Below are 144,179 nucleotides of genomic sequence, written 5' to 3' on the forward strand. Positions count from 1 at the left end.
TACTTTTTACCGAAATGGGCTAAGTTTTACGCACGCCACTTTCGACCGTACAGACACTAGGCATATCTGAGATAAAAGAAACCATTTCAAACAATTGAAATATTGCATTAACGTTTAATGATTTAAACAGCAATTACCATATGAGATCGAACAAAACAGTAAATTTTAGTGTTCCGAAAACGCAGTAAATTTTACTTTTTTGAGTAACTAAAATAGCCCACGAGCAGAGCCCAACTGGGCAAGTACCTCCACCTTACAGAAAACCGCAGCCAAATAACACTAGACCCTCACTCATAGTGTTGTGTTCCTGCCGGTGAGTAAGCAGGTTGCCAGAATTTAAGGAAGGTGCGGTGTGTTAGGTTAGGTTTAGCGCATCCGTAACGCGCATGTAACACCTCTGGAGTTGCAGGCGTACATAAGGCTACGGTAACTGCTTACCATCAGGCCGGCCGTATGCTTGTTTGCCACCGACGTAGTATTAAAAAAAAGCTTAGATATAGAGACTGTTCGTTTATTTTTATCGTTTTTTCAATACTTAGGAATGTTCGAACAGTTACTATTTTGTAGTTTAGTATTTTTGAAACATTTGTTGACATTATATAAAGCTCGATAGATCATATTTTTTTCAGATAGACATTACATAACTAATAAGGCAAACGTCCCAGTGCTTGACATGCTAATCTCCAATAGTTGACACCTTATTGTCACCTCTATTGCTAATGATGTTGTTTAAAGATAACAGTGACAAGCACTCGGACGCCTACCTTACTTGGAAATTCTTTCTCAATCTAGTATTATTCTGTTCAATGATCTACCACAGACTGTAATAAATAACGGAAGTATTCGTGTGAATAACCCCACAACTAAACGCTACCGACCCCCCGGAGTGTAACTCGACGCTGATATGACACTGATACTTTAATTATAACTCAGCCCTAGCTGTAATCGTTTTAGACTTAGACAATTGAGCCGATTATTTTGATAGCGGTCATCAGATTAGTTATTTATGTCAAAAGATGTAATTTTACTTACCTAAATTAACGCGACGATACTTTAATTGTGTGATTTTTGAAATAAAATTAAGCTCTTACTTTTCGTAATCCATACGCATTGGGTACGAAGACTGGGACAAACAAGAAGTTTTTCAAACTACATACAACGTACCGTATTGCTAGCTAATTATGAATGCTTTTTTTTCTATTTATTTAGAAACAAACAGTCATACACAATTTTTGACCAAAACTTATAAACAAAAAATAGACCTATAGTTTATAATAGACCTATAATCATATGTAGAAATAAAATATAAACAGGTCTGTGGCTATTACAAAAAACAAAAAGACTTAAATCTGTATTTTATAATAACAAATACAAATACTTGAAATATGTAAATCAGTGATTTGATACGTCTGGGAAAATACGTTACATATATGTCGCAGTATATTAAATTTAAGCAAATAACAAATTCCAGTTATAATCAATATTAAAATGCATTCTTAAGTTGTGTTGGTGAACAGTTAAAAATGTCTAAATCATTAAGTTTTTGATTCTCATTAAAAAGTTTACATGCGCGTTTGATAAATACATTCCCACCGTAACCAGTCCTGCTGAATGAAATGTTACAGACTATTTCCAACATCATCAAGATAATCAAGTCATTTATTTATATATTATGTCCCTTTAAATACGAATTGTTATTAACACAAGGTAATGTGTTATAAATATAGCCAACTATTTAAAGAGCAGTTTGTTAATTACGTCTACATTTTTTCCAGTCGGTCGAGTCTAGTCATTCGAACACAATTACATCTGTTATTTGAAGCTAAACTATCCCCAGCATCCCCATCACGATTTGCTACACAAGATACAAGTTAATACAGTAGGCTGAGGGAGAACTTACAAAGCAGTAAACGATGAATGAGAATTCAACTCGCAGCACTGCAGAGGTTGTAAGTGCGTTGCCGCATTTAAGATGGGAGTAGGTACGCTCTTTTTTTGAAGGTTTGAAGGTCGTATCGGTTCGGAAATACCACAAGCGACAGTTCATTTCACAGTTTAGCCGTGCGCGGCAGGTAGTTTCTACTCTACTATACCGGGCGAGGCCTGTAACTGGAGCAAAAAATTAAACTGTAGGCTTGTTATCTGTACTCCTGACTCTGACTAACATTTGTTCATGACTATTAAAAATAACTTTGATGAATGAACTTGATTTTTAGTACACTTAGTTTATTCTAAGATGCAATGTAGGTATTGCGAATTTTATTGTGTTTAAGTTGTGACAAGCAACGTCAATAACAATGATGATAATATTTGTATGAAAATAGGAAGTTTACATTTTTTTAATATTTATAAAAGTTATTGAACAAAAGTGTCACCGGTTGAGGAGTACAGTCTATATTTAATTATTTGGTCTCGCTGCAGGCCAACAGGCCCCACCCGGTATATTTAAACTGAGATCGCTTTTACTGGACTCGTTATGAAAAATCAGGGATGAAGTAAAGTCTATCAGAACCTGTAGGGTAGATTGTACAAGGTGTAACTAAAATAGTGGGGATCCGTATATTTAGGTAAGGGCATATTTAAGTATCGTGTTCTGAATAGGAAGAAGTAGAAGAAATAAAGTTTTTGACAAGAAAAAAAAATATTTTTTTCTATAGGCTAGGTCGTGAAGTAACCAGACTAATCCCAACAAGGCCTAGTTTACCGTTTGGGTTGGAAGGTCAAATGGCAGTCGCTTTCGTAAAAACTAGTGCCTACGCCAAATCTTGTGACTAGTTGTCGAGCGGACCCCAGGCTCCCATGAGCCGTGGCAAAAATACCGGGACAACACGAAGAAAAAGAGGGTAGGTCGACTAAGCCAGCCAACCCTCCATACAAAGGCCAAAAATGTTTCACGTCAAAAAAAAATTTCTTCTACTTTTTTCCTAATCAGAACACGATACCTAAATATGACCTTAAACGAATCCCCATTATTTTAGTTATACCTTATATGAGTAGTTGATTACCTATAAATATTATAGTCCATAAAGACATTTCAATGTAAAGGAAAGGATATAGTAAACAGCAATGCAAAGCTTAGAAAACTATTTAAGTACCTATTTTATAGATGGGCGAAGCAATACCGATTTTTGATAATGAAGAATAGTTCATCACACTTGCTTGTTTTCTGTAACCGGCTGGATCTGTGTTCACAATGTCAACCCCTGCGACACTCCTGGTTTCATTTAACCCCTCTATCATAAAGCCAAACAATGACTGGTTGGCGGGACGGCGGGTCGCCGCCGCGGAATCGTTGCCGCCGTCAAAACGGCAGGCGCTTGACATTTTTATTAACTTACTTTTTCATATTAATTACTTGTTTCATACGTTTGGTTTCCATGCAACGCGACACTTGTGCGCTTTTATATGTTCGACACCGGGTTTGTGACTCGTCTATAAGCTATAGTGTCTTACCATCAGGCAAGACATTGACTTGTTTGCGACCGTGTTATTATAATATATGTATATGTAACCTAAAAATAGATTATGAACCATTGAGATTGGGAAGAACAAGAATTTTAGGTTTAGTCTTATTTGAGAGGAGAGTGTATTGTAAACTTAAAGAGAGCCCCAATATACATCAATTTAATCTTGAATCCGGCAACTTAGATGATCCCCTAATCGCCCCGGTAGACAGTGAAGAAATTCATAAATCAATCAAAGTTTCCAACAAAGATCATAACTCCAACAAAACGAGTCTCCTGGAAAACTTAAATTACTCTTTTTTCCGCATTACGAGTGCGAATAATCTTCTTGACGGGCTGCGAAATTGATGGCGCCGAAAAAAACGCCTCAAAATCTGAGGAACTTTTTACGTCAGCCAAGTTTCACTTAGAGAAGTTTCCACATCCATTTGGAAGTTGGCTCTGTGCGACAAGCTGACAAATTTTAATGAACCCGCGAGGGCTGCTAATGTCTGCGAGCTCCGTAATGGGAAAACTTTGATGCCTCCCGCTTACGAGGCTGCATTGCCAAACGCGCCAACGATTTTGCTCACTGGTATTTGGTACCTACTGCCTAAACTGGAAGTATATATACCTCCTGAGACCTAGAACCAATAATTTGTTTTTTGAATTTGGAACCCTTAGTTACATAATAAAAGTTCAAAATAGATTTTGGAATATGTACAAAAATTTGTACTCAGGGTCTTAGGAGGTTAAGCCAGGCAAGTATACCCACGGATCTATTTCATTTATCTAATTATAAAAGATCTGGTTTTATGCAGTCCATGAGCTTCAAAATAGTTGAACAACCACGTAGTAACCAACCGGCATAATCTCGAATCTCAGTTATGAATAAAGAGGCAGTAGGCATGCCCGTATCGGCATCGTCTGCTTCATGAACATTAGGTAAGCTTAGGTGGGATAAGAGAAAACTATGGGTTAAGAAAAACGCTTCTAGGGAAAATAAACAGAGATAATTAAAGGAATACAAAACTAAATTAAATGATAACACTAAAAATAAAACTAATATAAAAATCAGAACTTAAAGTACTTACGTATGGTAGATAAGGTTTCTCTTGCCCATTCTTGCCCCGAGTAAAATAAACTACCTATATTTCTCTACCTCTAGGTTATCTTCCCATCAAATTATATCATTGCCTGAAACTTGTTGTATATATTTTTTAATTAAATAATTTTATTAATGTATGGAAAAAAAATAGTCGGCCCAAACATCCCCATGACACGGGCATCGCATAATCACGTCCTTAAAACATTGTCTCTTTATGACGGATTAGAGATCCAATTCCTCCTATCTACCTGGCTTTCAATTCTGATAGGATAATAATATCATCTAAATGCAACCATACAATTAAACTCCCACGACATAAACAATACTTACCAAAATAAAATTCCCAGTAGGCAATCATTTGTAGGAGTAACGCAACACCTCGCTATAAAAAGCGCAATCATTCTGTCGTGTGCCATTTCAATTGTAAACTCTTTCGGGTATCCATTACATTATAAATTTGACCTATTTCAACGTAACTGTTCAGTGACCAGCGAAAAAATATATTAGGGGTGGTGGTGATTGTGATTTAAACGGGCGGAGTAGCGAGGGCGGCGCGTCATCCATCATACGCTTTACATATGTTTGAATAAAGCTCGTGGGAAAAGGATTTCCTCTCAGAAGTCAAGCTACATTCTGCAACAGCGTAGGGTGACCGTGAATGAGCAGTTCGGGATAAGTCCTAATTGAACGCGGAGAAAATTCTGTAACCGATATCGTATTAACCTGTAACTATAGATACTCGACAGTTTTAGCGTCTTGCTGGGTTTCTTACATCTTACATAGGTGCTACTGCGCATATCAATGTACAAGTAGGTAGGCACCTCGCATATTTGCAAACTAAGTATGTGTTACTGCTATGTGTACCTTAACCCTTTACCGCATGACATATAGAATTATTTGTTTAAATTTGAATTTGATTAGGTGTGAAAAGAGTGGAATAATAATGGCGATACATATATGACATCATATGCGGTAATAAAGAGGTCTTCGGTATTTTTTTAAGGATATAAGTAGAGTCCGTCTAAGCTAACTTTGCTATGACATGAATAGAACAAAGTGAGATTGTGTCATTATATGAATTTGAATTTATTTCATAAACATCAAATTACATAGATTTCCTTAAATTAGAAACTCTGCTTCCTAAATTAGGTATAACCTGTACTTTACGGTAAACAGCGCTCCTCCCCAAAAATGTAGATGTAGGAGATGATTTATTTATACAATTTTAGATAAATTAATGTAGACAAAACAAAATTTATGTTATTTAAATCATATCAATCTAGAATTCACCAAGTTGTAGTTAAACATAATTTGCAACAAGCCGAAGAAGTAACTAGCACTGTTTTTCTTGGTATGACACTCGACACACATTGTGGTTGGAAAGAACACGTAGACACGGTCTGTATAAAAATGAACAAATTCATGTTTGCTCTTTGGCGCATTAAGCGAACTGTTTCGTTCAAAAGTGCCTTATTAGTTTATCACGGATACATTATGTCTATTCTACGATATGGTGTAATTATGTGGGGCAACTCGGTTAACGCCGATCGCGCTTTTGTGGCTCAAAAAAAATGCGTCCGTACCCTTTGCGGAGTAGACATACTTGAACCTTGTAAATCGTTATTTAATAAGCATAAACTACTATTCTTCCCTTGCCTCTATATTTACGAGATATGCATTTTTGTAAAACTGAATATTGAACTATTCACCTTCATAGGAGACAAAGAAACAACACGGTCACATAGACGCTGTAGGTTAGCATTGCCAACTACTAGCAAGTTAGTACTTAGGAAAAAAAGCGCGTATTGTATGTGTATTAATATATTCAATAAAATACCAGCTGAAATAAAGATATTGCCTATTAATGAATTCAAAAAGACATTGTATAAAATACTAATTGACAATTGTTTTTACAGTATAAACGAATTTTTATTGTATACGTTTTAAATGTTAATATATCTGAAAATCTTTTATAATTATTTCATCCTATTTATTATTATTATTATTTTTTGTAATTTTAATATTTTCATGCTATTGACTCCTCATTAAATTATTTCTTATTAGTTGATGTTAAATTATATTTAATCATATAAATATAATTCATTTTAATTGACCGAGTGATATAATCAAGTTATCATGACAACTGTTCACATGTCTACATGAACTGAATATATCATGGGACACAATGTTTGTAATTTAAGATCTTATGTTACCATATGTTCATTGTGAATAAACGATTTCATTTCATTTCATTTCATTTCATTTTTAAAAATTGAAAAACATTTAGTATCATTAGTACTGAAAATTTTAACTTATAAATCTAAACATGTGTATGTGTGTATGCAAAAAGAGAAAATGAATATGCAGAAATGTTCAACAGATACACGTCATAGTTTGAAATATTTTTCAAAATAATGAAGACATTTCCACACTTTGCATTGCAAATTTAACGCAGCATTAACTAAGTCTGAGTGTATACTTTTTAGGCGCCATTAAAATACCGGTCTCTTTGTATGGGAATCCGCCGCATTCATTGATATTGAGTGTAGATAGTACTTTTGTAGATGCATTCTCTACTAGGTTAAATTTTTAGCATGCACTTATACATATTATTCTGGTACATGATTAACATGATATGTATTAATATTAACGTGTAGCGGAGCAACTGGTAAAACAAAACCTATTAAACCAACTATGCTTTTCCAAATTACGTTCCGTCCTGTGTCCTGCAACCCGCTCGCTGCATGGTGCTCCCATACTACAAATAGCGGATTAGGGCAGTTTGGCAAACAAGGCGTCACCCGCGCCCTTACGGCTAATGCCGTATTAATGTCTATTAGGAGCCGGCATTGTTCGACGCGATTTATTCAGATTAAACTAATGCGACACGTACGCGCGACTTTCGCACGATTATGCGACGACTAGTCGAGTGCGTTGATTGCCTTTTTGACAGACGGTTAATTATTGTATGCGGAGTGTTTGTTTTTAAGTTGCCTCACTTCAAACTCGGATAAATCCATTCGACCTCTTAGGAAATATCTACCCTATTACATTTTCCTAATTTCAAAACCAGAAAATCTGACTATTGAATTTATCACTTTGAAGTTAAGCGACTCATTTGTTTGTTATACATTGATGCAATATTACTAGACATGACATACAACGTGTCTCCCACCACGGGGCTTTAAATACAGGTTTTCTATTCGCTAAACTGAGCTACTTTTTTTATAAAAGTACAAAGATCGGCTACAAATGGACACGGTGAAACTTCACGAGTTTAAAGTTTATCTCAAATAAAAGTTACGATCATATTAGTATAAAATGTTAACGAAACTCGGTATTTGCGGCAGTTGTATAAATTACCTTGGTATGATTAGATAGATACTCTGAATGCCTAACATACACCTAATCCTTAGCTTATCAAAAAATTAAGGAAGACAGATGGACAGTTAAAACACCAATTCGGCATTTATATAAGGGAAAGTGGTTAAGATATAAAATTCCGATATTACATAAGAAAGGAAATTGCATAACAATAACTACAAAAGAAACCACAAGATAAGGGCACCGTGAAAAAATATTAACAGCCGCACATGAAACATACAATACTGGAGAGGAAATTTAGATTAGCTGAATAAGCGATCCATTTCCCTTTATGCTTTTGAAACAATGGTTGACATGTAGAAACCTACATATGCAGAGCCCGCCTATGTTTCAAAAGGCAAAATTGTAAAATCTCATTTTGTTTAGCTGCGTATCAAATCCATTGAATGTACCTGGCGTATTCACGTAAGCGTGAAAAGATAAAGTGGTGAAACAAAAGCCAAATTAGCTAAATATTGCTACTGCGCTGCTCGTAATTACTTGTTCATATAACATAATTAGGTAAATAATAGTTACCTACAATTTGACCTGTTAACGTAACTTGTTTGCTTTTTTTTATAATGACTCATTATTAATGAGTGTCGTAGGTAGGTAATAAACGGACACTGGGCAATCAATGGGACACTGAGTTATGAACATGAATTGCTATGAATAAAAAAATTCCAATTCTAATCTTTCAAGACGATATTTATCTTTTTTTTTTTAATTGAGACCTATAAATTGACCGAGACATAAGAAGTCCAACCTTGCCCTGAAGGGCTGCACAAGGCCACTGCCATAGATGTTATCTGGAAGAAACTCGACAAAATAGGGTAAGCTTATCATCACACCAGCACGCGCCGCCACCCCGGCTATATATACTTTATTATGGTTAGACGAGCGACCCACGATTGCTAGTCTGAATGGTCTGCCCCACCATATTAACATCGACACAGTAGGTATGCGTGTTTAAAGAAAACTCTTCCCAAAAACCTATTTAATATTTGTATTCTACCAAGTACGCCAATGTTGTTTTCATTGTGCACTGATTCGTTATTGTAGATACTTGTATTGAGTTCTGTTCGTAATGGTGAGGTTCACAGAACTTCCGCAACAGCCCTGTGTTGATGGTGAAGCTTCTGAATTTTGCCGTCTGGTTATAGATTCCGGTGCTGAATTTCTGATAATTTCAGCTCGTGTGTGGTGTGCCTATATTGACTTTTGGAACTCTAAAGCCATGCCATCCGAAGGTTTTTAGAGAGACTGCAGTGCTTTCGGCTTGCAAAGACAACACTTACCTACTTAGATGTTTATCTACCAAAGTAAAGAAGGAATCAGTCAGCAAATAACAAATGTAAATGGTGCTTCCACATGGAGCGAGTACTTTTCCAATATTTGATCAATCCCCAGCTGACGTTAATTATTCTTTTCAATCAATGTCTGTGCGGAAAGAGAAGAGTCGTGGAATATAAGGGAGCAATACATTCTTCGACACTTCTCCTTCCGCACAGACTCTATATAATGTAAATAAATACTGTATTCATATTTATGAATTCGACTGTACATGTCGCACCGACACACCTAGGCTAGGTATTGATTCCGCTAGTTCTCGCGCGTCATCCCACAAAGCGATCTCATTACCGCCGTTTCACTTTACACTTCCTGCTCATTCGTGTGCAATCTGTAGTGCAAATCCGTTAATCTTATTTGGCGGTAGTAGCTGCACGCGGCGCCACGTGCCGCCAAATCGAACTAATCTAAAAGCCCTACGCGTCGCGGGGCAGAGCGCGTGCGCCGACGCGATAACGCCAAGAAACGCCATTCATTCCCGCTCTTTTGTCGCGAACAATCACTTATTTATTTATGATATTTGCTGCTATTCAACCTGCCACCCTCGTGAGTTAATGCCCACTTAGCTCAGGAGCTTTCTAAGTTTGTGCTAGGTATTTTAGTTGCCTGTAACAACTCTTCAGGGTGCTGCTGTCCTAAGGTAGGTTACTTTTACCTTCCCCCTGTATCGTCTTCATCTGATGTCTGAGCTCCTTCATTAGCTTTCTTGGTTCTTTTATCTCTTTTGTTTTTTATTGTTCCGTACCTCGAAAGGAAAAAACGGAACCCTTATAGGATCACTTTGTTGTCCGTCCGTCCGGCCGGCCGTCTGTCAAGATTAACGCGTGGAGGTATCAAGCTGGAATTTATATCAAATACTCAGGTCTACTGTTCCTTGGAGCTGTGAAAAAATCTAACTTCTAAGCCAACGCAATCAAAAGATACAGCCGTTTATGCCGCAAATTTCCGCAAATTTTTGACACTCGCTAGGGAATCAAAACCTACAGGGTACTTCCCGTGAATCAGAATCTTCTTCAGAATCTTGAAATTTGGTACGAAGCAACGTTTTTTAGCACAGATAAAGGAAAAATTGCGAAAACCGTAAACTTCTTGTTACATCAACATCATATAATAATATATACCTACAGGTTTGTACGGAACCCTCGGTGCGCGAGTCCGACTCGCACTTGGCCGGTTTTTTTATCAGTTTCTTTTTGTCTTGTCTTGCAGCCCCGCTGTGTCAAATTTTCTTTCGAAATTTGTGACCATAATCTATTAAATTAACCCTAATAGTAACATTTTAAAAAAGTACCTAACGGTTCTGTTTAATTATATTGAAATCCAAGAAGTGACGAATAAAACTCTCATGCTGTATTAAATTTTTTGAGGTTATAAATTAAAGCAAGCCAGAACAAATTAACGAGTTTTAGAATAGTTACATAAACAAAAGATAAAAACCGGGCAAGTGAGAGTCGGACTCGCGCACGAAGGGTTCCGACAATTATTTATAAAAACGACAAAAAATATATGTTTGTTGTATGGGAGCCCCCCTTAAATATTTATTTTATTCTGTTTTTAGAATTTTTTGTTATAGCGGCAACAGAAATACATCATCTGTGAAAATTTCATCTGTCTAGCTATCACGGTTCATGAGATACAGCCTGGTGACAATGGTGACAGACGGACGGACGGATAGCGAAGTCTCAGTAATAGGGTCCCGTTTGACCCTTTGGGTACGGAACCCTAACAATTAATAATGTCTCATGTCTTGTATACTACATCATGAACTTAAATTAAGTCACGAACTTAATTTACTAAAAAAAAATTGCCACCAAGTCACACTGTGCACGGGCACACCTTCGACCTAACTTTTTGTATTTCGTTTCGACCTAACTAGCGACATTGTATCATCTTTTTTGGTATCTTACCTCGCTACCGTCTTCAATAGCGTCAATAGCTTTGCAAATGGCCCTATATTACGTGACCTTTTCCTAGAAGTTTCGCGGACTTTTTTGTAGACCTATGAATGAGAGACAACTCCACCATACATTGTGTTGTTATAGCTCAAACGGATTAGGCAGCGTTTTCGATTAAAGCTCCTAGCCAGCATGATTATTTCTGACAACATCGTTATATTTCAACCAATTTACACAAAACCTTAACAAGTTATATACCTAAGCCTTCCTCAAGAATCACTCTATTGATAGATGAAAGTCGTATGAAAATCTGTTCAGTAGTTTTTGAGTAGTTTTATAAGATGCAGTGAATAGACGTTTTCCCCTAGACTTGCGGATGCTAGGTTGCGTGACAGTCGTGCACATAGCGAATACCTTGTCACTGCCAAGTCAGTGCAAACGTCGCTGGGTCTCATTGTATTTAAAAAGCGTCTAAATCAGAGTTAGCATATAGAACACAAACTATAATAGTCTGGTAAAAACACAACTGATCCAACCCGACAGAAAACTACTCATCCCTTTCTCCTGTGCTGGGTGCTAGTAGTAGCGTAAGGCAAGGACAGTTAAGTATGATTCTCTTTGTCTATGTTTGAAATGAGATAGTCCTGGATCAGGCATGAGCGGCGGGAGGAGGGGGAGGGGTGGGAATGACCGAACGAGATAGTCTTATGTAACTTTCAGTAGGAGTATCAGAGAAAGCGCTATTATTATTGTTTGTCACAGTTTTTTTCAGTTCTTTTTTCGATTTTTTTTTATGGTATGTAAATTTTAGTATGGTAGAGGTACTAATAAGTATAGAGATGAAATGGTAGAGCCGGAAAATGACCGAACCAGATGCTCATGGAACTTTTAGTTGGAGTAGCAGTTGTCCTTGTCACAGTTTCTTTTTTTTTATTCCCCATCGTCAATTTTAAAATGGCTTAAGTGCCAATTACTTCCACACTTTATCAGGTCTGATATCACACCCGATTTCGGACCCGAGCAAGTGTATTTTTCCGTTTCACCAAATATCAGCACATCGTTTACAATTACAATATTTGAAACGTAAAAAAATGGTTCATAAGCAAAAATATCAGACACGGAAAACGAAAATCTTAGGGCAGAATTGTATTCCAATAAATTCTAAGAACAAAAAAATTATAAGAACATGTTAAACTTCCTTTAGTGGACCTCTAATGAACATATTTTAGTAAATGTTGAATTTAAAATATCTTTTAACACACGTTACGTAACCCAAGTCGAAACGACATTGATGATTCTGATGACAGTTTGACACTGGGTTATAACCGCGAAAATCGAAGTTCATTGCGGGCATTTTTCTCTGTCATTCTAATTACGTCTTAGTAAGAGTAAAAGAGAAAGATCCCCACAATATGCGATTTTCGGTTTTTACGGTAGGCCCCCCGTTTTAAAGTGAAACTTTTATTACATCGTCTCAAACTTTTTCGTCTGTGTGTTGCATGTCGCGTGACTGTCGGCCGCGGAGTTATAAAGTGAAAGACGCTCGTCAGAGCAGCCGAGGCCAATATGGCGGCGCCTATAGTTCGCATCAGCTGTCCGTGTAGTATATATGTAGACTAGTACTGTTCACATATTTTAGTTACCATTAAATATTGGTTACATTTATAAACTGTGAAACTCATGATGAAGATTTGATAATAGAATGATTGAAATAATTTTAAAACGGATCAAAATGACTCAACGATCATAAAATATTGTTTTCAGTTTTTTAATGTGTATAGGTATTTGATTCTCAGTACAAAATTTAATACTCAAGCCGTAGCCATGTTGGTGGTGGGCAATTAATTGAAGCTTCGATATCTGCACTAAAAATTAACATCATAGAAATACTAATGGATACTGAATACTTTATGATATATAAAAACTCAATTATTACAGAAAACATATTTTATTCGTTGGTTAAAAACCCACACGCACGCATACTCAGCTTGCCCACCACCTAAATTGCTACGGCTTGAGTATCAAATTTTGTACTGAGAATAGACAACGGGGGGCCTTGGTGTTAAGTGTGTATGTCCCTATTACTTACTTTACTCTTTAGTATGTACATAATTATGTGTCAAACCGTAAACTGTGACGTCATATAATTTTCAAAAAGCGTTTTGGGCGCGAAAGCATAGGTCAAAATATATTTTGTTAATTTAACATGTTTAAAGCCGTTTTTAGGGTAAAAGTTAAATTTTAGAGCAACGTTTGGTTAATATAGAACGTATTACAAGCGTTTAAAAAAATTGGAAACAACCCTCTAATTACGTAGGTTGTTTTTAGTATGTTGTCAGGAATGTTAAAACGTGTTTTTAATTTGGCGCATTGCTTATTTTTCGTCCCTTACAGGCGCACGCGTATAGCGCATCTGGTTGATCCTACCATCTATGCAATCTATGGGTTTGTGGTAAGCAACAATTAACCCGACCAAATTACGTAAGTTATTTTTGGTATGTGTCAGCAATGTTAAAACGTGTTTTTAATTTTGACGCATTGCGTTTGTTCTGTCCCTCATGGGCGCACGCGCATAGCACTTCTACCATATATGTGATCTATGATGCAGAGATTAGCTGTAGAGTCTGTGCGGAAAGAGAAGTCGTAGAATGTATGGGTTCCCTTCCACAGCCCGTTCCTTTCCGCACAGACTCAGTTTTTTTTTGCGTTTGTATTATTTGATACCTTCGCGGTTAAATGGAATACTTTTTATCAGTAGCTTTCTTCTCAAACACAACCACAGACTAAAGACATATGTCAGTGTCATGACAAGTGACAGCCAGCTGCATAAATAGTAAATACATCAGAGCCATTTCGTAATTCGTTGCAAAACTAGCGAACGTTGTGTTGTGATTGTGATTTGTGTATTTCTACGATTTATTATCGTTACATAGGTATTGTAACCGTACCCTATATATAATAACCATGGGGGAAGAAGACGAGTATGCTTGTGTCAACAAATCCAAACTTAAAATCAAGACTGACTCTGGCATAAAAAAGAAAAAGAAGAAGAAGGCTAATAAAGATACTGACAAAATTATCGAAGAGGAAGTTAAAGAACAGATGAAGCAGCAGCCAAACACAGACAAACGGACCAAAGCCGAAATCGCATTCCAAAAGATGCAAGACAAAATGGTATCCTTACCAGTTTAAACAAATTCCTTTAAATTACATTACACAGAACTTGTACTCATTAGATTTACTGTACTCTGTAATTTACTCATTTCCAGTGTCTGTATATTGTTCACCAGATGTGCTGAAGTTTTGCATGCATGTTACTGTGGATTTTGTTTATTGCGTCCTTGGTTATAGCGATGTTAAATCCAAATCCCATGGATTTAAAGCATACTTTAGTATGAGATTGATCTGGATATAGTGACTTTGGGCGGAATGCCGAATACGAGTGTAGCAACAGTTTTTAACTAAGTATTTGTAACAAATTGCGACCTAAGTCAGTTGTCAAAGGGCAAAGAGCTTTAAATACTTTCTTATTTTTGTTTACAGCCACAGATGTTTAGCAACTGTGGTGACCTTTTGTTTATAGGTAGATTTTTGCTAGGTATAAATATAGTGTGAACACTAGTTCAATAAGAACTATGTTTTGGAGTTAAATGAACACGTCTTTATCTCTTTACCTTCCTATAACGACTTCCAGATATAATGACGAAATTACAGTGGTCCCTTTATCGTCATATATGACTTCCGATATCTTGGCTTTCATACTCTTCTATGGTTTAGTTTCAAAACAACAAAAACTCATGGTGCAAAATACTAGTTCTCTGTGTTAGTTCTATAAGTAGTAATAATAGTTCATTGGTTAAACAGCATGTCAAGCTCTAGTCTAATGATAGAGCTGAAAAGATTTGCCATAAACTCTCAATACTCACTGACTGTATAGTTGTTCGATTTGAAGCTGGCCCGAAGTGGCTAATCTTATGCCTAATGTTAACTAAAATGGTGTGTGCCACTACCTGCAAAAAAGGGTTGTATAATTCTAATTGGCACCTGAATGCGGGCTAGTCCAACGTTCAAAAATCCAGTGTAGGTGTGCTTTCCGATAACACGCCTTTATTTGCCACATTTTAGACTGGATCAGCAGCATTGGACTCACCGGCACTCAGTAACCGTAGAGACACCACACAAGAAAACACAAATTATTTTTCCATTTGTTAATTGTGAATCTGATTTCAATTACCATAGGAGTTGTAATTAAATAACCGGTTAAAGTGACCTGCCCCTTTTTTTGCAGGTAGTGGCACGCGCCGTTTTAGTTAACATTAGACAAAGGATAAGCCGTTGGGGGCCAGCTACAAATCTAAGGACTATACCATAGTTTGTTGTGATTACAATTTTTATAATAGAAAATGATATAAACATCAATTAACAATATTAAATTTTCCATTTCAGAAAAAGCAGAGAATTCTACAAAAGGCAGAGATGACTCACAAGCAAAGAGTAGAAAAGTTTAATCAACATCTTGATAGTCTTACGGAGCACTTTGACATACCTAAAGTTTCTTGGACAAAGTAAAAATATTGTGGATATTTTGGACATGTCTGTCTCTCATGTATTTTGTTGTGTTATGAACCTCACAAGATTAAAATCAAATCACACAAGATTAAACAATTATATATATATTCAGATTAAAAACTTAGATTCTGATTCTATATTAATTGCAATCTTGAGAATTTACCTTTGGACAGAAGTAATGCTGATTTCAATTTATGTAACAACAAACTCATTAAGATAATTAATAAAATATCGATTATACAGAAATCCTCTATTATTATTATTAACCTTCAGTACCCTTTTATTGTATGTAATTAAAGTTGGACTAAGCAAATACAACCAAACCTTAACCCAGGGGTCAGCAGACTTTTGAGAGAAGGAACCAACTGTAAAAGAAATAACCTGTATCAGAAATCTTGAGCCAGAAATGTTACTTTCAGTGATCTAAGAACTATTTGATAAATTAAAAAAAATAGAATGTTGTGTTTTAATGTTCGTTTCCCATAAGAGGGGCAGAGTAATTTGATGAAAATTTTGCGTGGTTTACATAAGTTGTCAAAAAGAATTGACTATTAAGTGATGATTCTAAATGATAAATTGATTGGATGATCTTTTTTTCTCGCCTTGAAATCCTGGCAACGCTCAAGATTCCAAAATGAACGACCGTGACGACGAGTAGTAGTGTTCATGGTTCAATTTTGAAATCTTTCGCTCCGTTTGGGTATCAATATTATTTAAGCTTTGTTCTCGCACTTCAGTTATAAAATTGACTTTTCTTTTGTTATATTTCCATGATGTGTGATCTCTACTGAGGGTAAAAGCCTCCTCCATCTTCTTCCATTTTTCTTTGTCTTCAGCAGTATTCTCCCAATTCTTTCCTGCAATTGCTATGGTGTCATTAACCCATCTCTTTCTTTGTCTTCCTGAATTCCGTTTGCCCAGTGGGCCTTTCCATTTGTTTGAATAGTCCACCTCTTGTCTTTGTATCTAGCCAAATGTCCAGCCCATCTCCATTTTTGTCTTAAACTGTAGTACAGGGCTGCCAGTACATAAATCTTGATTATACAGTCCAACGTCAAAAATTATACGATATTCGATTGCATTATACGAAAACAATTATACCCGATTTTTTTAGTACTTACTTCAAAAAGCGGCCAAGTGCGAGTCGGACTCGCGCATGAAGGGTTCCGTACCATTTAAGACGTATTAAAAAAAATCTACTTACTAGATTTTGTTCAACATTTTACCACTTTGGAAGTGTCTCTCGCGCAAACTATTCAGTTTAGAAAAAAATGATATTAGGAACCTAAATATCATTTTTGAAGACCTATCCATAGATACCCCACACGTATGGGTTTGATGAAAAAAAATTGTTTTTAATTATATGACGTTTTAAAAAAAAACTACTCACTAGATCTCGTTCAAACCAATTTTCGTTGGAAGTTTGCATGGTAATGTATATCATATATTTTTTTTAGATTTTTCATTCTGTTATTTTAGAAGTTACGGGGGGGGGGGACACATTTTTTCACTTTGGAAGTGTCTCTCGCGCAAACTATTCAGTTTAGAAAAAAATGATATTAGAAACCTAAATATCATTTTTGAAGACCTATCCATAGATACCCCACACGTATGGGTTTGATGAAAAAAAATTTTTTTTTTAATTTTATGACGTATTAAAAAAAAAAACTACTTACTAGATCTCGTTCAAACCAATTTTCGGTGGAAGTTTGCATGACAATGTATATCATATATTTTTTTTAGTTTTTTCATTCTGTTATTTTAGAAGTTACGGGGGGGGGACACACATTTTACCACTTTGGAAGTGTCTCTCGCGCAAACTATTCACTTTAGAAAAAAATTATATTAGAAACCTCAATATCATTTTTGAAGACCTATCCATAGATACCCCACACGTATGGGTTTGACGAAAAAAGATTTTTTGAGTTTCAGTTCTAAGTATGGGGAACCCCCAAAATTTATTGTTTTTTTTTCTATTTTTGTGTGAACATCTTAATGCGGTTCATAGAATACATCCACTTACTAAGTTTGAACAGTATAGCTCTTATAGTTTCGGAAAAAAGTGGCTGTGACAGAATCGGTTTTTTGCCATTTGGCTACGGAACCCTAAAAACGACTTGTATTTATAGTCTGTATCTTTAGATATTTAAAAAAAGGTAAACAAACAATTTGTAAATTTTCGGGTAGTTTTAATATTTAAAAAAAGGTAAACAAACAATTTGTAAATTTTCGGGTAGTTTTAATATTTATTGGTTAACCAACCAAATACAAAACCGCCTGGATCTGTCACTGAACGACCTGACTTTAAACCTACATTATTTGATCATGTAATGTTTTCATCTACTCTCAGCTGCCTTAAGGAGCCATTTGAGGGTAGATTTTGTTTACCTTTTTTTTAAATGCCTAAGTAAGTAGTAACTAAAATCTCTTAATAAGTAGCGCCGAAACATAGCACAAAAAAGTTAATAAAACACGTCTCACATAATAATAAACACCCATCATATAGAACACCAAACCGATCAAATGGTGAGTTTAAAGAGAAAAACCCCTCAAACCGTCATCGTATCGTATTATCAAGTTGGCAATCCGTCTGTTAATCCCGTGCTGATATAGAAATGCGAAATAACCATTCGTGTTTTTTCGTATCCAATTATACCGAACGACTACCTATACATAATAGATACGATAATCAGTCCGAGGAATCGGGGGGTAGGGGATGAGTGGTCGGGGGTTGGAAGTTGATAAATTGGGGGTTAGGATTAGGACTTAAGTGGTTTGGGGTTGAGGGGTCGGGGAATGGTGGTTGCGGGTTTGGTGGTTCAGGGTCAAGGGTTTCAGTGATCAGGGGTTGAGGTTGGGTCAGTGGCGGGGCGGAGGCTAGATTTAGAGTAGTGGCACTGTGGCAGGAATGATTTCCCAGACGGACTCGAGGAAAATCCTGATTATTTATTAAAGTTAACGAATTTAGTGTTAAACAGAATTGTGTTTTTAATTCATGCGTCACGCATCACTCATTAGCACTTAACAATGCTTTAAAACTAAAAATGGAAAAATAAAAACTTTTTACAAAAATAGTAAACCGACTTCAATAAGGATAAAATAAACTATTATTATTTTTCTAAGTATATGCGTTACCAACTGATATGTTTGAAGTCGGTTTTGTAAAGTTTTAATTCCTAAGTATATATAGCTGTCCACATACTCGATTGGCTTTCCTTCTATGACGAACAGTCACAAAAAAAAGTATAACCGTATTCAAATCGACACGAGTTGCGAATGACCGCACGTGGATCGTACAACTTTTACAGTACATATGGCTCTTTAAAAGTTTCGACATATGCACGAAAAGTGCTCATTCCCGCACACGTGCAGGAAAGTAGCACCATGTACTGTTAACCACCTACCTACGTTTTAGTGCCTTAGAGTCCACCTTATAGATTAACTTTAGATTCCATAGACCCGTGCATTTCCATGTATATTATAGAAGTTGTAGAATGTAAAACACTGTTTCATTTTATAATCTTTATTGTGTAAGTTTAACGAAAATAAAATCAGGCTTAGTACAAAATATTTTCTTTTTGTAGAAATTTGAAAGAAAACCTGAGCTCTTAAGAGGATATGGGAGTGGTAAATTGGTAATTTCTCCATACAAACATACTCTTTTTCCTCTGAGATTTTTAACCCTAGATATATTGCCTTTCAACACATTAATACTATCAATATCTGTGTCAGACTCTTACTTAATTGTTTTTTTAAAGCGCTAGAGCTCTTCTAACATCGCAAAAACGGCCTAATTGATTTCGCCGCCAAAAAACAAAACAGTCCAACACAGGCAATTTCATTAAGTACTTAGATTTTAAAATTTCGTTACGAATGGTTAAGTTTTGTAGGAGGAAACAGTCGAGTACGAAACCTCGATTTCTGAGATTTTTACGCAGGATTTATCGCGCAAATTTTAGGAGCCGCCCCCGTTAGCGCGGCGGATATATTCGCCTGAAATTCTCAAGGGCTCAGCTCCCATTTCCTCTTAAGAATATTTTCTACAAAAAACGTAAAAATGACAAATTTTGTATACATATACATAAATTGATACATAATCATTTATTTTGGACGGATTTAACATGGAATGTGAATGGATTTCATTATCATTATTTACAAAACTGCCAGAGATAAATTTAAAAACAAGGCACATAATCACATACTAGGACGGATGATTATCTAGTCAACAATAAAACGAACAGTCTTTAATATAATTCGAAACATAAAATGACTAAGTATATAATTATATACTACCATTGTTACTTTCTAATTAAGGCACATACCTAACATAAATGTATATATTTTTTATTTAGTATATTCTAGTGGTAAAAGTGAGAGAAAATTGTAAAAAATGAAAATAAATGAGATTCACTTTAGCTTACATCTACATTAAAAGCACAACACAGCTGCACAGTGTACATTAAATATAAAGTTTTACAGTAAATGTGTAAAATGTAAATTAAGTATCGTCATAATGTGGTTCTAAACTAAATTACAGCGTAATTCGAACTTTATACCGTACTACAGAATAGTTCGTTCAGAAATAAAATTCAATAAGTTGTCTTACTAAGTGCCAATTACAAAACTTACGTTATTTGATGTCATGTGATCTAGCACAACGCTAACCACAATTTTGATATTGGGCTAAATATTATAACAGCTGTATAAGAACAGCCAGTATAAATGTTTTAAAGCTTAAAGCTAGAAATGTTGCGTCGTTACTCCTCCAAAATGAGTAACTAAATTTAAATATTTTGATATAATTCTCTTTGGTGGTCCACGGGTCGCTGCCATCGTCAAAGTGCATCGGGCACTGGTCACGCTCTCTCTCGTACTCCTCCATCTCCACGGCGACTGCGGCGCCCTCTGTGTAATTCCATGACGTCACATCCTGCTTGAGATCGCAAAAAGGACCTATAGCCTGAGACATCAATATTCTGAAAAATTAAAATTATGAAGGCATTGTAACATCAGCTTGTAATAACTTAGGTAAGAATATACATATACAGCGGCCAGGGATCAGAATGGTGTAAATATCGAGGGCTTCAGGCCAAAGGGGCGTATACGCAAAAATGCCATTTTTCGTTTTTAACGGCATCGTATTCGTCTTGTAACAATACGTAAGCACAATTTTTTTCATAATTTTATCATAACAATTAGTTAATTAAATAATTAAAAACTCATTTGGCGTATAACAGACAGTCATAATTTTATGTCGTTCCAAAAAGCCGTACTGAAGGCGTATAAGTGATATTTTCATTTAGTCCCCAATATTCATCGGAGTATAAAGGCGTACGTACATACTTCTCTCACGTGACAGTGCGAACCACGAAATAGTGTCACGCTATATAGGCGTACATACATACGACCATAAACTTTTACCAACTATCCTCAAAGTGCGTCGCGGCAAAGAGGCGTATGAACATACGACCGTACAAAAATTACTTTGGCCTTCAAATAATGCCGGGCCAAAGGGGCGCGGAGACAGCGTCCTTGATTGCCGCATATTGCTATCCCTTTCTGTCAAGCGGGTAAGCGCACTAGGGCCGCCTGTCTCTCAGTCAGTGTCTAGTGCGTTACAGTATGGTGTGCATCTCGTGCGAATAATAATGAAGTGGAGCGCTCTGATGCTGATGGCTCTGCCCTGGGCATTCAAGAATGACGTGGGCGGCTGTCTCCTCTGCCTCCATGTACGCTCTGCAGAGGGGTATATCTGTAACACGTAGGGTTAGTAGGTGTTTGTTTAGCGGGGCGTGGCTGGTTATGGCCCCAGTCAAAAGCCGGAGCTGTGGCCTCTTCAGCTGTCTCAGCCTCCTAAACAAACCGGGGTCGATTGTCGGGAGGGCTTCCTTCGCCTGCCTGCACGTGCCTAGGTTAGACCAGGACTGTTGGTGTTTTACCTTGGTGTTGTGTCGCAGCATGTTCCGGAGCCAGGCATAAGGCAGAGGTATAATTGGCTCCAGTCCTGCCACCCTCAGTTCCGAATCTCCTCTCGCCAATATGTCGGCCGCATCGTTCCCTCGCGAGTTGCTGTGTCCCTTGATCCACTGCAGAGTTACTCTGGTGGTGGTGCTTTCCTCTGACAGAGCTTTGTGGCATTCGTAGATTAGCCCTGAGGTCAAAGTATAACTTTGCAGAGCTTGTAGTACTGAGCGACTATCAGAGTGTATGCGGGTGGGGTAGTCCAATACTTTCCTTGAGGCGATGGCGTGTGCTGCCATTATGATGCCCACACATTCTGCCTGGAAGATTGTGTTGTGGGCACCTAGTGGTGTTGAGATATGTATTTTTAGGTCCTCTGAGAATACTCCAGCGCCAGTGCCTGACCTTGTTTTTGATCCATCCGTGAAGGTTCTCAGCTGTCTTGGGTTGAGTCCTTCACGAGGTTCTTCGTGTAACTGTATCTTGTATTTCTTGTCGAAGACGAATTGTCTGGGTATCCTGTCAGTCACTGCTTCTATTAGCGGTTCCTTACCTATCGCCTCGTAGAGAATCTCGGTGTGTGGTACCCTAGGTGGTCTCCAGAGATTAGATTTTTTGAGACGTACCGCCGTAGCTAGCGCTTCCTGTTGTATAAAGAGGTGCAGCGGCGGCAGGCCCAGTAAGGCTTCCAGGGCCGCGGTTGGTATTATCCTCATGCAGCCCGTGGTCGCCATACAGGCCAACCTCTGGAGTCGTTGTAGTTTAGCTTCAACTATGGATAGTTTGGTGCGTGGCCACCAAACTATCGCACCGTAGCTTATTATTGGTCATATGGCTGCCTGGTAAAGCCATAGAGTTATCTTTGGGGTTAGCTCCCAGGTTCTACCCACCATTCTACGACATTGCCAGAATACGACTGTGGCTTTTTCAATTTTGCCGTTTAGGTGATTGCTCCAATTCAATTTGCTGTCAAGTATTACCCCTAAATACCTTACCTCCGCAGATGGTTGGAGTTCTGTGTCGAACAGTTTGGGAAGGCGGAAGTTTCCCAAGTTGCGTTTGTTAGTGAACATAACCAGCTCAGTTTTGTTGGGATTGACTGAGAGTTCGGGTAACATCGCATACCGTACCTGCATGATTGCCGCTCGTCAGTATCACTATGTCGTCAGCATAGCCGATTGTGTAATAGTGATTATTGTTTAGTGTGGTAATCAGGTCATTCACCACAATCTTCCATAGTAGTGGCGATAAGACTCCTCCTTGGGGGCATCATTTTGCCATTAATGCCTGCTGTGTTTCGCCCGTCCCGAGTTTGATGGTTCGTTGGCTCAACATGTTGTTTATCCATTCTGTCATAACTGCATTCGCGCCATGTCTTACCAGTGCTGCTGAACCTGGTCCTGTCGAAAGCCCCTTCTATATCTATGAAGGTTCCTAAGCACATGGATCTGTTTTTGATCGCTGCCTCAATTTTATTTACTACTGCATGAAATGCCGATTCTGTAGATTTGCCAGGGCTGTAGGCATGTTGGTTGGGATGCAAGGGCACATGAATTAGCACCCACTCTCTAAGGTACCTGTCACACAACCACTCTAATGTGTTCAACATGAAAGAGGTCAGGCTGATGGGCCTGAAGGATTTGGGGTCCGAGTAGTCGCTTTTACCTGGTTTCGGTATGAAGATAACTTTGACCTCCCTCCATTGATTCGGCACGTACCTGTGAGCCAGACAGGCGCGCAGAACAATGGTCAGCTTCAGAGTGAGATGATTCCCGCCCCATTTAAGAAGCGCAGGGAAGATCCCATCCATTCCTAGAGATTTGAAGGAGTCAAAGCTGTTTAAGGCCCACTGCGTGCGCTGCGGGCCACTCGTCCTCCGTCGGGGTGGTTGTAATTCTTAAGTGTAACATTCCTGTGTTATAATTTGATGGAGACATAAGTGGGTTAAGTTGTTAGCTAAACTACTTTTAGGTTTATTAGTACAGAAGATTTAATATTGCTTCTTTTTATGAAATGACGATAAATGATGTCGTATTTCATTGTTTAGAAGTATTGATTAATATTTTATTGTTTAAGATAGTTATAATTTTGTTATCAGTGGTACCATTAAAGAAAGAGTAATGTTTATTGTCTGAATACAAGTTTTGATACGTTTTAACCTTTTGTTTTAGTTAATGCACTCTAAGTTTAATCGTTTGATTGTTTCTTGACTGCTTTTTTAGTAAAGCTGTCATTGTGTTGTCTTAGCAATTTTCATGCATCCTTTACTACCGATTTCAATTCTTTTGGCATGATTGTCTTTTGAAACACTTCTTCTTATCGTGTGGGTTGTAAGATTGATGTACCTTAAAAACCCTGGTGTTAGAGTTATTGAGCCGCCAAAGGCCTCTGACATGGCTCTCATGACGAGCACCACCGGATAGATTGCAGCCGGGACCAATGACTTTACACCGTAGGTACCTTCCGAAGCACAGAATCATTTTACTTTTCGGACAATCAGGTGATTCAGCCTGCAATGTCCTAGCCAAACCGGGAATAGTCTCACAAAGTCACAAAGCGACTTTTGCTTGACAGTGTCCCCACCGGGATTCGAACCCGGAACCTCCGAATCGAGAGACAACCGCTCTAACCACTAGACCACGGAGGCTATTGAAACACTGAAATGCTCAAAGTGGCAATTCAAAACAGTTACTTACCCAATCGGTAACCAGCTCGAGTCGACATTGCTTAATCTCGTGGACAGTTGTGATACTATCAAAACCATCAGGAATCATTTCAATGGTAAAATCTAGATGAACTTATGAGTATTTACTCAAAATATAATTTGGCGCCCTATTATACGACCACAAATAAAGGATACTTACACGATAGATTCGTCAGCCCAGACGGGCGTATAAAAATCAGAAAAAATAGAAGAAATTACACAAGGATGACTAAATTACTGTAAAATTAAAGTATTTCTAATAATTAACAGTATTTCCACCTTTCATGATTAAATTATCGAATAGAAAAAAAAATGAATTATACGACCATAAATCTCAAGTATTTTTCATAAAATTTCAACCTAAATGTCGGAAATTACTGTCGTGGTAAAGAGGCGTAACTACATAATTACTGCTTTTTAGGATACGTAGAACAAAACTAGGCATGACACATGAAAAAGATTGTAATTTAAATACTCTATGCAAAATTGTAGAACAATCGGTACATTGTAACAAAAGTTATTCAGTTTTTTGTGTCTCCTGAAAAGTAGGGTTCTTGCTTATACGCCCCTTTAGCATGAAGCCCTCGATATATTTGCAAAATAAATAAAATAGCTAACTATGCAACAAGCAAGAATGATACAATATTTACCTATTAAGATCGGCTCTTTGATACACCCAACATCTGTACTTGGAGAAAGGATCCAACTCGTCATAAGTAATAAGATAAGACTTTAGATTTTCTTTCCAGTAGCCAATGCATTTCATTTTATAATCAGGATCACTGTAAATATCCACCGGTCGGCCCAGGTAGTCCACTGAGAGGCAGTAATTTTCTTTGATTTGTATAGTCTTTTGGTCGGTATCACAGACAGAGAAGTCACTTATATTCAGTTTGCAGTACAAGTTTGGACGAGGGCTCAATGTAACACCGCCAAGGATCCTAGTCTCGAATCTGACATCGCCTCTTTGAGTAAAGTTGAACTTTCCAGCAACAGGGCAGCGGATGGGCGACGGATCCTTTTTAAGGAAAAGGTCATAGCGCCATTGTTTCTTATTAGGAAACTGCACCCATGAGCACACTGTATGGAAATTACTCTGGATCATAGCAAGACCTTTGCGGTATCTGAAAATGCAGTCAGGTGTTATTAATTTTACAAATAATCATTTGTTTGACTTCTACACCTCTCAAAATATTATGTAACATACCTTATTATATTGTGATGCTGTGGCACAAAATCAAAGCAAACATAATCTTTTTGACAGCCATCCACTGTAAGGCGAGCCATCATCACTCTGCTGTCGCGCTGTTCCCTGTAAAATACAGTAATTAAGATATTTGTTAACAAAAGAAGTCGTTCATGGTGTAAAATCCGTTCAAGTGAGCAAGCAACTGAGGGCCTACCTCGAACGTTCGACGTGTTGCCTCCCTGTCACACTTACGTACGAATTTACAAGTGCGACGTCGAACGTCGTTCGCGGTAGGCCCTCTGAACTGATTATAAGCTACTAAAATCCTGCTTTACAAGACCCACAAGATTTTCAAGCAACTCTAAGAATGTTACAAGTATTACCGGCAGACATAGATAGTTCTTCTATATCTGTCCTCATCAGGGTAATACGTCTCTATTATATGTGTTTCATTTATAAACACATCTGCATCAATGTTGGCTGTGTTGATCCAGTCTCCAGAGAAGTTTTGAGGTAGCCTACAACCAGGTTCAACCACTTCCGACTGTAAAAAAAATATTAGAAGAATTTGTACATTTTGAAGACAGGTTTCTTAATTACCGTTTTGCTGTATGTATATAATGGTTTGGCAGTCCTCACTAAACCAGTTAGCTATTCATTAAAATAAAAAGTAAAATGAACGGTCCATGTGGATCCCAGACAAAAATAGAGAATAGAGTCCAGTTAACTCTTCAAGTGGCATATGTCGTTTTTGAGTTATTGGAATTTTGATTTTATTTCAATTGATCAAATTTAAAATTTCAATCACATTATCATTACCCTTAGTGTAAATAAATTCGATTTCGAAACGTGACGTACGCGTTTGCGTTAAGTCTTATTTTGTATGGGTTTTTGAACAGCGCGCCAAGCGGGACGTTTTGGAAAGTCAAAAATCTCATACAAAATGACACTTAACGCAAACGCGTACGTCACGTTTCGCTGTCGAAAATATTTACACTAGGGGTACATGTCGAAAATTCATTGTTGAAAGTATTATGTTATGTCAATATTATTAATTATTTATTATTCATATTGTTTGGATTTGATTTTAATGTACTTACTAACCCTTTAGCTATAACAATGGTACTAACAATGTTTTATGGAATTATTAAGGTTCTGAAATAAAAATATTCAATATTTTTTATTATCGTCAGGAGTCGACGGCCTACCACTCCAAGGGTTAATCTAACTTTGCACCAATTTGAATAGAACAAAGTGAGGGAGTGACATTATAAACCTCATATTTTCATAGAAATTTGACATTAATGATGACATTGCCATACTTTATCATAGACAGGGCTCGGAACCGGTTTATTTTTAAATCCCGAAATAGCCCAATATTTTTAGTTATTTTAAATCTCTTTACGTAGGACTGGATCATGTATTTAGGTAACAACTTCGCATTATTAGATAGTCCCATTAAAAATGTAATAATAAACCAAAGAACGAAAAAGAACGTAATAATACCGGTATTTTTTGTATGAAGAAAAAACCGGTTCCGAGCCTTGAACATAGAAAATGCCATGCAAAGGTATCTTGGTTGGACTCTTAACGGCTTTGACCTGACTTACCTTAACAGGGGTGACTTTGTATCTCTCTGGGGACTTTTCAACAGTCTTCAGTGCATTACAGTCAGGAGTAATGGATGCGCCAAGGTACAAGTCATCATCTCTGTTCTTAAGGAAGCACCGGTATCTCTCATCTTTCCGAGATTCCTTAGTGTTGGCCACAGCAAAGAATTGGTTTTTACCAACAAACCAATGCCCTGAAGAATAAAAATTCTAATTGGAATATGATAAGACTGCCTCATAGTAAAATTCCGATTTGTTTCCAGTTACCACCAGACCAGAAAATTAAATAAAATCCGAGGAGGGCAGAACTGTTTAAACTCTTAAAAATAGAAGGGTGGTTGTACAGTAACGATTTTTAAAGGTCTCATTAATGAGTTGGATTACAATACACTGAAAAGTCATCATTATATGATGATCCAAACAAGCAGGAAATAAGAGTCTTCCACCCAATTGGACAAGCTGTGTTCAACCAGTTAACCCATGTGATCTTTAAAGACAATTAGGCAGGTATTTTATGATTGTCTGCGAGCAAAGAGCATATATTGAGTCATGTTAGTTAGAACTATTATATGGATAACACACTCAATTTGGGCTTTAAAAGTAACATGAAGACACAATCTTTGACCTGTGAGGCCAATATATTATTACAGTACTTTACCTAAGCAACTGTACTCCACAACTCCATCAAATGTTCCGGACATTCCAGGGCATTTGCGGTAAGTGATGTTGAACTTCTGGTTTGTGATCAAGAACTGTGTGCCTGCGGTCTGACAGGACCTGATCTGTGCATCGGGGTGGGTGCACTCTCCTGTGAACCTGAATCGGTTCTGGTATCCAAATGTCCACACACCTTCTAATGATGAACGGCAATTCACCTGATATAAAAGTAATCAAATTAAAAATATATTCCAAAATGACAGGTAGTCTGGGTAACTGTATATAGTGGGTGCCCTAACAAAAGTATCCACTTTTCTATACAGCTACTACTTAACTTACTGCACCTTGCTTAGGTTTAGTATCTATATTAACATACTCATAAAAATTTATGATTACTAAACAGTCCCAAATTGCTCACAACTAAAAGTAATAACAAGGTTAAATAAATAAATTCTCATAAGAAACTTACTGGGATATAGTTCTCAGAAAACAGTGTTACTAGTTGCTGGTCATTTCTCAAACCCCTGCACACTCTTTCAACTGTTGGTTCTTCATCTAACGCCAGATCGACACAGGGCGTCTCAAGCTTCTCCAGGACATTGACTGTCCTCACAATCAACTTCACGCAGTAATAACAATTTGTGTACTTAAAAACCATCGTGTAGTTTACGTGAAAATCGGCTTTGATGTTTTGGCAGACTCCCCTAAAAAATAAAAAAATCATTAACTAAATAAATAAGATTACAAGTGCCGACTAAGAGAAGACAAAGTAAAATGGAATATACCTTCCAGTCATATCGCTTGCGTTGATGTCGGTAATAGTTTGCTTTCCATTTTCAAAAGAAAACCAAGTATTCCGTAAAACAATCGGAATCGTACACTCTGAACATACCGAAGCAACTGAAACAAATTAAACATATTACGTAGGGCGTCGCCTTTATAAAAAGGAAAACAAATAATTACAACACGCAATTACTTACCTCCGAATATTAATATTGGTATAACCACTTTCAGACACACGTTTGCACCCATTTTAAATAATTTATTTTTAAGAATCCATACATAAAAGATTTAAAATACTAGTTACCGATTCCCTACTCGTGTCGTTCGTTTAGCTACTTGTGCTTTTGGGCTTTTTGGCAGTTCGTTTCGGTTTCATTCACGGTTTGGTTTGGTTTGTTTGATTGACTGACGAAAACAAAACTATAGTGCCAATTACATCCACACTTTATCAGGTCGGAAATCAGGCCCGAGAAATAATATTTTTCCGTTTCACCTGATATTTGGTGAAACGGACGGAACGGCACAACGTTTACAATATTTGAAATGTACAAAGCGTTTACAATATGGTTCATATGCCCAAATATCAAACATTGAACATTTTTGGCAATTAGAGACGAAGTATTTTTTTACATTTCAAATATTGTTAATATGGTATTGTAAAATCGGGAAATGTGTATGTAATTCGCGATAATCTCTACACAACGGAATGGAATAGCGTTTAATTGAAGGACTAAAAATTAACATCATAGAAATGCTAGTGGATAATGAATACTTTATGATATAAAAGAATAACTCAAATATTGCGGAATAGTACATTACGATACAAGTGCGAAAAATAGGAAATTCGAAACGAGTGGCGATAAATTAAAACACGACCGAAGGGAGTGTTTTAAATCGACACGAGTTGCGAATTACCTATTCGCACATGTATCGTACAACGTTTTACAGTACATATGGCCCTTTAAATGTTCGACACAGTAACATAATATGCTACTTCTCGCACTAGTGCTATAAAGTAGCCCCATATGTACTGTAAAACATATTTTAGGTGGTTTTGGCCGGTGTCCCATGGATTTCCGCCGCTGATTATTGTTATCGAACTCACAAAATCATACTGGTTGATAAGAAAATATAAACTTGTGTTATAATGGTTATTTGTTCATTTTAGGTAATTGAAATCCCGAAGAAAGGCCGTCAAGAGCATCCTAAGCCGACGAGCGTATATGAGGAATGTCATGAAAGTGAAGGAAGCGAGTGACAGCTGGCTTAGACTTTATCTTTAGGAGTATTATATCTATGGCCGAGACTTGCCAAGCGTCGGCCTACCGCGAACAACGTTCGACGTGTTGCCTCCCTGTCACACTTTCGTACGAATTTACAAATGCGGCACAGAGGCAACACATTAAACGTGGTTCGCGGTAGGCCCTCAGGTCCGACATCGGGACTTCTGGCCATTTGGGTCCGTTATCAGTGTGAATGTAATTGGCCCTAAACTAAAGATATCAATTCTTTTTGATCCAAACTGTGAATCTGCCACTGCCACACCACTATTCTGTCAAACTCAAACAATAAAATTGACGTATCAATACTTGAGTTTGAACAGCACTTCTTTTCTTTTTCATTCTGTTTCTACGTGAAATATAAGATATTATTCCTTAGAACCAATTGTGGGACCGTGGAGAAATCTTAGAACTTGCAAGAGGAGGAACCTCAAACCCTAGAGCAAAATATGGGACTTGAGTAAAATCATCTAAAATAATCTCGTTCAACAGCTCCCGGTCTATACCAGCAAAAGCTAGCAAAGGCAAAGCTCCGAGTGAGTACAGAACAAAACAATTACATATTTAATGTCTAGTACACTTAAACTAGCAGCAAATAATTAAACTATTTTTGTTTTTTTTTTTTTAGTATGGGTCGCCGCAAGTCAAAAAGGAAGCCGCCGGCGAAGAGGAAAGCCATAGAGCCGCTTGATCAACAATTCAACTGCCCATTTTGTAATCACGAAAAATCCTGTGAAGTTAAAATGTATGTGTAATTTTAAACTACATTATCCAAATTTTAGTGTTCATTGTTTATATTTGCCAGCTGGAATGATTTATTGTAATTTCGTTGTTTTCAGGGATCGAGCAAGAAATACAGCTCGAATACAATGTCGAGTGTGTTTAGAAGACTTTCAAACCACCACCAATGTACTGTCTGAGCCCATAGATGTTTATAATGACTGGGTAGATGCTTGTGAAAGCGCAAATTAGCTTTTAGGTTATAATGCCCTTAATGTGTGTAATGGGAGTCTCTATAAAATCTTATTGATAATATGTATTTTTAACTGACGAAAAAAACAGAGGAGGTTCTCAAGTTGACGCATATATTTAAAAAAAAATGTACTTTAGTGTCAATTCCAGTAACAATCTTAGTTATTTTAAAATATGCATCTCACTGATTCTTAAAAGGTTAATGAACATATAAACTTATTAACACTTTCGGTGCTAGGCGCCCTGTTTCCAGTACAAAATGAACACACTTACATGGTCTTGGCAGTGAATGTGTTAAAAGCTTGTTTCTGTAAGGAATGATCACAGATCTCAGGCTAAGTGTATGCCATATTATTGTCTTGTAACTTAAATTGTACCAGATTATTAATACTGATCCTTGACTATTTTTAAAACATCTGAGCACCTTGCTACTCATGAGCTACATTGGGGTTTGATTTGTATCACACCTTTCCAGTCAATGTCTGTTTGATTTGTCACCATTGTTGTTGCCATTCTCTAATAGGTAATTTCCTGTTATGGATCATTTTCAAACCAACTTACCAAGTTTAAGGTATTTTTGTATACAGTAAGCCAAATTTGCCCCAGTTTACTACCTAATGCACCTTGTATTTTGCCATGTTCCAGCAATTTGCAGGACAATCAGATATCAAAATGAATCTAGTTTTTTTACCTTCGAGGAAAAAACCATAGTTTATAAACTTAAGAGCAACTAATTTTATTACATAATGATGGTTAAATTATAAAGGAACTTATAGGTCAATAAAAACATGAAATCAAATTATACAGTTTATCAATCACTTTTATTTCCCAACAGTCATTTGGTAATTCCATAATCAATTTTACATTTCATTACACTGTAATACACTCAAGCACTACTGAGTTACACTCTAAAAGCATGATTGAAAGTCAACACAGTATATATTAATAATGGAATTCCTTTAATAAGTACATTCGACTACCATATTAAAATGAGATTATTGCATAAATGAATGTGAGCATGGAATGTAATAATTAAATCACATCACATCCACCAATAACATGTCAAGAGAATTTAGTTAATAAAAGCATAATATAAATATAACATACCCAAAAATCTATTTAAGAACTCAATTTCAACACCAAATCATTTTATATATAGTAAAATTGATTTTCAGTATTTTATAAATACTTTGATTTTTTGCCTTGTACTGCCAATGTGCACAGGCAGTTAATCAAGCCCCTAAAGTGCATCATTTAACATATTTGTTTAATTGTACTCATTTCTAGTTGTCGAGTCAACCAACTTTTTATTGTTATTATATGTATGTTTGACTCAGAAAATAACAGTGAGGTAGTTTTTTGTAATAATTGCTTCTTCATCATTTTGGAATTGCCGGACAATGAATGAATTTATTTATTATTCAAAATTAAAATTGTGCATATACCACACACTATCTGGGTTTCACCTAGACAAACATTCTTCATGAGGGGGGCTAGAAAGTTAAAGAAATTTCAGAGGACAGCCAAAATGCATTTTTATTATTTTGCGGGCCATATCCTAATTATTCCGACCGGAGGCGGGCCTTAGAAAATCCTTTCCTGGGCCGGAGCTGGTCTACGGGTCGTACTTTGCCCTTGATGCTACCCAGATGGATTTCTAGCTAGAACACATCCAAGTTCTCCAAGGAAATTAGGATGGATACTACTCTGTAGGCACCATAATGCCCACGAACAACAGAAAAAAAGTTGATTGACCCCAGTAATTATTATTCATGTAAATAGAAGCTTTGTAAAGATGCTACCCTCTACTTCATAACAACAATATGCTTTAATACTATAATATACTTTATCAAATTGACAACATCTTCTCCTTATAGCTATTCGTCAAGTTATACACTGATCAAAACATTTCTAATATAAACAAAGGGACAGCTATAGCTGAATCACATATCAACAGTAAACTGAAATAAATAATATTGCTCTTTCAATCAATATAATACATTTGAAATTGAGCTATTGCCTAGCATAAATATTAAGCTATAACACAACTACCAACCCTGGGATATCTGTAACCATGTCATGAAGCCCTTACATTATATCTACAGATATGGTGTTCAGTAACATCTACTTCACGGAAAGCTTAGTGTTATTTACACAAAACTAGTAACAAGAGTAATAAATAAGTTTGAAAATTACGAAGGAAAATGACATGGTTACTAGAGCTGCATACCACCGTGCCGTCTCCGTGCAGAAGCCGTGTAGGTTCGGGTGCCAGAATAGCTCACAACTAACTTGCCCGGATACAAAAACAGGATGGAGTGCAATGGAATCGAGGCTCGCTTCCACACTATCTACAACATAATCTTCACACTTCGCAAACACAACATCCTCTTTTCATAAACTTTTAAACTCTCAAGATAACGTAACATGTATACAATCATGTTAGATAAATATTAAACAGCGACATGTCTATAATACAAGTAAACATGTGCGGAAGCTTTACAACATCATATGTAATAGTAAGAGTAAAAGGGTAAACGTTAAAATTTAGAACTTGCCCAAATCTACAAAGGAGTCGTACTGCAGGTCGGAGCTGTCGCACGCCGTGGAGTCCTCGTCGGCGGCCGCGGGCTGCAGCGCCGTGCTGGCCGAGCTCGAGCTCGAGCTGCCCACGTACTCCCACAGCCTGCCGCGCGAGTCTGTCATACTCGACATGTCCGATATCTCGAGTGTACTCGGTATGGTGGATGTATCTACGTTGATAACGTCTAATGACTGAGAAAGCAGGGCGTCCTCGCACGAGGACGCCGGGATCGTTTCTTGCGAGGCCGGGTAGTGAGATGAGCTGGGGTCCTCCGTGAAACGACCGGAGTCGCCCATTTCGGACACCAGGAGAGACAAACTGACGTCTTCGATAGGGAACGTTACGCTTTCGCTTAGCGCCTGAGTATCCTGATCTTGGACGTTGGACTGGGGACTGTCGGCTTTGGGAATGTCGGGGCTGACAGGTTTCGATGAGACCGAGTTGTCTTCGGAGAAGTCTCCTTCCGCGTTAAGTGTGATGGAGTTGTTGCCCTCCCTCTCCAGCAACTGTTCCAAATCGTCGACGCATTTAGTAGAGTCGTCGCTGCTATCGGACACGATTAGTTCGATACTTCTATCGAGTAAGCCGGTATCTGTACAAGTGGACATTTCGTCTTCGAAGACGATCTCGACACTCCTTATTCTCATTAGGGGCATTTTAGCGGGGGATAGTTCGTTGCCTTTGGGCGAGCGGCCCTTCTTCCTGGACTCGGCTATCTCGGAACATTCGCTTACTTCGTCGTAGTCTATCTCGTAGCTTCTGAGGTCGGAAGTACATGGCGTGCATTCGGTGGCCTTGGAGTTAGGTCTGGAGTGCGTGAGGTCGGATGAGGTGCGCGTGGTATGCGAGTGTAGTCCCTAAGGTTGCGATGATCCTTATTGTATAGTCGTGCCCAGGTCGAGTCCGCCTTCCTCTTGCATCTTTGTGAGGAACTTGAATACTCTGTTCTCTTCTTCCGTCTGTTTCACCATGTCTATTAGCGCTAGCAGCTTCTTGATTCCGATGAAGATCCTGTGGAAAATATAAAATATTACCGTTGTGGCTATAAAGGAATAGGTTCATTGACAAGCAAGTATTTTACATACTTAGAGTCCTCTTGGTCTTTAGCTTTCGTCAACTTCTTTTTATACGTGGATGACGGCTGTAGCCGTTGATACCACCTTTAACAATGAAATCTTAAGTTCTGTATATTTCAATATGAAAGAACCAATAAGATACAATTTGTTTACCTAAATTACCTTGTTGTTATAGAATACAAGGGGCCGGCGGCTTCAAATCTTTCGCGTTGTTAATTGTTAGCAAACTTTACGTGCAAGCGTATTCTATTACTTATAATATAGCCTACCTGTTGCGACCTTACGAAGCGCATACGACAGAGCCATACTGAAAATGCAATATCCAAGCCTTTCTTTTCAATTTAAGGCCTTGGTTTCCAGAGGATGTTGTATGGTACGTCATAAGAAATAAGTCGATTTACGCAGGGTGTGGTGTTAAGAGTTCCAAGAATTTAGCCGTCGCCATACAATGTAGAAAATGTTTGATAATGTAACATACTTGGCCCCGCGCAGGTCGTGCTGGATCTTCTGCAGGTCGCGCTTGGAGAAGGCGTCGCTCTCCTCGAGCACGGACATGACGTGCTCGGGCTGCGACAGGTTGGGCACGTGCAGCACGCCCGTGAACGCCGACGTCACCTCCATGTCCTCCAGCACTTGTCTGGAAACAGAGTTCACATGAAACTGAACGTATGTACAGTGACCATCAAATCCATAGTGACGGACAAATAACCAAATGTATCGTAACACCCATCTTTGTAAACATAGAAATAAATCTATTTGGTATACTTCAGTTACTATTAGACACTATTTTTTAGACCTTACGTCATTGAAATAAGGTTTACTGCCAGTTAACTGTATCGACAATGGCATGCAAGTTTTATCACAAACTTATTAGTGAGAACTTTAGTCGTTCAATGTGGAGAAGATGCCATATACAATTCTTGATTGGGAAGACCGTCCTAAGGCAAAAATCTCGTATTTGTACACGTATTTCTCTCAGACACAGTCAGTCAGAAAGAAGACCTTCGCTCCTTCTGCTCCACCGACCTTCAGTAAATGAGTATGTGTACAAAAGTTAGAAGCGACGAAAGCTCTGTACAAGGCCTTACCTAATAGACAGTCTTGTCCATATTGACCTTAATCAGAATGAATTGCTTAAAAATAGGAAAACATAGATTAGGAAATAAGTAGAGTACCAATTCTTACTGCTTGCGTGACGAGTGACAAAAGAAGAAAAGAGAGAACAAGGGGTACTATGTATTAAAATCATAAGTATGGGTACCAAGTCATAAATGTCCTATCCCAAAATTGTGGTAAATGGTGGAATGGGATGACATGCGATGCGAAATAACTCATGCAATGTCTTATAGCTCTTCAAAACGACATAATATCCTAGTACCTACGCAATCTGATAATTAAACAATTCTAGGAGGCTTGAAATCAATTACGTTTTATGCTCCTTCCTTTCTTTTAACTTTTTTCCAGGAATTCAGTGTCCGGTCTCACCTGCGGCTGCTGGTGCAGAGGATGAGCAGCTTCCTGCCCTTGGGCGGCTGCTTCTTGAGCAGCACGAGCAGCGCCTGGAGCGTCAGGTTGGAGTAGCGCGGCCCGATGGGGCCGTAGTCCAGCAGGCGCTCGATGTTGTCCACCAGGATGCACGATAGCGTGGAACGGTAGGCGTCGTCGAAGTACTTGGAAAAGGAACAATTTGTTAGTCCCTCGTGTTAAAACCGCCAGTGAAGATATTCCTAGGGTTATCCAAACGTTTTTAGGGTTCCGTAGCCAAATGGCAAAATAAATAATAATAATAATAAATAAATATTATAGGACATTATTACACAAATTGACTAAGTCCCACAGTAAGCTCAATAAGGCTTGTGTTGAGGGTACTTAGACAACGATATATATAATATATAAATATTTATAAATACTTAAATACATATAAAACACCCATGACTCAGGAACAAATATCCATGCTCATCACACAAATAAATGCCCTTACCAGGATTTGAACCCGGGACCATCAGCTTCGTAGGCAGGGTCACTACCCACTAGGCCAAACCGGTCGTCCAGGTCCGGTCGGTCGTAGGCAAAAAACGGAACCCTTATAGATTCGTCATGTCCGTCTGTCTCTCCGTTTATGTCACAGCCATTTTGTTCCGAAACTATAAGATCTATACTGTTCAAACTTGGTAAGTAAATGTATTCTATGAACCGCATTAAGATTTTTAGACAAAAATAGAAAATAAACAGTACATTTTGGGGGTTCCCCATACTTAGAACTGAAACTCAAAAAATCTTTTTTCATCAAACCCACACGTGTGGGGCATCTATGGATAGGTCTTCAAAAATGATATTTAGGTTTCTAATATCATTTTTTTCTAAACTGTACAGTTTGCGCGAGAGACACTTCCAAAGTGGTAAAATGTGTCCCCCTCCCTGTAACTTCTAAAATAATAGAATGAAAAATCTAAAAAAAATAAATGATACACATTACCATTCAAACTTCCACCGAAAATTGGTTTGAACGAGATCTAGTAAGTAGTTTTCTTTAATACGTCATAAATGGTACGGAACCCTTCATGGGCCAGTACGACTCGCACTTGGCCGCTTTTTTATTTGGTACTTATATAGGCGCTTGTATTCGGACCAGTAGACCCCAACTAATGTCCAATTAGATCTTACATATTAACACAAGAAGCATAAAATGTCCCTCTATATTTCATTATTTCGGTAGCTCGACTTTTTCCTATCGTTAGTTGCATATAAACTCACTCAATCGTGTCTAATATATAAATTAAGTACAGGCACATTAAAACGTGCTTTTCATTCAATTAAAATGCGCACTTGCAAGCAAACACCCCATGATTTAGTATGACTTCTCTTGTGTTCTTTCCTTCTGAACTGAACACTGTTGTTATCTCTTACCTTCCTGATCTGCAGACATTTGGCGGTCTCCGTGAAGCCGACCATGTCCTCGGGCGAGCAGACCTTCACGAACGGGAAGTCGGACATCTTGGCCAGCTGTGCCGCCAGCGCAGTCTTCCCGCTGTTGGGCGGGCCTTCTAGCAGTACCGATACTAGACCTGAAATTCCTCCACAGTTTAGACAAGAGACATAATGCCAGTTGGGATCATCGTAATTTAACAGGGCGTTCTCTTTTAACTATGTACCATTACCGGCCGGTTAGGTCACAAAACTGACAGACGTGACGTATAAGTTTAAGTGAAAATTCCCATTATCTACTATTTCCGGTTCATGACATTAATGCTGATAAGCAAGCTAATAACAAAGGCAATGTTACCCACAGTATACAAATACAATGTTTGACAGCGGAAGATAACAAAGCGAGTGCGCCTGACCAATTGCAGTGATACCAGGAAATAGGTAATAGAACTTGATTAGTATTTAGTAACCAACAGGGAGGGACCGTCAGTGAACTCACCGCTGGCTTCCGTGGCGCGCGCCTGCTGTATGTAGAGCTGGCCGTCCTCGAACAGCGACGAGATGGGCGCGCCCCAGTTGATGATGCCGCGCGCCAGGAAGTGCTCCAAGGCTTCCGCCGCAGTGCCAAACGCCTGCCGTGACACAGTTACTGAGTGAGCCACCATCGCTTTGGTATAACCTTTTAAATTTGTTAATCAATTTGTCTAGATTTCATATTTTAAGCAAAAATATAAGCGGTTTCGATGTCTATTTGTGCAAAATTTGCATAATGTATACTTTGATTGTTCAGCGAGCTGGTGTGATATCAAGGTGTGATGTAAAAGAACTTTATAACAAAATACTATTTTGTCAATTTACGGCCGTTACGTCATTAGAACCGTCTTGGTCATTATCCAAACTTTAGGCAATCACCTTTTCTTAGACTCTTAAGAAAAGTACACAAAAGCTTGCACCATTTTTTTTGACAAACGCACAAAAATACCGGTTAAACAAGCATAAAACAAAGTACCGGTTTGATGTCGTTCTCCAAGGCGTGCATAAAGTCGGCCCGCTCCACCCTCAGCTTCTCCATGGCCTCGGGGTCCACCTCCACCTTGCTGGAGGCCTTGATGAGCCGGTTCATGGCCGTGGACTGCGCGGCGCGCACCAGCCCCTCGAGCTCGGCCCCGGAGAAGTTCTTCGTGAGCGCTGCCAACTCCTGTTCAATAAATGGAGATATGAACACATAATTAGATTAACTAGATATTGAAGCCTCTCTTCTCGGGTTATTTTCTTTCGAATTGTTATAGAAATTACGCGAAATTGAACCCTATCACCTTGAAATAAAGTTTGTAATACAATTGTGTTCTTTATTGTTCACCAATACATACAAATTAAGCATATAAATTAACCTATGTAGACAACAGGCGATCTTATCGCCAAAGAGCGATCTCTTCTAGACAACCTTAGATGATATTTTTTATAGATAATCTAAAAACTTCTTATTAATATCAAATATTATCTCGTACGCTTAGTGTAAACGTTAAGGATCTGGATTCGGCCCTTCTCGATCGGTAGACCGATTTCTAACTGACTCTTAAGACGGCGGTCACATCACAGATAGAAAGTGTCTACAAACCTTCGCATCAAAGTCCTCTGCCAACTACTTATATTCTTTCATACGCTTCGTGTGAATATTAAGGATCTGGACTCGGCCCTTCTCGTCTGGCAGACCGATTTCCATCTAAACCTTGAGACGGCGGTCACAACACAAATAGAAATAGTGTCGACAAACCTTCGCATCAAAGTCCTCTGCCAGCTTCTTATATTCTTTCATACGCTTCGTGTGAATATTAAGGATCTGGACTCGGCCCTTCTCGTCTGGCAGACCGATTTCCATCTAAACCTTGAGACGGCGGTCACAACACAAATAGAAATAGTGTCGACAAACCTTCGCATCAAAGTCCTCTGCCAGCTTCTTATATTCTTTCATACGCTTCGTGTGAATATTAAGGATCTGGACTCGGCCCTTCTCGTCCGGCAGACCGATTTCCATCTGGACCTCGAGACGGCCCGGTCGCATCAGCGCCTCGTCGATCATGTCGCGACGATTCGTCATGCCGATTACGAGGATGTTGTTGAGTTGGTCCACGCCTGCGAATTGGGGCTTTATGATATTGGGAGTTGAATTTAGTTTGGATTAGCATAATGCTAGTGTTTTAAGGAGCTTCTAAGCTGAATGTTTGTACTTTAAAAACTTGATTTTAGTAACTAAACAGAGGCAGGAAATCAAATGACAATAAAATCTTAAATTTTTACTTAAACGTACTACAGCGATAAAAGCCTGTACCAAAAAAAAAATTTTTTTTTGCCTAAATCTAATTTGTTTTATGAGACGTTTAATAGTTCTTTGTTGAGTTACGTTGGGCAGTCCGTCGATTGTGATTGGTACCCCTGGTGGCCCAGAGTCAGCATATTTTTTAATAACCCCGTGGATGTTATGACACTAAATCTTAGGGTATTTCCATAAAGTGGCTACACATTAATGGAACTAGAACTTTCTGCACATTAAAGGACGCTAAGCACGAAGAATTTCATACCCGTCTGTTTCTATCTCTATCGCACGCACACATTTTTATTGCTGTCCCGCTCGCATACTGGCATTGACTGCCGTCATCATCGGCGAGACAGTAATATAATTATATTGCTGTCTCGCTCGCACACTGGCATTGACCGCCAGCATCATCGGCGGGACAGCAACATAATTATGCGCGTGCAATAGAGATAGGAACAGGTGGGTCATGTACAAAATTCTTCGTCCTTAGTGTCCTTACTTCAACACATTTCTTATAATAACATTATAAATAAAATTTAAATAATCCTATAGAAAGGGATGAGAAAAAGGTTTATTTTAGTAGCATTTCTATATTTTACTATCTAGCTCCTAAAACTCCTAATCTTTTTGTATAGTAGTCCTCACCATCGATCTTGGAAAGCAACTGGTTGACGACAGTGTCGTGGACTCCCGTGTTGCCCCCAACGGAGCCCCTGGCCTTGCAGATGGCGTCGATCTCGTCGAATATGATGATGTGCAGACCGCTGTTGGGACCAGCCTGAAAATAAACTCATTATTATAAATGTCGCAACCATCTAGTTAGCAAGCTAATTAGTAGCCGAGCCCTTTCATTAAACGCCGGCATCGAATTTGACGCCTAGCCCCATAGTTAATTGAGCTAGAAGCACTCAACGTGTAAGAAGTGATTTAAATGTAACCGCAACCTAAAAAACTTCATGAAATGAAATAATATATAATAAACTAAATAATTCTACAATAAAATAACCAATAAAAATAAATAGTAGCCTAACCGAACATTATAAATTCATCAATGTCCAATTTAACTAAATGACCGCACGACCACTTGGTTGGTTGTTTTCAGGCATTTAAATAGGTGCCTGCGTTTAATGAACGGTCACGGTTCATGAGATACAGCCTAGTGACAGACGGACGGACAGACGGACGGACAGACGGACGGACGGACGGACGCACGGACAGACGGACGGACGGACGGACGCACGGACAGCGGAGTCTCAGTAATAGGGTCCCGTCTGACCCTTTGGGTACGGAACCCTAAAAAGGATTGTACAGGTTTTTAAAGGATCAATAACTGGTATGTGACTAGCTGAAGTTGCAAGCGTCCATAGGCTACGGTAACCGCTTAGCATCGGACGGGTGAATGATATATTTTTTAATTAAAATTAAAGTTGATTATTACCAAAAGCGTTCCTAAAAACTGTATCTGAGGCTTCTTACCTAACAAATATCAAACAAAGGGGAGGAGGTCTGCCTATTCTTATTTTTCTTTCATAGGGGTAGAAGGAGGTCAAAAACTGGCCAAAATCGTCTTACGTAATGAATGGCACCTTAATCCGTTACTAAGTAATCAGTCATATCATTTTAAAAGCTTTCATATTTTTTTCTCATCTACCCTCAAATAAGTGAACAGTGTCGAAATATGCGTCGTATCATATTTAATGTTTAAATATAGTTAAAGTGATTAAATCTCAATTATCAGTGACTTAAACCCTTCCAAAAGCCGTCTTTTGATGTATTAACACTGGGTGTGGTGTAGTGTCGCGAGATTTTCGTGGAAAAAGTGACGTTAAATAATCGCCTTGGGGCAGTTATTTCTTTGTTTTCGTGTAGCTTACAATTTAAAATGAAGTGTTTTCAATGCAGTGGGGACTGTAGCAATGATGATAGTGCGATACAATGCGATGGGTGTAAACGGAATGTTTGCTCAGCATGCAGCAATCTGACGAGTAGTGAGGCTAGAGTGATGGGTCTAAAGGCTAAGCGAACCCTGCTTTTTCTGTGTGTTCCATGTCGGGAGGCTTTGTTCCAAGTACCTCAGCTTATAAAGTCGTATGACGCGGTGCGTGAGGAGTTGTCCGATATCAGGAAGCAGTTATCTTCAGCTCCGAGTGCAGCTGCTGCCACTCAAGGGCAGAACCAAGGAACAAACGACATAATTGCTGAAATGATGGACCGGGAACGCAGATCGTGCAATGTAATTATAGTAGGCGTCGCTGAGTCGGCTTCAGATGATAACAACATAGCGGTATCAAGCGACAACTCTATTGTGCGGGAGATTCTGAGTGAGGCAACCAGTGAGGGTGCTTTTGTTAAGGCAGTTCGTCTAGGACGTCGTGAAAGTAATAAGAATCGTCCGATCAAAGTCATCCTGAAGTCTCGTCAGGATGCGGTCAAGGTACTCAAGAACAAATCGAAGGCCAGACCGCAGGTGAGAATATACGATGACAAAACACCCCTGCAGCGGGCAGAGCTTGCGGACCTGCGGCAAAAGCTTAAGGAACGGACAGAGCGAGGTGAGGCTAACCTTACTATTAAGTATGTTAGCGGAGTGCCCAAAATCATTAATTTAAAAAACTAGCCAACCGCAACCCATACAACGACCTGACCTTTATGTATACCAACTTATGCTCTCTTCCTTCTAAATTTGATTTATTCCTGCTGCAAGTAAACAGGAGCAATCCAGCTATCGTAATCGTATCAGAGACTTGGCTTCATGGTGGAGATAGAAATTGCACCTTTGCCATTCCTAATTATAGTCTGTATAGGCGAGATAGGCTAAGGCGCCCGAGGTTGCTGGGCGGCAAAACGCGAGGTGGTGGGGTCGCTATCTACGTCAGAGACTCTTTGAATGGCATTCCAATTATAGCTCGGAAAAACCTGAACTACATGTGTGATGAGGCTGAAGCTCTCTACTTGGATATTAGGTTTGACTCGTACCACTTCCTTGTAGTTGGTGTGTATCGCTCGGACAATGAACCCGACTGGCTGACGCGGGACTCCAAGTTACTTGAAAATCTGCGTTTGGCGTCAGAAAACAACACTCTCATTATTGCTGGCGATTTTAATTACCCTGATATTGTCTGGCCACTGTGCGCTGTGCAGAAATTGTCAGGAGCTGCTGAAATTTTCCAACAAATGTTTCTAGACAGTAACCTACACCAGCTTGTATCTAAACCGACTCGCTTCCGCGTCAATAATGCGCCTTCCCTGCTTGACCTTGTTATGACTAATGATAGCTCTCTCTGTTCTTCTGTAACTCATCAGCCTCCTATTGGAAAAAGTGACCACTGTGTACTGACATTCAAAATGCAACTGTTGGCTCAGCGAAATGCCCCTAGGATTAAGCAGAAGTTGCTTTATCATCGTATCAACTATGAAAATTTTTGCCATGATCTTTGCAAGGATCTGAACGCCTTGCCTATTACAACTCAGCCTGTTTTAGACACACTATGGACAGAATTTAAAGTTATTCTTACACAAAATATTCAAAAGCATGCTCCTCTTGTTACAGTAAAACAGAATAAATACAACAAACCTTGGATCAATAAAGACATAGTGGCTCTTACTAAAGAAAAACGATTAAGATGGGACTCCTATAAAGTAAGCAAGTCAGATGAGGATTATGACCGATTCAGGGCCATTAATAACAAGTGTGTTGCAGAGACTAGGAAGAGTAGAAGTCGGTATGAAAATAACATATTATCAAATGGTGACAAGAAATTCTATGCTCACATTCGCAGGCTCAGTGCGTCCAGAGTGGAAATTCCGCCTGCAATTAAAAGTGCCAGTGGAGATCTACTTACCAACCCCATAGACATTGCCAACGCTTTTGCTGCTGAATTTCATAAAGCATACTCCCAGGAACCGGATTTCACTGTACATCCTATAGTCGATAAGGTGGCTCGTGTTCAGACCGCACTATGTGACATACTTTTCACACCAAAGCAAGTTTTTGATGTTCTGAACACCTTGGATGTCAACTCGGCTGCTGGCCCTGATAGCTTTCCAAGCATTGTATTGAAGCAAGCTGCTGCTGTGATATCCCCGAAACTGGCAGAAGTTATGAATTGTTCTTTTACCTCTGGTTGTATACCCCGGGATTGGAAACATGCTCTAGTAACCCCAATTTTCAAGAATGGTGACAAGACCGACCCGTCCAAATTTAGACCAATAAGTCTCACAAGCATTATCTGCAAGTGTATGGAAAAAATTATATGTAAGGAGTTGACAGGTTTCCTCAATAGGGAAAACTTAATATCAGTGAAGCAGCATGGTTTTGTACAAAAAAGATCTACAGTTACCAATCTCTTAACCTGTGTACATGGTTGGACCCAAAGTATGGACCGTAACCTTCCAGTAGATATTCTTTATTTAGACTTTGAACGTGCATTTGACAAGGTTCCTCATCAGAGACTACTTTTGAAATTAGATCATTTTGGAATCCGTGGAAAGCTACTAAAATGGATAGAAGGGTACCTGTCAGACAGAACCTTCAGTGTGCGAGTCGGTGACTGCCTGTCTCAACCACTAAATGTGCTGAGTGGAGTACCTCAGGGATCTGTCTTATCTCCGACTCTGTTTGGAATATTTGTGACTGACTTAATAGCACTAATAGAGTCAGAATCGTGCTTCTTTGCAGATGATGGAAAGTTCTTCGCTAACCCTCATGTTTCTTCTGGTCAGCTGCAATCTGATTTGGATCGGTTAACGGAGTGGACTTCGCAGTGGATATTAAAATTAAATGTTAACAAATGCGCAGTTCTGCACCTTGGTAAAAAAAACCCTATGGTCCAATACACGATAGGAAGCTCGCCAATTGCAGCGGTGACGTCTCAAAAGGATCTCGGTGTGACAGTTACAAATAACCTGAAGTGGGGTGAGCACATAAATAATATAGTCAAAAAGGCAAATTCGTTCTTGTATGTTATAAAACGCTCCTTCCAATGCATATCTGTTGAAGTTTTTATCAAAATTTATAAAACATATGTCCGCCCTTTGCTCGAATATGCTTTCCAAGTATGGAATCCCTATTTTGTCAAAGACATTGACCTTTTAGAGAGTGCGCAGCGAAGAGCCACCAAGATTCCATTTAAGCTCAAACGCCTACCTTATGAAGAAAGGCTAAAGGTACTGAAGCTGCCCACACTCAAAGCCAGGAGAGCGAGAGGAGACCTTATCGAGTGTTTTAAGATTGTTACCCACTGTTACAACCTCCCCGACATTCACGATATAATCAACAAAAGAACTATCAGCCGCGAGACCCGAGGTCACAGCCTAAGAATTGTTCGCACTCCCACTACTACTAAAGCTGCATATCATTCTTTGTCCAACCGTGTCGTGGCGGCTTGGAACCGTTTACCGGATAGTGTTGTAACTGCTCCCTCGGTCAATGTTTTTAAAAACAGATTGGACAAGTGGCTTTTAAACAATAAGTTAGACTGATGTTACTTAGTGATGTGATACGACTTTACAAACTTTGAACTGTATAATACAGGACACTGTGTGACATAGGCTCATCAGCTAAATAGCTGCTCGCCTATAATTATATAATAATAATAATAATAATATTTAAAAAAAAATGTTCAAGGTGGTCTTACCCTTTTCTCTTCTTCTTCAGCATCAGCGAACAGCCGTCGAATGTTGGCCTCGCTCTCGCCCACGTACTTGTCCAAGATCTGCGGGCCGTTGACGATCTTCGGCTCGCGCGCGTTCAGCATCTGGCCGATCTGGCGCGCCATCAGCGTCTTGCCGGTGCCGGGCGGCCCGTACAGCAGGATGCCCTTCACGTGCTTGCAGCCTGCGTACAACGACAAACGAGAAACATGTTAAATATTGTAGCATAATGTTTACTTTTATTTTTACTGTTTCTTCGTAAGTCCAGCATGTCAAAGAAAAACTAACAAATGAAATCCACTGTTTTAGCCCTTACTCTTTTAACGTGACTGATCACATGTCTATGTTTGAGAAATGTCTTCTGACTTCAACAATGAGTAGTGTAGATTACTTCATCTGGTGACAGGTATTTTATAATAGGTAGGTTGTTTTGCAGCATGAACATATATTTGATTGATTATATATACAAAGATTTCGAAGTTGTCGACACACGAATCAATTTTTAGTTTTTTTGGCACCCTCAGTTGGTCGCAACACTCAAAACACCAGAGGGGTTGTAAGAGCGTTGCCGGCCTTTAAGGTAGGAGTACGATCTTTTCTTGAAGGTTTGAAGGAAGCTGTACAATTTTCCACCGCCAAAGCTCATCTTGGCTAACTCCAAGCCGTGTAAGCTGTCACGGTTGTTTTCCAGGTGACCTTAAGAGTATAACTTTGAATTGGAGTTCGGTGTCGTCCAGACTAATTGACACCGCCTCACTGATACTTGGTGTAAAATCATGTAGACGTGAGGACTGGTTTGATGACAACGACGAAACACTGACTGAGGCACTTAGGAAACACCGGGCACTGTTGCGTTTGAATCGTAGTGACCAAGCAGACGCAGTTAAGCAGAATGGTACTCTCCTTAGAAAAAGAATTAGGGAAGTAAAGGACAAGTGGTGGCACGACAAAGCCGCGCGCATACAGTGGCTTTCCGACACGAACCAGTTGGGTGCATTTCACAGTGAGATTCGCCAGCTTGTTGGTCCAATAAATCGAAGTTCTGTTCCGTTAAAGTCATTAGATGGCACTAAACTTGTTACCAACAAGTTTGACGTACTCAAAAGGTGGGCAGAACATTTTAACAATTTATTGAATGTTGACCGTGCTGCTGATATGCAGCACATTCACTTGATACCAGCACTGCCTACAGAACATAAACTGGATGAGCCTCTGTTGTTGTGTGAGGTTGTCGCTGCCATACAGCAACAACAAAATAAGAAGGCGGTGGGCATTGACAATGTACCTGGAGAGCTATTAAAGTACGGAGGGGCGGAGCTTCATGAGGCGGTCTGGACGCTGTTTTCTAAAATGTGGGAAGAAGAGCGAGTACCTGCTGACTTTCGAGTCTCTCGCATCTGCTCCCTATATAAGAACAAAGGAGACCGTTCAGATTGTAACTCCTATAGAGGCATATCCCTACTAACTTCTCCAGGGAAAGTCTTTGCCCGTATACTTCTAAACCGCCTGTTGCCATTATCGGAAAGCATCTTACCCGAGACCCAATTTGGCTTCCGGCCAGATAGAGGCACCTGCGAGGCTATTTTCTCTATACGGCAACTTCAAGAGAAATGTCGAGAACAGGGTCAACCGTTGTACCTGTGTTTTGTTGATCTCGAAAAAGCCTTCGACAGCGTGCCTCGCGAAGCTTTGTGGGTGGTTTTGGCGAAACTGGGATGCACAGAAAAGTTTGTCAGGATGGTCCGACTATTGCATGACAACATGCAATGCTGTGTAAGTGTCAAGGGCGAACAATCAGAGTTTTTCTCTGTTAGTTGTGGCGTGAAGCAGGGATGTGTGCTTGCGCCCACTCTTTTCGCCTTGTACTTCGCAGTAGTAGTTCGGGATGCACTGCAAACTTCTTCTGACGGCATCCGTATTCGCTATCGATCCGATGGTGGCATATTCAACTTAGCCCGGCTTAAGGCGCGCACCAAGGTGTCTCGAGCAATCATATCGGAGATGATGTATGCAGATGATTTATGTTTTGTGGCCGATTCCCCAGGAGCTCTACAGCAGCTTATGTCGAGTCTTGATGAGTCATGTCATAGATTTGGCCTTAAAATAAGTGTCAAGAAGACTGAAGTTCTGTTCCTCGACACAATTGCCAATCCGCAGGTTGACATTAAACTCGGACGGGACTCACTTAAACTAGTAGAGCAGTTCAAATACCTGGGTAGCACGATTACAGCTAAGTGCCACCTTGACAACGAAATTAACTGCAGAATAGGAGCCGCTGCAGGTGCGTTCGGAAAACTTCGTTCCAAGGTGTTTCGGTCACACGATATAAAGCTTTCTACTAAAATAGCTGTATACATGGCTATTGTCCTGCCGAATCTTTTGTATGCCTCAGAAACGTGGTGCCTGTATCGTAAGCATATTCGCTCATTAGACAGCTTCCATCTGAGATGCCTTCGCGAAATTATGGGCGTCCATTGGTCTGACCGTGTTAGAAACACGGAGATACTTAGGCGTGCCGATGTCGCTGGAATAGAGGCCTACCTAATGAGACGACAACTACGATGGTGCGGTCACGTCTCCCGCATGTCCCAAGACCGAGTCGCGAAACGCATCTTCTACTGCGAACTGCAAGATGGAAAGCGCAAACAAGGCGGCCAATTCTTGCGGTTCAAAGATGTGTTGAAACGGCATATGAAGAGAGCTTATATAGAGCCAACGAAGTGGGAGAGTCTAGCCAGTGACCGTTCACGTTGGAGGCATATTGTGCAGACTCAGGTGCGTCAGTTTGAAGCCAGGCGGCTCACAGAACTCGACGCTAAGCGCGACGAGCTGAAGGCCAGACCACCTGCGGCCATACTTTACAATTATGTCGGAGGGGTGCTGACTTGCAACGAGTGTGGTCGTACATTTGCTGCAAAAATTGGCTATATCAGTCACCTGAGAGCGCACCAGCGACGCTCTCAGCGGTAGAACGCAGTCGCTGTGGTCGAAAACGGCTAGGAGATGATGATGATAACTTTGAACTCGTTGTCCAGACTGCCGATACCCATCTTGCCGTTGTCCCAGACGGGGTTGATATGAACTACTATGTTTGTCGTGTGTTGTGCAGAGACGTTGAGGCTATCTCACCTAGCTGCTCGACGACCTCGGGAGGGAAGACGCGAGAAGCGAACGCTCGCCGGAAGATGGCGTTGAACTCGTTGTCCAGACCGCCGATGCCCATCTTGCCGAAGTCCCAGTCAGGGTTGATAATGGACTGCCGTGGTTGTTTTCTGCAGATATATACGAACTTAATGCCATTACGGTTTAACAGTGCTCATTTCATACGCAGAACGAATTACATGATTTACGTGTTTGTAGACATTGGTAACTCGCCGTACGTATGAGATATTAACGAAAATAATTACTATGTAGAACGAATTGCAAATTAAAGCAAGAAATATTACTTTGCTAATCCGCGAGAAAATAACGTGTTAGTCAATCAGTGCTAACCCGTTATACTTACTTGCGTATTTTTACGAGCAATTAATATTCCCACCCAACAGAATTTACAGAATCAACTGATTGACTAACATGTTATTTTCTCGCGGATTAGCAAAGTCATATTTCTTGCTTTAATTAGCATGGATTTTCGCAAAGTAACGCCGGATTCAATTAATTAACGAACTGCAAAGGTGGATACCCATTTTATGATTGAATTCCTACAACTTGTATCAAACTCATAATCGCATTTTTCACTAGTTACATTAAAATTGAAAATTGGTAACAAAACGGTTTCGTAATTTTAACCAGTTATAAAAAAATTACCGATTTCATAATGCACTATGCACTCCCGGCCTCACGCGTTATCAGAGCGTTTTAAAAAAAATTACTTCTTTGGTACCACCACAATGTGGCCATATGGCACCCTTTTATTTATTTATTGATCGTTTAAACTTTTATTGTTCAAAAGATAACTCTCTAGCAGCTGCTTTTCTCCAAGGATCATCCGACATCCGATATCGGATCGGACAATATGACCATGGCGCAACCTGAAACGCTTTCCGTTGCCGAATAAAAGCTCACCCCTTGGCCTTCCCGACGAGGTTGAGCGAGGAGTTCTCGGCCTTGTCGAACTGTATGCAGGCGTCGGGCAGCAGCCGGCCCAGGCGCACGCGCCGCGGCACCACCTTCGCGCCCTGCGCCATGGCTTGCGCGTCAACCGCTACAATTTTACTAATTATAAATTTATAAGTTATTTACAAGCTTATATTTAACTTGCAATTTTTTTTTATACTACGTCGGTGGCAAACAAGCATACGGCCCGCCTGATGGTAAGCAGTCTCCGTAGCCTATGTACGCCTGCAACTTCAGAGGAGTTACATGCATGCATGTTTGTTTGTATATATGCATGCATGCACTAAATTAGACCCACTGCCCATTATTCGATTGAGCTGAAACAGCACATACACAATGTAACTCGGGTGACAATGCAATATTATGGTAATATCGAGATGATCTGATGATTGAGACAGGAGGTAGCCATAGGAGCTCTGTGATTAAATACCGTAACCAAATTGTGTTTGGATTTGTTGCAATTGTCTCGATGAGTATTAGTTACCTGTTCATAGAAAAGCAGACGGTGGTAAAAGGTTCTATCAAAAATGAAATTGCTGACAGAAAATATACGCATCGACTTGAGAACCTCCTCCGCTTTTTAGTCGGTTAAAAAACTGATTACCTTTAGGTGGACTGCCAGATTATCTGATAAATGTGAACTGGGTGCATTTGTTACAACATAAGTAGTCAAGTACATAGTTGTATACAGCACAGATCTCGTCATAGAAAACTTTTACATATGTGTAAAAGCATTAGCACATAGGTTAATAAGTATGGTGAGCTTGACGACAACATAGTTATCAAAGCAAAACTGTCCTCGATCTCGGAATACCGGCCAACCCGTATACCAACAACCACTAAACTACCAGAGTTTACCCGATTGAAACTAATAATTCCAGCATGTACTCGTATTATTCATTCACCTGCCACGCGTTACATCAAAATCTAAGCTGTAAATTAAATCGCAAGCTTTTTTAATTATTTTAGTAATAGTATGCTGTGTAAGCACTCGTTTACCTTCCAAGTTCTTGACAGTCAACGACAGCACCTTCTTATCCTGGAAGGAGAAGGCGAGCTGCTGGCCGACCGTGAACATCTGGTTGCCGAACTGAATCAAGAAGTCGCGCGCCATCTGCTCCGAGTCGTACGGCTCAGTCGATACGCTGAAATGTAATTATTAGTAGGAACAGCAATGCATTTCCACTCTAAATAGAGATTGCATGCATGCTTATTTTAGCCTTTAGGGAGCAGCAGCAGATTATGTTTCAACAATTATAATTCAAAAAACAACCAAACGCGCGCGCCACCTCGTTTATCGATATCGATAGCCGAGGCACGTCTACACTGGCCGTATTGTGCGTGAGGAAATTGCCTCGCACATATGCTCGCTCTGTGTGGACCAAGCTAGTTGGTTGTTTTTTGAATTATAATTGTTGAAGCATAATTCCGCTGCTGCTCCCTAAGGGCTAATAAGCATATGCATGCAATCTCTATTTAAAGTGAAAAATGCATTTCTGTTTCTACTACTTCTAATATTGTGTGATGTTATGCATTTACTGAGGCAACTTTGTTCTTGCTTGTTTATACGTCGTGTTTTTATTGAATCCCGTAAACTCGTTTTTCTGCGTTCTCGCGATTTCCTGGCTCGAGTGCGCCGCCTCGGCCGAGGCACGTCTACACTGGCCGTATTGTCCGTGAGGAAGTTGCCTCGCGCGTATGCTCGCTCTGTGTGGACCCGGCAATTTAATAGAAATTTCAATCGGAAGATCGGTACTTTAAAAGAATTCACTTTTACCGTTTACATTATAAGCCATACTTACGTTTTCTTAGACATAAAGTCAGCTTCTAAAGTAACACTGCATAGGCAATCTGCATTTTGGGGCTTGAATGGTTTGACATCAATTGGCTGTAAAAAGATACATAATAGTTAAAATTTATCTCAATTTCCAACAATTTTGTTCCTGGTAAAAGAGTAGGTTAATACTCAAAGTTGAAAATTATAATATATTGAGAGGAAACCTGCATACTGCCAAGAAATTCAAATGTGTGAGTGAAGTCTTCAAAACTTGCAGTTAGGCTAATCTGGGTTCTACAGCCCAAAAACTCTTGTCAGAGAAGACCTGTGCCCAGTGGTGAGATGTTATAAGCTAGTGATGATAGTAGGACATGGACAAGGGTCAGTAAACTTTTGAGAAAAGCCAATCAGAGTACAAATCACTATTTTTAAGAATCTCAAAGAGCAAAAGATATTTTAGTAAACTAAGAACACAAAGATTGAAATTTTCGGATTATTTGAATAGTCACGACGAGCCACAGTTTGCCGACCCCTGGACTAAGATATCAGAAAAGTGCATTATACAAATCCATTTATTTCTAATAAGAAAAACAATTATTCACTTATATGAGAAAAAACACAACAATCAATTACAAAATTAAATTAGTGAGCAAAAATAATAAATATAATTGTGCCGGGCTGGTAAGTAAGTAGTATAAATATAATCTTTAATAAAAGTGCTGTGTGTCAGGTAGAACAAAAACATGCAAAACAAGTCAAGAAGTGTAGTGCTATTGCTAGGAGCGCACCGCGCTGCGCGATCCAAACGCACATACATACTCGCAGTAGATAAGACAAACAGAATTGTGCGACAAACAGATGTAAAGAGTGTGTACACAATCATAAAGAAATGTCCTACTTGGCCAATGGAGAGTGTTGCCCATTTCCTCTGTGGTGCTGAGAATCCTACTGTACCACTTTCAACCCCACTGTAAAAGCGGGTGCTGAAGACGAAACTCTGTGAAGGCCCTGTTGTTACTTCAATGTGCCTGAAAATTTATAACATATTTGCATATGGTTAAAAATTAATTGATTTTAAGATTTTTGATTTCAAGTCCTGTCAGCCAGTTATTTCTCCTAATTTGGTCTGGCAGGTCAAATCTGTCAGTAACCTGGAGTATGAAACTATAGATCCCATCCCATTATTTTGGGTGATAATTTAAGTATTAAAAAAAGTCTGTATTTCCTAAAAGAGTGTGTATCTCCCTGCTTATGCTCCAGTTACTAACAATTCAGGCTTGCCTAAGCTTAATGAAGTGACTTACTGGCTCTTGAATGGCTTTAGTTAGAGATATAAATTGATTGACCAGATTATAAACAGTTATAACTTTATGTAACTGTTGTTTTGGGGTTGGATCTCATTATCTTCACCAAGCCTACTTTAAGCACTGACATAACATTGTCAATTCCTCCCTTCTTGCACAAGTATAAATTTAAATGTGGTTTTTCACCTCTAGTACAAATATGGATAAAATCCAAATTAAAAATGGTAAAATCATTCTGCGTTTTACAAAGTTATGTTTCATATCATTTTATTGCATGCCCAGCCAGGTTATCAGATTCTTTTAAGTTTCCAAAACCAATGATCTCCTACATAATTTAAACATGATATATTGATTTAAAGATATTAAATATATATCTTAACTTATAGGTAGAGTACTTAGGCTACAACAATAACTCACTTGACATCACTGGGAAAATCTTCTTTGTTGATGAGGGCACAATTGGTAATGGCCAACTCGTCCGAAGGACATTTTGCGGCCTTCATACGCTGTGTAAACATATGTGTATAGTGAATAAAAGTGGACACAGTAGTAAATAAATAATATTGACTACAGGAATTCTGTAATTTCACTTATGTATGAAAACTTATTAAACTGATAAGAAATAAAAAATACGAGTAAATTAAATAAAAATGTATTAAAGCTAAAAGCGATTTTTATTTCTAAATAAACGAGAAAACCTATTACCATCCTGAAACATGATACAAGTCATAGTAGTCACATAACTAACATAATTTTTAATGCGTATCTACAAGCGCCATATCTTTAAAATATAGGGTATACATAATAAGGTCGAATTTTTTATACTTACCAATGAGGAATACATTTTGTAAATTTGTTATTTGCCCAATATCTAATAATTTGACAATGATTCACGTCAAGTGATATTTGGAAGATTTGACGGAACCTACTCCGCCCGTCAGCGAATGACTGCAATGGACCTTTATTTTGGTCGAGAATCATTGGTCGGTGCGATCAATACGGGTTCGCTAGTGTTGTCGGTGTACGAAAATAATTTAGCAATCAACGTCGGAAAGATTAAAATATTATAAAATTAATATTATTTTATTAGATCCACTTAAATAAAAGGAAACACAATCGAATATCCCAAAATCCAGTAAGATTAGAAATGTTAAAGTAAAGTAAAGTAAAGTAAAGTAAATTTTATTTGTGGAACACAGGTGTTACATTTAAGGTCTTATATATAAAGTAATAAATAGAACTCTGTGTTTTGCCTATTGGCATACAAATATTTAAAAAAGTCACATACATATGTTAATAATAAAATTATTACAAATCAATTACCTAAATTAGGATTATCAGTAATATTACAGCAATAAAAATATTTATAATAGAAAAAAATAGCAGCATTTCACAAATCTAGAATATAATGATGAAGTACTTACATGTTAAACTAGTATCTATATAAAATGGACAAGTTATAACTATTTCAGGTATCTTCAAAAAAATCATTTACTGAGTAATAGCATTTGTTTATTAAGTATGATTTTAGTCGTATTTTAAACTGGTCAGGTTGCAGGCACTTTATATCATTTGGGATATTATTGAAAATTTTTGGAGCCATACCCAGTATACTCTTACCCAAGAAAGCTGTGTTGTGTTGACTATTACAGATGTTATTAAGATATTGTACACGTACGGGAAGCTTGCTTTGTTGAGATATCAATTTGAATAGTTGTGGATTGAATTTTATAAAGTTTGCTAATTCATATATATATAGTGCTGGAAATGTTAAGATTTTTAATGATCTAAAGAATGGAACACAGCTTTCCCTCATGTTTATTCCACAAATGGCACGGACGCATCTTTTTTGGGCTTTGAAGACAGCATCTCTATGGACTGAGTTTCCCCAAAAAATAACGCCATATCTTAATATAGAGGCTACAAGGCCATGATATGCGGTTATTAGTGAATTATTATCTACTACCTTAGCAAGTTTTTGTAATGCGAATGCGGATTTGTTTATTTTTTTACAGACATATTCTATATGGCTTTTCCATGTAAGTTGATCATCAATCATAAGTCCTAAAAATTTTGTTACAGCTACTCTGTCTATTGTCTTATCATCATATTTAATATTCATATTAAGTACCGTTTTCCGTTGGTGAAAGTGCATGATCTGGGTTTTGTTTAAATTAATAATTAAATTATTGTTATTGAGCCATGTTATCATTTCATTTAAAACTGAGTTTATATCGTGTTCATAGTTAATATTTTCCTTAAAACTAACAATCGAGGTACTATCATCAGCAAACATGATCATTGGATGATGAACTTTACTCGGGAAGTCGTTTATGTACACTAAGAAAAGGAGTGGGCCAAGTACGCTGCCTTGAGGGACACCATATTGTATATTTAATTCTTTAGAGCCATATATTTTTTCAAATTTACTTATTTTGCAGACTTTAGAAATTTCGGTATATTGTAGGCGATTTTTGAGATAAGATTCTATGAGATTTAAAACATTACTTCTTATTCCATATCTATTTAATTTGTAAAGCAATAGGTTGTGATCAACATAATCAAACGCTTTGGTCATATCTGTAAACAGTGCACAAACCGGTATTCGCTTATCCACATTTTCAATTACAATTTTTATTAGGTCGTATATTGCCATGTTTATGGTGATATTCTTTCTAAATCCTTTCTGTTCCTTGCATAAAATATTGAATTTATCAAAGAAGTCGTATAATTTTTGATATATTATTTTTTCAAATATTTTCCCAAATACCGGGATAAGGGCTATTGGTCTGTAATTTTGTGGATTATCTTTATCGCCTTTTTTATATAATGGTTTAATTATAGTTTTTTTTAGGCTATCCGGATAAATGCCAGCACTGATGGATAAGTTAATGATGTAGCTTAAATGTTTGTCCAGAATATCACTAACATATTTTATGATGTTTGTATCAATGTTGTCATAACCAACGCTCTTTGTGTTTTTCAATGACCGTATGATTAATCTAACGTCCTGTGCTGATGTTGGAGTCATAAACATGGATTGGGGATTAAAATCTATTTTTGTTTGAACTTGTCCATTTTGTGAAGATATAATTGGCCTGTGTGTAAAATAATCATTGAGCGTATTAGCTATTTCTGAGGGATCAGTAATAGTTTTACTGTCTTGCTTAATTTTTGTAATACTTTCTTTTGGTACATTCATTTTACAGTTGTTTATGATTTGCCATGTAGTCCTTGCCTTATTAGTAGACGCATTTATTTTGTAATTATTTTGTGCTTTTTGAGTTAATCTAATAATTTTTCGATATTGGCGTGTGTAATTTTTTAAGAGAAGTTTATTATTTTCAGAAGGTGAATATCTGTATTGCCACAGTAAAGCCCTCTGTTTTCTGCTACATACTTTAATGCCGCGAGAAACCCATTTAACTCTTTTATTCGTTTGAATAGTAATTATTTTTTTAGGAAAGCAAAGACTGTATAGTAAACGAAAAGTTTCTAAAAATGAATCGTATGCTATATTTGGATCACACGTATTGTAGATATCAGAAAAAGACAAACACCTTAGGTAATTTCTAAATTTATTTATGTTTTCACTTGAGTAGTCATATTTTTGAACCCGCCAATATGGTATTGAACACGATTTTTTTATAGGTATTTTGAGTACTTGAGCCGTATGATCAGAGAGTCCAAGGTCAAGTATATAGCTTTTATGTTCACGCTTAAGATTATGGGCAAAGTTATCTATACATGTGTTACTTATTAATCTTGTCGGTTGTTTGATTTCTAATTTTAAGTTGTAGCTATATAAAAAGGATTCAAATTCCAGTGTTACACTATTTCTGTTTAATATATCAATATTGAAGTCACCACAAATTATTATATTCTTGTCCAACTTATTATATATTTTTTGCAGTATTATATCTAGTTTTTCATAGAAAGTATTAAAGTTGTTTCTATTTGGGATTCTGTATACACAAACAATTACTGTTTTATGTTCGAGTAATTCTATAGCACAGCATTCGAAGTTTTTTGCGATTGAGAGTTTTCCAATGTCCGGCAGCACTTTGTACTGAATACCTGCTTTTACAAGGATACAGGAGCCACCGCGTTTTTTGTTTGATCTTGAATAACATGCAGCTAGTTGGTAGTTTGGTAAAGTTAAAAGTTCTTCGTATCCAGCCATTAAAAAGTGCTCTGTAACACACAAAATATCTATGTCGATTTGTTTCTCTTTTAGCTCATTGATGTGTACAGTCAGTAGATCTGTTTTATTCACAAGACCAGCAATATTTTGATGCATCACATGTAATGTGTTATACACGAAAAAAATCTTCTTTTTCAGTTCCGTTCGGTGGTGTGTTTGTTGTGGTTTGATAATCAATCATGGCAGGTTTATCATCATTATTTATATTATTTTCGTTGAGATGGTCAATGTATGCCATTGACTGGTATATGTTATGAAAAATGTTTTTTAAGCCATTGTTGTTTATTTCGCCAGTTCGTCTGTAGAACATATCATATTCATATGACAAGTCTTGGTTAGAGTCCAACAAGTATGCGTAGTTATATGTTTCGACGTCGAGATGTAGCAAATTGTTAAACGTTTCTATTCTCCAGTTATATATACTGCTGTTGTCATTACATTTATATGTCGGTGTACATATAACTATGTTAGTGTTTATTATATTTATTAACTGTTTTCTAATGTATATAATTAATTCGTAGTAATTATTTGTTATTTCAAAATCTCTATTTCCAAGTAATATTACACAGTAATCATTTATTGTAAGCTCCTTCGTTTTTAACTGTATATCTTTTAGCAGGTCTTTGATACCAGCATTTGGCGATTTGTAGTGTGTGACTTGCGTGTTGGTTTGGAGTATGCTATTACAGATATCGAGTATTTTATTTTGCTTGTTTGCGCTTAGGATGATCATTCGTTTTTTCGGACCAGTTGCTTTGTGGTTTTGTTGTTCATTTTGCAGTTTGCTCGGTGACAATGTTAAGTTATTAGTTTTTTCGTCATCTTCATTCGTATTAATATGTTTATTGATGGACGTGGATTCATTTTCTGGCAGGGGTGTACTGCTGCTATTCGGTAACGGTAAATTTGTTCTTTGTGGTGTATCGCTTCGTGACGGTGTTTTATCTAGCTTATTCTTCAACATTTGTCGTTTAACTTTTTTAGTTTTTTTTGTTTTATTCGGTGTTTCGTCGGAGTCTTGTTTCTTAGGACAGCTTTTTATAGTTATTTTAAGGTTACAGACTTCTGCATTAAGTCGTGTGATTTCATCACGTGCACTTTTCAGTTGTATTTTTAGTTGTTCGATTTCTCCTTTCAATTGCTGCGATTGAGAGGTGTCAAGGAAAGATATATTTGGGTGACTGATAATAGACGAGCGCGGGCTACAGTATTTCCAGGTGTTGTTATCGTCGGTTGCGTCGAAGATAGATGTATTAAGCATACTATGGACTGATCGAGAATTATCTTGGCATGGAGTGACTAGCTTCGATGTTATCGAATCATTTTTATTTGGCGAGATAATTCTGTGAGTTGGTGTCGTTAATGTTAGCTTATTATCTGTCATTGTTACTTCAGCCGATAGAGTCAACGTATCATTTCGATTATAGCAGCAACTGCGACACTTCCAGTTTTCTTTATTCTCTACTGTCATTAATGTATACCGTTTGCCAGACACTCCCATTCGTTCTAAGCAGTCCAAACAGTATCGAATACTGCAGGTAGTGCAGTCTAGTGAGTGTCTAGTGGAAATTCTTTTATCACATCTACCACACTTCGCTGGCGGACTCATAGTGATATTCATTTATAGAGTGCTCTATGATTCAATAAGTTGTATTAAGTTTAAGTATAACACAGCGCAAGTGCATCTTACCGCCATCTTGTGGAGAGTAGATATAAACAATTAGGGTCTTCACATGGTACATCTAGTCGGTAACAGATGGCGCTATTTTCCAAAGTGCAGGCGAAGAACGCGCAACGTTTTTGGCGCGGAGTCAAAATTATTTTAAATATTTCAACGGTCACTGTATGCAATTTTGATGAAATGTTTCGAAGTAATTAAATTTATACACTGTTTAATGCACTTGAGAAGACACGATACAAAGAAATTGTTCACTTATTCGTTATGTTTTATTAGGCTGAACGTCCAGCGTAACAGTTCAAATAATGAAATGTTCTGTTTAATTGATATTAGTGCACTAAAATGATATTTACACTACACTAGGAATAAGTTTGTAAGTCTTTATGATGTTTATTTACAGTTTAGACAAAATTTTGGCAAAAGGTCAATGACCTCCACATGAAAGCGTCCTTTCGGCGGCAGTTATCTATTTTGAATTATTTAGGTTTATAGACTTATTGTGAGTATTAAATATTGTTTATTTACTTATGGAATCACTGTTTTTAGTCACTGCAAGGGATATAGTATATTAATATACAAATAATTACATTAAAAGTCACTGATGGATAGAACATAATTAGTTTAAACTGATTTTATCTCACAACGTTGTTATTACACTATAGTTTTTTAAGATAACATTCACTATTGTTAATTGCACTTTAGTCTATTATATAAGGTACTTTTGAGTCACTTTTGCTTACTTTTCCAATTTAAAGAATTATATTACGCGGGATCGATTGTTATGGTGACGGCAGCGCCGCCGAGAAGTTATCAGAATATAAGCGCGAAAACCGAAGATCGCAAATCTTTCTCTTTTACTCTAATTACGCCTAAATGGGAGTAAGAGAGAAAGATGCACGCTATTGGCGTATTTCGGTGTTCGGCGTAGGCCTTCAGATGTTTTATATCTTTTTTTAATATAAGGCTGTTTTAATGATTACTTGAATAGCTTAACGCAACGAGTGATTAACCGAATGATTTGAGTGATAAAAATTAGTTTTTGATGAATGAATGAATGAAAAGTATTTTCAAGTAGAACATGGCTGACGTTGCGGTACGTCGAACGTGGAGTTTTTTCTTGAATATTTCATTATTATTAGGGACGTATCTGCGTGAATGAACTTGTGTAAATAACCAGTGTAGTTTTTAATGAAAGGACATATAAAGTGAATTTCACTGTGCTCATTATTGTGTTAAAATGACTGTGGGAATGTTGGGACGCCGCGACCTCCATATCTAAAAAGAAGACTTCTCTAGAGCCCCTAACCTCAATATAACGTAGCTACAATGGAACTTCCGCAGCCACCTCAAGGTTTGTATACAAAATTTCCTTCAATTATTTTTGTACACTTTCTTATGTCAGTAAACGCACGTCGTGATGTTTTTAGATCAAGACCTGCGCAACATAATAGACAAACTGGCGCAGTTTGTCGCAAGAAATGGACCAGAATTCGAGAAGATGACAAAAAACAAACAGAAAAACAACCCTAAGTTCAGTTTCCTGTACGGCGGCGAATACTTCAACTACTACCAATACAAAGTGACGACCGAGCAAGCAAGTAAGCATAACCAAGTGTGGATGGAAGAATTTAAATATGCGCTATCGCGCGGTATTGCTGCTTGGTATAACCAACTCAAGTGCCTCCCCGCTGTTTATAGTTCTAAAGCAATCTGCCGGGAGCCAGACGGCCGCTCCCGCCGGGGCCTTTATGGCTCAGAACAGGCAATATGTACTGCCCCAACAGGGCGGTGCCACAGCCGCGCAGCTGGGTCTAGCGGCGTCTATGGCGGCGGCGCCGGCGCTGCAGCAGTGGTTGGCGGCGAACGCCGCGACCGCACCTGCGCACCCTGCGCCGCGCCCCGACACCGACGCTCTGGTGCAGCAGATCAACATGCTCAAAGAGCAGATTACTCAGTCTGAGAGTAATCTCAATGCCCAGCATAAGGTAAGATGTCATACCATTTTTTTACTCTTATCTTAATTATGTCCAATTTATTTTCTGTACAAGGGTTTTGTTATAAGTCTTATTGCATAGGTAATAAGACGAATATGAGAATTCGTCTTATTTATTAGAGTAGACCTCTGTCTCTACTAAAAAGATCAAATCACTTGCATAAGAAATCATTAGGGATTTGGCTATGTCAGAATGCCTCTGAGAAGTCTTTCCTGATACATCTAGATTAGACATGATGACAAAGAAAATTTTAGTATAAGAATTTCAGACTAAAGAAAGGTTGCTTACCACAAGGAATTTCACACATTATAACCCGCCTGTTCCTATCTCTAATGCACGTGTATAATTACATTGCTGTCCCGCCCATGATGCTGGCTGTCAATGACAATGACAATATAATTATCCATGTGTTATAACACTTCCAAAAATTTATGTTATAATAAAAATCCCGCTACCCTTGTCGTATGCAGGCATGTTTGAATATGATTTTACACTGTACTTAAAATGGAATATTATTTTTACAGGCATCAATTTGAGGCTTTGTCCTCATAAAAGGATGTAGGCACATTGCTACAATAAGTTAATTTAAAATGCAAATTCATGCTTTTCAGTAAATTAAAAACGATTAAATATTTCAGGTGTTGATTCAGCAGCAACAAGCTAAAATAAATGAGCTGGTTAGCAAGGCTCAGGTGGAGACAATTCAGTCTCTAGCCAGTGAACACAACATTAGTCTGACAGAGCTAGACAGCATACTGCAGCCAATTATTGATACTTGTACTAAAGATAGCATATCTGCTGGTAAGTTCACTTTTCTGAGATGTGGTATAAATTGCAATAGGTACAGTCAGCATCATATAGATAGTGATGGCCACATTGGGCAAATATATCAGAACACATCCTTATATCATCTATCTTATATTATCTTATTTAATCATGTTTTCGTTGTGCACAATAAAGAATATTATTATTATTTCCTTTATTTATCTTTTTCTCTCAGATTAGGCTTTTTACAATATGTATATAAAATTAAAATATATAAACACTTACAAAACAATACAAAAGATATAAACACATTATAAAAAACCTAACCTAGGGTGCCGCCAGCAGCGGGGCAGGGCCCAAGCTGCCGGTGGTCAGGGCCGCAGGGAGAGGAACCGCCGGACTATCCGCGCCGTGTCCAAGATCACCGCCTTCTGCATCTGACCCTTGATCCAACCACCTAGCGAGAGTCTCTCAAGGTGTTGGTCGAGACTCTTCGCTATGAGACCGTTCGCTGAAACGACTATCGGGACAATGATCGTCGAATCAACATCCCACATGGCGGTTATCTCGTGAGCCAAGTCTAGGTACTTACTGGACTTGTCCTTCTCGGCTTTCACGAGATTCTCATCATGGGGGATGGTGATGTCGACGAGCACGGTCCGGCGTTGCGATCGATCTATTATCACGATGTCAGGCTTATTGGCTACAATAGTCCTGTCAGTGATAATTATTATTATTATTATTATTATATCTATGGGAACAAAGGTGTGTATCGATATATTCAACCATGTTGACCGTTACTATCTAATTGATACTGACTGTACCTATACTCCATTCCAAATTGAGTTCTTATGAGATATACAGTAATACTGAAAGCCTAAATGTACAGCATTGCATGTAAAAATGTCCTAAACGTAAAACTTTACTGTTTATTTTTGCCACTGTTTACTTAGGCTGTTTACCTTTTTTGTATACATACAAGTTTGTAAAACTGTACTATATTCCCTTGGAGCTTTAACAAGGATCAACAACCTACACAAATTAAACTAGTAGTGGTCTACAATGCATTGCATTGAAACTGTTCAAATTAATGAGTAGGTTTGAACAAAGAATAAGAATCATTTATTGCTACATACAGATTATTACAGATACACATAAAAAGAAGTTACACAATAAAAGAAAGAAACAAGGCAATTATTAATTACAGATTAAAAGAGAGACCAAATTATTATTGACATTATTGTATGTACAGAGGTGCCCGGCACTGGTTATCACACTGGTCCCAGACAAAGCCCTAAGAGTGAACTTTCTGAAATAACATGAAACACATTCAAGTAATATATGTCACTTGCCATAAGGACGAGATTTGCTTGTATCTTTATACAAATAACCTGTTCTTATGGCAAGCAACAAATTGGGACACATATACATCTGTTACTAGTTTTCGTTGCTAGAAATTATAATACAAATAAATTAGAGTGAGTAGAAGTTTTACATAAAAAAAATCTACTTCCTCTATGTTCTTTGTAAAACAATTTTTAGCAACAAAATCTACTAATAGACATAGATATATTATTATGCTACTTCAATTTTCTTGCTAAGTTTCATGGAATTTATGTCATTGTAAAATGAGAGTGTAGACTTCGATTGTATGGAATCGACTTTTTGTCAAAATGTCATCAAATTATATTGTCAATGTAATATTTGTAGTGAACTAAATTTACTGCCATCTTTCGACGCAGGACTAAAACTGTTAGAATGACATATGGCAATTTGACCCATGTTCTTTCACTGATATGTGTTAAATATAATTATCAAACTGTCTTGCCATCTACGGTGTATTCCCGTCTGTCCCCGCCGGGCACAAATGGGAATAGGCGCATAAATATAAAATCTTAAATTAATCGTAACTTCTTAAAATAAGCTATAAAATAATGTCCGCCATTTTGAATTTTAAAATTTGATATTTAAGTTTACACTGAAACAAACAATTAGCACATGTCGTATCCAATATTTTAATTGTGCACAAATTGATTGATAATTACAAGACATGCGTCAGCCCTCAAAATCATATCCCTGAATACTAATAATGGCGTGTATGAAACTCTGGGACCGCCCCTCCCGCCCCCTGCCCCTCACACCCCGCACGGTTGCCCCGTTTAGACGCCTTCGTCGACCGACTGTATTATTTCTTAGACTGTGGTATTGTATTGTAATACGGGCGCGATTTTCCGCAACTCGACGACTGGCGTCTATTTGGCGTGACATAGGCGCTACATACGAATCATTCCCATCTATGCCTGCCTCCTGTGTGGCACAGGTGGGAATACACACCCCATCTACTTGAGTATAGGCCAAAGGTATATGGCCATCTACTTGAGCATAATATATTCTTGCGTTTTCGAGGCACGTGTTTTTCGGCTTTATCTTATACAGTATCTTTACATACCGACAACCATAACAGATATAAAAAGTTTCAACAAATTCAAATCGAAATTAAAAACATACATAAAAGACAATATTCAATAATAACACTTTAGTTATCTGTACCTTATTTAAAAGCACCTCGCATACTCTATAGTACTTCCCTTAACCTAATTATTCATGTGCAAACTAAAGATGTAAACAACTAACTTCTAAATTGATACAGAATACCTTTCATATGTACTTACTAATTATTAAAGATTTAACTAATCTATCAAATAAGTCTGCATGCTTGCTTACTGCTAATATATTATATGTATAGTTAATTGTTGTCTTATAAGTGAAATTTTGTAATTTCTTCAGACAATAAATACTCTTTAAACCGAAATGTTCACATGAGTCAATCATGCTAGCATTTAGATTTACTTAACATCAAAATTATTAAAAGTAGTGTAATTTGAATTTTTATGGTGTATCTTACATACTAAATAATTTTACTCCATAAAGACATGGATTTTTTCACCTTTGCTCCTTTGTTTCTAGGAAAGGGGTGGATTTTGCAACATGCCACAACTCATGATGCGGGGAAAGTCATATCGCAGCACCTGTTGCGCAAAGTGACTCAGCCAGGGGCTGCGTTCACGCAGAAGCTCCACATCATTTACCTTGTCAATGATGTGCTGCACCATTGGTTAGTATACACTCTACTTCACATCTCTTACTTGGTGTTTGTTCCCATTCTCATCTAGTGACTAATATTTCAGTCTCCGTTTAACATCATTACACATTTTTATTTACATACAAAAAATGTATTTTAAATACTTCAGTTTTTATTCTCAGCAACAAGCAACACACCTTTGATGACTAGCTATGACACCAAAAATGTCCAGAGCATGTCTTTCGTTCCCTGAGTTATTAAAAATATAAAGTTATTCTTGATAATTTGAATTTGTTCTTAATTTTTAAATTGTAATAATATTATACTTCAAAAGTTATTATATTACTTATTGGTCACACATCTGAAACAAAATATTTCATTTTTCCTGATATATAAAAAAAATCTCAATGTGACAAAGTTACCTTAATGTATATTAAACTTCTATAACTGGTAGTCATTGTGTGGTATAGTGTCAATTTTGTATTATTTTTTGGGTCAGTTATAGTTTATATTGGAAGCCATGACCGTTTCTGTTATTCCCCCTGTTGTCATTTTAAATTCGGTGTCTATGATACTTTATTCCTAATTACAGTGCACGCAAAAACGCAGAAGATCTCAAGAAAAATTTGGAAAATGTGGTGGTACCAATGTTTTGCAATGCCAGTATAGGTAACATATTTATAATAATGCCCTCGAGATATAGGTCTCTTTTTGTTCGATTGTGCATTCTCATCTTGTATAAACGCATCTTTAGAGCATCACATGTGGTTTGCGTCAGTCAAGGTAACTTGCTTAGAAATGCTGGCCCATACGACATCGGTTTAATCATTTGCTGTTTCAGCGGTGACGGAGGAGCAGGAGGCTAAGTTAAATAAGCTGCTCCGGCTGTGGGAGTCCAAGTCTAACTATTTCGAGACGGCGGTCATTGAGAAGATGAAGAGCCCGACCAGCAGCTACCAGGAATACCAGAACAATCTGGTGGCGCAACACTCTGGCGCCATCGCCCATCTCACGCAGCAAACCAAATCCACATTCGAGAAGTATGTACTCGTATTTTATCATAGTAAGCCTCTTCAAGCAACAGTTATTGACTAATCCCTTATATTTTCAGTTACCAAACCCAGCACCAAGCATTCGTGGCGCATACAATGCAACAGATACAGCAACTTGAAATGCAAAAACACGCATTGGAGTTACAACAGCAAAACAACCACGAACAAAACAATGATAATCAACAGAATAACATACAGAATAATTTCCAAAACAATTTCAATGATCAAAGCTTCAACTCTTCGAATTATGATAAAAATTTCAACACGACAACTCAGCAGTTATACGGTAGCGAGAGTGGTGATAATTATGCTTCTAATAATAGCTTAAGTGGGAACGAGAACAGCTATGACAGTCAGATATTCGAACAGATGAAAAATCTGAATAACTCTGAAGCTGAGGATGTTGATTTGTCAAATCTGCCAAATATAAACTTCTCGCAGCCGCCTCCGGGCTTCCAGCCTGAGCCCCCGCTCGCATTTCAGAACGGTCTTCCAGATCTCACCAAGCCCCCGCCGGGCTTCCCTCCGTTCCCTGAAGTCAACAACGAAGAGTTGATGCCTTCTGTACCCTATTTTGAATTACCAGCTGGGTTAATGGTCCCACTCATTATGGTAAGTTTTGATAGATCAGCGTTCAACAAATTTGTAGCTTATGGGAGTTAATTGTCGTCACAAAACGGACAGCGATTAACTTTTCTACTTTCGCTATTTGGGTACACTATTTTCTGAAAACTCCCTTTTACATATATTGTTCCATTTTAGCCGAAGTTGAGCCATTATTTATTGTTAGAGTAATAATATTGCTTTTGAAAATGCCATATTAATCAGTTTTGTAATTAAGTGGAACAGACAAGAAAATAATTAGAATGTATAACATAGAAAACTACAATGCTGTAGATATTGTTTCTGCCAAATGCTTGATAAAATAAAATATTTTTTGTAATGAAACTTATACCTAGCTATTTAGAATTATTTTCCCTAGTTCTACATTTTTGATCATAATTTAAACTGAAACGGGACGTAATCGCGCGCACTATTGCTGCCGCTTAGTCTCGTGCACGCCAAATAATTAAAAAATGCACTTATTAAGTCCCGTTTCTGAATTATGAGCGATAATCGTGTTAGCTTAAATCAATATACCCTAGTTCACAATCGTATTAATTACGCGGAAATGTTGGTTGTAATTCAGACTTTGTCTGTGTACTACAGTACTAATTACAACAACATTTTCCGCGTAATTAGTACGATTGTGGGCTAGGCTACCGTATCGACTTAGTTTAGTCGTCGTGAACACGCTGGGCACGTTGCAGCTAGAAGAAGACCAGTACCGGCCGCTGGACCCGGCCACCATCCGCCTGCCGCCGCCCGCGCCGCCCAACGACCGCCTGCTGGCCGCCGTCGACGCCTTCTACGCCTCGCCCAACCACGAGCGGCCCCGGGACAAGTGAGTCTTACCGCACCACCACGTGACACGACCGGTTTTTTCTTCCAGAAGTTTACGATGTTATCGGACGTCATAATTAGTCCAAATAGCCGTAGCGAGCTTGAGCCCACCGCGAACATCGAATTTTCCACATTTATGTGCATCCATGCAAGAAAAATTTCGAAATACGATATTCCCTGTGGCCTCTTGTTCCGAACCAAATACCTACATCGATTCTACGTTTCCGCACCGTTCATGTATGTTCTTCGACATATTATGTTTTTTGTTACTCCTTATCAAATATTGTATTATTTTTCATGAATCCTGCAAAATAAATTACTTGATTAGTGATATTATTTTGCTGCCATCAGGCATTCGTGTGTATGTTTTATATAAAGATAGCGTATGGATTGATAACTCGTATAATATTCTTTACAGTACATAATGAGCACTTTCCGTGCATATGTCGAAACTTTAAAGAGCCATATGTACTGTAAATTATTGTACGATACACGTGCGAATAGGTTATTAGCAATTCGTGTCGATTTAAAACACTCCCTTCGGTCTTGTTTTAATTTATCACCACTCGTGATTTTTTTTTTCTGCACATGTATAGTAAATAACTATTACACCAGACTAGCACGTAATGGCTCTCTTTGTACTTCAAAAACTCATAAGAAAGTTGCCTTTTATCCACGTGTGGCAACGTAATCTGATGTAAATTTTGAGTTGTTTGTTCATGTTGGCTGATAGAATTAACTTTTAAGTGATAAGTTTAATTGATAATTGTTTAATAACGTTCATTTGAATTTGATTTGTAATGTTTTACAGTTAGTATTTTCCTCGCATTGGCGTGGTGAAAAGTGTCGCATTGCACTTAAAAGCAAAGTTTGTTTAACCCTTGAATCTTTCACAACGCTCAAGATTCCACTTTTCGCACCACTGGCTACGCTGGTGGCGGAATTTTGGAATCTTTCGCTTGCTCGGATATCAATATTAGCATGAGGGGTTAAACAACTACTTTGTCCCTTGTAAAACAAATACCTAACTATTGTTTCTTATAAATGTTTATTTTTATTTTAGTGAGGGCTGGGAGAAACTAGGTCTTTATGAATATTACAAAGCGAAGAATGCAGCAAGAAAAAAGAAAGAGGAAGACATTGCTGAAGGTAGACGACAGAAGTCAAGAACCCCATCACCCATACCAAAGGACCTGCAGAAACAACCCTCACCGCCCGGTAGAAGATACAGGTACGTCTATGATATAATAAATTTACAGCTATAGCCCGTAACTCCGTAATCGTTAATGTTTTTATTTCACCACATTACCCTGTTAAAAGTAATTTCATTCATTAATTATTTGCATTGACAGGTCAAAGAGTAGAACGCCAGAGAAACCATCCCCAGTGAAGTCAAAATCGCGGTCACCTTCGCCGAGACGGCGCTCCACGGCGTGGAGAAGAGAACGAGACAGTAAATATCTCACAATTTTAAACTTTAGTTCGTTTCCTGGTTAAAAGTTGGGTTTCCACCAAAAGGCATTCTGTAATCCACGAGTCAGCGTCTCTAGTGGACGGTCTCCATGGAACGATGCAGTGCGCTCCTACGGACAAATGTCATCCACAGCGTCCCAACCGAGCTCGATTAAAGTCTACACTGGATATGTCGCCAGCCGACCAAAACTGTAATTCAATTACAAATCATATATGAAATATTAGAACATTACCTCCATATATTCGATGCAAAACAGTCGTCACCTCACATAAATATAGTAATAGGGAACAAAAGCTTACTGTGTCAGATTTCAATCATCTACGACTCGTATGTGATATTCTAATACTAATACCCGTGTTAAATATATTGATTTGAATTTATAATGGCGTGTTTTGTTTAGGTCGCAGAAGATCGCGGTCCCGTTCTCGGTCGCGGTCGCGCAGCCGCTCGCGGTCGCGGTCGCGCTCGCGCTCGCGGGACCGCCGCGACCACCGCGAGTCGCCGCGCGCGCGCCGCGTCGAGCGCAGTCGGTCGCCCACGCCGCCTAGCTTCCTGTGAGTAACACACTTATGCCTCGGCTATGAATAGCATGCTCCGAGGCTATTTGCTGGACACGGTGTATTCCCACCGAGTCGATGTGTATTCTCATCTGTGCCCGACACTAAGTGTTTTTTTTTTTGTGGCTTTTGGCTACCGCCTTCATGAACACATTCACTGCCAGCGACTCGATAGGCGGATTCTCTATTCGTAGGCGCTTTTCGCTACATATGGGTACGCTCGTGGCGCGTAGCTCGCGTTGGCACTGAATGTGTTAATTAGCGTCGAAAACTGAATAATAGACTTGAAGAGCACTGAGTCAAAATATAGGTGGAGGTATAGTACTGTAAAAACCACTAAGACAAAAATGTGATTTCATAAACATACAGACTTCCTCGTGTTTTGTTTACGTGCAATTCGCACTCATTCACTACTCTAGGGCGGGCGGCTAATGGCACAAATCTGATAAGAACTCTTATCACACATTCGTATGTGCGTGCGAAATAGACTTGTCATCAAGTCACAGTTTTGTCTTGTCTGTTCTATCTTATTCTGTGGTGAAAGAAATTCACGGCTTCATAGTAGTTAGCCGGGTCCACACAGAGCGAGCATACGCGCGAGGCAATTTCTTCACGCACAAACCGGCCAGTGGACACGTGCCTCGGCCGAGGCGGCGCGCTCGGGCGAGGAAAACGCTTGCGGCATCGGTATTTGAGTAACACGATATAAATAAATGAGTGTATACACCAATGTAATATAAAGTATGTTTGTTGCAGTGGATCTGGCGCAACGCTCGTGGCGCCGTCGCACGGGCTGGACGCGAGCAACAAGGGCCACCAGCTGCTGCAGAAGATGGGCTGGAGCGCGGGCGGGCTGGGCGCCGCGGGGCAGGGCATCGCCGAGCCCATCAGCGGCGGGCCCGTGCGGGACAAGCAGGACCAGTACAAAGGTGGCCTGCCTGCTGATATCCGAGGCCCTCCCGCGAGCCACGCTCGACGTGTTGCCTCCCTGTCATAATTACGTACGAATTTACAAGTGCGACAGAGAGGCAACACGTTTACGTGGTTCGCTGTAGGCCGTCGGGCCACTATCCTACTTATATTATAAATAAATAAAAAACATTATAGTCTGTTCGGAAAGAGAAGAGTCGTGGAATGTATTGGGCCCCATACATTCCACGACTCTTCTCTTTCCGCACACTCTATCAGGCAACTAAAGCGCATAGATAGATACCTTCCAAACTATATTTGACGTTGACGCGGCCAATGATGATCCCTATAACAGTTCATTTTTGTATGAAGTAAATGTCAATGTTTTTGGACTTTTTTCGTTACTGTGATACAGTTTTATTCAGAAATATAATAATTAAGTGATAAATAACAAATTTCATATATATTTTTTTAAGTTTATCCTAAAGGGAATTGGAGGAACTGTGATACGGATCATAATTGCGCGTCAAGTATTACATACATACAATAAACATCTTAAAAGCGAAAGTAACTCTATGTTATCTGTTCACGCTTGAACTGCTAAACCAATTTAGATGAGGCATATCTCCATAGATATGGGTTTAAGGCCCAGGGAAGGAAAGGAATATGATAGTTTTTATCCATCATCATTATCATTCCACGCAAACTAAGTCGCGGGCAGAAACTATTTAAATATAAACGCGAAAGCAAAAATTCGTTTGTATTATTAAATGGTAAAATAAGAAAATTTTGAGTTTGTGTTTCCATTTATGAATAGTTGAATACTGATTTATAGTATTTTATTTTCAGGTGTTGGTGTTAATTTAAATGATCCATATGAAAACTTCAGAAAGAACAAAGGTGCAGCATTTATTACAAGAATGAAAGAAAGAGCTCTGGAGCGCTCTTCATGATCAGTGTAGGCTCGAGTAGATGTATATTATGTGTACAATGAGATTGTGTGGTTGGGATATGATTTATTTTATCTAAATCATCTTTAAAATAAATTTTACGAATTTTATTTTGTTGTCTGATTATTTTAGAGACCTAATCCTAAGAAAGACAAATTACAAAAATTGTGTATGTATTTTGAAGCAACTCCGTGTCCTTACCAAAGATTCATTAGTCTTAAGACAAACTAACTTTAATTTGACAGCTAAAGTAGATGGCGTTGCTGCACACGAGAGTAAGAGCTTGTGCATGAGACATGTTCCGAGACAGTAGTTAATATAGAAAACAAAATAAAACTGTTATTAGTGAATTAGTTTATTAACAAGGTTTACAACAGAGTTACATTATTTCTATTAAAGTTCAAAATTATCTTCATAGTTATCTTTAAATTCAGCAAGCCTATCTAAGGTCTCCTGATACTCTGAAGCTTCCAAGCCTTCCTCACGAAACTTATGTAGTTTTGCGAATTTTACCCTGCTCACCTCTCTGTGTAGCTTTTCAAGCATATCAGTTAGGAAGTTGCCATTGTGGTACCCTGCTATCACTGGACAACTTTGGATCCTGTCATCATTAACTCCATTTGAGACAAAACCATTTTTGTTTAAGTTCTCTGAAAAAATCCTTGGATAAGGACTTTTCAGGTCTAAAGGTTGATCACAAACTGTAACATTAGTAGCAGATAGGAAGTTGTTTGCTTGGAAGTATAACTCTACCATTTCTTGGACATCCCTACACCTGTAAGCTGGTAAATTCATCTGCTCTTTAGCATGCTGTAGAGGGGCTTTTAGATAAGTCTCTGGTATACCTCTCACTGTAATGAGTTGAAACATCTTATCTTTTGCAATCTTACAACTGGGTGTTATAGGTGTGTAGATAAGTTTTGTAGTCCTATTCAAATAGTCAATAAGATACTCTGACTCATTCATTGTAAATGGTATTCCCATAGATGCTGCGGCCATTTTTCTTCCATAGCCAGTCATATCTGCACACATATCTGACAAGGTGTAAGTATTGCTTTTGTGTCTGTATTTTTGGCTCAGTGTGTCCAAGGCAGAGGCCAACAATGCTGATGAGTGGTAGTAATTCTTTGGATTGTAAGTAACATATTCAAAAAGTCTAGGACTACCTGGCTTTCTCCAGCCTTTCTCTCCTGTACACAGTGGAACAAATAAACTAGAATGCTGAGATAATCCCTCAATGGAAAAAAGTATATTGACAATTCTTATTGAATCTTTTAGGTTTGAAACATCCCTTTCTTCTTGAGTCTGGGCAGAGTTGTCTGGATAATGAGAGGCTATAATAGGGTGGCAGAGTATGGGTTTGATATATTCATCCACAATATCTTCAATGCATGTTAAAGCAAGGCCTGAGAACCCATCAGTGCAGTCAAAGTTTATTTGGAACCCCTGTATACTATCACATTCTTCAACATATTTTCTGATATTATCACTGAAGTCTTCCCCAAAATCTGATTTCCACACTGGTCGTCCAAGATGAAACAAATCAAATGGTGCCTGGAATTATAAAAATATTTATTTAGTCTTAGCCTACAGGAAGTAACTTTTCAGACAGGATGTGTTGAAACTGGGCGCAGATCAGTATGATATTAAATGGCATGCTCAATTAACTAATTTTGTGTTGTGGTTTACTGTGATGTATCACTACTTCACTTTCTTTTTACATATTGTAACTCATATCAACCATGAAGACACTAGACCCTAATCAATGTGTTGTGTTCCTGCTGGTCAGTAAGGTTGCCAGAGCTCAACAAGGGTGCGGAGTGTTAGGATCGGCAATGCGTATGTAACTCCTCCAGAGTTGCAGGTGTACATAGGCTATGGAGACTGTTTACCACCAAGCAAGCCATATGCTTGTTTGCCACTGACATAAAATAAAAAACTGAAGAGGGTACAATGATGGATCTACTCAATTTTTGTCTGATTTTAAGCAATTACTGTTGCCTTTGGACACCCGCACCAACAGAGGGGTTGTAAGTGCATTGCCGGCATTTAAGATGGTAGTATGCTTTTTTCTTGAAGATTTGAAAGACCTTTAATAATTGGCAAAAAAAAACCAGTAAAATGAGAATTTGATAAATACCTAATTTTAAATGTATAATTGGACCAAAGTAATAACACAGAACAAACAAAAATTACCTTATCATCTCCATGGCTGTATTCTTTGACAATGTTAACAGTGCGAGGATGAAATCGTGGATACAGAAAGTCAGTCCAAGTGTTCACACTATCCTCCAGTCTGTACTGTTTTGATCCGGCAACAGAGGGGCCAGCAGAATCAATGTCCTCTAAATATTCATTCTTAGGCGCGACCGGTTCCTCAATTTTTTCAATTCTTTCCCAAGTAATATCCCCAACATTTTCGAATTCATCAGGCAATCCACCACTTGCAGGCAATGTTTTCAAAGAGCCCTTTAAATCGCATAAAAGTAACCTAGGAGTGTATGTTATCTCTCCCGTAGCGGTTTGTCCCTCTCGATACAGAATATCATGATTGCATTCAGTTTTGCTAGCACCGGTGTAGTCGAAGCCAAGTTCTTGTATGTTCCAAAAATGAGATCCAATGTAATTTGAATAGTGCCCAAATTGTATCGTAAGTATTTCACGTTTTGACATGACGATGGCACTGAATACAAGATTTTAATCTAATACATTTGAATTTTATACACAAAGGCAAAGTAAGTGAAACTACGACGAACCGAGGATCAACAAAACTAAACGTGAGTTTGACGTTTGATTTGACATCCATTTTTTTTTTAAGGATATATATTTGGATTCTAGGATTTTCACTTTGATTATTCCTCTAGTTAAAAAGCTTCTTTGTTGGACGTCCCTCTCGTCTGAAGCCGAAATTTTACTATCTGTCTCTCTATCGATCTTGTATATTCTAGTGACAGGGCAGATGAAGAAATTGCTCTTTCCGTTATTCGCGGCAGGCCCTCTGTTGCTAAATTCAGGAAAGTAAAAGTACAAAAGTCGCGAGTCATAAGCAAGGCCTGTCGACTTCCTTAGAAAGACATGACGCTTCATAATTGCGCATGTGTGGTCTGACTTTCTGGAAATAGATACCAGTTATTAATATAAAAATATTTTGTTACAGCAACATTGCTCCTATCTGACTTTGTCTATTCAACTTTGGGAACAAATAAAATCATTTTTATCAAATATTTTGATTTATGTCATACTACCATATGTAAAATATTATTATTTTATATAAATTATTACCTATTTCAGTTTGTCTTTGTCTATGTTCATAAAATCTATGGAGGTTAGAGGCACATATACCCTCCATAAAGCCTTGCACTTGGGTCTGGCCGGTTAGAACATAGACAAAAGTCTGCAATGTCAATGCTGTCAAAGTCATTGACGCAAAACTATTTTCATTTTCAAAACTATCAGTTTTCATATAAAATGATTAAATAACGATTTATGTTGTTGAAATAGATTTATTGATTAATTTTTAAAATTAAAAATCCACCGCACAGTATCTCCGCTCAGACTCGGTTAAAGTTTAATCCATTGTACTAAACTAAGAAACAACAATTATTTCAAGGTAAGAAATATTTTAATTATAAATAAAATAAGTATACTATTGCCAAATTCAAATATATAAATTTAATCTTACCACCCTCTTAAGTCGCACGGCCGCCCTATCGCGTCCAAAATTACAATCTAAATTCATCATAGATGTAAAATCTAACATTGTTTTAGCTGGCAATTTAGAACTCTGGTAGCTATTAGCAAGGTTAGTAATTAGGTTATAGTATTGTTTAAAATGTGACTGTTTTGTTTTAGAGGGTGAACGTGAGCAAAAAATCCTTGGGCGTCATATCATTTCCTTGGAAAGGCTCAAAATCAAAAGGCACGGATCCGCCACATAATTGTGACTAGTTGTAGTTTCCCGGTGACCATCAACAAGACCGCTGCACTGAGCTGTGGAGCAGAAAGTGTCCGACAATCGGATAGATGTAATAACAACTTTGTCTGTCATATATTCATGTAATTTTTAGTTTTTTTGGGCTGATATATGTGATATGATTACAAGTTACACTAATTGCAATTGTGGAGTAAAATCAGATGTGCCAAAGATCATGTTTTAGATATATAAAAAGCTATATTAAATGCAATAAATAGTATATGTATATATATAAAATTGTTTTTATCATGAAGATTTTAATGACTTCTATTTATTGTTATGAAGGTGATCTGGGAATTAAAACATGCGCTAAAAATAGACGACCTAAACATAAATAACGCCTTAAAAAAATCAAAAGATAATCACACGCACAGGATAGGTTAACTATTTGGTACTCACATCAATAATGAACCGAAATTACCGACCTGTGGTCTCATTGAATAAAATTCATATAGGTATGTAGATATTATATGGAAGTGTCACAGTTAGTTAAACAAGCCCCGTCCGATACATAAATTTGTATAGAAAATGACTTTTTTCCTGCCTATTGTATGTTTTTCGAACGAATTAAGCTCTTTTGATCCTAATATATAGGAATAAAAATATTTATAACTTGATAATAAAATGTATTGTTACCTTTTATATTGAAAAAACTTTAAAATATAGATATCATTATCTCTTAGGACAAAAGATGCCTGTGATTTTGATTAATATGTAACATAATATTTTTTTATTATTACTATACTATACTATACTAATTTAAAAACCTCACCCCAACAAAAACAAAAAATGAAAAAATACAAAAAGAAATTCCGTCGCCGGGATTCGAACCCAGAACCACTAGCTAGAACTGGATCACTACCTACCAAAACCCGCCAGGCTAAACCGGTTGTCAATTTTAGTACTGAGATACAAAGAGAGCGCCACTAGTATAAACGAACTTTTGAAAGGGGCATTTTTTTGTATGGAGTTAGCGTTCTTCTCCTAGTGAGTATTATATTCTTTGGTCATAAGCCCCCTCCAGAGGGCCGACCAAAGAGCATATAATCACTGTGTTGCCTCCCTGTCACGCTTCTTCTTCTTCTTCTTCCCAGACCTTATCCCATTCACTTGGGGTCGGCCCTCCCTGTCCTCTTCTTCCATTAAATTAAATTAAATATATTTATTTGCATTAAGTGTGGTAAACATTAATGGTCATCTTTATATATGTAAAATTAGATCACACACTTAGCTAATAATAAGCATGCAACAATTTTTTATACACACTAACAACTATATTTAGTATAAGTACTTACAAACATGAAATAATTTAAAAATTAATCTTATACCTTTAAACGAGCAATTCTTGTATATATATATATATATATATAGTTCTGTGATCTCGGAAACGGCTCTAACGAATTCGCTGAAATTTGGTATATGGGGGTTTTTGGGGGTATACAATCTATCTAGATTAGTCTTATGTTTGGGAAAACGCGTGTTTTCGAGTTTTCATGCGTTTTTCATGCGTCTTTCTTTCCAATACGTCCGGTCCAGCGGGTTAAGACGCGGACTGCTAAATGAGTGTTACGGGTTCGAATCTCGTTTTTATATAATTTATATATAATTTTTTAATTTTTATTGTTTTAGACAAGTTTAATTTAGTAAAAAAATGACCTATGTAATAAGAGAAATTGACAATAGATGGCGTTACTCTGTGACAAGTGCTGTAAGGTTAAAATCGATTGTAAATAATAATAATTGTCAGTTCACATTTTACTTTTTAAGTTTATGTAGATTATCACCTATACACCACCATATTACAATAAATAGTTATAACCGAGCAAAGCTCGGTCGCCCAGGTACTACAACATTATACTACAAATTTCATTCTGCACGGTTTAGTGCCAGGTGTGCGTCATTAATCCCTTGCTCTCTAAGGCTTTTCTCCACAAAAATTCTGCCCTAAGTTTTGCAGATGGAAACAACCCTATTAATCAGCTAGTAGGCGAAAAAAAATTCCCGTCTGTACGGGCCTTTATTTTAAACGTCAAACTTCAAAATGAAGTATAAATAACACTTGCATAGTCTCTGATATCAAAATCGTTGCACTGTTATCTGGGGTCCTTGGTCTAACTCATCTGAAAACTCAGAATCGCGCTATCAAGATTTTTCGTGGGATAATGACCCTAAACCATAGAAAAATAAGAAGTAATAGAGTGCTCACTCGCATCGAGTAGCGGAACTCTCAGTACTGCTACTCGACAATAGATATCGCGGCAAAGAAAAAGTCTAATGCTCGACGGTTTTCCGCTAATATTATAACCGGAACTCTATTTTCTACTTCAACGCTTACTCTGTATGGAGTGAGCACTCTATTACTTCTTATTTCTGTATGCCCTAAACTCAAAGTTTTTCATATTCGAATTGGCCGCTAGATAGTGCTGTTCCGTAAACTAAAAATCCTAAATCGCGCTATCAAGATTATTCAACCTCCGAATATCAAGTCACTTGTGAAATGGTAGCGCTATTTTGTTGCAATGAGAAGCCTCAATCGGACTATGAAATGAACATTTGCCTTGGGATGATGAATTCCAGGCTAATAAGTATTTATTTTGGTTTTTGAACTAATTGCTTGTTGAGTAGCTTGCACTGATTCGTACTAGACGTGCGCGCCGGTCGAAAAAAATATGCCAAAAAATCACAAATAATTCGTAGTATAACCATCTGCGAGGATATTACCGTATTTGTTGCGGTTCTTGAGATATTTTGTTCCGGCTCCATACATTTTTTTTGAAAAAAAATCATAACTTTACCATTTTCAACTCAAATCGTGTGAAACTTATAACTTAGCATAAACACACTGAGCAAACCCCATTTCAATCAAAAAAATCTTAAAATGTTGAATTTGGTTTTTGTGCTTTTTCCATAAAAACAATTAATGATTTAAAAAAAAAACCGCACCCGTGGCGGATATATGTAGTATGCCAAAAAATCACAAATAATTCGTAGCATAACTATCTGCGAGGATATTACCGTATTTGTTGTGGTTCTTGAGATATTTTGATATTTTGTTCCGGCTCCATACATTTTTTTTGAAAAAAAATCATAACTCTACCATTTTCAACTCAAATCGTGTGAAACTTATAACTTAGCATAAACACACTGAGCAAAACCCATTTCAATCAAAAAAATCTTAAAATGTTGAATTTGGTTTTTGTGCTTTTTCCATAGAAACAATTAATGATTTAAAAAAAAAACCGCACCCGTGGCGGATATATGTAGTATGCCAAAAAATCATAAATAATTCGTAGTATAACCACCTGCGAGGATATTACGGTTTGTTTTGCGGTTCTTGAGTAATGATGATTTCTTGTTCCTGCTCCATACATTTATTTTGAAAAAAAATCGTAACTCCACACTTTTAATTCCAAATCGTCTAAAATTCATAGGTTACCATAACAATGCTGGGCAAAACCTATTTTAATCAAAAAAACATAAAAATAACAACTTCGGTTTCTATGTCAATGAAACCCGAATTTCAGCCCACAGTGCGGCTGCGCGCCACGAAAAAATCCACGGCGGCGGCGTAACGCCGGCGGCGTGGGATTTTTCAACTTTGCATATTAAGATGTATAATGAAAAACCACGCTTAAACGAAAGAACTTTATTAAGTGAACTGAAAAGATGACTCAATCACTTCTCTTGACAGAAATATTTTGTTTGCAACTTTTATAGTTGTCATGCACAGAAATTATTTTGATCACCCTAAATGGACTCAGCCGGGACCTTTTGGCTGTTATAAGCAATCCAGCAACCGAAAACACTCTTTCGCTCGGAGTGCTAGTGCATAACAGAGCCTGTGCTAATGACGATAAACGCTGGTAGGCAGATTGTCTGGTTTGTCAGTAGGACAAGATGTCCCCGTCTTCAAGTTCCGCAGGATCAGCAGTAGCTAGGTATTTCCAAGCTTCCTGGTCAACAGCATCATCGAAGCCGGAACCATGAGAACTGTGTTGCATGCTGTATTTGCGCGAGAGTTGGGAAAGTATTGAAACTTTACTTGTACTCGCTTCTTCCTTTTGACCCTGGTGTAATAATGGTTGATTATGTTCGTAGTAAGGGATTAATTCTTTGGCATATTCTGCCAAGAAACCAGCTGGAGTTAATTCGTTAGCAGTGAGATAGAGGTCAACTTTTGTTTTTGAGGTAAAATTTATTGCTACCGAAAGTCTATTTAACTTATTTTTTTCAATATCCGCTTTTGATGTCATGTTCGCTGTAACACAGTAACTAACAGGTACAAACAACTCAATACTACATTTATTATTATTGGGGTTTTTTGGGCCTTTGAGTGCCACGTCGACCAGGTAGTGATCTATTGTGACAGCCCTTTAAAGTTCCTTACTGATGCCCGTTGAATCCAGGAAATTTCAGTTTCTTTGGACTGGTTAGGTCATTTTCCCAAAATCATTATTTCCTTGTAGCGTAATTTCCAGTCGCATTTTTTCCTATTCTTAATTTACACCAGACGTATTTATTCCTAACATGATTTTTCCATTCGCATATTTTCCCATTAGACAATTTAACTATTCTTAATTTACACTAGACGTATTTATTCCTTGCATTATTTTTCCATGCGTAGATTTTCCCATTAGACAATTTATCCACAATCACCCAAATTGCGTACAGTTAGCAATATCGACGGAGCCGTTTGGCCTTCGGCCGTTTGAAGATACCTAACGAACCTAACCTACCGCCGTCCCAATCCCAACACCGACAATTTTACAAGGAATAAATACGTCTAGTGTAAATTAAGAATAGTTAAATTGTCTAATGGGAAAATATGCGAAAGGAAAAATCATGTTAGGAATAATACGTCTGGTGTAAATTAAGAATAGGAAAAAATGCGACTGGAAATTACGCTACAAGGAAATAATGATTTTGGGAATATGACCTAACCAATCATTCTTTGGGCCGTAATGTTCTGTATCTATGATGGGCGGCACGTATTTTTTTTTTTTTTGTTGCTAGGCCTACATGAATTAAGTATAATTCAACTTTATTCGCCACATTAAGAGGAATTCCTAGTTGTGATTTTCCCATACAAACGCTCTCGACTGTTTCCTCCCTGGATTTTTAACCTAGAGCAATGATTTTTTCAAATAAGATCAATATCATCAATATCTGTGCCGCTATGTTTTGCTTTTTTGGATTATTTTATTTTGAAGAAAATTACAGCGCCTCGAAAATCGCAAAAACGGCTTAATTGAATTGGCTGTAAAAAAAGGCACAGTATACAAATATGACAACAAATATCCAAAAAATCAAAACAGCGGCATAGATTATTTCTTCCTCTTGCAATTTCCAAAATTTCATAATGATTGGTTGTGATTTGGAGGAGGAAACAGTCGAGAGCGAAACCTCGATTTTAGAGTTTTTTGCGTGTGAATTTCGGTCCGAGCTGCAGTTGTCCTTATCGCACGAATTGGAGGCGGAGACAGTTTCTAAATATACGTACACAGAAGGAATAGTGATGGGCATAACATCCTTTTTAGGGATTGCAGAACCGGTACTGTTTTAAAGAACCGGGATTTCCCGGTACTTTCGGAACTGGTCTAATTATTTCATTATTTTAAATAAAACGACAGCATTTTGCGATTTGACCACCTTTCGTATTATAATTTAATAATCACATTTTCTTTTACTACGTATAATCACAATAAACAAGTAATTTTTTTTTAGAAATATAGTATTTTACATTGCGCATACTTGTGCGTCACAAGTAAAAGATAACTACATTGATGTTTGCCACTAGATAGCAAATTAAATGAAATTACATTGACAAGGGGATTTATATACATATAAGTATCGCAGTCGTATTGTATAATCCGCCGTATTACATTACGGCTAGCCGATATCAAAATAAGGGCCATTTTGAAATGCGGCGGTTCAACGATTAAGGTATGTTGGGTAAATACCGGATGCGGGTGAAGAACGTAGGACATTCATTTCTCCCTAATTTGGCTTTATTTTTTAATATTGGCAACATTGTGTAAGACGCCATTTCATTGCGCCTCGACTGCCAGTGTTCCCGCGTCGCTCAGGGAGTCGGGCTTGTGCTATGCGCAATCACAGAGAGCAAGGTAAATTTCGCGAATTCTTTCTTCTATCCGATCTTCGACCTGTAATTTATTTTGAGTATTGTGATGAAACTGTGTTTGTTTTTGTAATTGTGTTAACAGACCTAGCACTGCTGTAGACCGCTATCCGATCTTGACCCTTCCAGGTAAAGATCGGAAAGAAACAATCCGATCTTTACCTAATTCAAAAACAGCAGTGATTGTCAAACTTTAAATTTTCTTCAATTTACCTACTGACCTACTTAATTATCACATTTATTGTTTTCTTGATCACACTTTCGTACCACTATCAGCGCGACGGTAAATCAAAAGGAAGAGATTTTGGCAGTCTATTTTGTATGTTTGTATATTGTATGTGTATGTACACCTACTTACTGACAATGTAATTTTTTTAATTTCCGCAACCCAAAGGTTGCCTGGAAGAGATCGCTTTTTAGCGATAAGACCGCATGTTGTTTACCTGTGCTTATGTTTCTGTTTTCTTTTATTGAGGTGTGCAATAAAGAGTATTTATATTATATAGGGATGATGATACATGTTGAATTGTATAACAAAATCGAGTAAAATAGATAGCAAATGAGCAATTTTTCGCAATAAAGTACCTACACATACGGATGCATATGTAGATGTGCACGCATACATACATAGCTAGTTTAGGATACAAAATAGAGATAGGGCTTCGAAATTAGTTTCCTTAAAATGCTTCAAGAGGGCTCTCTTTTCCTAGATATTTACTTTACTCTTTACATACGATCCTTACATTTTATAAAAAAAAGATTGTATATCAACTATATAATATATACATAATTGCAAAATTATACCAACAAAATCGCAATTTTACTTATTTTCTATACTTCAAGATGGGCTCTCAGTGAGCTCAACGAGGGGTGGGAGGGGGTTAGGGTCGGCAACGCGCATGTAACTCCTCTGGAGTTGCAGGCGTACATAGGCTACGGATACTGCTTACCATCAGGCGGGCCGTATGCTTGTTTGCCACCGACGTAGTATAAAAAAAAACCTTTTTAAAGAACTACTTAATCTTTTTGATTTCTAAGTTTGATTCTTATTTTTTGGCGACCTTCATTAAAAATGACTGGGCACGATTATTTTTTATTTTGATTTTTGTCCCTCTTACTTAAGTACTTAATATCTTCCAGTACATTCCTTTCAATAAACAATACATTTACACTTTCACTAAACCTGTACAGTTCACGAGATCTTAAATTGTCAAAACTTCGAAACCTATCTATTATTTTAGTGGTTTTTCTTACTTTATTACTTCGGGTAAACCTTACAATAAGAGGTTTCTTAGCACATTGTTTACTTATCAAATTGCCTTATGACATAGGTATCAAAGTTTGAGAGCCACAATTTTACCAATTTTTGTATCAGGGTTAAGATCGGATACAAAAATACGAAAAAAAAACTTTCGTTGACAACTTTTAAGTTTGTAATTATTGGTGGCTGTAATGTAATTTATATACATTGGAGAAGGGTAGACACCGGACCTACGAATACGAACGAATCTACGGTTATTATTTAACGATTCGCTCCGTACTTCAAGAATCTGTCACGTGCTGAGATCTCGAAAAAACGTTTTCTCACGAGTTCTCTCAATTGGTCCCAAAATTGTCCGGCATTATCCCAACATACTTTACCCTGATTGTCATTGCGATGCGTTCTTCAGGCGGCCCAAGTTTAGCCCCATCGTATTACAAGTTAAATAGATTGTAGTTTAGCCATATATTTATACCTACTTACAAAAACGGATAGGGACAGTCAAGTGTAAAAATATGGGTGTACACATCTTACTCAAAAATATGTCCCAGCATCTTATTCCAGTGTAGTAAGAGCGTAGTACCATATTTATGAGACGATTCTTTCGATACATATTTTTGCACTTGACCTGTATGGTAATTAATAGATACAGTATAATATAAAAATGAAAAACAATATTAATTTATGTGATAACAAGAAAAACAACTTGCATAGGGCAGCGCAGGATAAATTCCGTTCGGCTCGCGGGCGATGTCGACGGATCGGCGCGCAATGAGCGGGCACTGGAGTCTCGCATCTGTGTGCGCGCACTCACACTTAGATAGCTCCCGCTCCCGCCCACCGCAGCGCGACAGAAACATAGCTTTAAAAATTCGAGATTTGAAAAGTTGCTCAGCTAGGAATTGCTCTTAACGGAATACGAACATTGGAAAACTTGCCGAATATCGAACAATTAGCGAATATTCGGACCATCTCTATTCAGTATTACCTGATTTTTCTATTGCACTTTGAAAGTTAGCAAATCGCGAAATATGTAATTGCTCCTCTACACGATGGCTCAGCACTGGACCAGCGAGATGGCTATGCGATGCTGATGGCTTCTCTACACAATGGCCATGCGTTGGTTGAGAGCATGCAATAGGCCGGCGCCCCACTGCTGCGCACGCTACATCCACGGCCCACGTTTTAATACAAACCGTGGGCAAGCCCACGAAATTTTGTATAGGAACGTGGGTCGTGTACATAGCGTGCGCTGCAGTGGGGCGCCGGCCTTATGGAGTAGGCCACGTATAGATGCGTACACACCATCGCTGGTCCACACCAACCACCACAACCTTTGTTGAGTGGACAAAAAACCGCCATCGTGGCCATCCCATCGCCATACAGGCTAGTTCGAACTACGTTAGTAATTAAGTCGAGGCGAGTCTTTGCATGCCTAAAGAGTCTATGCTGCATATGGAGCATGCGACACCACTGCGCTCTCAGCACACTGGCCCAACTTAATGGGTTAGTATGACGACCCATCGTGTTGAGGAGCCGTAAGGATGTGCCTGTTGACCGTCACGTATATTTACAGTGCTCTAAGAGATCAGAATTTTGTTTTATTCGCTTCAACAGCCGCAAAGAGCCGCATGCGGCTCGCGGGCCGCGGTTTGCCGACCCCTGGTATAGGTAGTAACTGTCTTGAGCGTGACAGTGTGCTAATAAGCATCATAGACGCTATAATGGACTGTGGTGGTCAAAAGGAATGTAGTTGTGCAAGGATTTGGGGAATGGTTATGAAATAAAACAGAATATATTGAATTTCATTTTTATTACAAAAATGTTATTAAAAAATCATATTCGACTCGGCATTCTTACATTATTTATTTAGTAATAAACCTACATTTAAATTGCTACTGCTGTCTTACAAACTATTTATTTTATTTAATCATATTTTACATGGATGTTGAAATACTGGCAGTGGAAAAATACAAATTCTATTTTATGTTACAAAATTGGTTAGAGATACGTTACATTGCTTCATTATTCACTTTACGGAAGTCCAATATTAAACGTTCAGATTCTTGGCATTTCTTTTTGAAGCAGTTCCACTAGATACATCCAATACGCCATTTTGCAACAATTTCGTTCTACATTGCATATTTATATATTACGAAAAGTGGGGTTTACCTTCATGTAATACAAAATTATCTTTTTTTTAGCAACTGTTTTGCTTACACATAATTCATAAACACGTAAGTGTACCTAAAATAGTATTTATGTATTAATTTATTATCAATAAAAATTCACAAACATACGCAGTGTTATTAATACAATAAGCAAATTATTTCCCGCTAAATATATTTACACATTGCACGCTATTGAAATTTTATTAATAATGTCAATAATAATAGTAGTATGCACCTAACAAAGTCTTGTTGCGTTCCGACCCCAGAACGCTGGTGATTTCAATATTTAGTCCTACAAGTTACATTTCCCTTTAACATTCAGATTAACCAACATCCATAAACTAGGGCGGCTGTGCACTGCACGACGAACAGACGAGCTGTTTTTTGGTCCTAGATGATTACATATTTACGCCTTAAAACGAATCGTGCGCAACCGCCGCTACCCTTCAAGACAGATTTGTTACTTGGGCCATAATCTAATTACCTACTTACATATTTACCGTTAAAGAGTAATAGGCGTATAGAGTAATGCGTGTTGTAATGTAGTAACACGCATCCTTGACAACAGTGTGTGCAGGTGGATTCTTCTGAGCTTCTGAGAAACATTGACAAAAATATAAACAATTGCAAAGATGCTCAACAGATAAAAACAATCTACTAAAAATTGACTAACAATTTACTAAATAATTGTATGAACTATTTTTGTCCTAAATTTTTTAATATATATATTTTTTATCCTGACTGAAAATTGAATAAAACTTGCTAAAGTGCGTAAATTGGTGTAAATGAAACAATGATACGAAACGAATTCTGTGCTTCTCGGGAATTCATTGTTATACAAAATTATTGTTCTGTGCAATTGACTTTCCTCGCACGAAACGATGTTTGCGGAAAAGAATGCCACAATATATATGCAGTATAAAGGAATATAATTATACCTATAGGTACACACAAAACTACAATAAATGCAAGTTGCAAGTTATATATTTAGCCAGATATAACCGATCATATTTATAAATTTTAGACCTTGTCAGTCCATTACGCCATTACTCTTTTTAACACAATCTCTTTGTGAATACAATTTCACTAATACATTCACATCCAATAAATCACAAGTCCTATTTGCACGTTACTTTTCCTTACATCGTATCACTTGAAATTTCATCAATTTTATGTGTCCGTATCATATAAGTCAAAAGTATTGCATTGCAAGTGTGTCGTCATCGTCACGGTACCTACCTACGGTCGCCATAGCATCGGTGATCAGAAATATCTGAACTCAACTTCTTGACAATAGAGTATTTATTCAGATGTTTCTAATTAAGGTTTCCGGCCAAATATATATTACTTATAACGATTGTATTCCGTAGGTACAACAATAGCGCTTGTAACACACTTGTACTACAAATAGTCTTGAACTTCAATGACAGGTCACTCGTCCCTACCGCGTAACGTGTTTAAATGCATTGGACTAGGGGTGTGCTTTTTCGTAACAGACCAATCTTAAAGACATGAGATCTACCGTTATCAACACAACCTTAATATAATTTTGCACCTCATTTCAATCACTTAAAATACTACTGGAAAAGTCTATACAAACTTCTATTCAGTTCTGTAAAAGCACTTTCTTGAAAGTATTTTTCTATTGCCTGGAAGACTTGATGTTGAAACTAGTCGCTGTTATTTATTACGATTACAGAGATTAGATATATGAATATCCTGATCCTGAAGATGCTTGAAAATACCAACACAATAGAGTTGGGAATAATGCATGGTTATTCTTCAATACGTCATAAATAACAGAATCTAGGCACAACAGCAGGGCTAGCTGACAAACGCATCCGTATCTTTATATTTAGAACGTATGCTGCCGACTAGAAGATTTAACTGAGCACACCCTACCTATTTCATAAGATATCGCCTGGAATGACCTATAGATAGCTTATATATTGACATGATTAGCCGGCGTATTTATTGACAAACTTGTTGTTTTACTCGTACGAGAAACACTTAACAAAGAACAAACACAATAACGTCACATACGTAATAGTCTTAATTAATCAAAGAGAGGTATTGTATAAAAATGAGTCATTTCTGATCCCGGCCAAGCTAGGAGTTGGGACAGGTACAATCCCGGGCTAAAGGCTCAGAGAAGAGTCATTTGTTTTGGTAAAAACCTTCCATCATCGCTCGTCTTTTATTTGCCTTTACAACTAAACAGTAATGCTTTGAGTAAAAAGTCAAAACAAGGCAAATATTGAATGTATTGTTTGCATAGAGCTTATACCAATACCAACTGGTATAGAAGTCCATTGCTCTATATATTTGTCTGAGTACTGACTCACGCAAATACTGAGTCATACAAATACAAGACGTAGTTATTGAACCACGTTGCATTTTCCGTGACACGACCTTAGCATCTAATTGCATGTTGTTGTCAAGACCATAGAGTTGCGTGATGGGAGGTTACAAGTAAAACGGTATAGTGCCACATAGTTGTTCCAGCGATGGTAGCACGGTCGCATTTTGATCGCCTGTCAAAGTGACGGGCATAGTGACAGGCGATAACAATGGAACCATGCTGCCACCGCAGTACTCGTATACAGATAGACATAACACAACTTAATTATTGTTTACCGCGTAGAACAGTATTTGGCACTATAATGCTTAACAGACTAGAGCTGCCAGTGTCAACTGTCTTATGTAAAGTAGAAATAAATGTAATAGCGGTGGGAACTTATTTAATACCCGCTATGGTGCGCGTACGCGCTACTGTACCGAGACTTTATCTATATCAATCAACTGATGTCAATGAGGCTCAACTGATTACGAGCAAATTGGTAAAGAAGTACAGAAGTCGTTGCCGATGGAATGAATTGGTCACTAATACTATTAAATTACTTATTTATTATACTTGGTGTTATTTCATTTAGTAAATTCTGATGCTCTGCTGTTTACTGTATAACTACTAATTCCCTTTTTAGCCAAAGTTGTAAATGCTACGTAACGGAATTATTCAGTAAACATATAAAAGTGTCAATACAGTAGCTGAAACGGTTTTGTACTCACAATGCGGCCGCGACACGGCTCCTTACTAACTATTATGGGAACATTTCATACTCATATCGCCTACGTTTGAACACTATAATATTTTTTTTGAAAGTTTCACGGACCTCACTATCTAACGCCGAGGCGGTCAGCGAGCTTCGAATTCACCTTAAGCTAAACTAATATACAGTGTAAGATATGTAACAAGTGTCCGCTCTCGAAACGGCCTCACACTACGGGCATACTTTTTACGTGCCAAAAACGGGCACCACACGCTCGACTTAATTATTACAATTCGAATTTGACATTATTTAAAATTTAATGGAACAGAACGATCACTGGTTCGCCTACGCTAAACTACCTACCGTGCCGACCGCGTGTGTGTGTGTGTGTGGAGCTCTAGATGAGCGCGACGCGGTTGACGAGCGGCGTTTTCCGCCGGCTCGTGTGCGCCTGCGTGGCCACCGGCTGGTAGATGAAGTTCGTCTTCGCCCTCTTCGCGGAATGAACTGGGAACAATAACACCCCGTGAGATAACTATGTCGTAATTGCTACTATATATTGTGCAGCTGTTTGGAGACACGAATTCGTATATAGCATCAAATCATTGTGTTTTAAAAGTTCTTTTATTTCACCATTCACTGTGAAATCATAAAATTACTAGTGGCTCTGTGAGCTGTCCTCACACTTCTCTGTTTGGTCTGTGAGTTAATCGCGTTAAGCTTAGAAAATGTAAAAGTGAAAATGCTTAGTTCGTAGAGTCGTTATCATAGTGAACTCACATGGTCTTACGCGCCAGACACTATTGGCGCTTAAGTGCGCATTTAAAAAAAATGCCAAAACTGAATCGATTAAAAATCTATTTAGTCATAGAATCTGGTCACAAAGAATTAAGATCTGCCGGGCTAGCATATGATTGGCGCGAGAGTATCTCGCGGCGAGATAGACTACCCGTCCCTCTTTAATTAACATAGTTAGAAAAAGATGGGTAGTCTATCTCGTCGCGAGATACTCTCGCGCCAATCATGTGCTAGCCAGGCTGTAGAGGAAAACATTTGGACATACGAAAGCAAAATGCCAGAGTTAAAACGGACACCTTCGCTATCACTTCTGTCAATTAATTCTACGTTACTGAATACTTACTTGTATAATTTTCTGTGACTGATAGGTCCAACTTCATAGGTTTTGTTACGTCTATATCGATTTCTTCATAGGATTGATCTAACACCTGGAACCAAATGAAAGAAAAACTCTTTAACATTTATTACTATAGTCCGATTCGTTCGTTTTACAACTGTCGACATGTTGCGTATTTTTTAAGTAGAACCAAATTTATAATCACTTCAATATTATAATCCGCGAGCCAGGAACATATTTCCATGACGAATCAACAGCTATATATGATAAGTCTTCGTGGACATCAGCTGCTGGTCCGTTGGTGGGTTGAGGAATGGCAGCCACCGAAACACGTAAAAAAAATTGTCATCACCTCCCGTTCGATACTTTGTCAGATGATAGTTTAAATGCTATTGTGAGTAAAAAAAAAAAACGTGAACCGGTTGTATCGCGGTGGAAAGAATAGTATATGATAGGTTCATGTGACCAGCTGACGGTCTATCCACCGCGATACAACCGGCTGACGGTTTTTTTATATTTAAAATAGCATCTAAGCGATCATCAAACCGAATATCGATCAGGAGGATATGACTGAAAACATTTTTAGGGTTCCGTAGCCAAATGGCAAAAAACGGAACCCTTATAGATTCGTCATGTCCGTCTGTCTGTCCGATTATGTCTCAGCCACTTTTTTCCGAAACTATAAGAGCTATACAGTTCAAACTTGGTAAGTAAATGTATTCTATGAACCGCATTAAGATTTTTACACAAAAATAGAAAAAAAACATTAAATTTTGGGGGTTCCCCATACTTAGAACTGAAACTCAAAAAAACTTTTTTCATCAAACCCAGACGTGTGGGGTATTGGATAGGTCTTCAAAAATGATATTTAGGTTTCTAATATCATTTTTTTCTAAACTGAATAGTTTGCGCGAGAGACACTTCCAAAGTGAAAAAATGTGTGTGTCCCCCTGTAACTTCTAAAATAACAGAATGAAAAATCTAAAAAAAATATATGATATACATTACTATGCAAACTTCCACCGAAAATTGGTTTGAACGAGATCTAGTAAGTAGTTTTTTTTAATACGTCTTAAATGGTACGGAACCCTTCATGCGCGAGTCCGACTCGCACTTGGCCGCTTTTTTTTACATGTTCATGTCATCAACTGACGGTCTTTCCACTGCGATACAACCAGCCAAGTATTTTTTAATTCATGGTAGCATCTAAACTTTCATCTGACAAAGTATCAGTCGGGAGGCGATGACTGATGATATACGCTCCTGGCCCGCGGTCTATTACCAAAAAATAAGTTATGTTTTTATTATGTTACACTATACCATTCCGAGTGAGGTTTCTCCAGGCGGATGTTATGTGCACTGCTTTGTCTAGCGATCGAAGTTCAAGAGTCGGTAGAAAGACTAGAAAATTGGGTATTGTAGTGCAACTAACTGAATCTGCAGCATGGTACAGTCGCCATCAAATATATCGGAGCGTCCGAGGTGGTCAAAAATATCTGCACGCACTCAACGCCTTGACAATAAAATCGCGATGGCGACTGTACGGTGCGGCTGTGCCGCCCACCATGCCCGTGCCCGCCACCTCCTCCACCTCCAGCTCCTGTCTGACACCTGCAACACGGTATACAGGCCAGGGTGGACTCACCTCGATGTCGCTGAGCTCGTCGTCGTCGGGCTCGAGGTACTCGTGCAGCGCGCCGGACGCGGCCAGCAGGCGGTAGGTGCCGCCCACCATGCCCGTGCCCGCCACCTCCTCCACCTCCAGCTCCTGTCTGACACCTGCAACACGGTATACAGGCCAGGGTGGACTCACCTCTATGTCGCTGAGCTCGTTGTCGTCGGGCTCGAGGTACTCGTGCAGTGCGCCGGACGCGGCCAGCAGGCGGTAGGTGCCGCCCACCATGCCCGTGCCCGCCACTTCCTCCACCTCCAGCTCCTGTCTGACACCTGCAACACGGTATACAGGCCAGGGTGGACTCACCTCGATGTCGCTGAGCTCGTCGTCGTCGGGCTCGAGGTACTCGTGCAGCGCGCCGGACGCGGCCAGCAGGCGGTAGGTGCCGCCCACCATGCCCGTGCCCGCCACCTCCTCCACCTCCAGCTCCTGTCTGACACCTGCAACACGGTATACAGGCCAGGGTGGACTCACCTCGATGTCGCTGAGCTCGTCGTCGTCGGGCTCGAGGTACTCGTGCAGCGCGCCGGACGCGGCCAGCAGGCGGTAGGTGCCGCCCACCATGCCCGTGCCCGCCACCTCCTCCACCTCCAGCTCCTGTCTGACACCTGCAACACGGTATACAGGCCAGGGTGGACTCACCTCGATGTCGCTGAGCTCGTCGTCGTCGGGCTCGAGGTACTCGTGCAGCGCGCCGGACGCGGCCAGCAGGCGGTAGGTGCCGCCCACCATGCCCGTGCCCGCCACCTCCTCCACCTCCAGCTCCTGTCTGACACCTGCAACACGGTATACAGGCCAGGGTGGACTCACCTCGATGTCGCTGAGCTCGTCGTCGTCGGGCTCGAGGTACTCGTGCAGCGCGCCGGACGCGGCCAGCAGGCGGTAGGTGCCGCCCACCATGCCCGTGCCCGCCACCTCCTCCACCTCCAGCTCCTGTCTGACACCTGCAACACGGTATACAGGCCAGGGTGGACTCACCTCGATGTCGCTGAGCTCGTCGTCGTCGGGCTCGAGGTACTCGTGCAGCGCGCCGGACGCGGCCAGCAGGCGGTAGGTGCCGCCCACCATGCCCGTGCCCGCCACCTCCTCCACCTCCAGCTCCTGTCTGACACCTGCAACACGGTATACAGGCCAGGGTGGACTCACCTCGATGTCGCTGAGCTCGTCGTCGTCGGGCTCGAGGTACTCGTGCAGCGCGCCGGACGCGGCCAGCAGGCGGTAGGTGCCGCCCACCATGCCCGTGCCCGCCACCTCCTCCACCTCCAGCTCCTGTCTGACACCTGCAACACGGTATACAGGCCAGGGTGGACTCACCTCGATGTCGCTGAGCTCGTCGTCGTCGGGCTCGAGGTACTCGTGCAGCGCGCCGGACGCGGCCAGCAGGCGGTAGGTGCCGCCCACCATGCCCGTGCCCGCCACCTCCTCCACCTCCAGCTCCTGTCTGACACCTGCAACACGGTATACAGGCCAGGGTGGACTCACCTCGATGTCGCTGAGCTCGTCGTCGTCGGGCTCGAGGTACTCGTGCAGCGCGCCGGACGCGGCCAGCAGGCGGTAGGTGCCGCCCACCATGCCCGTGCCCGCCACCTCCTCCACCTCCAGCTCCTGTCTGACACCTGCAACACGGTATACAGGCCAGGGTGGACTCACCTCGATGTCGCTGAGCTCGTCGTCGTCGGGCTCGAGGTACTCGTGCAGCGCGCCGGACGCGGCCAGCAGGCGGTAGGTGCCGCCCACCATGCCCGTGCCCGCCACCTCCTCCACCTCCAGCTCCTGTCTGACACCTGCAACACGGTATACAGGCCAGGGTGGACTCACCTCGATGTCGCTGAGCTCGTCGTCGTCGGGCTCGAGGTACTCGTGCAGCGCGCCGGACGCGGCCAGCAGGCGGTAGGTGCCGCCCACCATGCCCGTGCCCGCCACCTCTTCCACCTCCAGCTCCTGGTCCGACACCTCCTGCAATCATATTGTTTTATCAAGGAAATTGACGGATAAAGGGCCCGCGTTAATGCAGCACCAGTAATGCGGCAGCTCTTGCAATAATAGTTAGTTGTCTCATCCTCGTCCCATTTCTATAAACAGGATGAGACCCTGCTGACAAATTACGCAAATATCAAGCTGCCCCATAATAGTTCCTGTCAGTTAGGTCACCCGTCATCGCACCTGCTCGACTCCTAGTCTGTTTACAATTATGCACACCTGCCACATCCTTATCACTTCAAGGCCACGCGAGGACACATTAAACCAACTCAAATAACGGGTTTCACCTCGGAATTGGAACATAACTTTTCGCAAATTGTATGCTCTACCTACCATTTCTTTTACCTAGATGTAAACATCATTAGAAGTACAGAAATCTTTACATTCGCGAAAACCCGATGTTCGTGACATTTTACTTTCAACAATTTCCAACGCCAATGCAAGGTTTTTTAAAACAACTTTTAGAACGCCATAATTAAATTATACGAGTTTCCAGCTTATTATCTAATTTCGACGTTGACCCGCTCGCCTTGTGATATCAGAATTAAAACTCACCTGCTCGATAATCTCCTCCTCGTCCACCTCGGTCTTGATCTCGGGGTCGATCTCAACGTCCGCGTCGAGCTCGGCGTCGGGGTCTACATCTGCGTCGTCGTCTTCTGCGTCTCCTGCCGCTCCGCTGTACTTCATCTCGCCCCGTTCTAACGCTTCTAAGCTTTCTAGAATGTTAAATTGACATCAGCAATAGATTTGAGGTTTCTAATGAAATATCAAAAATTATTTGGCAAAAACTCAGATTAAAGCTAAATAATTATTGGGTAGGGCCATATTTTCGTCGCAATTCATGATTAGTCGTAGGTAATTCGAGTTTCAAGAACCTTTGATTTTGAACTCGTTATAAATAAGTATTTTGAGCCTTAATGGTGTTAAAATTTAGTCATTTCGAGACGAATGTAAGAACGATTCTGTGAATTTTTTGCTATATGACAGGTGGAAAAACTTGACATTAAAACAAATGTGAACGAACCTGGATAAACCATCGCCTTTTTAATAGCCTGAGGATCTTTCCGTGACCACTTTTGAACTTCCTCATCCATTTTCCCAACTTTCGAAGGATTCATCGCCCATAAGCAACCTTTTCTTTGACTGCCATTTGTCGACGGCTTTTCAATTTTCTCAAAACATTTATTTAAACTAAGATTGTGACGTACTGAATTTTTCCAGCCATTTGGTGCCGTTTTGAAATAAGGGAAATGTTGACTGAAAGAAACAAAAGCGATTAATATAAGCTGCATTTACGCTAGAACTTGTAAAATATTCAACTTCTAGGTCCTGAACTTACCACATGAAGTTATAAATCTCTGACACGGGTAAACTACCGGTCCTCGAGTTTTTCAGCGCCATCGCGATCAGACAAGAGTATGAATACGCGGGCTTGGGGAACTCCCCCACTCCGGCAGTGTGCTTGGTTGTCGTGTTTACAAACTTCGCTTGGCTCGCGTCCACCGTAAACGCTCCGTTAACCGAAGTCTTAATTATTTGCCTATTATTGTTCAACGACGAGTTGTCAATTAGTATTGTCGCTTGACTCTTGTTACTATTTGCTAAAATTGTTCTAGATTGCTGTGCGTCTAATATATGGATATTGCCGGAAATAATGGTTTTAGTTCCTAATTGTTGCGTTACTTTTTGGCTCGTGTTCAGAATTGAACAGTTTTTATTATTGACTTTAATTAGTTCCTGTGCTGCCTTTATCCTGACGGTTTGAGTTGGCGTAGGCGTGGTGGTTGGCTTCAGTTTGCTAGTGTCCAAGTCCTTCAATAAATCCTTCACTACATGCTTGTCCTGTTTTCGCACATAGATGACCATTTGTGTGGCTTCTTCTAGTGGTTTCTTGACAACGGGCTCTTCTGGTTCCACCTTAGGTACCTTAATCGTGTTCGGTGAGAAGGTAAGATGGCTCTTCTCCTCTTTAGGACTGGGTGCCGAACTATTGCTATTTGAATCATTGTTGGCTGCTGACGTTAGTAATAAATTTGACGCCTCTTCCTTAACGATGCTCTTTACAGGAGTTTCTGCGAATGTGGACGGCATTACAGAATTTGGATTCACCATTACGGCGTTTGCTTCGGAACCGTATAGGTCTAAATTGTGAACAAAACTATTAGACGAGTTGTTGAGCCATATCGCAGAATTGTCTGTATCCATATCTAATAGGGGTGGGAGTTCGGAAAAATTTAGTCCCAGTGAATCCTGAAAGACAAAAATAAAAATCAATTTTTAATTTCCAGATAGCTATTTCAGTAAATTTGTATGATGTAGGTGTGAATATTTTTTCTAACCGGAAAGTCCGTTATACTGCTGAGATCTGTGGCCATCTCGTTCTTGATATCCATGTCCAGCATATCCTGGAGTGAGTCGGTGATGTATAAGTCCATTTCTGAGCACCCCTGAAACAAGAAACGACATATGAACTTTAAGTCGATTATGAATGAAATGCCGTCTTAGATATGAAATCTAAACCTAATTTATGTTTAGTATTGATGTTGTCAATAATGTTCACAAAATATAATGGCCAAAAAAAGACAAAGATACTAATTTAAAATGAACAGACTGGTAACTAGAACAATCATCTTATTATACGTACATACAATACCATAATTTCCGACTATGGATTTTGGCAGAACTATTTAAAAGAAAAAATAGGAGCGTTTTCAAGAGAGAACATTCATTCGCAAGAAAAGGCGAATAGGTATTATGCATTTGTATCCAAACCATACAAGGAGGCACGTATTTTAATCATTTTTTTTGTGTTAAATGCAAAGTAGACTTATATTCACTCAGCTATGTTTGCTGTAAGAAAATTCTACGATGCGCCCTTCAAAATATGACGTACGATGACACAGAGAACTTACTAATAGGTAACTAGTCGTAGAATGATTACTGTACTATTAAATTTAATACTTAAGGACCTATATACTTATGTTGTTAAGGTGATAAGACTTTTAATGTGTACTACTTATAATTAAGTGAATAATTAAAAAGCATTTAAATATTGTCCTTTTTCTGGCTGAAATACAGGGAATCCTAGTTCAGGCATTTGTAAAATATTCTTCTCTAATAACACTTCTCAGTCTTCAAGAGCTACCTTTGTATTTGTATTCATTGAAAGCACATTTTCGCGCCATTTTGTTTAGCGCAGATGGCGGACGGGCGCGTGCAGTGGAACGGGACGGGAAGGAGAGCACAATGAAACCACTACGCAAGTAGTAGTGGAAACCTGTTCTGCCTTGAGGTATGCGCTACCATAACCATAGTGTGGCGAAAATTAAAACCGTAATTCGCATAACTTTATGCAGTAACCAACAAGTTGTTAATTGATATTTTGTTAGACTGGCATCTTGTTAGTTTTATTCTGTACAATTATGTTCAATGTTTTAATTTGAGTGAATCCTATCTTAGTCACTTTAACTAACACTAACATGTAACAGCGCAATGACAACTTGCAAGGAAAGAAGAACACTGGCGAACATATTAGGCGATTTATCTAGTTATTCAAAAACATTCCGTGCGCTTGTTTTTTTTTGATAGACCTATACCAACCCATGCCTCGTTGTCGGCGAGGGACCGCACTGGATCGGCCGAGCGGGCGGGATGCATAAAAAACGTATTGAAGGCTTCCAAGATTTGGGACGATACTTTTTGTAGAACTTTTACTCGCCGTACACGGGCCGTGACTATAAATAAACTCGTCCAGCGTACCGCGGCCCATTAAGTTATTATTAATCAACTTCCATCTTCCGGTAACATAAGGTAACAGATCATAAAGCAAGTCTGTATAATTATCGTCTGTACCTTGAAATCAATATCTACTAGCCACCATCACTAGCTTTTTTTAAATAAATAAACGGACGGAACATAAATATGTAATATATTCATCTTTAAAAAAGTTTTCACGTTATTATTAACTCTTCCGTACGTTTATCAGCTTCAGACCGTAATTTCAAGATATGAAAAAGTCATAGCATGAAGCATGAAGAGTGCAATGGCAGATAAGAACACGTAACGATTTCTTTATCATTATCAATTAAAAGTTTTCGATGTTTACCAACAAAAATAAGAATGGACACGTTTATCTATACTACATTGGAAGGTGTTTAGGATTTTACTGCCTTCAATCACCAGATCACCTCACATACAAGCATGAAATCCGTTTTAAATGATTAGTAGCACGAACATTTTCCCGCCGCTTGATAAATTGGTTTAAAAACTTGCGAGAAAGAGAGGGCTCAAAGTAGGGTGGACGAAAGAGAAAACAACAGCGGGTTGGACGAGGGTGAACCGACCCTAATGACAGCAGCCGGCGAGTCGCGCTCAGTGAAGTTCACGTAGTTCCCACAGATTACACAGTCAATAACAAATTTAAATTAAAGTAAAAACTACCATCTTTGCGTGTGTATTCTTTAAAAGCATCTATAATATACTAAATAACTAAATTATTATTCATAGTGACATGTCTAGCCTGCGACATGTCTTTTTGTTCTATTCGTCTGTGATTGTTCAGTTGTAATATTTCACAAGTCGAACAAAAGTCTATAAGTACGTTTTTTTCGTAGCAGAGTCGTGGCTCAGAGGGCCATGAACTCGGTCTGTATTACCTCTAGAGTTCATCTTGCTCACGTGAGATTACCTATTTCAAGCCTCATAACCCAGCCAGGAAGTTTTTTTTAATATCCTTCTTACATTCATGAAATTTACCTACTTGAAATAGGTACAGTTCGGTACAGAGAAAAGGTACCTCCCCTGCGCAGATAGAAGTTTGTAAAGGTGTTAAGCTGATATACAGGGTGTTTATTTAGTCACCTGCCGTAATTTACGGGGTGATTATATAGGTCATATTGAGCAACTTTTATTATGGGACCAACCCCTAAGTCGCGAAAAAACAATTTACTCTCCTATAGAAAATTTCAAGGTCAGGCAGCCAAAATATATGAAACAGAAAATTTTTTTCGCGATTTCGGGGTCGGTCCCATAAATTATTGCATGTGACTAAATAAACAACCTTTAGTATTGCTGACTGTATCTAGGTTCGTAAATAATGAAGGCAGTGATGTTTGTTAAAAGAATGCTTTCCAAAACATCTTTTAGCTATTTTAAGTCGTCCCTATTTTATCCAGTTAAAATTAAGCTTGTTAGTAATCAGAAGTCAGGCTCCCCTACGTTCGTTTAGTGATGTCAATAAGCTCGCTATTCCCAACCTAGTTAACCTAGACCAAGATTACGGTCAGAGATCTGACACAGAAATAGTCTGTAACATCCTTTGTAGGAAATGGAAGATGGGTACGTTTTCAGAAGTATGGGTTACCCTGTCTGTACCCTCGTGGAGGCGCCGCGAGGGGCCCGCGCCGGCGTTGCCGTGTCCTCGAACCTGACCGCGCGCGGTCGCCTTGAACTCGGAGCGGCCGCCTCAGCCGCCGCACAGAGCACTCGGAAAAATCGGCGCCGAGAAAAATATCATCCAAATTCGTGCACGGAAATTTTACAATTTAGAGTGTATTAAGTATTTAATGAATAATAGACAAGTATTTGTAGGTTCCTGCTGTTAATATTATTAAACAGTAGAGATTAGTACTTAAATAATAAAAGTTTGGGGCCACCCCATAAATACATTCCTTTTCATGAGGTACCTTCATAAGTAGTTAATATTTTTTTTAATGAATTAGACAGATAAAAAAAATATTGGTATTGGTAGCAGAGGAAAATGTACTTGAACCTTGCATATCTGAGGGACTACAAATTTCCATACAACCCGCCCTATGCGCGCGCAATATCAGGGGTTCCGTATTGATTTCATGCGCGGCGCCATCCCCTCGGTCTTCAATTTCCCTTTTCGAAACGAAGGGAGGAAAGTAAACATAAGTATTCGATTTTGAATCCTATACTATTTTCGGAAAATCGAAAAACGTATAAGTTAGATATCTATCTACCAATCCATGTGGGTACGTTTTCGTATTTTAATTCAAGAAACATTGAACGTTTGCGGATTCGCGGCGCTCCACCGATTATGACGACAATCGGGTCAACAGCCTCTCTGTAAATTAGTAACTCGGCGCTACTGTTACTAGTACTTATTATTGCACGTAGTTCTGAGTGAACTCATAACACGTACACGTAAATGTAACTGAATAAACCCATGGCATTAAATAATCTGTCTACCGGAAATTGAAAACAACCTTCATTAAAACGAAATGTTAAGTTTTACAGGATTAAGGTGTAGATACCTATGTTGGACTAAAGCTAACTTTTAGCTGATTGGTTATAATTATAAAACAAGATTGTCATTATCATGTCCAAAAGCTGAAAAAGAATGGCATAACAGCTGGATACCTCCTATCCGTTCCTGCTATCTTGCTGACATTTCATGTTTTCCAAAAATCATTATGTAACACGTTCATGTATGAACGAGTATGTAGTACTTTAGAAGAATTCATAGATAGTAAAGTAAGAAAAAAAGAAAACATTAAAATGCGATACGTTACGGAAGTCGACCTACCAATACCGCTTAAACAGAGTTTATCCCGGGTTGCATGAGGATGCAGACGTAAGGACTCTTCACATACAACTCGTGAGCCCGGGATTCGGTGTCAGGGCGAAGAATTGGCCGAACTCTTACTAATAACTAATAATGTAGTAAAGACGTCTGTAACTATGCGTAGGCCGATGTTCGGCTAAAGACCCAAGTTGTAATTGGGGAATTTAGGTGTCACAGGCAAATTCTAAGAATCCGCTGTTTACAAACGTTTTCACGTTTGTAAAATTGCCGAAGGTAAATTTTAAAGTCGACATTTTGTACAATACCGTATGTCATTAACCGGCACTGTTTGCATTTTGCCGCGGCATTTTGGTCGAATTAGTTCTTCAATTTACCACGCGTGTAGCTGCTCATAAACTATGAAACGCTGGGGTGTCCATCAAATCTGGAGTTCGTTGGGCGCGTGGGGCGGGGAAGGCTTTTGGATCTGGGTGGCTCCGGCGCTGCGGAAGAGCAGCCCTTTCGCCCTCGCGTGACGGAGCACGGGAACGAGCGGCTGAGAGTCTCAGCCTGAGACTGACCACCACAGCGGGCGAGGCCTGCTCTTCCTCCGCGCCTCTTCGTAATTGCTCTCTAGGGGTAGGAAAGACAAGACCACGTGGATAGTTGGGTGCTCTGATTCGGTTTTTGTGGCCATGAGGATGGTGGTGTGGTATAAACCATCACGTTTACGACACTATTGAGCGCACTAAAAATTTGCCTTCGGCACTTTGCAAACGTGAAGATGTTTGTAAAATGACGACGCCGTTTGTAAACGGCAAATTATTACAATTCGATTGCGACATAACATAGGTACTCTGGCCTAGGATGTGCTCTAAATTGTTATATTTATATACTGGTACGACACGATGTTTACTTTTTCTTTTACTTGGTCAATTAAGATCGTCTTGGCTTCCCTCTCTTCCTCCATACTTCCATGCACTTTCCTTTCGGTAAAGGTCTTTATATAATCGACAAGTCGTAAAATTTGTCCCAACATCTTTCCTTTCTATTTTCATTCATAAATCATAAATCATTATTTGCAATAGATATAGTACATTATTTTCAATAAACTTTAAAAGTAACGTTTCACAAATATTATCATTTGTTATTCTGATAATTTGGCAGGTGGGTTTGCAGGTAGAGGGACCTAGGTAAACAGTTATTATTTTACTTGGCACCGTGACTAATTTAGTAGGTAAACGTTAAATTCTTCGGCAGTATGGCCTTTATTATCGGTAGATTAGGACTAGGGATTGCAAACCGGATTGATTTTCAATCCGGCCGGATCCGGCCGGATTTGGACCATAACCCGGCCGGATCCGGCCGGACCGGATCCGGTTTGGTATAGGGATATCAAAGTTAATTAAATGACATATTTTTCTAGTTTTTTGCGTAATACGTATTCCTAAATCTATAATTTGAAGTTAATAAATAACTTCTTCACAATAAAATAACCCTTAGTAGTAAAAAGTGTGACATTGTCAATATCACTTAAAAACCAAAATATGAAATTGGTCATTTATTATATATAACCATTCACAAGTGCTCAAATTTTCGTTTACAATTATAAATTTGATTAGTTTCCAACGCCCGGTAATGGGATGTGAGGTGGGAATTGAACTCCTTGAAAAGACAAGTTTTCGTAACTTTCCTTGATTGAATTCTTTGTAACGTTGACATCCATTCTAGTAAGAAAATAAGATATTTTACTATTAACCAAAATGATATTAAATTTTCCCTCATTTTTTTCCCAAGAAAGTAGTAGACTGTATGATTTAAAAAATTTAACTTTTTTTTAATTTGCAGAAAATTATTTTGGTCAATTTATAGGGGATGGAACACGACACGACGATCTCATGCGAAAAATAATAGAGTGTAGCATTGAACTCCATCGCGGAAAGGGACTCCCTAAGAAAAGTTACATGGATCAAATAAAGAATTGGCTAGACGTAGAGTAGCATGTACCATGAAGGAAATTGCATAACATTGGATGAAATTGTAAATACAAAAGATTCTCTCTCAAATTTGAATAGAAAATAAACAACATTTTATCATATATATATGTATAAAATCGAAGTAAACTAAAGATTATCAATGCTATCATTTCAATACAAACTTACAATCATATATTCATTTACACATGTAACACATATTGATTAGCCCAACTCTAGTCGGTTGAGTACCGCGGACTTAATCCTGCTCATTTGTTTACTTTTAATGTCCTATCACAACATTATGACACGCTTTTCTTCTCTTTAGCATAAATTACAAATGCCTTCCATGGTATCTCCATCGTTTAATTTTTCCTTCTATTACAGTATTTATGTAATCGTCGTATCGTGCCTCCAACATGAAAGGCAACTTCTGTTCCCAGTCATCGTCATAATAAATATATTTTTATTTAACTAAATTTAAACTTTTTCATTTGTTTTATGCTCTGTTCAACTTCATACCTCTCGTCCGTCGCCTTTTCCTCATCTAAACCGCACAGTACGGGCTGTATTTAGGCGTTTTTTTTATTTGACCGGATCCGGTGATTTTTACCGGATCCGGTAGCTCCTGAAAAGTGCCGGATCCGGCCGGATTACCGGATCCGCCGGACCGGATTGCAATCCCTAATTAGGACAGTAACTATACCAACTGTACAGTCAGTGAGCTGCAGATATAGATGTATTACTAGCTACGTTACTGTTGAATTCAAACTTCTTTGCCGGACGGGGTCAGATGGCCTACTGGCTCTTTATGTGAATGTTTTATATTACCTATTCATGTGACATTTTAAAATAGAAGTTGAGATCACTAAAATATATAAAAAATATTTGTCTAACTAAACGTTTACAAAAATACAGATGACCATAACTTATAATATTAAGAAACTTTGTATCGTAGAGCGTAGACATGCAGTCACGGTGCATAGCTTGCTATCAAATTCACAATACAATTCTTTTCGTGTCCCAATATGTCTTGATACGCAAAATGGTTACCGTTATGTTTTACTGAAGGTCAGATATATACTGGTTCATGGGTCACCGGTGCATTTGGTAAGAGTTGAGTTGAGAATAACCGCCTTGCCCCGTCGTTCCTGCAGTCTCGCCGAGTGCAGTCAAGTCAATAGCCCTATACCGACGTAGTACAGCTGTGTTTGTGAGCACACCACACACTGACAGGTAGACGGAACACTACAACCCTCGTGGACCTTCACTACTACATGCGCACGGTCGTTCATTGTTCAACGTTTTGAAATTCTCGAAATCGGCCGTGGGAACAACTGCTGCGTAGGTACAAACTGAATGCAACCGGTAGATAGTAATAGGCTAATAGGGGTTGTTACCTAACATATTGCTACAATACGCTGATTTAATACCTACTCAAGGATCAACATATATTTTATTGCAAAGGTATAGGGGAAAAAGACTACACAGTACATATTTTTTCATGTAAAATGTTATAAATAATTTGCCAGTATTTTTTTATAAGTACCTATACATATCTTAAAAAGCGTCACTAAAAAAGCAAATTTAACTAAGTGTTGTGGCGCAATCGCAATTTTCCATTTGCGATAATTTGATGTGGGTATGCTAGTTTTAAAAAATCCAATTCACTCATTTTTTTGCATAGGTGTGGTGACCTGGTGACACTATAATTATGCCCGAATATTGATCCAATTAAATTGATTAATAAATAGATTGATAGATACAAGCAAAAGTAGTCATATATCATATCATAGACAGTAATATTTATTTGGTTAAGAAACCTTACTTGATGATATTTGTATGTTTTTCTAAAAGGGTTTTCTAAAATAGCCCCTGTACTCTACCCGATTTTTTTGATACAGTAAATATTACATTATATAATATTTACTGTACACCTATATTACTTAATATCTCATAGTATAAAACAGTTAAAGGTATTGTATTGAGACAAGCAAGGAAATTCAAAACGCCGTCACTTTTTTCACCAAATTAAATGTTTCCAGTCTGCAACAATTGTCTACTCTTTGATCCACCACATTTTGCCTCCTTTTCCTAGGTATACCTTTCTACCTCACTCCACCGACACCATGCACTATACAAATGAACATACCGACAGGTTGTATCTATACAACTACTCATTGACGGCAAATTGGCGCCTTTTTAACGGATTTAGATTATTAATTACAGAAGAATACGCATCCTTTCATCAAAATATGGTTAGAAATAAGCAAGTCTGCTGTATGCCGGATTGAAAACAACGTGTTGTAGATAAAAACATGAATATTTAAAAATAATAAATCGATTGACAAAGACAAAGATACTATACCACGTGCACGGTAGAGAGAGACGAAAAATGATGAAACAAATCCAAATAGTCCGTTACTATTACTACACGTTTGTAATACGAAGCCTAGTTATAATTTAATAATCCATTTAAATAATAGCATTTACTATTAATGGGCATTAGATTCCACGAAATACATCAAGGATTTAAGTAACGGTGTAGTGAGATGGAAAAGAACATTTCCCGCCACTTTCGGCGAGTGAAATGTTAATGTAGCAAAATAACCGGTATTTATTTTTCGGAAATGTGTGGATGCTTTCGTATAAAAGAATAATTATTCTTGTAATTAGATTGTAACAAAATCTACAATAATAAATGACACTAAAAAGAGCGGGACATGCATGTTAACTATGTTGCAGTGGACTTGCCCATTATCTGCACGTCTTGTTTTTATAATAACAACCGTAAATACTACTGAATAATCGAAAAACTTTACTCACCGAATATTTCTTTATATAAATATCCTTATGCTCAATAGCAAAATCCTGAATTTCACACATTTACGTATTTAAACACATAAGATTGACAGATATAACACCACTCACTCCATAAAAACCACAATCTGTTTTATTGCTATGTGAAAAGGTACACAAAGAATGGCTCATTTTCCTATTGGAGGGTTGAGCCCACGTGACCGACTGTCGGAGAATCTCATTGGCCCACCGTGTAATACAGTTTGACGTCATCAGTCGATAGACTTACTTGCAAAAATTTTCACTAAATAATAAATCTTGATTTTGATTTTTCCATTTAGTAATTATTAATTGTTAGTTAAGTATTTTATCACGACATTGTTTTTAATAATATTTTTGTTTTCAGAATACTTACGTACACTTACCAGTTATAAGTGGTCGTCCATTTTGTCCAACATGGCGGTTTGTTTACACCGGCATGATAAGGCGGGAAGTACTTTAGCTACGTGTGTAAAGCTATACATAATTATAACCATGTATAAATAATTATTAAATGCCAAAGAACATTTTTATTCAAAGATACAATACAATAATGAAAACTTAAAACAAATAAGTCTAAGAGTTAAAGCACATGGGCAATACCATTTTAGTTGCTCTCTTACGCCACCTACCGGACATCATAGATAACTTTAATCCCGATGGCGGGAGATTTGAAGTAGTATTGTCATTTAATTTTGCATTACGATGGCATACGTCATAAAAGTCAATAATTCAATTATTATTACAAACATTAAATAACAAAAAGTCAACCAAAGAAATGATCAATCTACAAACTAATAATGATAACAGACTCAAGATCACGATACTAAGTTGGAACAACGGTTACTTTTGAACAAAATGATAATTATTCTCTTATATAATAGATAGGCACACAATTTTTAAGAACTATGCTATAAATATACATTTCATTCATTTCAGTTAAAAAAACAGTTGGAATGTAGGGCCCTTATGATTATGACACACATGATACATAAAAAAATAGAATGAAGTTGTTTTCAACAATGGACAAGATGATAATGAGATATGGGGCCCGAGTGCAATCGACTGATAAAATTTCTTATAAAATCAATTATTTTGTTTCTTAAATAGGTATATTAAATAATAACATGCGACATTTGCAGATACCGCGACGCCAGCGTTCGCTGCATGACTGAACTGACATGACCATTGCTGCATTGTGTGTTGGCACTTTATTGTCATTAAAATTTAGACATTTTATGATGCATTTGCTTTTTGTACCGATCATAAGTTCCTAATCTTTTAATATTATTCTTTTGCAAATAGGTTTCTTTGGAAAAAACGACCGGTTCTGCTTCAAATCTCGTAGTTTGCGACAGCTTGTTAATTTTGAAATTTGTTGTATATCCACTGTCTGATATCGATGCAGTGGGTATAAATGGTAACACTTTAGGATTTTTGATGCGTTGTTTTTGTTTTTTAGTTAGCGGGGACTTTTCATCAAGGTAAATGCTCTCTTCCAAGTAGTTTGAGGGTTTGGCTCTCTTTTGCCTGGCATTTTCAACAATGAAATTTGATGTAGCTATAACTCTTGGCGGCTCGATCTTTCTGGGCTTGTCATCTAGTTGCCGAAGGATGCTATTTGGAAGGCGCGGTACGTGCACTTCTTGGAACGAACTGTTCTTTTTAACCTGAAAAAATAATATATGCTAGAATCAATTTAGTTTATTAAACAGTGTAATAATATTCTTATAATAAAAACATTTGTTCTACCTTCGCCTGCTTGTTATCGCCGTCGTCATCTCTATGTTTCCGCTTTTTATTTTTCTTAACTTGTGTTTCGGTCGTTTCTGTAAAAGAACAATATTTTTGATAATATATTGGGTCATTACCTACGAAATTGACGTTTTTGTTCACAAGTATTAGTCATGTTATTTATTTAAATAGTAACTTCGAAGTATTTTTTAATTTCATTAGTGCGCTACATACAACGATTTTACATACAATTATTATGCTACTTTTATTGTTTTATGTATTCAGAATACCGCCCTGAAAACAGCTCTTTCCATGTGCTGTCGGCTCGAGTATTTAAATGACTTATATTTTTCTGACGGGAATTGCCCAAAATTCATTGAATGAAAAATCGAATTTCGTTAAAGTTCTCCATACAAAACGCCAATTTCATAGGTTATGACCTAATATATTGAAGATGCGAATCGACCAGCGAACACATCTCTAGCCGTGTTATGTGCATTTACAATATTTTGCACTACTTTTGTCTAAGTCTTTCAACTAAAGCCCTACTGTAAATTTATTCGATGACGTGACGTGACGTACGCGTTTGCGTTAAGTCTCATTATTTATGGGATTTAGAAACAGCGCGCCAAGCGGGACGTTTTGGAAACTCAAATGTAAACTAATTCGATGACGTGACGTGACGTACGCGTTTGCGTTAAGTCTCATTATTTATGGGATTTAGAAACAGCGCGCCAAGCGGGACGTTTTGGAAACTCAAATGTAAACTAGGGCTAGGGCTAGGGTTTTAATAAGTTAGCCGTCAATGCCAGGCCTCATGGAAGTTTTACTACTCTGTTATGTACGTAGATTCACGAAATTAAAAGTGATAGACCTTTTTCCATACCAAATAACATTACAATAATTCTCATCGTCAAACAAACAACTACATACGCTTACGTAGGCAAAATAATAGACAAAATACCTGATGTAGATGCAGTGTCTTGGAAATTAACATCACGATTTTTCTTTTTCTTTTTCTTCGCCTTTTTTGATTCACTGGAGCCTTAAACACAATAATTATAGTGGTGGTAAATAAAGTTAATTTATCAAAATTGAATAATTGAAAGACAGGCGTGTGTATAAAACAAGCTTATTAATTTGACATAACACTGCTTTATTAAAGGATGCTTTCGTTTAGTCCTGTGAATCAGTTAATAGTTATTTGTTTTACAAAGGGGCAAAATAGTTGCTTAACCTCTTGTGTTATATTGAAACCAGAGCCAGGAAAGATTCCAAAATTGAACCACGAGCGTAGCGACTGGTTCGAAAAGTTGAATCTTGTGCGTTGCAAGAGTTTCAAGGTACGAGGGTTAAACAAATTTTGCCACCGAGTGAAATACAATAGTTATTTGTTTTACAAGGGGGCAAAGTTGTTGTTTAACCGCTCGCGCTAATATTGATACACAAGCAAGCGAAAGGCTCCAAAACTGAACCACGAGCGTAGCTAGTGATTCGAGAAGTGGAGTCTTGAGCGTTGCGAGGGTTAAACAAACTTTGCCTCCGAGTGAAACACAATTTTTCACCACACCAAAGCGAGAAAAAAACTTTTACGCATACAACCTATATTTTGACTGATAAGACGTTTATTACCTGATGTGTTGTTATCTTCATTATGCGAGATTTTACGTTTTTTATTGCTGCCGACCAATTCATTATGTTTTCCGATTTCCACGCTCTCTTGGACATCTGCAAAAAAAAGTCATGTATGTGGGTATCGCGATATTTGCGAGTATGTATCTTCCGTTGTATGTTACACATTTTTCTTTTCATAAATCTATACAGAGCACATTTTTGTTACCAATTTTTTATGCCATCAACTTTATCCCGTTCATGTTGAAGACAAATGACGTTATCCATAAACGCTAGTCAAGTCTAACAAGCCCTTGATAATATTTTAACCTTATGCGTCATTTTGACATTTAAGTTTGTTAGAAAGGGACAACATTTAACAGCGGTTTGCTAAGTTTTATGAATAAGGCGGGAAATGATTTCGTTATGGTTTCACTAACTTCTGGGGACCATTTCTCAAGCCTGTCACATTGTGAGAGAGACGAAATATATCGTAATATACCGAGCTATATATCGTAAGGTATTTTAAGATGGCTTGCTATAAGCAAAGAGAATTTGAAATAGAGTTGTATTGTCAAAGAAAACTTTGTAGCGACGTAAATCTATCGTTTCGACACACGACGTGGCGCCATCTAATAGATCAAAGGCCAAAGGTATAGAAGTAGAAGCATCGTTTCGAGCGATCGCGCCATAACCTTTAGGTAAGTCCCGGTAAAATGGTGCCACTTTTTGATATTTAACTAATTGAACACATCAGTGAAAGAATAAGGAAAGTCAAATGGCATACTAAAAGTTTTAATTATGTGTCGAAAGATGGCAGTAAATTTACGTCGCTACAAAGTTTTCTTTACAATACACCTCTATTTCAAATTCTCTTTGCTATAAGATATCGTAAGATACCAAAATATATATTATATAGCTTCGTGTGTGGACTCTGTCAAATTGTACGTAAGTATATCGTAACATGCCTTGCTATAGGATATCTTTTAGTATATTATCGCCCCGTCTGTGACGGACTTTATACGATAATTGGCAAAGCGAGCGCGAAAAGTCTCCATTACAGCTTGAGCAAAAAAGCTTTCTTATGTCTAGTCGGCTGGTCTCCTCTAAAAAATGTATATCCCCCACAGATCCCCTTGAAATTGTGTGAGCAGGATTAATAATTATATATTTTGTTAATCGATTATTTTTTTGGAATTATTGACCACGCCATGACAGAGCCTTGAGGTTCGCGAGATTAGAGAACTAACTAGTGTTATAATTTAAACGATATGTGGATTCCCTCCGTTAACAAAATAGTCATCTTTTCACTCTGGATACGAAATATGAAATATTTTCCAAGTTGTTCTTTACCTGCAGATTCTTGAGAATTATCCGCATTAGAAGACTTCCTCTTACGTTTCTTAGAGTGAGAAGCAATGTTTTCACCTAAAATCAGAGATAAGGTTGTAATAAATTAAACGTGTAAGATTGTTTTCTTAGTTAATAAAGTAGTGGTATTCTGAGTATGTAAGCTTCTTCACTTGGGGACGTGGAGTCGGTACGATATTTCTATGCATTCTGGCATTGACGCAACGGTTGTACTAGGGCTAATAGGGTAGAGATACTCTACCAAACACGTCAAGTTAGGAGCGACAGTACAGTAGTAGCCAAGGCTTGGAACCGGTTTATAAAATACCGGTTTATTTCGGTTTTCCCCCGAACTTTTATGATAACGCGAACGTTTTAAGAACTTTATTGTAACCTAAAAAAACCGGTTTATTTGACGAGCGACGAAACAGCCGGCCGGCTTGGTGGTTTGCCACGTAAGCACCAACCAACATAGGAAGAAACCGGTTTTTATTGCTCTAAACCGGTTAATTTGACAAGAACTGTTCTCATAAAAACCGGTTTAAGTTGCGCCAAGTACATGATAACGGTTTGGAAATTTAACCGGTTTCCGAGCCTTGTTAGTTTTTTGCCCCTTTGAATTCGTAGTTTTTAAAGAGTTAATAATTATACACAAAAGCTATATGAAACAAAGTAAAAATACCCGATTGATTCGAAGCGGACGCTAATTTCTTCTTCTTCTTTTTATGTTTTTTCTTGGCACTGTCTTCTGATTCACAAACACTTTCTGTAACGACATAACAATAAGGTTTTGAGTTATAAACATATCTCAACCAAGTTAGAACCTACTATTTACTAATGGTAGGTATATTCTTATACAAAAATATATAAATACTTGATGTTTGTTTAATAAATGAAGGTTTTTCTGGCAGGGTTTTAATTACTTTTTTTACACACAGCAATACTTATTCATATTTTGACAGTTTTTTGGCGAACGGTTATGCACAGAGTTGTCAGGCATCGTTGCAATAGCCTCATCTTAATCTATATTCACAATACTGACATGTCAGAGCACCTAGACAAAAGCCTATCGTTTGCGCTATTACAACGAAACGCTGTCTCTCTTGCATATTAGTGCGATACAGAGACAGATAGCATTTCGTTGTCGTGGCACAAACGCATTGGCATCTTGGCTAGGCACCCAGGTCAGGGGGTCTATTCTAAATAAAAACGCCTATTGTAATGTACTAGTAGATAGATTAGGTACCTATACCTACCTATATTTTGCAAATCCATTTCGGATGCTTTTTCACTTCGATATGGGGCTTCATCCGGCGCTCCATCTGAATCGTCGTCACGAACTGTAATTGACGAAATAAAATTATTAATTAACCCTTTGGAATCGATTATATATTCAAGAACGCTACCATGAACGGTTGTATATTTGTATACTATTAAATATTTATAGACAAGCTTTAAGGTTACTGAAATAAATGAAAGCCAGTATAGTTAATTGGTGAAAGCCAAAAAATATGGTGTTTAAAACTTCATAGGCAAGGTGCATTTGAGTAACTTCGAAAGCGGGGTAATTTTGTAAATAGAAAATATCTCCTAAACTAGAAGCGCTTTTTACTGTAACTGAAAAGATAATTTGAAATAGAGGTGTATTGTCAAAGAAAACATTGTAGCGACGTAAATTTACTGCCATCTTTCGACACATAATTAAAACTTTTAGAACGCCATTCGACTTTGATCCTTATTATTTTTACTGATACGAGTTAAATTTGTTAAATATCAAAAAGTGGCGCCATCTTATTAGTGTTGGTTAAGACTCGAGTCCTTTGAGTCATCTGCTTTGAAACTCGACTCAGTTTTTCAGACTCACATAATATTAAGTCTAAACTTGAGTCCTTTTCAACTTGTTAGAGACTCGAGTCTTTTTTACGGACTTGAGTCCTTTTCAAAGACCTCTAAATTTTATTGGTTGCAAAATTTCGACATGCTTTTTCTTTAAATAATATTCATGGATTAGGCACAAAAATAATACAATAACGCATAATTTCTTTACTTATATTTATGGATAAACCAATGAAATTGTTGACGGAGTCTTTATTCGGAGGATCGAGTCCTTTTGAGTTCTCTTTAAAAAGACTCAATAAATGACTCGCTTCGGGACTTAAAAGACTCGGAAGTCTTTTAAGCGCCGAGTTTCGTAAAAATGAGTCGAGTGTTTCAAATTAAGACTAAAAAGACTCGAGTTCCTACCAACACAGCTACATCTAATAGATCAAAGGTATAGCAGCTTCGTTTCGGGCGATGGCGCTATAACCTTTAGGTATTGCCCGGTAAGATGGCGCCACTTTTTGATATTTAACAAATTGAACACATAATAGTGAAAAAATAAGGAGGAAGGGGAAAGTCAAATGGCGTTCTAAAAGTTTTAATTATGTGTCGACAGATGGCAGTAAATTTACGTCGCTCGCTACGCTACAAAGTTTTCTTTGGCAATATACATCTATTTCAAATTATCTTTGGCAACAGTAAGAAAAATGCCTTGGTGCTTCTAGTTTTATCTGAATTTATCCTAATGCACTTTAAGTACATACTATTGTCTTCGGTTATCGCATATAGTTAGTACTCATTAAATAAAACTATGTAAACGAATTATATCACATATAATTAATTGACACCTGTATTTTTTACTTTGGACATTCGATTCACAACATTATTGAAACAGCACAGAAAGATCTTGATAATCTACACAGATGGTTTAAATGCAACTTATTAACCATAAACACTTCTAAGACTTCATATACCTATAATTTTTAAACCTAAAAACAAGAAAATAGAACAACACACACCTCTACATATTGATAATGACAATTTAAAACAATCCAATGAGGAGAAATATCTGGGTCTGATATTAGACAGTGGCTTGACATGGAAACCACACATCAGTAAACTGAAATCAAAACTGACATCTTTATTAGGATCCCTACGTGGCATAGTTAGATATCTTCCGAGCGAAGTCCGTTACAACATCTATAATTCCTTAGTAAAGTCACACTTGGACTATCTCATAGAAATATGGGGTAGTTCCGCTAAAACTAACTTAAAGGACATAAAATGTACACAAAATAAATTAATTAAAGTTTTGTTCCATTATGACTTCCTTACTCCTACTAAAAACATATACGCAGAAACTAAAATTATGAGCCTTAACCAGTTATACCATTTTAATACATGTATTTTAATCAGGAAGATCATAAAAAAAACAAATCCACTGCCAAACAGCTTTCCTTACCAATAGACAAAAAGGCCGAAGGATCCTTCGCAGTGCGGATAATCTGTTTGTACCCTTTCCCCGGACTAAAGCCTATGGTAATAAAAATATAACATTTGAAGGAGCACGGTTATATAATAGTCTGCCAAAAAATATTAAGGAGGTTGAATCATTTAACATCTTTAAAAAAAAGCTAAAGGTCTATGTTATCACTAATATTCCCGCCACCTGAATCCGGGCCTGGCGCTTAGCAATAGCCGAGCGCTAAGTGCAGTGTGCATGCGCACATTATATTCTACCCATCCCTCTATTTGTCGTAGTGCAATAACTACCCACTATTGCCTTTGTGAATGTTGTTATTGTGATATTTGTTAATAATTTAAGTATAAAATCACAGCTCACGGGCGCAATTGCATGGCATGTATGTAAATAGTTTTTAAGTCTCATGAAGTGAAATGTTAATTTCTTTTGAGAATAATAAATATCTTTAACCCGATAATACATCCCGACGTTTCCTTATTAACTGATTTTGAATGTACTACCTGCCTTAAAATGTACAGTTTTGTATGTGGGTAGTTTTGCACAGTGTAATTTTTTCCTCAGTTACCCGTTGACCACGAACGCTGTAAAGGGTTCGAAACGTCGGGATGTGTTATAAATTCATTATACGCGATATAATTCGTTTTCATAGTTTTATTGCACCTTAAGTACTTCAATTTATATTTACCTAAAGCTTCTAATTTTTGTTTCTTTTTCTTCTTTTCGTTCTTTGGTGTTACAGGTGGATTTGATTCTGCAATTGTGTTTTCTGTGAAAGTAAGAAAAAAGGTAATTAAAATCAGGTTATCAGTGGCGTCTGACATCGATGGAACAAGTCAGAGCTATATACATACGTATACATTCATATAGCAAGCATTAAAGACAAATTTAAAACTTGCAAATTAAGAAGATGAATCTTCTGAAGGCAAGCCAGGAATTGATGAATTGAGTTGCGTAAACACACCGCAGGCTATCAACACGGACAAATTTTCAGTCCATAGTACTCCATAGATATTCATTCTAATATGCACTACCTACTTAAGCTTGGATTTTGGCATGACAAATTATATTCTATTCTACATAATTACCCCTCGCGCCCTCTCGCGCATGAGAGGAGGCCTGTGCCCAGCAGTGGGACGTATATAGGCTGAATTATTATTATTATCTACATATTACAAAAAAAACCTAGACTAAATACTAAAAGCAAATGAAGAAAATCTACTGAAATATGGGACCTAAATACTTTCACTACCATTTTGTTCAGTTTCATTTCGATCTATATTTAACTTGTTTTTCTTCTTTTTCTTTTTACTATTGTACACAATATTTAATAGCGGATTGTCAAGCTCGCCACATTCATCTATAATCAAATAAAATGAACCGGTTTAAAATGGTGTTTAACCAGAAATTGAAAATAATCAAAATTATTAAAAACACCCACCTTTACTATCCAGTAAGTTTCCAGTCGTATCTATGAAAAAGAGGTCAGCTGAAAAAAAAAGTAAAATTGTTAATCTTTATCATTGATCATCAGTCACATGCCAGCTTAAAACTTCTTACAATAGGGAACGTGCATGCACTGTAGGGGGCAGCACAGGAGCCCTTTGATTATTGGCGCAAAGTGTAAATGTTTCCAATTTTGGTTACAAAATGGCAGAACCTAGAACGCGCAAGGGAGCGTGCGTGCACTGTAGGGGGCAACACCTGCTTTGGCGTGAATTATTAATGTCAAGTTTATGGTTCCAATTTAGGTCACAAGATGGCAGACCCTCCAACGTACACGGTTCTTATAGTCCAAGATCCCAGAGCCGCCAGACCTGACTTATTTTCTCATGAATAAAATGTATGGGATAATATAGTGTTAGTATGTACTTTTAATGTCTGCATACTTGATATTTTGGCCCGACGGCCATTTGTCCGGTACAAGGTGTTAAAGATTTTTACAGTACATATGGGGCTACTTTATAGCACTAGTGCGAGAAGTAGCATATTATGTTACTGTGTCGAACATTTAAAGGGCCATATGTACTGTAAAACGTTGTACGATACATGTGCGAATAGGTAATTCGCAACTCGTGTCGATTTAAAACACTCCCTTCGGTCGTGTTTTAATTTATCGCCACTCGTTTCGAATTTCCTATTTTTCGCACTTGTATCGTAATGTACTATTATGTATGTTTTAGAAGACATTGTTAAAAATTTATAATTAACGTTGCCAGACCATTTCCGCCGGCTATAGCTATTGCCAGACGCTTTAAAACTGTCAAAAAATATCGTAACTTTACTTATATTTTCACTCATGATTTTTATATATGATACTTAGGGAACTATTACAAACCATTTTTAAAGTAGCCAGGCCAATTGCAGGGGCCCAACCATCCCCCAGACCCACATAAAGTTTCATACAAATACACATATAAACTTTATGTGGGTCTGGGGGATGGCTGGCTCCCCCCAATTGGTGTGGATACTTACAAAATGTAATAGTAATAGTTCCCTGAGTATCATATATAAAATTCGAGAGTGAGAATGTAAGTAGTTACAATATTTTCTGACAGCTTTAAAGCGTCTGGTAATAGTTACCGCTGGCGGAAATGGTCTGGCAATGTTGATTATAATTTTTGAACAATATTTTCTAAAACATACATAAAAATCAGCTATGAAAATTTAAGAAAAGTAAGTAATATTTTTACTTAACTTTAGCACCTTGTACCGGACAAATGGCCGTCGGGCCAATACAGCAAATATGCAGTCATTAAAAGTACATACTAACACTACATTCTCCCATACATTTTATTCATGAGAAAATAAGTAAGGTCTGGCGGCTCTGGGATCTTGCTCTATTATATGTAGTTTCATATGCTAAGTTTTTGAGACAAACATTAAATTTGTTGTTGATGCTTTAATATCTTGTGCAACGAAGCGCAGAAAAATGTATGACATTCGTTTATGGCTCTACAAATAAAATTGCGTTACACATTTCTAGCGACACTTTATCAGGTCTATGAATGTAGAATTCCAACTACTGCAAACATTTTGTTGGTTGCTCAATTTATCGCTCATAAATTCGAGACGTAGAACCAAGTGTTTCAGGATTAAGTCACTACTGAGGAAGACACAATTTAAGATTATGAGTTGATAGACTTACTACTTTCAGGTTCTGTAGCTAAGGAAGACTTGTGTTTCTTTTTCTTTTTCATTTTTTCACTAATTTCAGTGTCTACAGCTTCAGGAGCTACTAGAAAAGAAAGAAAATATACACCTTGTATTATGGTAGTTCTATTCTTCAGTTAGGCAGATTGAAGGTGTTTAAAAATAACATAGGGTTTGCCATAAAGGAAGCGCTTAATGCGTTAATATTATCACAAACGTGTAAATCACACATGCGATGTTTTTTTTTTAATACGACGTCCGCGGAAAACAGTCGCCGTAGCCTATGGACGCCTGCAACTACAACGCCCCCTGAACTACCAAACCTTCAACCGCCAATCCCCGACCCCTCAACCCCAGGCCCTTTAACTCCTAATCCTTCCCTAAACCCTGATCATCCCTCAACTTCCAACCCCTCAGTCCCCGACTCATAGTTGATGAGTCAACCCCCTAACCTCTCAAACCTGGACTCGTCAAGCCCCAACCCCTCAACTACCAGCCAACCTCAAACTCCCGTTGGAGTGTACATTTCTTTTTTGAAAAACCCCATACCCGTAGCCTAGGGACAACCTCGGCAAGGAGCTCATTTCACAGCGAGGAAATTCCTCTTAAACTGCGCGACCATTTAGGTTGTAGAGTGTGGGGATAGACACCCTGCCGACGGCGAGCGGTGCGGTGATTAGAAAGCGGCCGTTGGTATCAGGTCAAACAATTTCTCAGAGCAGGGCAAATTAATTGTTTTTCATTACACTTGCTCGAAAAAGATCTTATTTCATACAGGTGTGCTGAAGGACAAAGACCTATTTTGTTCCCGCGGGAGTTATGGATTGTAAAAAAAGCTATAACTCCCTAGGGAGTTATAACTTTTTTTAAATTATGTCGCTTGTTCATACAAACCAAGTAGCATAAATGAGTTTTACTTTTAAAATACTGACGTTTATAATTTAATATTTTTGTTTATGTTTAAAATTATTTCATTTGATTAATTCAACAGCCGTTTAATAGTACATTACGATACAAGTGCGAAAAATAGGAAATTCGAAACGAGTGGCGATAAATTAAAACACGACCGAAGGGAGTGTTTTAAATCGACACGAGTTGCGAATTACCTATTCGCACATGTATCGTACAACGTTTTACAGTACATATGGCCCTTTAAATGTTCGACACAGTAACGTAATATGCTACTTCTCGCACTAGTGCTATAAAGTAGCCCCATATGTACTGTAAAATATTTTTACATAATTTTCAATCGTGGCTGAATGCCAAATAGGTCTGTGCCTTCGATGCCTCACCTGCCAAGAAATTACAAAATGCCGGACGAATGTTTGATATATCACCGTATTTAAGAATTATTTCGCTTTAAATTTAGTTTTTTCTTCGCAAGTGTGATGTGTTGTTCATTGTGTGTAACTCCGGGGGTAAGAATATTGAAAACTCGGGATTTAATTCCACCCTCGTACCCAAAATTTCACTTACCCCCCTCGTTGCACAATGTACTATTACACATTTTAATGCCAATATAAATATTAACATTGTAATGAATGAAGATGGTTCTATATTTACCTTGATTTTCTTCTACAGGTGGCTCTGGTACAGAATGTTTCTTTTTCTTCTTTCCACTCTCATTTCTAGAGATGTTCAAAGTATCTGTAAAAAGCATAAAACAATATGAAGTTAGGTATAATAAGTGACAAGGCAGCCAAGCGTGCTGGAGCAACTAAACAAACATCTTTTAATCGATTTTGTGATTTTCTTTACTGTTAATAAGACTAGATACTGTAAAATAGATTTTATAATAACTCACTATCTTTGGTGTCCTCTTGAGCAGGCTCTGACACAGAATATTTCTCTTTCTTCTTTATACCACTTTCATTCACAGAAATGCTAACAGTTTTAGAAACGTTCAATGTATCTGGAAAAAAGTACAATTCTTTTTAACAGTAATGAGGTTAAAATATTTGTAGTCAAACAAGGCCCTAATACACTTTGTACCACTTGTACCAGCCACAGAAACATACAAAGAGAGCTGTTGTCATTGATTTTAAGTGTACTCTAAGAAACTTGACTTTACAATAACTACCTTGTGTTTCCTCTTCAGCGGGCTCTGACGCAGAATGTTTCTTTTTCTTCTTAATTCCACTTTCATTCATAGAAACGTTAACATTTTTAGATATATTCAAAGTATCTGAAACAAAACACGAATTCATAACATTAATTAACCAAATGAGGATCTTTTCTCTTAATGAGAAAATATTTGGGATCAATGTCAGAAATTTCCATACAAAAAAAGACCAGTTATTAAAATCGACTTTATAATAAATACTAGAGATGCAACGAATATTCGGCCATTATTCAGTATTCGACCTAATACCGAATAGTACGTTAACACGTAGATAACGGCAAACGAGGGGTAAAAATAACAAACTACAAGTAATCAATAGGTGAATCTTTCAGGCTACCTTTATATTCATAGATAGTACAAAAACATGAGAAAAATAACACAAAATATTTTTTTTTAGACACACGGCGAAATTTAACGCACCGCAATGTCCGCAATTTAATACGCACTGCGTGCAGAATAAGCGCAATTTCTATCAAAGACTACCTGCAGCGAGAAATAAGTTACAACTAGCACAGCGCACGCACGCGCGCGTTCGAATTTACTTCATTTTAGGTAAAACTTCTAGCCGAATATTCAGCTATTCGGCCGATGGCTCCACCGAATATTCGGTATTCGGCGAAGCCACTATTCGTTGCATCTAATAAATACCTTGAGTTTCCTCTTCAGCGGGCTCTGACATAGAATGTGTCTTTTTCTTCTTTATTCCACTTTCATTCATAGAAACGTTAACATTTTTAGAGTTGTTCAAAGTATCTGAAACAAAAAACGAATTTATAACATTAATAAACCAATATGAGGATCTTTTCTCCTAAAGAGAAAATATTTGAGACCGATGACAGAAATTTCCATATAAAAAGACCAGTTATTACAGTCGTCTTTATAATAAATACCATGAGTTTCCTCTTCAGCAGGCTCTGATAGACTATGTTTCTTTTTCTTTTTTTTCCCACTTTCATTCAAAGAAATATTTACGTTTTTAGAGATGTTCAAAGAATCTGAAACGAAAAAAGAATTCCCAACATCAATGAACCAACATGAGGATGCCATGTACATATAGAGAGAAAAGGCTCAAGAAAAGAGAAAATATTTGGATCATTTACGGAAATTTCCATGCAAAGAAACGAAGTCGACTTTATAACAAGTACCTTGACTTTGTTCTTCAGCGGGCTCTGGCATAGAATGTTTCTTTTTCTTCTTTTTTCCACTTTCATTCATAGAAATGTTAACATTTTTAGATGTGTTCAAAGTATCTGGAAAAAGTATAATCAGAAAAAGATTGAAGTTATAATATTTATAAGGAGAGAAGTCTTTGAAAATGTACTTTAGAGCAACAAGATATAACAAAGAGACCAGGCTCCTGTTACACCACGGTGACAATTACGACTTTATTCAATTATTTTTTTGGACTTTTTCCTTCATAGTCTTAATTTTTTAACAATGAAACCGTACAAATCGTTCACTATATATAACTTCTCGCTCACTATATACAAAATTCAATATGTAATAACGACACAAATACATCCGAGGCACGTCCACACTAGCCGTATTGTGTGTGAGGAAATTGCCTCGCGCGTATGCTCGCTGTGAGGACCCGGCTGATAGCTTGTTCTCGAGGTATTTAGCGATGTGACAGACGGACAAAATCGCATCATAAGGGTTCCTTTGTACCTTTTTGGTACAAAAAAAAACGGAACCATAAAAACGGAACTAAATCAATACCTCTTCGAAATAACTGGAAAAAATTAATTGGTGCAGCTCGCCCTAAGAAAGGAGACTCAGTACTCGCCGTGCTCGAGCATCCACCAAGATCTTCTTCACGATACCGATAAAAGCAACTATGAATAACACAAACCTGGCTCATCAACTGCTTCTGCTGGTCCCATCGAAGATTTTCCATTCTTTTTCTTTTTAATAGTTTCGTTTAGTGTAGTATCTAGCTGGGATGCGTTCATTCCTAAAAAATGGCATTAACATTTATTCAAGTAAATCAGTGCTTCTAATTAATGTTGTAAAAACGTCAAAGCAATATTGTGCAATTGAGTATCATATTGATCCTTAGATAATCCTTTAGAATAAATAATGTTTGTTTTTTTGTCTTGGCACACTCGTAATGTAAAATCAAGAAATTTAAAAAGAAATCTACTTTTTGAATTACGAATCAGGTTTGATATATAATAAGTTAAATTTGGGTACCTGCAAAACAATGATGCAAAGGATAAGCAAAAAAGTGAAAAAAGTAGCCAACTCAAAAATGTTAGTAAATTATGATAAATTCATATTAGAAAATAATATTAAATACTAATAATAATAACAAACCATTCACACTGAAAAAATGTCAGACTTACCAATACTTTCCCGAATATTTGTTTCTCCAGGGGATTTTTTAAGCGGGATAAACATACTATCGTCATCTGCTTTGTTTTGCTGCGACTTCTCTTCATCTTCACTGCCACAATTGTCTTCAGAAAATAGTAGCTGTAGGTCTATTGAATCGGAAGAGTCTTCATTTTCTGATTCTTGTTTTTCCTTTGAATCTTTGACTGTTTTTGAATCTAAAACATCTCCCATATTATCCTTATTGTTCTTCGATTTTTTAGTGTGGGTTAAGTTTAATTGACCTATAATTGGCTCAACTTGATTTCTTTTAGTTGTATTGTCACTGTTCAAGGAAATATTCTTTTTGTTGAATTTAGTTTTGCTGTCTTTGTTTAGTTCATTGAGTACAGAGTCGTAATTCTGCAAGATCTCTTCATTTTCACTACTATCCGAAGTATCGTCACAAGCCATTGTAGCTTGTAACGGGTCTGTACCAGTTTGGTTCATAATAGAATTGCCTTCCGTTATCTGTACATTTTCGATTTCTTCCCGGTCAGTCAACTGAACAACAGAGATGTTTATATCTTTTAGTGGCGTCTTAGGCTCTTGTTTTACAAGCACTTGCAAAGGATCCGCATTGTATATGGTGCTGTCATTGCATACTGTTATTTCCTGTTCATCTGTAGAACTTTTATTACAAGTAGATTCATTCATAGACTTGTTTTTTTTGAGCGATACATTAGTGTCTATCTGTCTTTCACTGGAATCAAGGGCTTGCTTAGACTTGTTGCTTTTGTTCAGAGACACATTGGTATCTTCCATTTTGGCACTTTCGTTGAGAGTAGAATCCAAACGCATGCGATTCGATTTATTAGGATTAACAACTACTTCTTCATCAGATGCTAATAAAGACGAGTCTATTCTCATTCGATTTTTCTTTGGCTTAGGAGTCGGCGATTTTCGATCCGAAGAGTTCAGTTTGTGGCGTGATTCAAACATTTGTCTAGATGCATTCTTTTGTTCTTTTAATTTACGTTCATTAAACTTCTTTTTGCTTTTCTTGCTCATTGTCAGTTCATTATCACTCATCGAAAGGTCATCTCCAGAACCAGAAAGCAACTCATTATCTTCTTCATCTGAACTTACTACAAACGAATCTTTTTCATAATCCGTGTCATTAGACATATCGTCATCGGAAGTTAGAGTTTCGCCTCGTTCTACAATTTTATTTTCTTCTTCATACCTTCTGTCCTCTTCATCTTGACTGTCCCCTGATTCGTAGTCATCACTGGCTTCTTCAGCTTCATCGTCAATGTGTTTATTCTTGTCAACTGAACGTTCATAAGAATCATCATCATCACTGTCCTCTTCTGACGAATCAGTTTCATTCATCGATTTGGAAAAAATCGATTTATTTTTCTTTGTGCCTTCTTGCTTTTGTTCTTCTATTTTTGTTTTGATGCCGAGCTGTTGTGTAGTAATAGGAGTACTAGTCTGCATTGTCAGTTTTTGAATAGAGTTTTGCTTTGGTGTTCCTTTCAAATCATTCAAAGAAAGATTATCTTTAGATATTTTTTTATTATGACTTTTTTCAGTAATATCTGATTTGGATAATTCTTCATTTGTTGCTTGTTTAGGTGACTTGACGTTATCCGAGGTAGAAGATATGTCTTTTAATTGGGATAGTATCAAAGTGCTTTTATTGTTAGTATTATTTTTAGATAAATCTGGAGTGTGTGCAGTACGGTTTGAAATTGATGACTTTCTTTTATCATTTTTGGTTTTATCTGGAGTATCAGTCCCAGAGCTTGAAATGGAAGATTTTCTCTTATCATTTTTCGACAAATCTGGAGTGTTTGTACCAGAGTTAGATATAGAGGTTTTTCTCTTGTCCTCTTTTGATAGATCTGGAGTGTTTACGCCAGAGTTTGAAATTGATGATTTTCTCTTATCATTTTTCGACAAATCTGGAGTGTTTGTACCAGAGTTAGATATAGAGGTTTTTCTCTTGTCCTCTTTTGATAGATCTGGAGTGTTTACGCCAGAGTTTGAAATTGATGATTTTCTCTTATCATTTTTAGACAAATCTGGAGTGTTTGTACCAGAGTTGGATATTGATGTTTTTCTCTTGTTATCTTTCGATAGATTTGGAGTATTTACACCAGAGTTTGAAATTGATGATTTTCTTTTGGAGCTATTAGTTTCTTCTATAATACTATTCTGTGACAATTTGATTGATTTATTAGACTGTTGTGTTATATCCAAAGATTTCTGTAAAATTTCTTCATGAATGGTTTCATCAATATCCATTGGCTCACAACTGTTGTTAACATCATCACTAATTATTTTCGGGATACTTATCTCAGCACAAACATTTTCTATAGTAACTTGATTTGGTAGAATAATATTATCATTTTCATTAAGTTCTTTAGGTGGCATTTTTTCTTGGAAATCGTGTTTTACTTCAGGGACACATTGATCTTCACTATCTAAATGTTCAATTTTGGTAAAAGTTGCGGCGCCAACACTGTTCGAGTCTGAATCTTCGAAATATACGGTGGCCTGCACATTGCCAGGCGTATCTTCAAATAACTTTGCCATATCACGGGTAACATCACCACTGTCAGGTTTCTGACTTGCAATATCTTTGTTACTAATGCTATCTTTTTTCGGTGTCAGCACTTCAGAGGGTTTCGAGTTATTTTCAATATTAGCGTCTCCTTTCTTTTTCTTTCTTTTTGAAGATGTGTCTAAAAATGAGTGTGAAATATTTTTTTCAGTTATGGATGTATTGGATTTGTCAATATTAGGGCTATCTGTTACAGTAAATCCGGAACTATTTCTACTTGATTTTCCTTTGCTTTTCTTAGAGAGTTCATTGTCACTGAGAGAAATATTATTATTTTCGACAGATGCTGTGACTGCTGGCCATGATTCTGTTCTAGTTCTCTTACTCGTATCATTTACAGCCGTATCTAAAGCTGATGTGCTTTTGTTGTGATTTGATTTATTTATTTTTGTCTCAGTCTCAATTTTTTTCAACAAACTCATGTTGGACTCGGAAAGATCGTCAGTCGATTCTTTGGATTTAACCGATTTATTTGATGGACTATCTTGGGATTCTATTTGAGCTTCCTTATTTACAGTAGAAATGTTTAAGCTTTTGTTTTCTACAGTACCTGAGTCCTGTTCCGTTTTATATGATCCACTTCTTCTATTTCTTTTTTCTAAAAGTCGTTTACTCTTTCTTGCACTGTTGGGGGACAATTCCTCAGTATCAGCAGCAGAAAGTGAAGACTCAGATTTGTTAACTATTTTTTGGACTTCATTCTCTGGTTCTTCTTCAATTACCATTTCTGCTACTGGCAGTGGTTTGATCAGGGTGCTGGTCTCTGAAAAGGAGAAGAGTTACTAATTTAAGAAGTGTTAAATCATCTTTCTGTACTAAAACGAAGAAAGCACGACATTATTTAACATTTTTAGAAATTCCCAATTTTCGCCCAGGGCTATTTGCGCATCTGAGTCCCAGTCAAGAATAGATCCTCCTCCTTCCTATCATAAAATGCGATTTGCTTAGAGAAGCAGCAAACAGAGAGCCGCTCCGGGTATTCCTACAATGGGAAAACTCAAGGAGTTAATGCATTTAATTTTACATAGACGTTAGTATCCGTGAGTTTTTAGTTAGACGTGTTGAATCGAAATGCGAAGGCACTTAGTTAGCAAACTTTCTCCATGTAAAAAATATAAATAGTTTATTATCTGGTGTTGTAAGGGGCATGCCTTGATTCGAACCTTCATGGCTGCTGGTTTCCGCCGCCAACGGCAGTATTACTTCATCCGGTCCCGCCACCCCGATGATGTCTGGCCAACACCGCGGGGACGGGACGGATATCGTACCTGTACAATCATTATCATTATCAGTACAATTGATTGTCTTTGGAACCATATATTATTATTTATCCCTTTTATCCAATTATATTAAGTTTGGGTAGAATTACGTAACTCAAAGACTAGTGACTATTTTTCGTGAGGAGGGATAGGTTGGTCTAGCCAGCCAGAGTCCTTAATATACTATCCAAATACAATTATGTATGTATTTCAGACTCGACTTTGTTTTTAGTTCAAAATTGCATGGCAACAGAAAATTAAAATTTACCTGTAATATTTCCAGCAGCCATGAGCTAAATCAAACTTGGGTAACATTGTGCCTATTGTACACACCAAATTATTGCAAAAGTATGATTCAACAAGTCATACCCCTTCTCTCACCCTACTGTGTAAAACTTCATCTATTTTTTTATAACAAAGATAGAGGTTAAATTCGGCCCTTTACTTTAAACGATATGCCGCTTGAGGGCCTCATTGAGGCCGCCTCAATGGAGCTTAACAACTGCTGTTACAGACAACAACCAATACCTGTAGCTAGTTGTGACTTTCAAAATATGGACCTTCTCTGATAATTACCACTTAGGGAGGTCATCTTGATTTGGTAACTAACTAACTACATTGTCTTATACACATATGACTAGCCTGCTTAGAAAATATGTACTAACAAATGATAATTTCACGTCACATGCCTCTTCAAGGGGGTCCTTTTGTGGACTACACAGTATAAATAATTTAGTCAAATTGTGAAACTTATAAGAAAAATGTACAGTTAACAGGATAAAAAACTACCAAAAACTCACTACAGAGGCTGCTTGAAATAGGTTCTATTTGACTATGGCTTGTTGTTTTACGTTTTCCTGTACATGTTAACATGTTTGTTACGTTTGGATTATTACATTATGGGGCAAAATCGTGAAATAATACCAAGTTGGAAAAAATATAAACAAGCAGATTTTTTATTTGCGTGAGCTTTTGAGTCTTTATAAACAAGAAAATGATTTATTTATTAAAGTTAAATCCTCGAACGTTTAAATTCACTATCGGGTGGAACCTACACGATTGCAGAGCCATCTCCGTTGAGTTTGCATGTTTAACTATACACAAAAAATTATAACACATTGCTACATATAAAATCAAGCAGTGTTTCTATTTGTTGATTACATTTTGCTAATTTGCATTTTGTGGTGGGCCAATGATAAAGGCATTTTGAAAAATTGAAATCAAATTATGTGTTTTTAAATAAAAAGTATACACCGTGTTTTTATTGAATTCCGTTAAATCCGGGGTATGCGTAAGTACGTTTAAGGAAACTAAATGGATATGTTCATATATAAAAAAAAAAATTGTTGATTTTTTTATTTTTATAAAAAGTAATTAAATGTTGCATATAGTGTTGTTGTAACACGATCATTATATTTAATTCAACCAAACAATTGATAACTATGACATATCAATGTCTTAATCTGACATCATTCGTCCGAGATAGTACTTATGTTTAGTAGTAAATGTATAAAATCGTACTAAACACTAATCAATCTGTAAATAATCCCTAAGGAAAGTGTATAAGCTCGTAAGCGCTTTATAAGACAAAAATAAATTAGTGATTATCTCCGAAATGGAGTTAATTAGAATACCGGTGTCTTTGAAAAAATTACTTAATTTAAGCTCAGGAATGCTCCATTGAAATTAACGAAAAAAAAACACAGCGTATAGAATTAGAGGTAATATAATATTTTTTATGTTTTTGTAAGTCTGTAGCCGATCAAGACGTAAAATGCGTCGTAAAGTTGTTCTGGACACCCCCAAAGCCGTAGCTCGTTTACGAGTTGAGTTCCTTGCATCGGCTCCGCTCTCACCCGTTCGAAGTTTCTATTGTTTCACTAGCCTCGAGCCGTCGATCCAGTAGCCTCAAATCTATCCCTTTTGTGATTGAATTTGTGCTTGGACACTCACGGATGTTGGGTAATCCGAACTTAAGACGAAAACGTCGACGAACAGTCACATAAAAACGATTGTTTTCAAAAAAGGCTCGGATGCAAAACGCTCGCTGTTTTCTTTTAAATGATATTTTTCACATTTGTCTAGATTTTATATTAAACGAAAGAGGTATTTATCACTGGCCCAGCCTGTACTATATGAAAAATCAAAATCTCACCCAAAGCTTCTACGCTCGAAGTGGAATCTTTTCTAGTTCTCCTAGTCTGCCTGACGGGAGTTGCCGGGCCATCATTATCACTTCCTGAAGATTAATTAAATAACATGCAAATTAGTATAAAAAAAAAAACAACATACACTGCCCCATAATTTCCCCGTCACAGCTACCATCGCTAGATATAAGTGAGCCGAGGTAGGTGAAGGTGCTGACACAATTAAGTTGTTGTAGTTTCTTGGAGGAGGTTTATTCCGGTACACAAACATCAGCTTGGTTTTAGCATGGCTGACGTGAAGTCCTAATTTGATGCTTTCAGTTTCAATTCGCCGGAACAGTCGGCTCATCTGCTCCTCATCGGAAACTAAATTGTGTGCCCGATTTACATAACAATGTAAATCGGTCACGCAATTTAGTTCAAGTAAGTAACCAATGAACAAAGCATATAAGTGATATAAATTAAAAAAGTGAAATGATAAGTTAAATATATGCCTTGGATTTTATCACTTCAGGTCATTGGTGGCTTCGGATATTTGTGTTAAAAGCTATTATAAGGTGGAGGTTAAATAAAAGTTCTGAAGGTATGAATTGGAACCCGCTGTGACATGTCCCTGTGTTATCATTTCGACCCTGACTGCAGAATGGTAGCGCCAAATGCAGTTGGTTCCGAGTGAGAGTGGCAATACTGATCAGCAGTCGGGCGACGCGTCGCTGGTTTCGTGTTGCTGACTTCGAATGGTATTTCATAGAAATACCTACATAGAAACCATTCGTGTCGCCGCGACGTGTTGTCTGCAGTCGCGACACGATGCTGGGTTCCTACTTGTAATTTTACTGTTATTTGCATGTACAGTATAAAATGGCAAAGAAAACAAGATTAGTACAATAAAACATACCAGCTTGTGAGTTCCTCCGGGCGGCTCTTTTGGCTCTAGGAGAGTCTGTTCCTGTCACAGACAGTGTTTCTGACACAATGCTGCTGTTGGACTTGATTCTGGCACTCCTCCTTGATGGTGTGATTGGCTTCTCTTCAGCGTCTGTAGCTAAGGACTTCCTTCTGGTCTTTCTGGGTCTGCTCACTTGGTCTGAAATAAGATGATATGGGCTTTAACACTTTGCCAGGTACCCCATTTCCAATACAAAATCAACACACCCAAATGAACACAAATTCTTGCCGCTTTTTTCACCATCGCCCTACGCGACAAGATGACATTTCCACTTAGACGGTTGGCAGTCTGTGCTTCGCACAGCTAAACTGTGGAATGAACTGTCGCCTGCGGTATTTACGGACCGATATGTCCTTCAAACCTTCAAGAAAAAAAGCGTACTTCCATCTTTCAGGCCCGCAACGCACTAACAACCCCTCTGGTGTTGGGGGTGTCCATGGGCGGCGGTAATCGCATACTAATGTGATCCGTCTGCTCGTTTGCCTCCTATTTCATAAAAAAGGAAATAAAACACCTAGCATGTGCAGCAGTGGGGCAGTGAGTGTTAGGAGAAAAAAATAATAATACTACTTATATATTTTAGTAATACACCTTAAAACTACCAAACTACAGTCCAGTAATAATTTAATAAACTATGGTTCACAAGTTCAACATTTAAGTAATTAAGTATCAATACCATTGTTTGTTTTGGTTTTGTCAGTATTTTTTCTTCCATTTATAAATGAGAGCTTAAGGAAGTTGGTGGTTCTACAGTAATTTTGACTTCCTAATAATTTAACAAAATTTTGACAGAATGACCAATGATTGAAATTATTTATATCAAAAGGATAATCTTACACAGCTTGACCTAGCTCCAAACTAAGCAAAGCTTATACTATCCCACAGTAAGCTCATTACGGCTTGTGTTGTGGGTACTCGGACAATAATATATATAAAATATCAAATGAATAAATACTTAAATACATAGAAAACACCCACGACTCAGGAACAAATATCTGTGTTCATCTTCATCACACAAAATAAACACCCTTACCAGGGATTCAAACCCTGGACCATCGGCTTCATAGACAGACCACCCAGTAGGCCAGACCCGTCATTGAATTTCCAGGTGAGTATGGGGTGTTTACAGGCTCGTTTTCCACCAAGATGGTTGCTCAAAATAGAAATGTGTGGAAGATCTTGTGGAAGCCCTATGCACCTCCGGGGTGCCCTTGGACCAACATATTTGGTTTACTTAAGCATAACTAAAAATTGAATAAAGGTTGCTCAAAATAGAAAGGTGTGAAAGGATCTTGTGGAAGCCCTATGCACCTCCGGGGTGCCCTTGGACCAACATATTTGGATTACTTAAGCATAACTAAAAATTGAATAAAGGTTGCTCAAAATAGAAAGGTGTGAAAGGATCTTGTGGAAGCCCTATGCACCTCCGGGGTGCCCTTGGACCAACATATTTGGTTTACTTAAGCATAACTAAAAATTGAATAAAGGTAAACAGTAATGACATTTTTTTTAATCCCTGCTGCAAAAAGAGGGGTGTTATATGTTTGACGCCAATGTGTCTGTCTGGCATCGTAGCTCTCCAACCGATGGACCTATTTTGATTTTTTTTAATGTGAAAATGAGCTTCCTTGGGATGGTTCATAGCTATGTTTGATTGAAATCCATCTAGCAGTTTGAAGAGTATCAGTTCTTTTCGAAAATGATGTAGTACTAGTAGTAAACTCTTTATTGTACAAAAACACATAATAAAAGTAACTTACAATCAGATCAAATCAAAATTAAATCAATCAGATCAAATAGAATTGATAGATAGAATCAGATGTAAGGCATTTTTGGCAAAAAATGGATTGCTATATGTCATAGAGGGTTTAAAATTTTTATTTTTCTATTAGTCAAAGGTTTTGATTCAAGAAATTATGAATTCATTGGGTAAAAGTTTGAGTTTGGTGTCAATAACATTATAATATTGATGTGTTATCACTTCATTTGAATAAAACAATTGCTTTATCTCCTGGGTTTCACAAATCATTTTTCTTAAGAATATACATCATTTTTCACATTTATGAACCTTAAATTTGAATATATGCAATTTTCACAATGGCACATAAATAATTTTGTTTTATAAGGGCTTGGCTAAGCCCTTATTCACATAATTCTTGCAAAGGCTGTTCTTAGAAATACTTCTACACTTACCTTTGAACCTTAGTCTCTCAACTGACCACTGAAGGGTCTATAACTTACCATTTTCTTCAATGAGTTCCAGTTGTGGTTTGGCTGCCAGCCGCCCCCCACGCTTCTTGGTTGGTGTTGAGGGTGTTGGGGACCCACCATCTTCAGATTGTTCTACAGACAGCCGCCGTCTCAATCTTGTTACTGTTACTTAAATAATGATATTTTATAATTAGTATTAGGATAAGGTACCTATTTAAAGAAGTAATTATGTATTTTAATTTTTTTAGCAACTTTGATCTGAATCAACTAAGTCATTATACAGTTTACCATTTCAACTCGGACAAACTAAAATTCGTTTGTCTACACAGGATTTTATTACTATTCATAGGGAATAATGAACTATTTTTTAACATGAAAAGTATTTACAGTTGTGATTATGCTTTTTGTTAGAGAACAGGCACAAGTTATCGAGTGGATTCTAGTCTATAAGTCTAAACAGCTGGTGATCCTGCTAAGTAATATATTATTAGTATATACTACGCAAAAGAAAAGCGTGCGTCGCCGAAATCTGTAAATGACGGATAAACCACGCATGTTCACGGCAAGTCTCAACCCGTATTGTTGACGCATATATCAAAAATACATACCTTTAACGCCAACGTCCTCTTCCATGGTGCAAGTAGACACTTATTAGCTGTTAAATGTAGTTAAATATCTTATTTTAAACCGATCTCCAAACACGTGCAAACGAACCAACTGATTTCAAATCGGAATGGTGCATAAAAAAGAGGGGATGCCAGGACGCTAAAATTATTCTACAGCGTTATGTATTTATGACCAATCAAAGATGAGCGTGCCTATAAATGCTGCACAGTGATTGGCTAAAATCGTTTGATCATAGTTTTGACACGATAAGAGAAAACAGACAAGCTACGCGACGGCTGGCTGGGGCCACGCTCAGCTGTTTCCAGTTGTCAAATAATTGCCGAGGTCGGACCAAGATGTCGTTACTGTGCCATACACAGATATATGGTGCCATACATACAAGTACATAAGTTTATAGCTAAGTGTTTATGATTATAGGTAATAGTTTCCTAGATTGACCTATTAAAAGAAGAGGACGCCCAATGCGAAAGAAATATGTCAAAATATATATTACGGAAGGTAAGGAAATAAATCTTCATGTACCAAAAAGGGCAAAAAGTGTCATCAAAAAACCATAAATAGTTGGCGCTACAATACCTAGAATACTTGAACAAAAAAATCAAATCATAGCGCTTTTCACTCCGTCAATAGCAAAGAATATAATACTCGTCAATAGCGCCTAGGTTCTTAGCTACTCTAGCGCTACTCTGGAGAGATTTGGAACTATTATTTATAGCTGACAGCTGGACACTTTTACAACAGTTCTACCATAAGAGATGTCACTCCTCTCCATAATATATATGGAGCAAACTGACATTAGGTAATGCGCTCTGCTAGATGCTAATAACGCTTCTTTATAATTTTAGTCACGGTAAGTATTTCATACAAAAGTAAACTTAATGTAATGCAGTTTAAGTGTCAAATTTGCCAAAGGATATTTAAAAACATTGAATACTTTATATGGTTATATGACGTTTTCGTAAGTTAATCATTGTATAAACGTCAAAATGAATAGCGTCGCTTTATGTATACAAATTATTTTAATATTATTGTCTTTAAACAAACATATCAAAATCAGAAATAGATTTTTTTTATAACTAGATTGCGATAGTTGTATGAATGGCCTGTTGTTTTGAATGACAACATGCAGTCTGCGATTGCCCTGCAGGAATACACTACTTTAGAAGAACATTTTACTACGTACATAAATCTTATACCTTTAGACGAGCAATTCTTGTATATATATATATTTCTGTGATCTCGGAAACGGCTCTAACGATTTCGCTGAAATTTGGTATATGGGGGTTTTTGGGGGTATACAATCTATCTAGATTAGTCTTATGTTTGGGAAAACGCGTGTTTTCGAGTTTTCATGCGTTTTTCTTTCGACGCAGAATATGGTCGCTAATTTCGTGTCACCGGCCACTGTCCGTCTGGTCCAGCGGGTTAAGACGCGGACTGCTAAACGAGGTTTTGGGTTCGAATCTCGCCCGGTGACTAACTTTTGTTTTTTTTATATGTTCAAGTTTCTATATAATTTTTTTATTTTTTATTGTTTTAGACAAGTTTAATTTAGTAAAAAAATGACCTATGTAATAAGAGAAATTGACAATAGATGGCGTTACTCTGTGACCAGTGCTGTAAGGTTAAAATCGATTGTAAGTAATAATAATTGTCAGTTCACATTTTACTTTTTAAGTTTATGTAGATTATCACCTATACACCACCATATTACAATAAATAGTTATAACCGAGCAAAGCTCGGTCACCCAGGTATAAAACTAAAACTACCTAAAAAACACTTAGTTTCCTTGAAATAAATTCAATTTGTTGCATTATTGTCTTTTTCATCTACATTTACTTTTGGAGCTTTTTTTTTCGCAATGTAATGTAAACGTACAGTTAGATACACGTTGGTTAGCGACTTTATTACAACAATTCTATGATTGTTGTTATGTTCTTCTTCTGGTGGACATGACGTAAAAATGTACATGCATGAATGTTTTCAATACATTAGATACTACGAGTATTATAGAATTATCATGGTTTATTCGCCTTCGCATGTTTTGTCTTAAAAAAGTTTCAGTTCCTTTGCAAACAGTAAATACATCTTTAGACGCATAAAAAAGCCCACCCATGTACAACAACAAAAAAAAACGTGTCGGCAACGCGTATGTGACATCCTGGCATTTAAGGACCCCATTGGCTACGGTGACCGCTTGCCACCAGATGAGCCGGATGGCTGTTTGCCACCAACGTGGTATTAAAAAAATCTTATGTAGACTCCATAGATATTTGTTTCGTGACAACCGTTAATTTGTATTAACAAAATGAATTATTAAATACCATACAATCACGAAGAATTCACATTCGTTCTGTTAAAATATCAATAGAACTCACTGAAAGAAATATATGCCATCCTTTTTTCTTGTTGTTTTGCTATTATAAGCACATTTTTAACCGACTTCAAGATTTCAAAAGAGGAGGTTATCAATTCGGTTGTATGTTTTTTTTTTGTTTTTTTTTTGTTTTAATGTTTGTTACTCCATAACTCCGTCATTTCTGAACCGATTTTGACAATTATTTTTTTATTTGAATGTATATATATATATATATATATATATATATACAGATTGGTCCCGTTTTTATCAAAACTCATTTCTGATGATGGGATCCATGAGGAATCGAGGGAACTCTTCAAATGTGAAAGGCATACATATAGTGATTTTTGTATTTTCTGTAACAAATCAAGCATTTACATTTAAAAAAGTGACATTTGATGAAGTGGAACTGCTGATGATGATCAGAATGGAACTCTTCAACGACTCATAGTACACGTTTGGCGATTTCTCCTCTTCGCTGTGTTTGTTAGGTAAATGAAATTTTCAAAACAAGTTTTTGTCAAGTTCGAGTTCTGACGATGGGGTCCATGAGGACTCGAGGGAACTCCTCAAATGTTAAAGGCATATATATAGTGATTAGTATTTTCATTAACAAATCAAGTATTTACATTTGTAGAAGTGACATTAAAAAAAATATCTACTGTTTTGTAACTGAACCCCTAGTGTAAATTTATTCTATAGCATGATATGACGTACGCGTTTGCGTTAAGTCTCATTTTGTATAGGATATAGAAACAGCGCGCCAAGCGGGACGTTTTAGAAACTCAAAATCGCATACAAAATGAGGCAAACGCGTACGTCACGTTTCGCTATCGAATAAATTTACACTAGGTGTACAGCTTATCAAAAAGTGATGGCTTTATAATTATGTAGAACAATAATAATTAACACTGTAAAAGATATACTTTTGAACGTGAATTTTAGAGATTTATGTACTTATATTTGGAAAAGTTATCCGGAATATCAGATACTACTGGCGCGTTGTTTCATCCGCTACTATTGATGCTGACTGTACAACTAGAATAGTTCAGTAAATAGTTATTTTACCTATAACGAAATCATCTAGATCCAAAAAAGTCGGCCAAGGAACTGTTTATTAAATATAACGCACCTATACCTAGTTGGTTACTAAATTCTGTTACTGCAATAATCTTTATCTACATAAAATATACGAACGAAAGTTGAATAAACTATATATTAAAATGAAGTACACAAAATCAGGAATTACATATGACAATATCATTCAAAATGGCCTCCTCTGGCCTTGACACAGGCCCTTAAACGACGAGGCCAGTCATCAATAGCGGCACGCACGATTGTCATGTTTAATTCCGTCACTGTCTTAACTATGGCCCGCTTGAGGGAGTCAAGATTTGTGTGGCCCCAGTTTTCACACCTTTTCACAGAAATGAACCTGTGTTAGCCCTGAGTATGACACACCCAGCCAAATCATCACATAAGAGGGATGATGGCCTCGTTGCACTCTCGGAACAGCCGAAATCGCCTCTTGACTGTTTTTTGCATACACTCTGTCATTCTGGTGGTTACAACATTCTTCAATGGTAATTTTTTTTTCATCTGTAAATAGTATTTTTCGGTGGCCATTTTGTGCGTACCGCTTCAATAGCACACGACTTCTGTCTAGCCTCATAGTCTTTAATCGTCCATTAAGCAAATTACCTTTTTGTCTGCGGTAAGCGTCTAGTCCAAGTTCTTCATTGATAACCTTTTAGGGAGCTTCTCTTCACAGACATCTGTATTGCCAACAACTTTTGCTTCCGGACGGGGTTTCTTGCAATTCTCGCCTTCACTGCCTTTATTAGAAGAGCTGGGGTCCAAACGGTGCGTGGTCTTCCAGACCTCTTGCGGTCATCAAAGCTCTGAGTAGGTACTATTGTATCTATTAATTGTGCACTAAACAAATTGTTTGTTGATTTTCAGATTTTCAAGCAACTTCAAAATCATGTTTGGCGGGTGCCCACATTTGTGCAACGCAATTACTGTGATACGATTCTCTTTTAGGCCCCAATTCATTATAGATACGACGAGATAAGCGTTATGTGTGGTACATAATTATAGCTCACAAATCCACCACATTATGTAATTTTTTATTTTTTCTGTAGCATTTGTTTTAACGGAAATAAATAGGTTGCAAATCGAGTAACAGAACTTAGTAACCATCTAGGTATTCTTGTTCAAATGGTAAAAATAAATTTAAAATAAAAATTACTACAATGTATTTGACATTTTTAGGGTTCCGTAGCCAAATGGCAAAAAACGGAACCCTTATAGATTCGTCATATCCGTCTGTCTGTCCGATTATGATTTATGTAAGTACCTAATCTTGATATCCGCACCCGCAGATTTCAAAACATCGGCATCCGCAACATCCCTGATATTACCCACGTAATACATAGTACAATGCCTACAATTGTATGGTATATCATTTTATTCTGAAATGTCGAATAAGCAACAGCCTATGCCCCACGTTAGGGTTAAGTAGGTCCGCACTTAAAAAGACATCAAGGGTAGAGAAATGGCATTATATCTTCCTGATGACCCTCTTCGGAAATTACGCTCAACGACGTTAGGCCATTCCTCTCCCGGGGACATCCGTCTGCCTGCCTTGCCGAGACTGTCCCTTGGCCCCGTTAGGTTTGATTACGGACTCGCACTACGCCGTGCCGTCTGCGATACGATTGACGTCCGTCGCTCAATTTATTATTCGCAGTCAAATTGTAAGTTTTGTCATTTTACAAACGGTATAGTCATTTATGGAGGTGGGAGGGAGGGAGGTGGAATAAATATGTAGCTCAGTCGCATAAGGAGGCGAGGCTTCACTTTCAGCTGTGGGTATTAGCGGGTAAGCCTAGGCAAGGAAGGTCATATAATGAGATGGTAGAATGTAGGAAAAAGTTTAAATATAAGCTAAAGTGGTGCCAAGACAGGCAAGAACAACTTAAAATGGATAAACTGGCCTTAGCCCACAAAGAAGGTAATTTTAGGCAGTTCTGGAAGCAAACTCAAAACCTGAACGTGAGGCCTGGTCTACCTGGAAGTGTGGGTGGTAAGAATGGGTCAAGGGAAATTGCGGAGCTGTTTAAAGACCATTTCAGGGTCAAATCTTTGCTGGACACGCGACGTAGCACTGATATGGGGCGTGATGCTGGGGTCGTCGGGGAGGGGATTACCGTTTCGGCTAAAGATATTTCTATATTGATAAATAAAATGCAAAGAGGTAAGTCCCCAGGTCATGACGGCCTCAGCATTGGGCACTTTAAAAATGCAGGGGTGCACTTGCCGCGTGTACTTGCAATGCTATACACTTTATGTTTGAGCCATTCTTATTTACCTGCAGCTTTGATGAGGACGATTGTTGTGCCTGTTACCAAAAACAGAACTGGAGACCTCTCTGATAAAGACAACTATCGGCCCATCTCGCTTGCATCAATCACTGCAAAAATACTAGACGGTCTGCTGGACACAGTTCTTAATAAGTACCTGAAAATACAGGATGCGCAGTTCGGGTTTCGAGCTGCACTATCCACCGAAAGTGCTATTCTGTGTCTAAAGCACACCGTCGGGTATTATACGGAAAGGAAGACTCCAGTATTTGCCTGTTTCCTCGATTTGTTAAAAGCTTTTGATCGCGTTAATTATGACATTCTGTGGCAAAAGCTAAAGGAAACAGGCACACCGGTGGTATACACCAATATACTGAAATACTGGTACCAAAATCAAATGAACCAGGTGAGATGGGCGGATAGTATGTCTACAGAGTATAAGCTCGAGTGTGGTGTGAGGCAAGGAGGGCTTACGTCTCCCAAGCTTTTTAACCTTTATGTAAACAAGCTGATAGACGAACTGAGTAGCACATATACAGGCTGCTATATACATGGTGTTTGTGCCAACAATCTTAGTTATGCGGACGATATGGTGCTGCTCAGTCCGTCTATCAGTGCCCTTAGGAAACTGCTTACGGTTTGTGAGACGTATGCGGAGACACATGGATTGCAGTACAACCCAAAGAAAAGTCAGGTGCTAATGTTTAAGGCTGGAAGTTACACGCCGAGCTCTGTACCCCCGGTTGTGCTGCATGGAACCACACTCTCTCTTGTGAAATAGTGAAATATCTAGGTCATATTATAACGCAAGACCTTAATGATGACCTAGATATAGAGCGGGAGCGCAGGGCATTGGCCGTAAGGTCTAATATGCTCGCCCGAAGGTTTGCTCGATGCTCAAGAGAAGTAAAAATTGTGCTTTTTAAAGCTTTCAATTAATCATTTTACTCGAGCAGCCTGTGGGTGAAGTATTCGAAAAAAGCCTTAAATGCCCTGCGCGTGCAATATAATAATGCACTCAGAATGTTGTTGGGGTTGCCCACATGGTGTAGTGCATTGCGCATGTTCGCCAAGGCCCATACAGACGATTTTCACGCGATTATACGAAAGCGAATCGTCTCGATGATGGGCAGGCTTAGGGGCAGTACCAACAGCATTCTGGAGGTAATTGCAGAGAGGGTTGAGAATCCTATACTGGCGCATTGGATTCGCCAAGTTATAGGATTTTTGAAATTTTGAAAATAGGTTAGGTATTTTAGTTGTAATATTATATTAAGTACAAAATTAACATTAGTTCCTAAGTTATACTAACAAATATGGATGGTTGTAAAATCTGAAATAAATATTTTCACTTCAATTTCAATTCAATATTAACTAAGTAGGTATGTGAAATGTGTGGCTATTAGGTACTGAACTATCCTAATGGTGATGGCACTGAACTCTTTTTAGAGTTATACCATGACGTATCCGGTAGAAGCCGTATACTCTCAGTGCGCTGTGCGTTGCTTGAGAACATTTTTATAAATCACGATAAGTACTTTATGTAGGCCGTCTTATGCCATCCGGAGGCCAAAGCGTAAACGTAAACATAGGAATAAAATATTTATGCGAGAGGGATAACCTTCATGGCAAAAATTTGCTTCTTTGCGGTAACGTCCGGCAAGTCAACGGCACGGTGAGGGCTCGGCACGGTGTAGTGTGAGTCATCCTTTATCAGAGCACAGATGTGTCACTGATTACGCCCTCCCAGCGTTCTAATAAAATGCTTAAAAATCAGGGTCGACCCCGGATAAAAGGTCAAGACACTAAACAATTTTCAGCAGGCTTTAAAGAACTTTCCAAAATAAACTATGTAACAACTTTCTGACTTTAAATTATGAAAGTTATATTTTCTGCGTTGTGTACGAGTTTAAACTTCGAAATTATAGCTCTTTGCTCCATGATGCACAACTTATCCCTGCGAATACCTTGCATAATTAATGAATGGCTTTAGAATCTTTCATACAATAAGTAAACTTGCTTTCGGTAAAATTCTGGCACAAGCTCGAAGTTTTCCCGCCGTTATAGATAAATTGCAAATATGAGAACAATGGAGGGTGGAATTACGAAGTCTGGCCAGATTAATCATGAAATTGCTAGGAAACTGTCGTAAATTTTTGTGTGTCTTTAAGGTAGGAAACAAAACTTTTTCGCGGACAATGCGGGTCGCTTGACAATAGGCAGGGGTACAGCGGTGACCGAAATCAACCTTTTCGCGAAATAAAACATTTAACCCAAACTTGTTCAACTTCCGACGAACTCTATTTACTAGATGTCAGTACGTCTAGATATCTCTGTACCTACGTTTTTTTGTGTAAGGAAAGTGGAATATATATCATATAAAATACGACCGTCAGAGTGCGAGTTAAAAGGTCATAAGAGTTATAAGCAATGTGGAATGCCCAAGTACCTACTTACCCTAGTTGTGTCTGTTTATTGTAATATTATAGAAATAATAACACAATTGAAAATGAGTCTATAAAAAGAGATGAGAAATGCTACTCATTTGGCAATATCGATAGACCATGTAGGTGGGACTGGTGGGAGATCCAAGATAAAAGAAAGTCCTTGTAGTCAGTTTGTAGTTTTCCCTGTCCCGATCCCGATGGTGGTTTAAAACGATCGACATATGAAGTACCTACCTTCACCTTTTTATTACCGGGAACTGTTCATCATATTAAAATATTTATTATATTAAAATCAGTTCTGTTGTCGCCCATGCATTTCCGGTATATTTATTGGACGACAGCGCCATCTTTGGAGCAAGAACTGTGAAACGAAGCCTCGACATAGAACCTGCTGGACGTGGTGACGCATCGGACCGGTGGATGGAAGTTACAACTTCCATCACCAGTCAGCGCCACTGTAGAAGAACGGAGGTGGGGACGTGATGATGAAGACACGGCCCAGCACTTTGCCATCGAGCAGCGTCGTGAGCGGTCACAATATTGTATTGTATTATATCGTCCAATTCATTAACTTCCTTTAAGCTTATATTGATTTTCGGTAATGAAACATTGAGTAATCTAGTTGAATTGTAGATCCAGTCTATTGTTAATTGTTATTACTATTGGCTTTCCAGTATTACTTATACATAACTGAAGATACACATGTCTATTGTTGAGATTCCTAAGTGATTTAACTACCCGTTAATTTAATAATACTTACCCTGTTTTATACTTGTGTTTCGAATAAAAGGTGTTAATATATGCTCTGTGTTCTTTTTCTTTTATCAGAAGTATTGCGTGCCTTGTGCGCCCACAACAATGCCACGTGCTCGGAAGAGAAAAGCGGTGAAAAGAAGATCGCGCCATCGGTCTACTAGCTCTGAATCCTCATCTACGAGCTACAGCAGTTCAAGCAGCTCGTCGAGCAACGATAACAGCCGCGCTAGGAAGCGGCGTAGACGGCAAAAGAACAAGCAAAACCGAGATGCACTACCAACCGTGAGTCAAAACATTGTTTTATCGTCAGTGATACCCGAATTCGATCCGTTAATCGATGACGTTGATAGTTGGTTAGATGTAGTTCAGGCGAATGCTCGTACGTTTGGGTGGTCAAATAGTATGATAACATATCAAGCACTACAAAAATTGAAAAATACCGGTAAAATTTGGTTAGATTCTTTTCAAAAGAATGAGTGTAAATGGACAAATTGGACGTGGAATCAGTGGCGTGGTATGTTATCAGACACTTTTCAAGTTAAACGGAATACTTATGTGCTCCTCAAGCAATTGATAGAATCAAAGCCGCTGCCAAAGCAGTCGTTATATGAATTTTACTTTCAACAAAAAGCTAAAATTGATAGGTTACATTTAGGTTTTCGAGAACGTGACGTGATATCTATTATTGTTGGTTCGATAGGCGATGTAAACATCATAAGCGCTGCGGAAGCGGGTAGTTTTAAATACTGTGACGAGCTCGCTTCATTCTTGCACGGTAAAACGTACACAGAACCCGATAAATCCGTACCGAGCAAGAATAGTACGACAACCAAACATCCTTTTCGATCGACTAATACGGTTCTAAATCAAACTATCACAGAAAATAAAATACCCAGTGAGACTTCTACGCCTAATAGTAACAAAAATTCAACGAACGGTGTTATTTGTTACCGTTGCGGTGAACCGGGGCATAGAAGAATCAGTTGCACTTATAAAGACAATGTGAAGTGCGCTTCTTGCAATAAATTGGGACATTTAGAAAAAGCTTGCAGATCAAAAACAAGTATGAAAGTCGAAAAGGATGCGGAAGTCAAAATGATTAATGATTCGAAGCAAAAATTTTTTCAAAAAAATATTTTTGGACGATCTCGAATGTGAAGGTTTCTTTGATATGGGGGCTGCTTGTTCTCTTATAACGGAAGATTTCGTCAGACGGAATAACTTGCATACATTTCTGTTAAACGCTCCTGTCAATCTTTTCGGATTTAGGAATGATTTATCAGCTCAGGTGACTCGCGCGGTGGCGGTTAATTTAAAAGTTGATTCAGTCGCGTTGATTACGACGTTTTATGTAATTGACACGTTGTCGGGTGGCGATATTCTAATAGGTCGCAATTTTACAGAAGATAAGAGGATTATGTATGTTCGATTAGGCGATAATTTAACATTTCAATCTGTCCAGTCATTGGAGGTGTTCAATATTGACACAAATGTACTGAATAGTAGTAACAGTAAGGAGCACGAATCAATCCTGAAGGGCATTTTTTCGAAATACCCTAAGTGTATATCCAATGACTTGACAGATTTGGGTAAAACAAGCTGTGTTGAACTTGATATTGAGTTGACAACTGATAAACCAGTATGTCAACGACCGTATAGAATGTCTGAAACTGAAAGAGCTACTACTCGCGAGATATGTAATGACTTATTAAAAAGTGGTATTATTCGTAACAGTAATTCACCTTACGCAAGTCCTGCACTACTTGTTAATAAATCGTCAGGAGCCAAACGCTTATGTGTCGATTACCGACAACTTAACAAGATCACGGTCAAGGAAAAATACCCAATGCCGTTAATCGAAGATCTCATTGATAGGCTTAGGGGTTGTAAATATTTTACCTCGTTAGATTTGAAAAGTGGGTATCATCAAATCTCAGTCAAACCCGAATCGGCCCATAAATTAGCCTTCGTCACAAGTGATGGGCACTTCGAGTATGTTCGCATGCCATTCGGGGTCTGCAATGGTCCCGCGGTTTTCCAACGACTGATGGATACAGTCTTAGGTAATTTGCGTTTTGGGCGTGTCATTTGCTATATGGACGATTTGCTCATTGCCACAGAGACTCTAGAAGAAAATGTCGCGTGCTTAGATAATGTGCTGCAACTTCTTGAAAACAATGGTCTAACGATCAATATTGAGAAGTGTAATTTTTTTCAAACTGAGGTCACATTTCTAGGGTATCTAGTCTCACACGAGGGGGTGCGGCCTAGTGATCGTAAATTGAAAGCAATACATGAGTTCCCCACCCCAAAAACTGTTCACCAGCTAAGACAATTTCTGGGACTTATAAACTATTTTCGAAAATTTATTAAAGATTGCGCTTTACTTAGTAAGCCTTTAAGCAATTTACTAAAGAAAGACTCTGTGTGGCAATGGAGCGATGAACATGACACGGCGGTAGCAAAGTTAAAGGGTGCTTTAGTAAATAACGTCACACTAAGCATTTTTGATCCCAAGTTGCCGATAAATCTATATACTGATGCGAGTCGCGATGGCCTTGGTTGTATTTTAATGCAAACCACGAAAAATGGCGAAAGACCAGTGCATTTTTACAGCCGGCAGACAACTAATGACGAAAAGAAATACCACTCTTTTGAGCTTGAGCTATTAGCCATAGTTACGGGTTTACAAAAATTTCGTCATTACTTGTTGGGAGCACAGTTTAGAATCATTACCGACTGTAACGCTGTGAGGTATGCATTAACTAAACAGGAAATAGTGCCACGCATCAGTAGATGGGTTTTGTACACTCAAGAATTTACGTTTGAAATACAACACAGAGCTGGGTCACAAATGCAGCATGTCGACGCTTTGAGTCGCAACCCAGTTAAAAATGATGACATACTAATTGAAAGGGACGAAGTTATGTTAATAACTGAGGGCGATTGGCTTTTATCTGTGCAATTATTAGATTCAAAAATCAGTAAAATTCGAGAAATCTTACAGTCAGGCGAGGCCGAAGCAAATAAACAATTGTTTAATGAATACGAGTTAGTCGGTAATAAGGTATATCGCAGAACAGAATTTGGTAGACGCTGGGTAGTTCCAAACAACTGTATATGGCAGGTTATCCGATTAAATCATGATGATGTCGGACACTTTGCCGTGGACAAGTCAGTCGAAAGAATAAGAGCTAAGTATTGGTTTCCACGATTAAAGAAAATTGTCGCAAAATACATAAAAAATTGTCTCAATTGCATTTATAACAAACATGTCCACGGCAAAAAGCCCGGCGAACTTTATTCGATACCTAAACATTGCAGGCCGTTTCATACGCTGCATTTAGATCACCTGGGCCCCTTTGTCAAAACTACTCAGCAAAACAGCCACTTATTAGTAATGGTAGATGCATTTACTAAATTTGTGTTCATATCTGCTGTCAAGAACACAAAAAGTCAAATTGTCATAAATGAATTAAATAAATTGTTCAAATTGTTTGGACCACCAAAACGGGTTATTTGTGATGCAGGTAGTGCTTTCACGTCAAAATTGTTTACTGAATTTTGTAAAAACTCTGGAATTAGGGCTCATATTATTGCCACGGGTGTTCCACGCTCCAATGGACAAGTAGAGCGTTATAACAGAACTATTTTAGATGCTTTACGTAGTTTAGGCGCGGACACGGATGACAATAAATGGGACCAACATATAACAAAAATACAGCAAGGAATTAATAGTACAATTAATAAAACAATAGCTGCGGTGCCAAGTGAGGTATTTTTCGGGTATCGAATTCGGACTAGTAATGACGGAATCACTGATGATGATAATGTTGAGAACCCGGTTGATGTGACGGCACTCAGGATCAAGTCGATTCCAACATCAAAAAGAATGCCGTAACACAAAAACAAGCGTTCGACGCTAAACGTAAGAAAGCGCCTAGTTATGTGGTAGGTGATTTGGTGGTACTTAAAATTCCGAGCCAGTCAAATGACGGACAAAGTACAAAGTTATTGCCGCTTTATAAAGGGCCATTTCAAATAACCGAGGTTCTAGGCAAGGATCGCTACAAGGTTGCTGACATGAGAGGAGCAGAAAGAACTTCAAAACGTTACGATGGTACTGCATGTGTTGAGAACATGAAGCCATGGATCAACTTTGCAGCAGATTCTGATTCCGAACAGGACCCGGATGTTGTCACCAATATCGAAGGTAATACCTCTAACTATATTTATCAATATTTGCATAAAACAGTTCATGTAATATTTGTTGCAATTTGTTGATTTGCGCATACTTACTCGAACAGATTAAACCTCGAAGTAAAAGGGTTTTCTTGATCTAATGCAGTAGCCTCGTACAGAGAACGTAGTGTGAGTACTTAAAGTTGTAGAAAATAGCAAGTGTACGTCACTTGCTATTTTATCGGGTGTGTGGTGATACACGACTTGTAATCTGAACATTACTAGTTTAAACCACAATGGGGAGCGAGTTGGCCGGCGATGGGATAACTAACTCCGCCCGAGTAAAACAATTTATTTACTTGCACTAGTCTTTTGAGGCTGCTTTATGTATATAGTTGCCGAATAAACTAACTTACACATTTGTACACTGTTCTCAGCTCCTGCATAAGATCCGGACGTGACTCGGGACGAGCACGTACTCCAGGCTGGCCGGATGTTGTCGCCCATGCATTTCCGGTATATTTATTGGACGACAGCGCCATCTTTGGAGCAAGAACTGTGAAACGAAGCCTCGACATAGAACCTGCTGGACGTGGTGACGCATCGGACCGGTGGATGGAAGTTACAACTTCCATCACCAGTCAGCGCCACTGTAGAAGAACGGAGGTGGGGACGTGATGATGAAGACACGGCCCAGCACTTTGCCATCGAGCAGCGTCGTGAGCGGTCACAATATTGTATTGTATTATATCGTCCAATTCATTAACTTCCTTTAAGCTTATATTGATTTTCGGTAATGAAACATTGAGTAATCTAGTTGAATTGTAGATCCAGTCTATTGTTAATTGTTATTACTATTGGCTTTCCAGTATTACTTATACATAACTGAAGATACACATGTCTATTGTTGAGATTCCTAAGTGATTTAACTACCCGTTAATTTAATAATACTTACCCTGTTTTATACTTGTGTTTCGAATAAAAGGTGTTAATATATGCTCTGTGTTCTTTTTCTTTTAGTTCCTCCAATGTCACCATCTCCCCGCCTCTATTATTGCCAATAAACGTCGAAATGATACCCTTATCTCACGACATTTTCGCATAATAGCTTCAAATGGAGGTGTCTTTTCTATGTTCCTTTATTCGCTAATTCCAATTTAAGGTTTTTTGTGCAAAGCAGCTTACCAGACTCTGTACTACTTTGTAGACGCTTTTTCGAAGTTAATCCTTATATGGTACACGTGTCTCATTAAAAAAAATGTGAAGAGGAGTGTGCTTCATCCTTCAAGGGTTCCCAACCATAAAAATGATACTACACAAATAGAAGTAGGTAGGCGAAGGACGAGCTCGCTATTCATAAAAGTACTTAACTCGGTACGGTACCTACCTACATACTAAGAAAGCCACGTTATTTTCTTTAGTTGAAAGGGATAATCAATCCTAAAACATGTCTCGGGCGCAATGTGAAATAGTTTTTACAATATTGGACTTGGGCTTATAGTACGAATTTTCTCAAATGATTTTTACAAATGAATTGAGTTGTAAAAATATGTATAGATTTTAAGTGAATATGGAATAATTGTCTTCTGAAATAAACTATTATTATGTCTCTTACAAATTCTCGGGACCATGAGGTCCCGGGCATTTGGAAGGCGTGCGTGGGGCCGAAGCCAACACGTAGAGGCCCCTTGTAATAAGACAATTTACTCTAAAAGTAATGTGACACCAACCGACGATAATCCCTGTTTGCACTATAGTAGTGCACCCAAGGACAAGCCCCAGTTAGTGTAGGACTATTGTAAGAAAAAGGTACAAAGAGAAACCGGGCCATTGGGTTGAGTAGCTAGTGGACTGGTAACCGAGACTATGGAGGTGACTATGGCACCTGCCCTGATCATATGTTAAAAAATACGAAAAAATGGACAGGTGGTGACTTGCCAACTCACAATATTATTATTATTATATCTCCTTGGATTTCACGGGCCTATAAATCCCGGTCTTTTGATAGGCTTGCGTAAGGATATAGATCCAACACGTAGAGGCCCCTTGGAGAGCTTTAATGTCATGTAGAACGCCTGCTGGAACTCCAACCGCTGCTGGAACCGGTCGCAGCAGGCATTAGGACTATTGTAGTAAAAGTAAACAGTATAACGGTCTATGGATTGAAGTTTGGGAGGACAATGAGACTGGGTT

General features: G+C 38.1%; 8 protein-coding genes across 13 annotated transcripts; 3 read left to right on the forward strand and 5 right to left on the reverse strand.

The window, feature by feature from the left end:
• The first annotated feature begins 13,990 nt into the window (after positions 1 to 13,990).
• On the forward strand, positions 13,991 to 15,974 carry LOC133519891 (protein FAM32A). Its single transcript, XM_061854078.1, has 2 exons — positions 13,991 to 14,333; positions 15,606 to 15,974. Exons 1-2 carry the CDS (start codon positions 14,124 to 14,126, stop codon positions 15,726 to 15,728), a joined length of 333 nt encoding a protein of 110 aa, XP_061710062.1. The 5' UTR covers positions 13,991 to 14,123; the 3' UTR covers positions 15,729 to 15,974.
• A 3,261-nt stretch (positions 15,975 to 19,235) lies between these two features.
• Positions 19,236 to 29,108, reverse strand: LOC133519869 (uncharacterized). The gene is made up of 9 exons (XM_061854030.1): positions 28,830 to 29,108; positions 28,635 to 28,749; positions 28,319 to 28,553; positions 27,851 to 28,067; positions 27,193 to 27,386; positions 25,966 to 26,126; positions 25,601 to 25,705; positions 25,044 to 25,517; positions 19,236 to 20,704 (listed from the first exon to the last, which is right to left on the reverse strand). Exons 1-9 carry the CDS (start codon positions 28,879 to 28,881, stop codon positions 20,419 to 20,421), a joined length of 1,839 nt encoding a protein of 612 aa, XP_061710014.1. The 5' UTR covers positions 28,882 to 29,108; the 3' UTR covers positions 19,236 to 20,418.
• Positions 29,109 to 30,182: 1,074 nt separating this feature from the next.
• Positions 30,183 to 31,683, forward strand: LOC133519871 (transcription elongation factor 1 homolog). Its single transcript, XM_061854032.1, has 3 exons — positions 30,183 to 30,448; positions 30,541 to 30,657; positions 30,752 to 31,683. The coding sequence occupies exons 2-3, from the start codon at positions 30,542 to 30,544 to the stop codon at positions 30,882 to 30,884; spliced, it is 249 nt and encodes an 82-aa protein (XP_061710016.1). The 5' UTR covers positions 30,183 to 30,448; position 30,541; the 3' UTR covers positions 30,885 to 31,683.
• Positions 31,684 to 34,338: 2,655 nt separating this feature from the next.
• On the reverse strand, positions 34,339 to 53,150 carry LOC133519872 (vesicle-fusing ATPase 1-like). Its single transcript, XM_061854034.1, has 15 exons — positions 53,050 to 53,150; positions 52,227 to 52,356; positions 51,354 to 51,439; positions 50,551 to 50,696; positions 49,501 to 49,639; positions 48,565 to 48,707; positions 45,420 to 45,619; positions 40,429 to 40,561; positions 39,400 to 39,602; positions 38,479 to 38,667; positions 37,969 to 38,101; positions 37,452 to 37,609; positions 36,030 to 36,214; positions 35,023 to 35,181; positions 34,339 to 34,479 (listed from the first exon to the last, which is right to left on the reverse strand). Exons 1-15 carry the CDS (start codon positions 53,148 to 53,150, stop codon positions 34,344 to 34,346), a joined length of 2,241 nt encoding a protein of 746 aa, XP_061710018.1. The 3' UTR covers positions 34,339 to 34,343.
• Positions 53,151 to 59,563: 6,413 nt separating this feature from the next.
• LOC133519868 (calcium homeostasis endoplasmic reticulum protein) lies at positions 59,564 to 70,850 on the forward strand. Its single transcript, XM_061854028.1, has 14 exons — positions 59,564 to 59,865; positions 59,942 to 60,112; positions 60,213 to 60,499; positions 61,147 to 61,309; positions 64,241 to 64,388; positions 64,948 to 65,024; positions 65,197 to 65,395; positions 65,467 to 66,019; positions 66,718 to 66,851; positions 67,914 to 68,081; positions 68,203 to 68,303; positions 68,725 to 68,878; positions 69,638 to 69,810; positions 70,640 to 70,850. Exons 1-14 carry the CDS (start codon positions 59,841 to 59,843, stop codon positions 70,741 to 70,743), a joined length of 2,457 nt encoding a protein of 818 aa, XP_061710012.1. The 5' UTR covers positions 59,564 to 59,840; the 3' UTR covers positions 70,744 to 70,850.
• A 227-nt stretch (positions 70,851 to 71,077) lies between these two features.
• On the reverse strand, positions 71,078 to 73,538 carry LOC133519870 (protein misato). The gene is made up of 2 exons (XM_061854031.1): positions 72,937 to 73,538; positions 71,078 to 72,294 (listed from the first exon to the last, which is right to left on the reverse strand). Exons 1-2 carry the CDS (start codon positions 73,411 to 73,413, stop codon positions 71,134 to 71,136), a joined length of 1,638 nt encoding a protein of 545 aa, XP_061710015.1. The 5' UTR covers positions 73,414 to 73,538; the 3' UTR covers positions 71,078 to 71,133.
• Positions 73,539 to 83,911: 10,373 nt separating this feature from the next.
• Positions 83,912 to 103,678, reverse strand: LOC133519874 (uncharacterized). The gene is made up of 8 exons (XM_061854042.1): positions 103,456 to 103,678; positions 94,467 to 94,574; positions 93,467 to 94,377; positions 93,152 to 93,384; positions 92,680 to 92,843; positions 90,115 to 92,100; positions 88,476 to 88,560; positions 83,912 to 87,841 (listed from the first exon to the last, which is right to left on the reverse strand). Exons 1-8 carry the CDS (start codon positions 103,513 to 103,515, stop codon positions 87,732 to 87,734), a joined length of 3,657 nt encoding a protein of 1,218 aa, XP_061710026.1. The 5' UTR covers positions 103,516 to 103,678; the 3' UTR covers positions 83,912 to 87,731.
• Positions 103,679 to 103,971: 293 nt separating this feature from the next.
• LOC133519873 (MATH and LRR domain-containing protein PFE0570w-like) lies at positions 103,972 to 129,008 on the reverse strand. 6 transcript variants are annotated; one of them, XM_061854038.1, is made up of 24 exons: positions 128,858 to 129,008; positions 128,280 to 128,417; positions 125,988 to 126,176; positions 125,098 to 125,181; positions 122,847 to 122,951; positions 119,084 to 122,446; positions 118,591 to 118,692; positions 117,884 to 117,988; positions 117,629 to 117,733; positions 117,387 to 117,491; positions 116,697 to 116,801; positions 116,421 to 116,528; positions 116,180 to 116,263; positions 114,612 to 114,701; positions 112,905 to 112,952; positions 112,716 to 112,823; positions 112,152 to 112,232; positions 109,419 to 109,502; positions 108,845 to 108,928; positions 108,166 to 108,240; positions 106,834 to 106,929; positions 106,166 to 106,246; positions 105,220 to 105,296; positions 103,972 to 105,137 (listed from the first exon to the last, which is right to left on the reverse strand). In XM_061854038.1, the coding sequence occupies exons 1-24, from the start codon at positions 128,880 to 128,882 to the stop codon at positions 104,688 to 104,690; spliced, it is 5,892 nt and encodes a 1,963-aa protein (XP_061710022.1). In that variant the 5' UTR covers positions 128,883 to 129,008; the 3' UTR covers positions 103,972 to 104,687. The 6 variants fall into 6 exon arrangements, with proteins under 6 accessions (XP_061710022.1, XP_061710020.1, XP_061710019.1 ...); XM_061854036.1 differs by having other exon boundaries at positions 114,612 to 114,698; positions 117,608 to 117,733; XM_061854035.1 differs by having other exon boundaries at positions 117,608 to 117,733.
• Positions 129,009 to 144,179: the final 15,171 nt, after the last annotated feature.

The sequence above is a fragment of the Cydia pomonella genome, chromosome 7 (genome assembly GCF_033807575.1).
Source record: "Cydia pomonella isolate Wapato2018A chromosome 7, ilCydPomo1, whole genome shotgun sequence".
Taxonomy (NCBI): Eukaryota; Metazoa; Arthropoda; class Insecta; order Lepidoptera; family Tortricidae; genus Cydia; species Cydia pomonella.

Excerpts from the sequence above, each read along its gene's own strand:
- LOC133519869 (XM_061854030.1), bottom strand. The coding sequence starts at position 28,881 with ATGGGTGCAAACGTGTGTCTGAAAGTGGTTATACCAATATTAATATTC. Across the intron at positions 28,750-28,829 it reads ACCAATATTAATATTCGGAG|TTGCTTCGGTATGTTCAGAG; the intron begins GTAAGTAATTGC and ends AATTTGTTTCAG. Across the intron at positions 26,127-27,192 it reads ACAAAGTCACCCCTGTTAAG|TCGGAAGTGGTTGAACCTGG; the intron begins GTAAGTCAGGTC and ends TTTTTTTTACAG.
- LOC133519868 (XM_061854028.1), top strand. The coding sequence starts at position 59,841 with ATGGAACTTCCGCAGCCACCTCAAG. Across the intron at positions 65,025-65,196 it reads GTTTTGCAATGCCAGTATAG|CGGTGACGGAGGAGCAGGAG; the intron begins GTAACATATTTA and ends TTGCTGTTTCAG. Across the intron at positions 66,852-67,913 it reads CACGAGCGGCCCCGGGACAA|TGAGGGCTGGGAGAAACTAG; the intron begins GTGAGTCTTACC and ends TTTTTATTTTAG.
- LOC133519891 (XM_061854078.1), top strand. The coding sequence starts at position 14,124 with ATGGGGGAAGAAGACGAGTATGCTTGTGTCAACAAATCCAAACTTAAA. Across the intron at positions 14,334-15,605 it reads AAAAGATGCAAGACAAAATG|AAAAAGCAGAGAATTCTACA; the intron begins GTATCCTTACCA and ends TTTCCATTTCAG.
- LOC133519872 (XM_061854034.1), bottom strand. The coding sequence starts at position 53,150 with ATGTTTACACAGCGTATGAAGGCCGCAAAATGTCCTTCGGACGAGTTG. Across the intron at positions 39,603-40,428 it reads GTTGCTTTCCAAGATCGATG|GCGTGGACCAACTCAACAAC; the intron begins GTGAGGACTACT and ends CCCAATTCGCAG. Across the intron at positions 34,480-35,022 it reads CACGACCTGCGCGGGGCCAA|GATCTTCATCGGAATCAAGA; the intron begins GTATGTTACATT and ends TATTTTCCACAG.
- LOC133519871 (XM_061854032.1), top strand. The coding sequence starts at position 30,542 with ATGGGTCGCCGCAAGTCAAAAAGGAAGCCGCCGGCGAAGAGGAAAGCC. Across the intron at positions 30,658-30,751 it reads AAATCCTGTGAAGTTAAAAT|GGATCGAGCAAGAAATACAG; the intron begins GTATGTGTAATT and ends CGTTGTTTTCAG.
- LOC133519874 (XM_061854042.1), bottom strand. The coding sequence starts at position 103,515 with ATGTGTGAAATTCAGGATTTTGCTATTGAGCATAAGGATATTTATATA. Across the intron at positions 92,101-92,679 it reads AGGAGGAGATTATCGAGCAG|GAGGTGTCGGACCAGGAGCT; the intron begins GTGAGTTTTAAT and ends ATATGATTGCAG. Across the intron at positions 88,561-90,114 it reads ACGAGCTCAGCGACATCGAG|GTGTTAGATCAATCCTATGA; the intron begins GTGAGTCCACCC and ends ATTTGGTTCCAG.
- LOC133519870 (XM_061854031.1), bottom strand. The coding sequence starts at position 73,413 with ATGTCAAAACGTGAAATACTTACGATACAATTTGGGCACTATTCAAAT. Across the intron at positions 72,295-72,936 it reads ACAGCCATGGAGATGATAAG|GCACCATTTGATTTGTTTCA; the intron begins GTAATTTTTGTT and ends TTATAATTCCAG.
- LOC133519873 (XM_061854035.1), bottom strand. The coding sequence starts at position 128,882 with ATGGAAGAGGACGTTGGCGTTAAAG. Across the intron at positions 122,952-125,097 it reads TTCGAGCGTAGAAGCTTTGG|GTACGATATCCGTCCCGTCC; the intron begins GTGAGATTTTGA and ends ATGATTGTACAG. Across the intron at positions 112,824-112,904 it reads AAACTTACTGGATAGTAAAG|ATGAATGTGGCGAGCTTGAC; the intron begins GTGGGTGTTTTT and ends ATTTGATTATAG.